Source organism: Somniosus microcephalus, chromosome 28 (genome assembly GCF_052327205.1).
Source record: "Somniosus microcephalus isolate GS21.2 chromosome 28, FLI_Smic_1.0, whole genome shotgun sequence".
Lineage (NCBI taxonomy): Eukaryota > Metazoa > Chordata > Chondrichthyes > Squaliformes > Somniosidae > Somniosus > Somniosus microcephalus.
Window position 1 is genome coordinate 33267046 of NC_141014.1, and position 144179 is coordinate 33411224.

The window sequence follows — 144179 nt, forward strand, 5'->3', positions numbered from 1 at the left end:
ATAAAAATATAGTTTATTTTCTGATGCATTCATTTAAAAAGAAGGAAAAGCTCGGCTAAGGCTTTCCAGTGTCAGGGGGATTTTTTTTATAGAAAGCAGCACAAATAGGAACTCAGTTAAGCTTCAGCACCGATACCCAGTTCACGGATGGTTCGTGCACTTACATCTCCTACTGTTACACTGCCGGGAGATCCTTCCGCTAAACCTGTTGAAATGCTGGTGCAGGCAACATCTTCAGCCAGCGTTTACTCTATCTGTCTCTCACCCTCACTCTCTCTCTATTTTGACTACCTCCTTCCCTTTTCGACAGGCTTCTCGCTCTCGCTCTCTCTCTCTCTCTGTGTTATGTGCAATATATAACTCCTTCACTTTGGCTCTTTTCGGTTCGCTGCCTGCTTCCTTGGCTTCTCTTTCAGCCTCGCCATATACACAGTCCGTTCAACAACCCCAGCACTCTGTCATTTCTTCTTGACTGTTTGATGTATTTCTGTGTACCTGACCCACTTGCTTCCCCTGTTTCGCTAGTCACTTCTCCCTCTCCCTATTTCTCTGCATTTTAAGGGGTTCCCTTCACTCAGTCCATTCCTGTTTTATGTATGTGGCTCCCTCACTGTTTTCTGTCCTTTTCTGCAACTCCCCACACCCTGCTCCTTTGCGCTTTCTCCCTCTCCCTTTCTCTCTCTCTCTCTCTCTCTCTCGTTCTATACTTTCTTTTTCTACATTTTTGAAGAGTTGTCTTGTTCCCCTGCTTGGCTTCTCTCTGTTTCTGTCTCTCTTGTCCTTTCTCCCCCCCCCTCTCTCTTTCTCTCTCTCTATTCCTCTCTTCCCCTTCTCTCTTCCTCTTTCTCCTTAACCCGTCTCTCTTCCCCCTCTCTCTCTCTCACTCTATTCCTCTGATCCTCTCTTCCCCTTCTATCCTTTCTTCTTTCTTTCCTTCCAATCTCGCTCCTCTTTCTCTTTCTCTCTCTCTCCTCTTTCTCTCTCTCTCCTCTCTCTCTCCCCTCTCTTTCTCTCTCTCCCCTCTTTCTCTCTCCCCTCTTTCTCTCTCCCCTCTTTCTCTCTCTCCCCTCTCTTTCTCTCTCTCCCCTCTTTCTCTCTCTCCCCTCTTTCTCTCTCTCCCCTCTTTCTCTCTCCCCTCTTTCTCTCTCTCCCCTCTTTCTCTCCCCTCTTTCTCTCTCTCCCCTCTTTCTCTCTCCCCTCTTTCTCTCTCTCCCCTCTTTCTCTCCCCTCTTTCTCTCTCTCCCCTCTTTCTCTCTCCCCTCTTTCTCTCTCTCCCCTCTTTCTCTCTCTCTCTCCCCTCTTTCTCTCTCTCCCCCCCTCTCTCTCCCCCTCTCTCTCTCTCCCCTCTTTCTCTCTCTCCCCTCTTTCTCTCTCTCCCCCCCCTCTCTCTCCCCCCTCTCTCTCTCTCCCCTCTTTCTCTCAATCTCTTTTTTCTCTCTCCCTTCTCTCTCTTCTCTCTCTCTCTCCTCTCTTTCTCTCTCCCCTCTTTCTCTTTCTCTCTCCCCTCTTTCTCTTTCTCTCTCCCCTCTTTCTCTCTCCCCTCTTTCTCTCTCTCTCTCCCCTCTTTCTCTCTCTCTTCTCTCTCTCTCTCTCCTCTCTTTCTCTCTCTCCCCTCTTTTTCTCTCTCCCTCTCTCCTCTCTTTCTCACACACACTGCTGTAATTTTGTAAACACTAAATTAAAGTGCCTGGGACGATTTACAAAGTGTCTGCACCAAAACGCCCACCTCCCTGGGCTCTTCTTAAACACAGTGGGACTGTGTGAATCTTGAATAATACACCCTCCAGGCAGCCTCACCTCCCCCTTAATTATTAACATTTTACTATTAAATGCACAACAACCCACTTCTCTCCAGTGAGCTGCAGGTTCATGCCCTGCGAGTCAGCATTAATATTATCATTCTTATTGTAATGATGTGTTTGTCCTCATAACCCTGTGGCGTGAGAAACCGTCCCTTAGTTCTCCATTAATACACTTCCCATCTTTTAAAATAAACTGTTGTCATAGCTAAAACACAGGCAAGAAAAGGTGAGTTGTTCACTTTGTGCGGCTATTCTCTGTTCCCTTCCTCCTTCAGTGTCCACACAGATTGAAAATCTACAGCAGATTGACTGACAAGTTATCCACCAAATGCAATATTGCACTGAAGGACACTTTAAATGATTTGTTTTGAGCTGTGGGCCTTTGAGTTCCTCTGGTAAGAATGGTAGAAGATATCCCGGGTTTAGAGTCTATACGCTGTAGGAATGTTCAAGATTCCGAAGGGGCCAAATCACTGCAAGAACACTTATCAGTTCAGTGACGCAGAAGAGAGCAGTGGTGTGACTGGAGATGAGTATAATGTTCAATGAAAAACAAAATAAGGCAATGACAGAAATACACACACACACACTAAACATTGTGACAACAAGAGCAGGCCAGAGGCTCGGTATTCTGCGATGAGTGTCTCACCTCCAGACTCCCCAAAGCCTGTCCACCATCTACAAGGCACAAGTCAGGAGTGTGATGGAATACTCCCCACTTTCCTGGATGAGTGCAACTCCAACAACACTCAAGAAGCTCGACACCATCCAGGACAAAGCAGCCCACTTGATTGGCACCCCATCCACCACCTTAAACATTCACTCCCTCCACCACCGGCACACCGTGGCTGCAGTGTGTGCCATCTACAAGATGCAATGCAGCAACTCGCCAAGGCTTCTTCGGCAGCATCTCCCAAACCTGCGACCTCTTCCACCTAGAAGGACAAGGGCAGCAGGGGCATGGGAACACCACCTCCAAGTTCCCCTCCAAGTCACACACCATCCTGACTTAGAAGTATATCGGCCGATCCTTCATAGTCGCTGGGTCAAAATCCTGGAACTCCCTCTCTAACAGCACTGTGGGAGTACCTTCACCACACGGACTGAAGCGGTTCAAGAAGGCGGCTCATCACCATCTTCCCGAGGGCAATTAGGGATGGGCAATAAATGCTGGCCTTGCCAGCGACGCCCACATCCCATAAACAAATAAGAAAAAAGCACACAAACACAGACAGCGCTGGGAAAATTTGTTATACAATAGATGGGAGTGCCTACTAGTAATCTTACCATGTTCCTTCTCGGCAAACATGGCAGCATTGAATTACACTTAGCTGCAAGCTCCTCCCTCCCATGGGAAGCCAATGCCTTTCTAAAAGCAAATCAGTCACCTTTGTCAATGCTTCGCTAGCTGATCTCAGTCGAAGGGATAGTAGAGGGGAGCAATCAGGCTCCATCACCTCCGGGCTAGGGAAGGGGAACATTAGACAGAGTTTCCTCTTCTGAATGCTAACCAGTGGTCCTTTCTACAAAGTATTCCTGTGTGTGAGGATGCGGCTGGCCACGGCTGTGAGGTCCTCATGGTGAAATAGCCTGCTGACACTCAGGGCTCGATTTTCCAAACCCCGAGGAGGCGGGGTTTGGAGGCGGGAGTGGTGGGAAAATTGCAGAATTGGGGGGCAGGAACCCATCCCGCCCCCAACCCGCCTCCATGCCAATGTCCCAGGAGGCGGGTGATGTAAGAAAACTACTAGGCACTTGGTCTAAGCATTAAAACAAAGCTTTAATCAACTGTTTTACAACATGGAGGTCTAGTTGTGTCCTTCACTAGTTCCTGTTAAGAATGTCCTGCACAAGCTGGGCCTGTGCCCGAGTATTTATACTCTCCCTGGACAGCGCCACCCATAGACTGCTCAGTATTATTTCATAAGTCTTTCTTTCATGAATGACTGATTCATGTCAGCGGGTACCCGACCTGTGCTGGGAGCCGCCTCCCCAAGGCGGGAAGGGGATTAGTGCCAATGAACTGCCTGTTAACAGGTAGTTAACAGGCAATTTTTTGCCTAATCACTATTTTTAGCTCTGAAGTGTGGGCTGCCCGACGGCTCTGAACCACGCCAACTTAGCAAGGTGGGTCGTCGGTCTGCAGGAGTTGGAGGGGTCGAGATGTCCGGTGTGCAGGTGAGTGATGGGTGCATGTGTGCAGAGGTAAGTGTGTGAGGTAAGTGTAAAGTGTTTTAATAAGTTTTACTTACCTTTACTTTCTCCTGCAGGCTTCCTTCCTTCAGTTCTTGGGAGTCCCTCAGCTCACCGGCACAGAAAGCAGAATGGCCGCTGAACTATCAAAAGCTGCAGCCTCTGCTTTCTGGTCTGGAGAGCTCTCTAACTGAGTCTGAGTAGGACTCAAGTTAGAAGACAGATTGTCAGTGTTTGACAGCTTCACAGAGCTGTCAAACGCTGATTTTTCATCTGTCAAAAGCTCTTGACAGATGAAATGTCAATCGCTGACATCACCAGTAACCAGGTGTCCCTTAATTGGCCTGCTGAGTCCGCTGGGTGGGCTTAACAAGGTCAATCAAGGGAAAATAGCGTGGGTTGGCCACAAGTCAATGGAGGCGGGACTACAACCCAAAAAGTGGGAGCCCCGCCTCCAAAAGCTCCCCATTGTCAAAATCGAGCTCTGATGTATAGCTCACCCATGACAAGTCACTTAGCTAGGGCTTCTGTTGCTCGTGAAACTATATCCCAGTGTGACTCGGTGACTTCAGAAGACGAGGGCAGTAGAGTGAAGATAACTGAGGAAGAAAGGCACCCATGCTAGATTGACTAGGTGCAACAAGAGCCAGCATGAAGATTGAAGATGGAGGAAGAAACTGTAATGCAACTCACCCCAAACTAGTGAGTCTTTACAAGGCATACACCAATCTTTGCATACTGTGCAACTCAGTGGGAACCAGGAATGAGATTCAACCAGAGTGGCTAACCCACAGTGACCTGGATCATGTAATTTTGAAATAATTTGCAAAATATCTCCATATTGAGGATATTTCACAGTTGATTTAAACTGGTCCTGTTAGAAATAAAATTGGGGAAGGGGTTGTCCCATTGCAACTGTGGCGCAAGTTATTTAATCAAGTCTTAGTTCCCCATCACAAAGACTGTTGGTGAGTGACTATCATCCTTGCATGGGACCAAAACTGCAAACAGTGGGTGCTTCTTTATTTAAAGCAAGTTACGTGTTCTTGGGGGTGGGGAGAGGATTTACTGGTGGGTTAACGGAAGGACCATTTGATCCTTGGTGGGCTAATGGGGGGGGGGGGTTCTCACCTTATCATGGTGGTGTAGTAGTGGGAGTCCAAACCCTAGTGGCCCCTTGGGCTTGCTGGAGTTAGAGGGATGAATGTTTGCGATCCACTTCCTCAGCAACATACGCACTCAAATGTAATGCTGCTAAGGAGACTTATTGCAATGAGTGGTGAGATTGGCTTTGGATCTTGGATTTCAAAAGTGAACTTTTGATCTCATTGGGATCATATGACGTTTAATCCCTTTGGAAACGAGACCCAGAGAGTGTCCTATTCCATTAATATTGATTTAAAAATGCATTTATCTTGAAGATATAAACCTAGAAATGATGCTGTAAGGTATTAGCACATTTGATTCCTTTCTTCATTTTAATAGCATTTTCAACCCATTTATGTTAAACAGGTTAAAGTGTCAATAGGAATTTAAGGGTGTCAGCCATGGCTCAGTAGGTAGCACTCTCTCTCGCCTCTGAGGCAGAATGGTTGTGGGCTCAAGTCCCGCACCAGAGACATGAGCACAGGATTCAGCCAGACACCCCAGTGTGGTACTGAGGGAGTGCTGCACTGTCGAGGTGCCACCTTTTGGATCAAACACTAAACCAAGGCCCCGCCTGCTCTCTCAGGTGTGCGTAAAAGATCCCAAGGTACTATTCGAAGAAGAGCAGGGGAGTTCTCCCCGGTGTCCTGGGCCAATATTTAGCCCTCGGCCAACATCACAAAAACAGATTATCTGGTCGTTATCACATTGCTGTTCGTGGGATCTTGCTGTGTGCAAATTGGCTGCCACGTTTCCTACATTACAACAGTGACTACACTTCAAAAAGTACTTCATTGGCTGTAAAGCGCTTTGGGATGTGAATGGTGCTATGCAAGTACTACCTTTCTTTTTAAAATGCACATGTTAAATATTCATACCATCATATCACACAATCCAATTTTAAGGCTATCGTGCTAAGGATTTCTTCTCCTGATACAGTTCATTGTTTCGACATCATTACCACCCACCGGCTGATACACCACTTTCCCATTATTGTGGGATTTAAATAAAAGACAAATAATAAACATTCTACTGGGCAGTGACTTGTGTTGTTTGATGTATTTTCCCCACACTGGTGTGCTAAGGCGCTCTGATATTTTTATTGTGGATGTGGAGGAGCAGGAAAGACCAGCTATTTTCTTTGTATGAAACAGCACTGTCTTTGTGTGTGTGTGTGTTTTAAGGGGGGAGAAGGGAGAACATCTCCTGCTTCACTCAGTTCAGTGATACCTTCCCTGTTCAATACATCCCAGTTACTCTCAAAATATCCAGTCCACCATGGAAGAGGCTGCTTGATCATGTTATGCAAGAAGAATCCATTTTGAATTTTAACCTTGCTCATCTTTTGCTTTGCAATCAAACAGGGGGTGTCGCCCACTTCTGTGCTTCTCACGCTTCTCTGAATTGGGCCATGATTTACCTTCTGATACCACATCAAAAGTGGGCATTCCTTCATGTGTGACAGTAGGCATTGATTGTCAGTAGGCATCATACCCGCACCCAATCCCATCCGCTCCTGTCATTCACAGATGTACACCTTCCAATGGTATCATTGGATAGCCGTCAGGAGCAGGGACCCAAGTTGATTTTCTCCTTTCTGGCCTATTGTCAGGCTCCTGCTACTACCTTGATTGACTCAGTACAGATTGGGATTCTAAGTTGGGCTCTTCTGGAGGTTCTGTCTCAATTACGCACTAGCCAGGGTTTTCTACTTTCTGTTCTCTTATCCCGACATTTCCCATCCATTACTGTGAATCCTGGCCTCTGCTTTTACCAACGGGGACACTGGAGAGATGTGAAGGTAAGCTTGTGACAATAGGCCCCACCGTGAGCCGTCTCAGATCTCGTATGAGAGATCAACACTTAATAACCAGCCATTTACATGCTTGGGTCACTACAATGGGCATCAGATCAATGAAAGTACTTGAGCTAAATCCACAGGAAGGGATGTTCTCAGCATTTGATATCTCACCCCATCACTTTGCAGTTTGTCACAACTCCCCATGAAGAAATGATTTGTTAAAAGGTGGAACAGAGTGCTGATTACAAAATCTTCCCCAATTACAACTTTTTACTGTATTTGATTCTCCTTTTCCATTGGTTCTCCCGCCCACGTATCAATCAATAAACCTTTATAGCTGAACATCAGGTTTTGCAATATGGTGGTGTATTTATATACACACACACTCTGTCTTCGCTCTTCGCTATCCTCTCTCTCCCTTCTCACCTCCTTTCTTTCCTCTTTTTCTTTCCCTTTATCATCTCTTCCTCTCCTTGTCTTCCCTCCCCTTCCTCTTTGTTCTCATTATCTTGTTTCTCCTCTCTCTCCCTTTCAATTGCCTCTTCCTATTTTGTCACTTTCCCTTCACCTACTTTCTCTCTTATATCCTCTCCTCTCTCTCTTTCCATTTCTATCTCCCCATTTCTTCTCTTTCTTTCACCCCATCTCCCTCTCTGCTCTCTCTCTCCTCTGTCTTTCTCTGCTCTCTCCTCCTTTCCATGTCCCTCTGTGTCTTCTCTCGCTACCCCTCTCTTCTGGCTCTCCCTCTCATTTGGGACATGAAGGGAATGGAATATACTAATCCTGATAAAGAAAGAACCTGCATTTATATAGCGCCTTTCATGACCTCTGGATGCTCCAAAGCACTTTACAGCCAATGAAGTACTTTTTGAAGTGTAGTCACTGTTGTAATGTAGGAAATGCGGCAGCCAATTTGTGCACAGCAAGATCCCACAAACAGCAATGTGATAATGACCAAATGGTTGAGGGATAAATATTGGCCAGGACACTGGGGAGACCTCCCCAGCTCTTCTTTGAATAGTACAATGGCCTAAGAGGGCAGACGGGACCTCGGTTTAAGGACACAAGAACTTTTAGAAAAAGGAAAGGTCACCTCATCATAGGAGGAATACTTACTGCTCTTCACTGTGTTCAGAAGTATTCCCAATATCAAGAACATGAGTTATGACATATGGCTATGGAACTCAGGCTTATTTTCTTGGAAAAGAGGAAGCTTTGAGGTGGCCCAGTAGAAGCCTTTGCGATTATGAAGGAATTGGCAAAGCTGAAGCAGGCTAACCTGTGTTGAGAGGTAATGGTATGTGGTTGGCCTCTTAAAGAAAGGAATGGGAGCTGTTTAACCCTCCAATTCTACAGAATCAAACAGTTAATGACAAATCACTGTGAACACAGTGAGCTTTACATTAAAAGTGCTTTCATAATTGTAACTTCTAATCAGGAATCTCAATTATAAATATTTGATCAGATTGGTTAAGATGCCACGAATGGCCTAGTGGGTTAAGGCTGTGCCCAGACTAAGTAGTGAGCCATACAAACCAGAAGGTCCTAGGTTTGATCTCCTGTCAATGCTGAGATAGCTGTTCTCAGCCAGAGAAGCCATTTGGTGATTATGATTGGTCACACTGTTGCTGGGCAAGTGAGGGGCCAAAAAAAAAAGTGACTACTGCAGGAGACTGTGCCCACGTGCATGTCAGGTCATGACTGCATCGGGCTCAGTGGTGATGCTGAATAGTCTACAGACTTGCATAATGTGGCTGATGACCAAGGTCCTGTTCTACCATTGTTTGAGGCAGATTCTTTCCTTCTCCACCTGGTCCACAGCAATGGTCCTTTGCAGGTTGTGTAAGGGTCACCAGGTGTCATCCTCTTTCATAGCGAGGCATCATGCCTCCTCCAGTCCTGCCCTCCCTCCCTCCCTCCTTCCACCAGAACCAGCAGATAGCGTAGGTTTCTGACAGATCTTATTTATGCAGCGTTCCATTACAGGCCCCTCAGCCAACACCAACTGATGGAAGATGGGTAGCAGCCCACACTGTATGTGGGCTTGCATATAATGAATGGCCATCCGGGTGAGCTGCCAGGCATTCGGCCCTGCGTTGGCCTTATCAAAGGGGCCTAGCTCCTGGTTGAAGCAGCTGCTGGGGATACCTGAATATTGCCCGAGCCACTATGGGTGCTGTACGTATTTCAGATGCCCTTGGTGTCCCCTGAAATTAGACCTCCTTGCCCCTGTTTTGCACCAGAAAACATGGTCAATTTTGCGTACTGCAAATGCAGCTTCTGATATGGTGCACTACCATGACACCAGATAGAACAGTTGTTAAACCTCTTGTCATGACAACCAGCATTAGCCCAACTCATTGACCTGAGTAAAATTGAAACCACAAGTAGTAAGCAAATATAGCATGTGTCAGAGAGTGATTCTTGGGTGCAGATGACAGTAATAAACTGCCTGAGTTTGGCTGTCATGATTTATCATGTCATCCAAACCTCTTGATTGGATTCCAGCCTGTAACTCATTCCCGGGTATCCGTTATTCTACATGTAAACATCCAAACCCTTTGGTTAGATTGCAGCCTGTAAGTCACTCCCAGGCATTCATTATTCTATGTAGAAGCTATCTGAAGCCTCAATTAGATTTACCTACTCACTCCCGGATAGCCATATTTTTGTAGAGTCCATCCTAATCCTACAATTAGATTCCAGTTTGTTGTGTGTACTGAAGGATAATGTGGTGGGGAAGTGCGAGTGATATTGAGGTCTGTGTACCCAGGTGTTAGGTCCATTAAGGCCTCATAAAATGAGGTTACTGCCCCATATTGTTGTCGCACTACCTCAGCAGCACTACAGAAGCTCAGTGCCTATATAAAGTAGCCACTGGAAGTTTGGCACATTTGGGACTGTTGGTTTCTGTTCCTTTAAAGGGGAGTCTGATTGGCAGCTATATCACGTTGTTGCCTATTGATTCCATTTTTACTACATTATAGTCTTAGTTTGCAGTACTGCAGCGATTCACACCTTCTTAAGAACATAATAACATAAGAAACAGAAACAGGAGTTGGCCATTTGGCCTTTCGAGCCTGCTCCGCCATTCGATGAGATCACGGCTGATCTGATCTTGGCCTCAACTCCACTTTCCCGCTCTCTTCTCCATAACCCTCGACTCCCCTGTAGCTCAAATATCTGTCTATCTCCGCCTTGAATATATTCACCGACTCCGCCTCCACAGCTCTCTGGGGTAGAGAATTCCACAGATTCACCACCCTCTGAAAGAAGAAATTTCTCCTCATCTCCGTTTTAAAAGGGCGACCCTTTATTCTGAGACTGTGACCCCTTGTTCTAGATTTCCCCACGAGGGGAAACATTCTCTCTGCATCTACCCTGTCGAGCCCCCTCAGTATCTTATATGTTTCAATAAGATCCCCTCTCATTCTTCTAAACGCCAATGAATATAGGCCCAGCCTGCTCAACCTTTCCTCATAAGACAACCCCTTCATCTCAGGAATCAGCCTCGTGAACCTTCTCTGAACTGCCTCCAATGCAAGTATATCCTTCCTTAAATAAGGAGACCAAAACTGTACGCAGTGCTCCAGGTGTTGTCTCACCAATACCCTGTACAGTTGTAGTAAGACTTCCCTACTTTTATACTCCATCCCGCTTGCAATAAAGGCCAACATTCCATTTGCCTTCCTGATTACTTGCTGTACCTGCATGCTAACTTTTTGTGTTTCATGTACGAGGACCCCCAGGTCCCTCTGTACTGCAGCATTCTGTCGTCTCACTCCATTTAAATAGTAATTTGCTTTTTTATTCTTCCTACCAAAGTGGAAGTATGTGGAACAGAGGCTGATGTGCTGACTCCTGAATTTAGCTCCCCATTGCTCAGTGGATGTATAGAATGATACAGCACAGTAGGAAGTCATTCGGCCCGTCGTGCCTATGCCGGTTCTTCTCTGAACTGCCTCCAATGCAAGTATATCCCTCCTTAAATAAGGAGACCAAAACTGCACGCAGTACTCCAGGTGTGGTCTCACCAGTGCCCTGTACAGTTGTAGCTGCTACCTATCTTCCATCAGTTGATGTTGGCTGAGGGATCTGTAATGGAATGCTGCATAAATAATATCTATCAGAAACCTGCTCTATCTGCTGGTTCTGGTGGAGGGAGGGAGGGAGGGTAGGAGTGGAGGAGGCATGATGCCTAGCTATGATGTACCTTACACAACCGGCAAAGGACCATTGCTGTGGACCAGGTGGAGAAGGAAAAGAATCTGCCTCGAACAATGGTAGAACAGGACCTTGGTCATCAGCCACATTATGTGAGTCTGTGAACATGCAGCATGCAAGTACTTTATGTTGGCTGCATGTTTGCTGTTTTTTTCCTTGCCACATGTTTTTCCAACAGTGCTGTGATTCAGGACCATGGTGATAATCGAGCTAGGCAGGGGAGAAACGGTAAAAGTGTCAGCCATGGCTCAGTAGGTAGCATTCTCGCCTCTGAGGCAAAGTGTTGTAGGTTCAAGTCCCACTCCAGAATCCTGTATATAATTCAGGCTGGCACTGCAGCACAGTACTGAGGGAGTTCTGCACTGTCCGAGGTGTCATCTTTTGAATAAGACATTAAATTGAGGCCCATCTGCCCTCCCAAGTGGGTATAAAAGATTCCATGGCACTATTCAAAGAAGAGCAGGAGATGTGTCCTGGCCAACATTTATCTTGATTAACTCCACCAGAAACAGATTACCTGGTCATTTATCTCATTGTTGCTTGCAGTACCTTGCTGTGCACCGCGTTTCCTACATTACAACAGTGACATAATCTTCAAAAGTACTTCATTGGCTGTAGAGCACTTTGGGATGTCCTGAGGTCATAAAAGGCGCTATAGAAATGCAAGTCTTTCTTTCTTTCTTGCTGTTTGTGGGACCTTGCTGTGGGCAAATTGGCTGCCTTATTTCTCCAGAACAGTGACTGCACTTTAAAAGAAAAACTTCATTGGCTGAGAAGTGCTTTAGAACATTCTAAGGATGTGACAGGTGCCACATCAATGTAAGTTTTTTCTAAGCGTTCCTGCTCCCGATCACTATCCAGTGGTCTGTGCTGTAAAGTACATATATGTGGAAGTTCAAGGAGACAGGATTAGTCTCTGCTATAGTGACTTCCACAGTTGATCAACTTGCCAACACACACGATTTAGTCTCACACAAGAATAATGCCTACTTTTGGTGAAGTACCAGAAGGGGCCCCAAATGTACCCAACGAGAGTCAGCATTCTAAGAGAAGAGGGAAGATTGGAATCACTACTGGTGAGGTGCCGTGTTACACACTCCAATCTGTTACACTAAAACTGCAATTGGAACTTGAGAAGAAACTGCAATCCCATTGCAGATGATATGTAATAGACAGCCACCTGGTTCGATGAATTCCAACTTGACCAAAGGATTGGGAAAAAAAGGAAATGGATGAATTGTTGATTGAACAAGGAGTGCAGGGAGATAAAGACCAGTGTGAGCAGCTAGGATGATATGGTTGCTCTATTCTTATATTATTTCATTTTTATTTCCCCCAAGATTTTCCCTCTTGAAGTATAGTTCCAGGGGTGCCTGGCCATATCCAATTGGACGTTTTTCATGTGTGCCTAGATTTGGAATGTTGGCCATCTATTCAAGCATAGAGACCATTACAGCCAGACCTGATGCTGTTGTCACCCAATAGCCACAAACATGCCCTTTCTGACTGGGGGCACTGCATAAGGTTGCAGGAGTGAGAACTATGGCTTATTATTGTTCCCTTCCAAGCCCCGGAAGTGTGGAGTTGACTTGTACAGGATGAAGGATCAGTTAATTATTCTCTCTCTCTCTCTCTCTCTGCTTGTTTCATTCCTCGGTCAAAATAACAGGTAGGTGAACCTGCTCCCAGGTCTGCACTAATGCCACTCTGTACCTACCTTTAGGAGACAATGCAAGTAAGTGTCACTTGGCCCATTTAACCTGCCTCTCTCAACAGATCATGTACACTTTGCATTTTGTGGTGACATCAAATCATTTAGTCTCTGTAAAGAAGTCAATGACAGCAGGTAACACTTTCAGGAACAGAGAGCTGTGAAATGTCTCCATAACCCTGAAAACAGTTAAATAAAAACAATCGTATGTCAAATATTGCAATTTAATTTATTCAACCCTGACTTATTGCATTGCATTGATACCACATGTACAATCTCAATGGAAGTGGGTGCACAGTGTTATACTTGTCCTATAACCTTCATTTCTTTACATCACCAGATATTTGTACAGCCCTAATATAAGAATTTTTAAAAAAAGGAAAAGGCCATTTGGTCTAAAAAGTTCATCCAACATAATCAACCCAACATAATCATCTTCTCATCAGACCCTTCAAACTCTTCTCTTTAGAAACACATCTCATCACTATACAATTTATACTGTCTACCTCAATGGTTTTTCCTGCTAATATATTCTTTGTGTCTATTACTCTTTGAATTCTACCTGAATTTCCTTCTTTCTAATGTTTAGTTTGTGTCCCTTAGTATTTGAGCCCTTCACCATGAAGAACAATTTAGCTGGATAAGCATCAGCAACCTCCTTCAACACCTTCAAACCTTTGTTGAGGCCAACTCAAGGTTTCCGCTTTTCCAACAAGCACAACATTCATTGCTTTCTGTCCATTCCATTGACCTACTGTTCTGTGGAAGCCATGTTGATGACCATGAGATACTTAAGACTACCTGTTGATTTTGTAGCTCTACGGCCTGAGTGCCGAGCTACCAGGCTCAAGTCTTCAAATGCCAATCTCAACTCTGGCCTTTCCTGTGGGGTATAAGCTACACCAGTGACCACTAGGGAAGGGGGGGAACGCAACATGGTCAGTGAAGGGGGTCCATTTCTGCACTGCTCAAAATTGGTTGCTGGTGGGTTAGCTAGGGATTCTGTAGAGTATATCTGGGGAGTGCCCCCAGACATTGGCTCCCCATCCTTTCAATCATGGACCACAGTACAGATACATGAGTGTTTGGGGAGAGTAGTGCTTATAGTTAAACACTTTTGAGGGGAAACAACACATTGAATGTCTCTGTATCAATAATATATGTTTCTGTTAACTATAAGCTTTTAATTGAAGGGCTCCACGTCACCACATTCTAGACAGTGGTTGAAATTTCTCTATTATTGTTAATGCACTGGTTAATATTTATTTGTACCAAATTCCTGTGTTAGCTTTTTAATTAATCCATTATTAACTCATAATAGGAATGACTCAAACACATTAACCCGTGCACCAAAACAGTATGCAAAATAATTTCAACTCCCTGGGGAAGACAGGGGGCTGGGGTGCAGGGGGTGGGGGCGGTGTTGGAGACATTAAGATGGTTCAAGGACTACATCTTTCCGCTGGATGCCTATGTGGTCTTGGGTCTTCCGTGCCGAGGTGGCTGGCTCGCTTAAAGTAAGTTACTGAAAATAGCTCGAGGCGACACGAGCGAAGCAAACGCTCGCAGAGATGCCAGCCTGCGAATGGTGCGATTGCCAAGGTCCGTGCCAACCCCTTGCAGCTGCTCTGAGACATAACGGACGCGCAGTCAAATTGACCAAAACTTAAACGCGTTGCACCCGTTGTGGAAAGCAGCCGGTTTGAACACGGCGCGATGAGAGTCTGGCCAGGTCACTAAGTGGCCGTGTGTGTGTGAAGTGGAGAATGGGGCGATTCCGGGGCAGGGGCTAGAGACGGGTGACACCGACACTCTGGCGTCTCTACAAGAAGGGCCGCGAGAAATGCCAGGCTCTATGTGCTAGGATGAACGGGCAAACATAACACATGCCAAACGGCATAGCTGATAGTGAGATGCCCTCGGAACGTGAACAGAGAGCTGGCCAGGGTGCTGAAATCTGCCAGGCAGAATGAACTTGTCCGCTTACGGACTTTGGGACTCATAGGGTGCCAGCACTTTTTTCGGGGGGGGGGGGGGGGGTTAAAATAATAATTTAAAAAAAATCTGGATTGATGAAAAGCACAGAGTGCTAGTCGTGACTGCCTCAGGGATGCGTCATGAACAGCGAGACGGAGGTTCCCAGGAATCGTGACTGTGAAATGGAATAGCAAGGGGAGGGGGGGGGTGGGGGGGAGGTGTTGTTATGCTCTGTGTGTGTGTGTGTTTGGAGATCTGCAACCAGTCTCTCAGATACCGGGCAAGCAGCTCTGTGCATCTCTCGCTACTCTGCCAGTGAACGGTGAAATCTTCCCCAAGCCAAGAGCACATAAAAAAAAACCCAGCGTCGAGCGGATAGCAACAAGAAGGTATACGTTTTATTTTTAGTCTTGTTATCAGCCCCCCCCCCCCCACCCCCCTCCCAATCCAATGTTTAGCAAGAGCGAGTTAGGCGAGACTGTCAGATATGAGGCAACAGGCTTTGGGCAAGTTAAGGGCTGGGATAAGGTTGAGAGTTGAACAGACAGCTTCAGGCTCAGCAGCTAAGTTATGTCCAGCGAGACAGCTGGACTCTGCGGAGTGAGGGGACACGCCGCTTGTGGAGCCAATACTTCCCAGTCCGCTGTACAGAGGATGTTGCCGCGATTCCCCGGGCTAGTACCGGCGAAACGGAGCACTTGATCGACAGGAGTTATGCCTCTCCATAAATCTCCGGTGTTAGATTGTTTTGAATCTTGGCTAGCTAAGGAAATGGTTCAGTTGCAAGAGATTGGGAGGCGAGAGCGAGATGTTATGTCCGGCTATTAAAAGATTGACTTGCTCTGGGGTCTTTTTTTTTGGCGGGGGAGGTTATTGCTGTGTTGGATGGGTTCAGGGATTGACTGGACTGAATAATGGAACTGGCTGAGATTTGGCTTAAGTTGAGCTGGGGTCCTCCGCGGCTGAATGAGAAACAGCGTGGGAGGGAGAGAGGCTCTGTTTTAGAATGTTTTAAATATATATATATATATATTTCTATTTCTTAGAGAATAAGCAACTTTGGAGTAAAGGATTACGGGAGTGTCTCCCAAATTCTTACATATAACCAGACTCCAATAATGCATTAAGTTACTGTTTACTTGCTTATTGTAGAGGGGGCGAGGCTGGACAATCTCTACCTCTTTCGTGCCAAACTCGACTCTTCACACCGGCCAATTTCCCCGGGCAATCTCTTCTCTTTCCAAAATCTCCCCCCCATCCCCACCCCGGCATGGGAATAATGATAAGGTCTCAAATTCCGCGCAGCAGGTTCAGAGTGTTAGGTAAGATCTTGCCTTTCACCACCAGTTTGACCCCATGGATGTGAATGAGGGTAGAGATGAGGGGAGGTGGGTGGTGCCTTGTATACCCTCCTACTGATAGAAGTAAACAGGCTAGACATGACTGTTGATATAAACGTGGAGAAAACTTAACCCATTTATGTGACATTACTCTGTTATTTTAGCAGAACGGCCCATTTATTTTGTGTTCATCCGCTGCTAGGGCCAATATATGAAAGGTTCTGATAGAGTAGACACAGCGAGAGAATGTTTCCACTTGTGGGGAAGAGCAAAACTAGAGGCCATCAATATAAGATAGTCACCAAGAAATCCAGTAGGGAATTCAGAAGAAACTTCTTTACCCAGAGAGTGGTGAGAATGTGGAACTCGCTACCACAGGGAGTGGTTGAGGCGATTAAGGGGAGGCTAGATAAGCACATGAGGGAGAAGGGAATAGAGGGTTAGGCTGACACGGTGAGATGAGGACGGGAGGAGGCTCGAGTGGAGTATAAACGCCAGCATGGACTGGTTGGGCCGAATGGCCTGTTTCTATGTAATCCTGTGTAATATGTTTAGACACTCTAGTCTAAGACCCTTCCCACCGTTCAGTGGGTACACGCACCCTACGGAGCTATGGAAAGGTCCCAGTTTCCATCATTGCCCTGTGTAGGAGCAGTCCAATTTTGCCTCCGTGTGTCGGGACCAGGGAAGGAAAAATCGACGCAATTCCTACCTTTTTTGGCTCCCCCTGCAGTGAGCCTGTGCTGGAAGCGTGCGTTCGGGTGAGGATTGGGCTGAGGTGCGATGCGCTCCGCGGTCGAACAGTTCGCCGAGACCCAATGCTCAAGTCTACAAATAGATTGGCGAGGTACTGGCGGGTCAGTGGCGCCCAGTAGAATCATACTCCGGCGTGAGCCAGCACATCGGGAGCTGGGGGAGAGGGAAGAGGCTCAAAGGAAGAAATGGCGAAGCTCGATGTGGTCTTATACCTCGGATTGTTAGAAGCACTATCAATTTACTTGGCAAACAATCTTTATCCATGTACGCACTTATTAATCTACACACTCATCCACTCACCGACCGTAAGTCAATTCTTCAGTACTTTTCTTTCCAAGTAGTCTGACATTGGTCTTCCCATGGCAACGGCGTCAGATTGGGATGGCGGCCAGTCCATTGGAAAACGCAATGAAAAATCCCACTTGTTGTGCTTGGCAGCCTACTGCAGCGGGAGCCTGGCTCATGAATTCCCAGTGCTCTTTGGGGAAGGTAGCTATCCGGCTGCAGGAATCCCATCCCCAGCTCACACGCCTCCAGAGGTTCTGTTGGTTGAAGCGGGGCTGCTTGTAGGTGCCACCCTGCCTCCCCCACACAAAACACACACATACCGTAGGCGCAAGTCTCATTGTTCTATAAATATTCGTGTAGGTGGAAAGAAAGTAAACAATACATATCGGCCTGCCTGAGTCTATATTTAACTCTGTAGTCTACAGAGAGCTAGATGAATAAGTAGACCTTTCAGCAAACAGGCGTTGGGGAAAGATTCCCCTCCGCGCTAAGTGCAACGAAATCGTAAACCGGTTTATAACAAACCCACCTTTCGTGTTTTTGCTCCGAATACATCCAGTATATCAAACTACAAGTGCACTTTACAATGATATATACTTGTATTGTTTTTGCAAAATATCTATATGAGGGCTGCAATACGGATCTCACTCGTGTGCATAAAACGAAGATCCATTGACTGGTTCGTTCAAAACGATCGCAGTCCTTTCAGTGCGAAGTAAGCACGAGAAGGAGACGGGAAAAGATTTACAATGTTGAGTGAGAAATATAGTCTGAATGGAGTTTGGAGCAGGGCTTGAACGAGGTTAGTCTGGTGACCAAGAAGGATGTTGAACTGCAGAAGCGGAACCATAGAATCACGCAGTACAGAAAGAGGCCATCCCACCCATCTTGCCTGTGCTGGCTTTTTGAACGAGCTGCCCAATTAGTTCACTCCCACTCTTTCCTCCCAGCCCTGTAAATATTTCCTTTTCAATAATTTATCCAATTCCCTTTTGAAAGTCACTATTGAATCTGCTTCCACCGCCCTTTCAGGCAGCGCGTTCCAGATCACAACAACTCGCTGCGTAAAAAGATCTCCTCATCTCCCCTTTGGTTCTTTTGCCAATTATCTTAAATCTGTGTCCTCTGGTTACTGACCCTCCTGCCACTGGAAACAGTTTCTCCTTATTTACTTTATCAAAACCCCATATCATTTTCAACACCTCTATCAAATCTTCCCTTAACCTTCTCTGCTCCAAGGAGAACAATCCCAGCTTCTCCAATCTCTCCATATAACCGAAGTCCCTCCATCCCTGGTACTTTTCTAGTAAATCTCCTCTGCACCCTCCCCAAGGCCTTGACATCCTTCCTAAAGTGGGGGGCCCGGAATTGGACCCAATGAAGTGTGAGTTTGAGAGAAAAAAAAAGAGGTGAAAAACTAGGAAAGGAAGAGTAGAATATCAAAGTTTGGAAGAAATGAATGTGAGAGACGTAGCAAAGAGGTTTAGCAAACCGTTCTTGTTATGAGGATGAATGTAAAAGCCTTGGATAGAAGTGTAGTCATCTCGGATTTGGAAAGGGCAGATGTGGAAGCTTCAAGAGGCTGGCGTTTGGAAAGGGTAAAGGTGAGTGCATTGAAATGTGGGGTAGAAGGCCAGGGTTTGGTAAGGATGGTTACACAAATCTTTAGGAAGACGGCGTTCTGGATTAGGAGGAGGTGAAAGTGTAAAGCCACGGGGAGGATTACAGAAGGTTGGGTTTTGGGAAGAGTGAACGTGCAAGCTTCGGCGAATAGGTGTGCACGGGTCAGGGTTGAGAACAGGCGCTGGTGAAATTCGTGCAAAAGAGACGTGGCAGGTTGGAGTTTGGAACCGGTGAATGAGAAAGCTTTAGAAAAGAAGGCATGGAAGACGAAGGCTTGCAAAAGGGGCGAATGAGAAAGGCTGGAAGGAGATTCAGAAGACAGGTTTGCAAAGGGTGTGTGAGAGAGGCTGGGGACAATTTCAGAAGACAGGCTTGCAAAGGGTGTGTGTGAGAGGCTGGAGACAATTTCAGAAGACAGGTTTGGTGTGTGAGAGGCTGGGGACACTTTCAGAAGACTGAGGTTTACAAAGGGTGTGTGTGAGAGAGGCTGGGGACACTTTCAGAAGACTGAGGTTTACAAAGGGTGTGTGTGAGAGAGACTGGGGACAATTTCAGAAGACTGAGGTTTGCAAAGGGTGTGTGAGAGGCTAGGGACACTTTCAGAAGACAGGTTTGCAAAGGGTGTGTGAGAGAGGCTAGGGACACTTTCAGAAGACAGGTTTGCAAAGGGTGTGTTTGAGAGAGGCTAGGGACAGTTTCAGAAGGCTGAGGTTTACAAAGGGTGTGTGTGAGAGGCTGAGCTTTGCAAAGAGTGAATGCGATAGGCTGGCAAGAACGTGCTGTGACGCTGGGGCTGAGTTTGCACATGCGCACGCCTTGCTATTTATTAACTGGCTCAGGTTGGAGGTTAGATTATTTTTTTACGCAGATTCACCAGACTGCGAGAGTGAGAGGAGCAGCGAGAGAGAGGGAACGGGAATGAAGGGGGGTGGGGGGAGAACTCTCAGGCGAATGCAGCGCTTTTGCAGCAAGGGGTAGTTAACTAGCTCTGCTCCTCAGTCTAAAATGGGTAATGGGGATGGATTGAGATATGGTGAGGTACAGGGTCCAACCTCCTCCTCTCCCTCCCCAAGTGAACAGCAGTGAAAACGAGGAAGGTCCTCAGTGTTGGAAATAAGGACCTTTTCAAAGCAAGTACGGAGAAGGCAGGGAGGATAGGTCCAGGAGTCGGTCCCACCTACAAGGCCACGAAGACAGAGAACGAAGTCCCTCTCGAATCTTTTTGCGGTCTGGGCTTTCTGTTTCTATCCAAATCTGGTCGGAAAGCCCTTACCACAAAAAGCGTTTGAGGGTGGGCACTGACATCGCTGGAAAACCCAAGGATCCACCCAATCGTCCATCGCCCCATTAATGAACTTAATGAAATGTCTCAGATCATTCATTCGTTTTATTTTAGAGATAGGCTGCGGGGGGGGCGGGGTGGGGGAGGGAAGGAGGGAGGGGTGGGAAGGGAGAAAGAGACTGTGTGTGAGAAAGAGACTCCAGTAACTTGTGGCCCCCCGCCCCCCGTGAAACAGTTCTCTCCCTGATAAGATCACCATATCCCAGTTAAGGCGAACTTTTCCCCTTGCCTTCACGCAGAATGAGCGAATCTTATCAGGGATTGAACTGTGGGCGCAGGGTGGTGAAAAAGGCTGGCTAGAGATAATAAATAGCTGGAAAAGACACGACACCTCGCCGGCATCCCCCCACAGAACAAAAAAAAACCTTCCTTCGCCTTTAAAAATTTTTTTTCACTTAGCAGACCATTTACTATCAAATAAGGAGACGGTAGAAATTGATTGCACGCTCCCTTCCCTTTTAACCCCCTTCTTCCAGTTTAAGCCCCCCCCCCCCTTCAAAGCTCATTCAAGTTACGAATAACAGCATAAACCGACCAGAGCCCAGGCATTCCGGGAGGCCGTCGGTGCGACTGCTTTTCCCCAATTAAATAACACTCTCGCCAAACTGAACAGCAGCAAAATAGTCACAGCGAAGACTGCAAAATAACTCACTGGGTAATCGACAGGATGTAAAGATTTATTGTGTAATAATAATTAGGATAATAATTCACTCGATTTTAATCAGGTGTGCAAAGAGGCGCTTCTTTTCCAAAACACAATATGGTTACTTGACATAGCAAAACTGTACCTGTACCTTTACACACACACGCTCACACACACACACATCTCTCGCTCACTCTCTCTCTCACACACTCTCTCGCTCACTCTCTCGCTCACTCTCTCTTACACATACTCTCTCGCTCACTCTCACACACTCTCGCTCACTCTCTCACACACTCTCTCGCTCACTCTCTCTCGCACACTGTCTCGCACATACTCTCTCGCTCACTCTCACACACTCTCTCGCTCACTCTCACACACTCTCTCGCTCACTCTCGCTCACTCTCTCGCTCACTCTCTCTTACACATACTCTCGCTCACTCTCACACACTCTCTCGCTCACTCTCTCTCACACACTCGATCACTCTCGCACATACTCTCTCGCTCACTCTCACACACTCTCTCGCTCACTCTCTCTCACACACTCGATCACTCTCACACACACTCTCTCGCTCACTCACACTCTCTCACACACTCCCTCGCTCACTCTCACACACTTTCTCGATCACTCTCTCACACACTCTCTCTCACACACACTCTCACACACTCTCTCGCTCACTCTCTCGCTCTCTCTCACACACTCTCTCGATCACTCTCTCGCACACACTCTCTCGCTCACTCTCTCTCACACACACTCTCGCTCACTCTCTCTCACACACTCTCTCTCGCTCACTCTCACACACACACGCGCTCACACACACACATTCTCTCACACACACACACGCTCTCACACACACACACACACTAACACACACTCACTCACACACACTAACACACACACACTCGCACACATACAGTCACACACTCTCTAACACACACTCACACATTCTCTCACACACACACATTCTCTTACACACACTCACTCAGACTCACACACACATTCTCACACACACACACTCACACACACACTCACTCACACTCTCTCACACACACTCACACATTCTCTTACACACATACATACATTCTCTTACACACACACTCACTCAGACTCACACACACACATTCTCACACACACACACTCACACTCACACACACACTCACTCACACTCTCTCTCACATACACACACTCTCTCACACATTCACAAACACTCTCTGTCACACACTCACACACACACACTCTCACAAACACACACTCACAGACACACACACTCACACACACACAATCTCATACACACTCACTCTATTTCTCACACACACACACTAACACCCTCTCTCTCTCCCACACACACTCACACACACACACTCACACAGACACAGATATAGATCTAATGACACTGTTTGAATCGAGATAGAAGCGTGTTAACATAAACTGATTGACTCGACGTACCACATGAAACCTTGACTAGTTTTATTGCAGAATTGTTTAATTAAGTCAAGGGACTATTTTTTTTTTAAAGCTGACATTTAAACCATTGTACATTTTTCAAAGACGTATGCATTCCTTCGACAGACTGGAGCATGTTGTATTTTGATTTAGCCACAGTGGTTCTATATAACCAGACTGTCCCTGTCTGCGTCAAAGCGCAGAACCTAACCCCCAAAAACCTCCCACTAACTCCACAACACATTCCCTTGAGATTTCACTGTCTCCCATGTTCTTTTTTTTTACAATTTACATTCATTTTACAATGAGGAGCGAGCTGAAATTCTACACGTCCCCAATGTTTCTTAAATCACCTTTTTTAAAGAACATATGAAGGTTTTTTTTAAGTATCTGTGCTTCTTTCTCCAAACTGTTTAAGATCAAGTCCACGCATCTTAGGTGCAAGAGCACTGATCAATGCCGCGAACCGAATGCACAGACATCATTCAATCCATATCTTTTGGGTTTCAAATTAGTTCAACAGTTGGAACACACTATAATTTATAATAGAATTTCTATAAAATATACAACCTATATATAACAATACAGCGTCTGTGTTGACTTAAAAACTGATCCCTAAATATTGCCTTCTAATACGAGCTTCATAAATAAGTATCACTGAGTTATTTAAACCCAATCACACAGAATACTTTTTAATTCTTTAGCTGTGATACTTCGTTTTAATTGCAGCATAAGCATAACGTAACATATGAAAAGGCCTCTCTGTCTCTCTCCTCTCTCTGTCTCTTAGTCTCTTAATCTACCCCTGTCTGTCTCCAGACACTTTACTGTCGCTACCTCTCTGTCTCTCTGCACTTCATCCCCTGTCTTCAGGTCACTCTGTCTCCCCACCCACCCCTTCTTCACTTGATGTCTGCGTCTGTCTCTCTCCTGGTGTTGCTCTCTGCCTCTGCCCCTCTGTCTCACTGCCTTGTTTACATCTCTCAAATTCCAAGGGAAGATTAATGGCTCTGGATAGAGAATAAAATGGCGCGGGTGGTTCCCCCCCCCCCCCACCCCCCCTCCCACTGACCATCGAGGGGACTCAGCTCAGGATACACAACTGTGTTAAGCAACCTTTGCACCGACCGAGTGTGTGAGCGCGATTGCCCGTGTTATTACTGTGTGCGGATGTGCGTGCGTTACAAGTGTGTCTCTTTAAACAGTCGTGAAGCTCGTTGCTGTGCTGTGGTCTGTTGTTGGGATCTCAGTTTGTCAATACTGCCAGTGTGTGTGAGTGAGTGAGTGAGTGTCTCTGTGCTTGTGTGTGTCACTGTGCACCGTGCTGTCGTGTTTGTGCACCAGTGTGTACAGGTATGAACTTTAGAGCGAGTTGTGTGTGCTCATGTCTGTTAGTGTGTGTTTGAGTGTGTGCACGCGTGTTGCTCTATTAGTGAGTGTGCGTGTGTGTTCCCCGTGCTTGCTATTCTAATTTGCTGTGTCTGAGTGTGAACACTCGTGTTTAGGGTTCACAAATATGTTAACGTGTGTTTGCCCACGTGTATTTTACTGTATAATGAGTGTGCTTTGGTGTGAGTGGTTGTATGTGTGTGTTAGTGAACTGGCGTTTGTGAATTAGTGTGTTTAGGTGTGAGTGTATCACTTTATAATAGTGTTTGGGCTTGTGTGTGTGTGTGTGTTGATGTATTTATGTTTGTGAATTATTGTGAATAAGTGTGTTTGTGTGGGTGACTATCTTGGGTGTGAGTTTGTACTTGTGTGTTAGTGCACTGGTGTCCGTGTGTTACTAGGTACTTGGGTGCGTCACTGTGCCGTGTGTTACTAGGTACTTGGGTGCGTCACTGTGCACGAGTATGTTGGTGTCAGAAAATGTGTTCATTTGCACTAGTCCCCGTGTACATGTATACAGCAAAGCGTGTTTATCTGCAGCGTTTTAATCTATTGAGAATCATCAAATCCCCAAGAAGTTTTGGTAACACTGCAACGATTGCAGCGCCCTGCACCCCGATCCCAGCCCCTCTGAATGGATAGGCACACACGCACCCTTATAGATGCCAACACGACAGCCCTCATGGACAGAGTTCGTTTGAAAGGCACTTTTTTTTTCAGGCTGCGACGCGTCTCCCCGTAACTGGGAAAACCTGGGGAGCAGATAAAGAGGGGTTAAAGCGCCCCCGTATTAATCCCATTACCGTCAAAGATTATTTTACCAATACTTAAATATCGAACGATCAAACTGTTGACTGCAGAAACTCACCCTCTGTGTCACTGAACACCGCAACCAAACAGGACCGGTAAAGAGGGACAAAACCATTATTATTAATACTGATAATTCGATGAATCCAACACACTTCAAAATTGCAGCCGTGCTTCCTACTGATCAGAATTTCTATCAGGTTTAGGAAAGGTTTTTCTGCATTGTGTAAACCGTGCAAAAAAAAATGTTACTTTAAGTGATTAAAGTTAGTGGATGAAGTTTATTAGAATTATTATCAATGATTATTTGGCTGTAGGTCAGTGGATGAGTCTACCGAGAGGTATGTTTGACTGGGACAAGAACAATGATTGGGAACGAAAGAGCAGTAGAAAAGGTGGGAGAGGAAATCGGGAAGGAGAGAACGAAAAAATGAGAGGCAAAGGAAGAAAGAACGAAAGGAAGGAGGCAGTCAAAGGAGAGAAGGGGGGACAGGCAGGTGGATGAGACGGTCGTGTTGTCAGCCAGGGGCTGGACGGTGAGTTGGGAGATAAAACACATCGACCCCGCCAGTCTGATCCTTGCATCGTTGTTCCAATACAAATTTCACGCGGGCAGATTTGCGCCGAAGCCTTGCGCTCCCTGGCAACCAGCAACGAATTTCGTTGAGTAATGCAATCCTGGCGTTAGCAATCTCCAGCAGAGATCCCAGTCTCTGTGAGTGAGGTGCCCAGCAGATGCAGGACAGAGAACATCATGAACAGGGTATCGCTTTCAATTCTTCTCATTGTAGTTTTTTTTTAAGTGTGGGGGGATGAATAGAGAGGGGGGTGGGTGGTGAATAGAAGGGTTGGGGGGGGGCTATTTTTTAAAGAACAAAAATCCTGCAACCTTTTGGGGTAAAATTCATGGATTTGTGAGATTTAAAATGCTTCTGATTCCCAATATCGAGATATTTGGAGTGGTTGTCCCAGTCATAAATGCGCACGGTGCCAAGGATTTCGGGTGTCCATGGAGTTGCCAGATTTCGCCTTGCGCTCGGATCGTATCTGACCAGCATTTCAGTTCAATGCTGAGCGACCCCCAACCCCCACCCCACCCCACAAGCCTTGACACACACTGACTGACTCACGTTGGATTTTTAAAACTGGCCGCTCACGCCGTACCTTTCATAGGAATGAATGTGCTTAACCTGTGACCAATCTTTAACTTTCCTTGATTATCATCGGTCCTGCTGGGAAAGAATTTTTAAACAATGCAATTTTTTTTTAAGGAAAGACCAGCTTTTTTTTTTTCTCGCCACTCCACTGAATGATCAGCCCTGGCTAAACTCGATATGGAGCCACCGACTGGCGCTGCCAAAGTTTCTCTGCATCCAAACGATAGAAAATAAAAAAGAGTACTTTCTGAAAAGGGTCATCTGGCACCAATTGCTACTGTTTCACCCCCTACTCCTACCACATAGAATTACATGGACCTTACAGCACAGAAATAGCCCAACTGGCCCATGCTTATGCTCCACACGAGCCTCCTCTCACCCTACTGCATCTCACCCTATCAGCATATCCTTCTATTCCTTTCTCCCTCATGTGTTTATCCAGCTTCCCCTTAACTGCATCTCTGCTATTCTCCTCAACCACTCCCTGTGGTAGCGAGTTCCACATTCTCACCACTCTCTGGGTAAAGAAGTTTCTCCTGAATTCCTCATTGAATTAATTGGTGACTATCTGATATTTGTGGCCCCTAGTTTTGGACACTGATAGTGTGTGAGGAACTGCACCATTTCAACCTGCCTGGCCTTTTACAGAATCATGGAATCCCAAGTCAAAGCAGCCCGCATGATTGGCACCCCATCCACCACCTTAAACATTCACTCCCTCCACCACCGGCGCACTGTGGCTGCAGTGTGTACCATCTACAAGATGCACTGCAGCAACTCGCCAAGGCTTCTTCGGCAGCACCTCCCAAACCCGCGACCTCTTCCACCTAGAAGGACAAGGGCAGCAGGCGCATGGGAACACCACCACCTCCAAGTCACACACCATCCTGACTTGGAAATATATCGGCTGTTCCTTCATCGTCGCTGGGTCAAAATCCCGGAACTCCCTCCCTAACAGCACTGTGGGAGCACCTTCACCACACGGACTGCAGCGGTTCAAGAAGGCAGCTCACCACCACATTCTCAAGGGCAATTAGGGATGGGCAATAAATGCTGGCCTTTCCAGCAACGCCCACATCCCATGAACGAATATTTAAAAAAAGAATGATTCGGCACAGAAGGAGGCCATTCGGCCCATCGTGCCTGTGCCAGCTCTTTGAAAGAGCTCTCCAATTAGTCCCACTCCCCTGCTCTTTCCCCAGAGCCCTGCAAATGTTCCCCTTCAAAGATTTCTCTAATTCCCTTTTGAAAGTTCATAGAATCATAGAAGTTTACGGCACAGAAGGAGGTCATTCAACCCATTGTGTCTGTGCCGGGAATAATAATGTTTGTTAAGTAATGCAACCCTGGCATGAAAGAACGTTATTATTGCATCTGTTAACACCACCCTTTTAGGCAGTGCATTCCAGACCATAACAACTCACTGTGTAGTTTATGTTTTAAATTTACGCCTAGTGGCCTGTGTAACTATTTAGAGGGTCACGTTCTTTAATTTTGCAGCTTGTCACACCCCCCCCCCCACCTCCCCCACCCCCTGAAGGCGCTGTCTGTTGCTGGGCTATAGGTTCCTCAGGTATCGCGAGCCCTCAAGCACCACATCCAAGTCACCATCCATATGCGAGACTACGGAACGATTGGACCAAGGTGGATATCCCAACTGAATCCCATTCCAGCTGGAGTTACTGGGAAGCAATCAGGAGCAGGAGCCCTGTCTGGTATCTTCCTCCTCCCTACACGCCCCCACCCCCACTCCCCCCACCCCCCCCCCCTCCCGCCCCCGAGGGACACCAAGGCCAATTCTCACATCCCCAACTACTGTCAATGTCTGAGATCAGCTTATTTCGCACAGTATCGGGATCAAACCTGGGACGTTCTTGTCCTTATGCCTCGCCAGATAGTGACTGAATCCATCGGGCCAACAGGCAGTTGCCTCCTTTGCCATTTGAGCCTCCAACCTATCTGCAGTCTGAAGGCCACTCCAAAAATTGGCACAGGAAGGGGAGGAACATAGGAACTGCTTGACGAGAAAATCCAAGGTCCATCTGGTTTCCCTTCAACCATCCTGGTTGTCACACTATCCAACAATAAATGGCACTGTTGACTAATCACAGCAATCAATCTCTATCAGTGAGTCTACAACAGACCCAGACACGAGGCGAGGAAAACCCCCAGTGGTGGAGAGCTTTGGGAACCATCTGTCCACAGTCACCTGTTCCTTCCGAGCTTGCTACACTCCCCACACTTCACGTCTCAAATTACTTAAATACTGGATCCCATGGAGCTGTCTCTCTGCAATATACTGGGAAAATATGCAGGCTGGAAAATACTGCACCAAATGGTAAATGCCTGCAAAAGATTTACCAATATTGAGGTGTTTGGCTCTTTATTAAGGCAAATCTGATTCATAAATGTTTATTGGGAGAAATTCTGCAGTTTTCCATCAATTCTCCTTTGAGCAATATTTAACCATTGAAAACCTTAGTTTTCCTTTGACACTCAATTTATAAAAAGTCCTACAGAACCCATTAAGCTCTTGAGGATTCCACGATCATTTATAATTCTCATTGATGTCATTTTGGTGATACCCTCTTCTCCTGAAGGTGCTCCTGCCCCACTGGGTGCCCATATACACCTGGCATTGTAACCCAAGTGGCCATTCTTCATGGGACAGCGAGCGCCAGCAGGCTACACACACTTGCGGGGGTGGGGCGGGGGGTGAAAACACAGCCGAGCCTGATCCAATTTCACCCAGACACATGCTAGCGGAGGTCACTGAATATCAATCAGGATTGGGAGCCTTGCCTTATTTTTTTCCTCGGGCGCTGAAGTCAATTGTAGAGCCGTAACTGCACCCTCAGGGTGAGATTAGCTATTGCAGGACTGAACGCTAATCAAAGCTGGTAACCAGGCCATGACCTATTGGGCCTATACTCTCTGGAGTTTAGAAGAATGAGAGCTGATCTCATTGAAACATATAAGATTCTGAGAGGGCTTGACAGGGTAGAGGCTGAGAGGTTGTTTCCCCTGGCTGGAGAGTCTCGAACGACATGGCATAGTCTCAGGATAAGGGGTCGGCCATTTAGGACTGAGATGAAGAGGAATTTCTTCACTCAGAGGGTTGTGAATCTGTGGAATTCTCTACCCCAGAGGGCTGTCGATGCTGAGCCATTGAGTGTACTCAAGACTGAGATCGATAGATTTTTGGACTCTAGGGGAATCAAGGGATATGGAGATCGGGCGGGAAAGTTGAAGTCGAAGATCAGCCATGATCTTATTGAATGGCGGAGCAGGCTCGAGGGGCCGTATGGCCGACTCCTGCTCCTAATTTTTATGTTCTTATGACCTCCTTTATCCAAGGACTGTAGGATTTGAGGATTCGACGACCCATCTGGGGAGACAGACAAGAACTGACATAACACAATTAATTTTGGAGGGTTCTCCTGGTAACCTCCATATAATAAACTAAATTACACACAAATGAACAACATATTTCAAACAACATTTCTCTACACTGTTACGAAAATCTACATCAGATAACGGCGAGCTTAGCAGATGGACATGAAGGAACCGCAAGATATGGAGTGAACTCACCAAATCACAAAGGAAACTGCCCGGGGAAAGGCTGAAATCAAATACACTAGGGAATAGTAGAGGACTGAGGGGATACAGACTGACAATGGCAAGATTAAAGAGGGTAGTCACTGGGGAGAGAGAGAGAAATAGAGAGGATAAACTCTGGGGGAGCAGCAAGATATGGGGAAGATACAAACTGGGCGATTAGGGAGATATACAGAAAAAGCACACTGAGCAGACTTCAAGATATAGAAAGCATGCACACTGGAAGATATTCTAAATATAGAAAGGATATGCACTGGGAGACAGTAAGATATGGAACCGAGATAAACACTGAGGGACCAGCAAAGTATGGAGAACAATGTATTCCAAACCCGTGAACTCTACCACCCAGAAGGACAAGGGCAGCAGGCGCATGGGAACACCATCACCTCCAAGTCACACACCATCCTGACTCAGAAATATATCACCATTCCTTCATCATCGCTGGGTCAAAATCCTGGAACTCCCTCCCTAACAGCACTGTGGGAGTACCTTCACCACACGGACTGCAGCGGTTCGAGAAGGCAGCTCACCACCACCTTCTCGAGGGCAATTAGGGATGGGCAATAAATGCTGGCCTTGCCAGCGATGCCCACATCCTGTGAATGAATTTTAAAAAGAGTGAGATATAGAGACGAAATGCACCGGGGAATGGCAAGATATGGAAAAAATACACACTGGGGGGCAGTAAGATATAGAGATGATACATTGGGGAATAGAGAGATATAGAGAGGATATACTTTGGGAGACAATCAGATATGGTGAGAAGGCGCAATGGAGAATAGAATGATAAAGAAATGATGTACAATGGGGGACACTGATATAGAGAGGAAACACACTGGGGAACATTAAGATATAGAAAGAAGATACACTGGGGACAGAAAGCTATAAAGAAGATACATATTGGAGGCAGGGAGATATAGGGTGGATATTCAATTTTTCAATTCAATTCAATTCAAATCGCTTTATTGGCATGATAAGGTACATCTTATGTTGCCAAAGCATCAAAAAACATTTATGGTTGAACACATAAACACAGATCTATTCATACAGTGTATAAACAGATATATCCCTGAGTGTATAAATATACATTCGTATAATTTATATATACTCTTTTCTTAGGTTTACTGGTTGTCCCTCTGTTTATGGTAAGCTGTAACATAGTGTGCCGCTAAGGTTACACAGTTTCTCTGTTCCCCTAGTAGGTATGGGAGTTTTTGGTCGTCATTCAAATTTCTGAATTCAGGGCATATTTCTGAGAATTTTTGGTAGAAATTCTCCCTGATGCCCTGATATTTTCCACAAGCTGTGAGGAAGTGCATCTCTGTCTCCACCACTCCCTGACTGCAGTGAGAGCATATCCTGTCCTCTCTTGGCAGCCGGGTCTATAGAGAGGGTACATACTGTGAACAGGAAGATATAAAGATGATTCACATTGGGGTTAGTGCAATATACATATTATACACACTGGAAAGGATACACACAGGGGAACAATACGATATACCAAGGATACGCACTGCATAGAACAACAATAACCTGCATTTATACAGCGCCTTTAACGTAGTAAAACATCACCAAGGTGCTTCCAAAGAAGTGTTAACAAACAATATTTGACACCGAGCCACATGAGAACACAATGGACAGGTGACCAAAAACTTGGTCAAAGAGGTCATTTTTAAGGAGTATCTTAAAGGAGGAGAGAGAGGCAGTGAGGCGGAGAGGTCTAGAGAAGGAATTCCAGAGCTTTGGGCCCAGGCAGCTGAAGGCACGGCCGCCAACGGTGGAGTTATAAAAATCGGAGATGCGCAAGAGGCCAGAATTGGGGGAGATCTCAGAGGCTTGTAGGGCTGGAGGAGATTACAGAGATAGGGAGGAGGGGGGCGAGGCCCTGGAGGGATTTGAAAACAAGGATGAGAATTTTAAATTCAAGGCGTTGCTAGACTGCGAGTCAATGTAGGTCAGCGAGCACAGAAGGTGATGGGTGAATGGAACCTGGTGTAAGTTAGGATATAAGCAGTAGCGTTCTGGATGAGCTCAAGTTTATGGAGGGTGCAAGGTGCGAGGCCGGCCAGAAGGGCATTGGAATAGTCAAGTCTAGAGGTAACAAAGGGGAAATATAGAGAATGTACACACTGAGGGAATAGCAAGATATGGAAAGAAAGACACTGAGGGAATAGCAAGATATGGAGAGAAGACACTGAGGGAATAGCAAGATATGGAGAGAAGACACTGAGGGAATAGCAAGATATGGAGAGAAGACACTGAGGGAATAGCAAGATATGGAGAGAAGACACTGAGGGAATAGCAAGATATGGAGAGAAGACACTGAGGGAATAGCAAGATATGGAGAGAAGACACTGAGGGAATAGCAAGATATGGAGAGAAGACACTGGAGGAACAGCAAGATATGGAGAAGGTACACACTGAGGGACACTCAAGGTATAGAAAGGATACATACTGGGGGGGGGGGGGTGGTGGTGACAGCAAGATACAGAAAGGAGATACACACTGAGGGACCAGCAAAATGTGGAGAGGTGATGCATTGGGTTTGTGTGTGAGATATATCTGTAACTAACGCCCCAGCTCCCCCCACCCCGCACCACACCCCTCCATCTCTAAGACCCCCGCTGTGTCTAGGGCACATCTGTAAATAACCTGGGTGGACACTGAGACATTGAGAGGGTACAGAGTGGGGAACATTAAGATGGGAATACGGAGCCCCTGTGTAACGTCCACATTTCCACTGCTCCAAAAGACAAACCTATCCAATAGGCGTGAGGTAGAGTGAAACACAATATATTAATTTTTTTTATGCCTGATATTTTGTGTGTGTATATAAGCCTGGCAATTATTGTGAGCAATGTTATTGTACAAATGCTCAACCGCGTGTTCATATCCAATTCTTCTCTCTGCTGTTTTAATAGATTTAAAATAAACCGGTTCTTAATTTGAATTTAGAGTTCCTTTGTAGTTCAATGTTGGTGAAAAGGAATGATTTCATTAAAAGCAACAAGGGCCCATAATTTGCTGTGGCAGGACATCTAATGACGTCTGCCGTTAGTCAGACTTGGCCTTGCAAGTTTAGGTTTTTTAAATATTTTGCGTGGCAAAGGGCTGAAAGTGCGAGCTGATAACGGCGCGGTCAGAGGGAAGCTGGGCATCTGGGACCTGAGTGAACAGGCCAAGCAACTGGGTATCTTCTTAACCAATCAGATTGAAGGATTGTGAAATTAACAGCAGAAAGACTGAGCAGGAAGTGTAAGTTAGAGAGGGTGAATCCAATGTCAAAATCAGGTACAGAAAGAGAAATAAGGAGAGGGAAAGAAAGATTGAATTAAGAGAGAGAGAAATAAAGAGACAGAAAGGAAAAGTTAAAAAAAATTGACATTTTTACATCTCCAACAACAATTAAAATCTGAAGGAATGAGACTCCACACTTGTAGTAGTTCATTTTCAGTGCCAGAGAGGTTGACTGGCAGTAATTAACACTTACCATGTCGTTAAAAGGTTACTTAGATGGAAATGGACAAGACTTAACTTTCTGTGGTGGGTTTAGTTCGTATCTACCGCGCAAATACGGCAACTTCACGAAAGCTTTATATAACTGTAACATAATTTCCACCCCATTATATTCCAGTCCGCTTGAGATAAAGGCCAAATTGCATTAGCATTTTTAATGATTTTTTGTACCTGTCTAGTAGCTTTAAGTGAATTCCTCATTTCTTGCCATTTAGAAAATACTCTGACCAATCTTTCTTAGGTCCAAAGTGGATGACCTCACACTTTCCCATGTTTAACTCTATCTGCCACCTGTTAAGGGAATGTCTCGAAATTACATGCTCAAAGTAAGATGTAACACTGACACTAAAATGCGTGTACTCTGGGGTAGAAATTGGTCCTCTTTGCGCCCGTTTACCGGATAGTAATGGGGGCAAAAGGATTCGTTTGGGGTGGACTCCTGCTCATCCCGGCTGCACAGCATTCCCGAGGGGCGCTGCCATCCCACAATCAGCTCCAACCCTCCCGTTGTCTTTCCCCACCCACTCCGGGGGCTGACCTCAGGGCTTGTGCCGGCTAGGTTAGCGGCCTGAAATTGATCTAATTGAAATGAGCGAGCTGGCATAGGGACATAGGAACAGGAGGAGGCCATTGAGCCCCTCGAGCCTGTTACTATAGGAACAGGAGGAGGCCATTGAGCCCCTTGAGCCTGTTACCATAAGAACAGGAGGAGGCCATTGAGCCCCTCGAGCCTGTTACCATAGGAACAGGAGGAGGCCATTCAGCCCCTTGAGCCTGTTACCATAAGAACAGGAGGAGGCCATTGAGCCCCTCGAGCCTGTTACCATAAGAACAGGAGGAGGCCATTGAGCCCCTGGAGTCTGTTACCATAGGAACAGGAGGAGGCCATTGAGCCCCTCAAGCCTGTTACCATAGGAACAGGAGGAGGCCGTTCAGCCCCTCGAGCCTGTTACCATAGAAACAGGAGGAGGCCATTCAGCCCCTCAAGCCTGTTACCATAGGAACAGGAGGAGGCCATTGAGCCCCTCGAGCTTGTTACCATAGGAACAGGAGGAGGCCATTCAGCCCCTCGAGCCAGCTCCGCCATTCAGTGAGATCATGGCTGGTCTGTGACCTAACTCCATTTACCCGCCTTTGGCCCATATCCCTTAATACCTTTGGTTAACAAAAATCTATCAATCTCAGGTTTAAAATTAACAATTGATCTAGCATTAATTGTCGTTTGCAGAAGAGAGTTCCAAACTTCTACCACCCTTTGTGTGTAGAATTGTTTCCTAATTTCACTCCTGAAAGGTCTGGCTCTAATTTTTAGACTCTGCCCCCTAGTCTGAGACTCACCAATCAGTGAAAATAGTTTCTCTCTATCTACCCTATCTGTTCCCCGTAATATCTTGAAAACTTCGATCAGATCACCCCTTAACCTTCTAAATTCCAGGGAATGCAAACCTAATTTGTGTAATCTCTCCTCATAACTTAACGCTCGGAGTCCGGGTATCATTCTGGTATCATCCTGACTCTCGATGGGGTGATAGGTGCTGACAGCTCACTCGGATGATTGAAATGAGGACCGAGGTGGACCTTGGGCCTCCCAGTGGTGGGGGTGCGCTGTCTGCGCGATGTTGGTTACGCTCGCAGAAATAGGCCGGGGCCAGTTTCTACTTTAATAGATATAGTATTGACTATGTGCGCAGCGCTGAATACACGCAGAAGTATTGCATTAGTTGTTCCATCACCAAAGCTATAATTCGATGAAAATAAACCCGAACAAAATTAAAAATCACTGATGCAGACAAGGAGCTGATGAGTGAGTGAGAAATGGCAGAGAAAGAGAGAGAGAGAGATCAGAGAGGGAGAGAAACCTTGAAGGATTTGAAATGGAGACAGAAGGAGGGATCGGAGACAGAAAGCGGGATATGGACGTGTGCTTTTAAGGCCAGATCTGGCTTGTGTCTGTATCCTGTGGCCTTGTGCATGTATACACACACATATATTGATGGAAAGCTATGGGGAGATTGTAGGCTGGTCTGCCTTTCTTATATACCTCCATGTTGTGCAGAGCAGTAATGATCTCATTGCATCGTAGTCTGTTAGAACTGACTTGAATTCAGATTCATCCGTACAGAATTTATTTGAAAACAATTTCAATCCACATGTGGATCGAGGGGCTTGGTGCCGACATCTGATCGACACGTTTTACTTTCAGACAAGTTGCCTTTCTCCTGGTCTTGTAGTGTCGGCTTCACATTACTGTAGCAGCTCAAAATGGCTGCAGAGGCCTAGCAATATTCGCCTGAAAGACCTCATCTATGTTAGACCGTCCAACCTGAGGAAAATGTTACCGAGCCGAGCATGGAAAGTGAGGCCTAGCCATATTGACAGAGGACTTGCGGGCAGTGCCATCTGCACTCAAAGCCACTCTTCCTCAGCCAAGCTCACCTCACGTTTTTTTTATCGATTCTTGGGATGTGGGCGTCGCTGGCAAGGCCAGCACTTATTGCCCATCCCTAGTCGTCCCTTGAGAAGGTGGTGGTGAGCTGCCTTCTTGAACCGCTGCAGTCCGTGTGGTGAAGGTGCTCCCACAGTGCTGTTAGGGAGGGAGTTCCAGGATTTTGACCCAGTGACGATGAAGGAACGGCCGATACATGTCCAAGTTGGGATGGTGTGTGACTTGGAGGGGAATTTTCCGCAGCCTCATCGTGGATTGTTTAGTGACTTGACCCTTTGCATCTCACATTGGTAACTGCTGGTTCTGTAGATATCCTATGCTGTCAATCTCAGTCAAATATTTTCCTTGTTTGGTCAGCTCAGTGGGTAGCACTCTCGTTTCTGAGTCAGAAGGTTGTGGGATCAAGTCCCCACTCCAGAGACTTGAGCACAAAAATCTAGGCAAACATTCCCAGTGCAGTACTGAGGGAGCGCTGCACTGTCGGAGGTGCCATCTTTCAGATGAGACTGTGATGGAATATTCCATTCATCACTGCCTGTGACTGTGGTCGGTTTCAGTGTCATTTCCCTTCCCCCAGTCCTCATTGTATTGTTTATTGGAATGTGCTGGAATGTGCTGTGTGTGTAGGGCTCCGCCCATACCTGGCCCCTTTTGTAAGCTAGCTCAGTCTGGCCTCAGTCTCCAGAAGGAAGATACCTCTCTCTCTTACGTGTTACTTTCTAAGTTAATAAAAGCCTTGTTTTGTTTCGCTAACATCGAGTCTTGGGATTATTGAGGCACATCAGAGACGTTAAACCGAGGCCCCGTCTGCCCTCTCAGGTGGAAGTAAAAGATCCCATGGCGCTATTTCGAAGAAGAGCAGGGGAGTTATCCCCAGTGTCCTGGGCCAATAGTTTATTCCTCAATCAACATCACTAAAAACACATTATCTGGTCACTATCTCATTGCTGTTTGTGGGAGCTTGCTGTGTGCAATTGGCTGATGTGTTTCCTACATTGCAACAGTGACTACATCTTTAAAAAGTACTTCATTGGCTGTAAAGCGCTTTGGGACATCCTGAGGTCGTGAAAGGCGCTATATAAATGCAAGTCTTTCTTTCTAGATGGGTGAGGGAAGGGGGAAAACCTCTTATAAGCAGGAGCACCACCCGGTTCACAGTCACAACTGTACCAGAACTGAAAGTTGTCACGCCTCATTTACCCTGTTTAATTCAAAATGCATCAGTAAAAAAAAAGACTTGCATTTATATCACGCCTATCACGACCTCAGGACGTCCCAAAGCGCTTAACAGCCAATGAAGTACTTTTTGACGTGTAGTCACTGTTGTAATATAGGAAATGGGGCAGACAATTTGTGCACAGCAAGCCCCCACAAACAGCAATGCGATAATGACCAGATTAAGCTGTTTTAGTGACGTTGGTTGAGGGATAAACATTGCCCCAGGACACCGCGGAGAACCCCCCCCCCTGCTCTTCTTCGAAATAGTGGCCGTGGGATCTTTTACGTCCACCAGTACAATGAGACACAGTTGAAAAGCAAGAAATTGCATTTATTACATCGTACGCAGTTATCAACTGGTTCCCGGGGACTCCACAGGCAGCTTGAGCTAGATGCGATTTGGTTTCCAAGATTAAATGACGCCTTGCCTGCCTCTCGACCAGACCTTATTGTGTAGAATACTCCTAATAATCCCAGAGTGCTCGAGGGCGAATTTAACGGAAAGCCCTGTGGCTGGTATTTTTACAAGGAATGATTAAATTGACAGTTGTGCTGGGTAACTACAGATTGCCCGGTAATTAAATAATCAGGCTGCTTAAGATGACGCACAGCCTCAACACTCCAGCGTTTCACAGGAGGGGTGAAGTATCTTGCTGAGTTACATAGAATTACATAGGATTTACAGCACAGAAACAGGCCATTCGGCCCAACTAGTCTGTGCCGGTGTTTATGCTTCACAGGAGCCTCCTCCCACCTTACTTCATCTCACCTTATCAGCATATCCTTCTCCGATAGCAAAACACTGCGGATGCTGGAAATCCGAAATAACAACAGAAAATGCTGGAAAAACTCAGCAGGCCAGGCAACATCCGTGGAGAGAAAATAGAGTAAACGTTTCGGGTCAAAACCCTTTGTCAAGACTGGAAAGGCACAGGAACAGCACCTCATCTTCTGATTAGGCACTTTACAGCCTTCCGGACTCAATATCAAGTTCAATAATTTCAGATCATAACCTCGGCCCCCATTACATTTTTACTTATTTTTTATCCACACCTTTGTTTTGGCCCTCCCCCCCTTTTTTTTCTCTCTCCCACATGGCAGCTGTCTCCCATTCTGCCAGCGCATTTCACACCTAATCTAGAGCCGTCTTTTGTCTCCACTAATCCTATCACCATCTCGTCTCGTTTTGAATACCTCTTAATGTCTCTTCACTTCTCTTTTGTTCTCTCCCAGCCTGGCCTCTCAATCTATTTCATTTCCTGTGCCTTTCCAGTCTTGACAAAGGGTTTGACTCGAAACGTTGACTCTATTTTCTCTCCACGGATGTTGCCTGGCCTGCTGAGTTTTCCAGCATTTTCTGTTGTTATTTCAGCATATCCTTCTATTCCTTTCTCCCGCATGTGTTTATCTAGTTTCCCCTTGAATGCATCTATACTATTCACCTCAACCACTCCCTGTGGTAGCGAGTTCCACATTCTCGCCACTCTCTGGGTAAAGAAGCTTCTCCTGAATTCCCCATTGGATTTAATGGCGACTTATATTTATGGCCCCTAGTTTTGGACTCCCCCAATGTTGCTCCAATGTTCTGTTCTGCACCCCTGAGCCTCTTGACCTCATGCTGGAGTTCGGGGTTCGGGGTTCACACTCCGAGACTTCGTGACAGTGACATGAGTACAAGATCTAGGCCGGCACTGAGGGAGCGCTGCACTGTCGGAGGTGCCGTCTTTCGGATGAGATGTTAAACCGAGGCCCCGTCTGCCCTGTCAGCTGGACGTAAAAGCTCCCATGGCATTATTCCGAAGAAGAGCAGACCAATATTTATCCCTCAACCAACATCGATAAAAAAACATTATTTGGTCATCACCACATTGCTGTTTGTGGGAGCTTGCTGTGTGCAAATTGGCTGCCGTGTTTCCTTACATAGAGAGACTAGAGAAGCCAGGATTGTTCTCCTTGGAGCAGAGAAGGTTAGGGGGAGATTTAATAGAGGTGTTCAAAATTATGAAGGGTTTTGATAGACAGATTATCACATTGCTATTTGATGGCGTAAATTAGGAGTAACTGTCTCCATTGGCAGGAGGGTCGGTAACCACAGGACACAGATTTAAGATAATTGGTAAAAGAACCAGAGGGGAGATGAGGAGAATTTTTTTTACGCAGCGAGTTGTTGTGATCTGGAACGCGCTGCCTGAAAGGGCGGTGGAAGCAGATTCAAGAGTAACTTCCAAAAGGGAATTGGATAAATACTTGGAGGGGAAGAATTTGCAGGGCTATGGGGCAAAGTGAGACTAATTGGAGAGCTCTTTCAAAGAGCCGGCACAGGTACGATGGGCTGAATGGCCTCCTTCTGTGCTGTAACATTCTGTGAGAGGACAAGCAAACATTCATTATTGGAATCAAAATTCTGTTTTTGTTTTAATGATTTCGGTGAGAGAGAGAGACAACAAAATAACCAGACAGGAGATAAATCGATGCTCCATTCATCTGACGGCTGATTTTTGTTTTACTGTCTCACTGGTGTGTCGTTTCTCTGTCCCTGACACTCGCTGTTTAGCACTGAAGTACATCTCCATGGAGCTGAGTGTTGCCGGGCACAAGCAGCCTGCATCAGGCACAGACCTGCAGGTTCGAAATCATTGCCGGGTAGGATTTATCTATGACCCACCTTGCCTTCAAATGTCTGATCAGACGGTGATTAAAGGGCAAATACTCCTTCAGCCCCACAACATGCCTCAGTCTTTACTGGGGGTATATTTGGCGTGGAGAAAATAGAACTGAAAAATTCAGCAGGGAAAGAATCCAAGAAAAATCAGTCACCCAGTCATTGAAATAATAAACATGAAATTAATATCCTTTTATATATTGAATCATGACACTGATATTGGGGGACTATCTTGGCATGCTCCACAATCATGGCCTTTCCCCCATCTACCAGGTATGTCAAGCCTAATCTTTCTCTCTGAAATCTAAGTTTGCTGCTTTTAATTTTTTTGTCCTCGTCTAGATATTCAGTAATTTCATCCTTAATTAAAGATTCCAAAATTTTCCCTGCAACCGATGTTAAACTAACCTGTAATTACAAGTGTAGTCACTGTTGTAATGTAGGAAACGTGGCAGCCGATTTGCGCACAGCAAGATCCCACAAACAGCAATATAACAATATAATAATAACGTGTCTCCCTTTCTGACCACTCCCCAGTCCTCCGACTCACATTCCCTCTCAACAGTATAATTCCAAGAGCCTGCGCAATTTCTTCCCCCATTATGCGTGGGTTTCTTGGAATGTGTCCCATCATGTCCCAGCGCTTTGTCCTCCTTTAGCTTACCTGACCTGATCAGTGGCAGCTGTGGCTCAGTGGGTAGCACTCTCGCCTCTGAGTCAGAAAGACGTGGGTTCACAGTCTCACTCCAGAGACTTGAGCACAAAAATCTAAAGGCAGACACTCCAGGGCAGCTGCACTTTTAAAGGCTCCGTCTTTTGGATGAGACGTTAAACCGAGGCCCCGTCTGCGCTCTCAGGTGGATGTAAAAGATCTCATGGCACTATTTTGAAGAAGAGCAGGGGAGTTATCCCTGGTGTCACAGAATCACAGAATCCCCACAGTGCAGATAGAGGCCATTTCGGCCCATCGAGCCTGCACCGACACATATCCCACCCTATCCCCGTAACCCCACGTATTTAATCCCCTAACACTAAGGGTCAATTTATCATAGCCAAATCAACCTAACCCGCACATCTTTGGACTGTGGGAGGAAACCGGAGCACCCGGAGGAAACCCACGCAGACACAGGGAGAATGTGCAAACTCCACACAGACAGTCGCCAATATTTATCCCTCAATCAACATCACCAACAACAGATTGCCTGGTCATTATTATATTGTCATATTGCTGTTTGTGAGATCTTGCTGTGCGCAAATTGGCTGCCGCGTTTCGTACATTACAACAGTGACTACATTTGTACTTCATTGGCTGTAAAGTGCTTTGAGACGTCCTGAGGTTGTGAAAGGCACTATATAAATGCAAGTCTTTTGACCTCTCTGATACTTTCACAAAAGCAAAATACTGCGGATGCTGGAAATCTGAAACAGAAACTAAAATGTTGGAAATACTCAGCAGGTCAGGCAGCATCTGCAGAGAGAGAAACAGGGTTAGTGTTTCAAGTCAATGACTTTTCACCAGAACTGGAAAAATTAGAGATGTAACAGGTTTTTAAGCAAGTGTACGGGGCAGGGGGGGGGGAGGAGAGGAAAGAACAAAAGGGAAGGTCTGTGATAGGCTGGAAGGCAGGAGAGATTAAACGACAAAAGGGATGGTGGTGCGAGGTGAAAGGAGATGGTAATGGGACAAGTAAAGAAACAAAAGATGGGTCTAGAGGAGCTGAAAAAGGCAAAAGGAGAATAATTCCCGGCAACTGCTGTCTGCAAAAATGGGAGCAGTGGTTATGATCTGAAATTGTTGAACTCAATGTTGAGTCCGGAAGGTTGTAAAGTTCCTAATGGAAAGATGAGGTGCTGTTCCTCGAGCTTCCATTGAGCTTCATTGGAACAGTGTAAGAGGCCAAGGACAGAGAGGTCAGAGTGGGAGTGGGGCGGAGAATTAAAATGACAGGCGAGACAAGTGATCGCTGATACTTTGCTTTTGTTGACTATAGTACATCTCCTCTTGCTTTTAACCAATTCAGAAATGAGCTGCTCCCCAAGATCCTTCTCTTTTGGAAACATAGAAACATAGAGATAGGAACAGGAGTAGGCCATTCGGCCCTTCGAGCCTGCTCCGCCATTCAATGAGATCATGGCTGATCTTCGTCTGAGATCATAGCTGATCTTACCAGTTCAGTACCCCGTCCCCGCCTTTTCTCCGTAACCCTTAATCCCCTTAGCCTTCAGAAATATATCCAATTCTCTCTTGAAAATATTTATTGAATTAGCCTTCACAGCCCTCTGTGGCAGGGAATTCCACAGGCTCACCACTCTTTGAGTGAAGAAATTCTTCCTCATCTCTGTTTTAAATGATTTGCCCGCTATTTTTAGACTGTGGCCCCTGGTTCTGTGCTCCCCGGCCATTGGAAACATTCTCTCTGAATTCAGCCTGTCCAGGCCTGCCATAATTTTATATGTTTCGATGAGATCCCCTCTCAATCTTCTAAACTCCAGTGAGTACAAGCCCAAACTATTTAATCTCTCTTCGTAGGTCATTCCCGCCATTCCAGGTATCACTACGGTGAAGTACGTGTTAAGTATCCCTGACAATTTCCACTTATCCTCTGCAGCCGTGGCTCAGTGGGCAGCACTCTCACCTCTGACGCCAGAAGGTTGTGGGTTTAAGTCCCGCTCTGCAGTTGAGACTTGAGCACAAAATCTAGGTTGACACTTCTGCGCAGTACTGAGGGAGTGCTGGACAGTTGGAGGTGCCGTCTTTTGGATGAGATGTTAAACTGAGACCCCGTCTGCTCTCTCAGTTAGCATTAAACTTCCCACGGCATTATTCAAAGAAGTGCAGGGGTGTTATTCCAATATTTATCCCTCAACCAACACCACTGAAAAGCAGATGATCTGCTCATTATCACATTGCTGTTTGTGGGAGCTTGCTGTGCACAAATAGGCTGCCGTGTTTCCTACATTACAACAGTGACTACACTTCAGAAAGTACTTCATTGGAACGTAGGAACATAGGAATATAGGAACAGGAGTAGGTCATTGAGCCCCTTGAACCTGTTCCGCCATTCAATGAGATCATGGCTGGTCTGTGACCTAACCTCCCGCCTTTGGCCCATATCACTTAAACCCTTTAGTTAACAAAAATCTATCAATCTCCGATTTAAAATTAACAATTAATCTAGCATCAATTGCCGTTTGCGGAAGAGAGTTCCAAACTTCTACCACCCTTTGTGTGTAGAAGTGTTTCCTAATTTCACTCCTGAAAGGTCTGGCTCTAATTTTCAGACTCTGCCCCCTAGTCCGAGACTCCCCATCCAGCGGAAATAGTTTCTTTCTATCTATCCTATCTGTTCCCCGTAATATCTTGAAAACTTCGATCAGATCACCCCTTAACCTTCTATATTCTAAGGAATACAACGCTAGTTCTAGTTCGTGTAATCTCTCCTCGTAACTTAACCCTTGAAGTCCAGGTATCATTCTGGTAAACCTACGCTGCACTCCCTCCAAGGCCAATATGTTCTTCCTAAGGTGTGGCACCCAGAACTACTCACAGTGCTCCAGGTGTGGTCCAACCAGGGTTTTGTACAGCTGTAGCATAACTTAGAACATAAGAACATAAGAAATAGGAGCAGGAGTCGGCCATTTGGCCCTTCGAGCTTGCTCCGCCATTCAATGAGATCATGGCTGATCTTCTGCCTCAACTCCATTCACCGGCCCTATTGCCATATCCCTCGATGCCCTTACTAGTCAGAAATCTATCGACTTCTGTTTTGAATATACCCAATGACTGAGCCTCCACAGCCCTCTGGGGTAGAGAATTCCAAAGATTCACCACCCTCTGTGTGAAGAAATTTCTCCTCATCTCAGTCCTGAATGGCCTACCCTTTATCCTGAGGCTGTGGTCCCTGGTTCTAGACTCACCAGCCAAGGGAAACATTCTCCCACCATCCACCCTATCAAGCCATGTAATAATTTTGTATGCTTCAATGAGATCCCCTCTCATTCTTCTGAATTCAAGGGAATACAGGCCTAGTTTACTCAATCTCTTCTCATACGACAGTCCCGCCATCCCAGGAATCAATCTTCTGCCCCCCTGTATTCTAGTGCCCTAGATATAAAGGCCAGCATTCCATTAGCCTTTTTAATTATTGCTTGTACAGCACCTTGGGAACGTCCTGAGGTTGTGAAAGGCGCTATATAAATGCAAGTCCTTTCTTTAAATTCAACATAGTCAAATAGCCCATATGTCTTATTGATAATATATATGGCGAATGATTTGTATTACTTAAGCAGTTGATATTGCTTAGCATTGTTTCTACGTAATATGGTATTTACCGATGTAGACTGATATTACAATGGGTTCAGGTGAAATGGTTCTATCCTTTTTGCTTAGTGCTGATTGGAGGCAGCAACGCAGAAAACAAGGAATTCAGAATTCGATTGGCTGTTTTGTGTTGTACAGTATTACCATTGGTGCAGCTGTGGACCAATGGGTGGGTTTCAAGTATCTGCAACAGGCACCAATAGACGTGCTTTGTTTGTGTCATTCTAGGAAGAACTGAGGGGAGATTGAGTAGATTGGGCCTATATTCTCTGGAGTTTAGAAGAATGAGAGGTGAAACTTACAAAATTCTTACAGGGCTTGACAGGGTAGATGCAGGGAGGATGTTTCCCCTGGCTGGCGAGTCTAGAACCAGGGGGCACAGACTCAGAATAAGAGGTCGGCCATTTAGGACTGAGATGAGGAGAAATTTCTTCACTCAGAGGGTGGTGAATCTTTGGAATTCTCTGCCCCAGAGGGCTGTGGATGCTGAGTCATTGAGTATATTCAAGACTGAGATCGATAGATTTTTGAGCACTAAGGAATCAAGGGATATGGGGATAGTGCGGGAAAGTGGAGTTGAGGTCGAAGATCAGCCATGATCTTATTGAATGGCGGAGCAGGCTCGAGGGGCCGAATGGCCGACTCCTGCTCCCATTTCCTATGTTCTTGAGGAAAATGAGTTCTGTAGTAAATAAAACAATAAGTGGTATAGAGACGATGAACCCAGGTGGATCAGGCCAGTAGGACAAGGGGGCAGAAATTTTAATTAGCGAAACATAAATTTCAAGCATATATTGAAACATATACTTTTTCACTCAGAGAGTGCTTACCAGTTGGAATAATGTTGGATGTAAAATGAGCAGTTTGACAAGTATCAGCTGTGGCTCAGGGGTCACACACTCACTTCTGAAGTCAGAAGATTGTGGGTTCTGAATCCCACTCCTGAACCTAGGCTGACACTTCAGTGCAGTACTCAGGGTGTAGTTCACACTAACTCCATAGTGCGCTATACCTATCAGTGCATGTGTAATATTTTTCAAATTTAAAAAAAAATTCGCTTATGGGATCTGGGCATCGCTGGCAAGGCCGGCATTTATTGCCCATCCCTAGTTGCCCTCGAGAAGGTGGTGGTGAGCCACCTTCTTGAACCGCTCCAGTCCGTGTGCTGAAGGTACTCCCACAGTGCTGTTAGGGAGGGAGTTCCAGGATTTTGACCCAGTGACGATGAAGGAACAGCGATATACATCTAAGTCAGGATGATGTGTGATTTGGAGGGGAACTTGGAGGTGGTGGTGTTCCCATGTGCCTGCTGCCCTTGTCCTTCTAGGTGGAAGAGGTCGCGGGTTTGGGAGGTGCTGCCAAAGAAGCCTTGGCGAGTTGCTGCAGTGCATCTTGTAGATGGTACACACTGCAGCCACGGTACGCCAGTGGTGGAGGGAGTGAATGTTTAAGGTGGTGGATGGGGTGCCAATCAAGCGGGCTGCTTTGTCCTGGATGGTGTCGAGCTTCTTGAGTGTTGTTGGAGCTGCACTCATCCAGGCAAATGGAGAGTATTCCATCACACTCCTTACTTGTGCCTTGTAGATGGTGGAAAGGCTTTGGGGAGTCAGGAGGTGAGACACTCGCCACAGAATACCGAGCCTCTGGCCTGCTCTTGTTGCCAAAATATTTATGTGGCTGGTCCAGTTAAGTTTCTGGTCAATGGTGACCCCCAGGATGTTGATAGTGGGGGATTTGGCGATGGTAATGCCATTGAATGTCAAGGGGAGGTGGTTAGATTCTCGCTTAATTACCCCCCTTGGATGTTAGCTGGCATTCCATGAAAGCAAACGTGCCTACTCCTCCCTCTGGCTTCTTCTCATCATTGTTCTGGGTTATTTGAGCGCAGGATCTGATGTGATAAGTATATCATTAGCAAGCTGTAAAATGAGATGAGAATTTCCCCCCTCTCTCCCCCACCCCCACAGAGGAATGGATAGTTTGAGAATTTCAATTCAGTCATAAAGGCCTTGGATTCCAGGTTGGGAGAGGAGCGTCTCTCCCTCTTTCGGATGAGACGTTAAACCGAGGCCCCGTCTGCTCTCTCAGGCGGACATAAAAGATCCCCACGGCCACTATGTCGAAGAAGAGCAGGGGATTTCTCCCTGGTGTTATGGCCAATGTTTATCCTTCAACCAGAATGCAGAAACTGCAACCAAACCCACCTTTCAAGTGACTGGAAATCTTGCAGTGAATCGATGTATTGGAGCAGATGCAAAAAAGTGCAAAGATTTCTTTAGTTGCTCGCGGGATGTGGGCATCTCTGGCAAGGCCACGTCAGAGTCATGTTTAGACCAGACCGGGTGAGGACGGCTGGTCTCTTTCCCTAACGGACATTAGTGAACCAGTTGGGCTTCTCACGACAATCCACTAGGTCCAGGGTCAGTTTTACTGAGCCCAGCTTTTTATTTGCAGATTTTTTAAACCAAATTCAAATTCACAAACTGGCATGCTGGGATCTGAACTCACGTTCCAACTGGATTATTAGTCCAGGCCTCCAGGTTATTAGTCCAGCAACACAACCACTAAACTACCGTACCCTCTTGATGACAATGGACGTATCCATTTTATGACATATTACTAGGAAGGAAGCAAATACTAGACTAATACCTGGAATGGGCGGGTTGTCTTATGAGGAAAGGTTGGACAGGCTAGGCTTGTATCCGCTGGAGTTTAGAAGAGTAAGAGGTGACTTGATTGAAGCATATAACATCCTGAGGGGTCTGGACAGGGTGGATGTGGAGAGGATGTTTCCTCTTGTAGGAGAATCTAGAACTAGGGGTCACTGTTTAAAAATAAGGGGTCGCCCATTTAAGACAGAGATGAGGAGAAATCTTTTCTCACAGAGGGTCGTGAGTCTTTGGAACTCTCTTCCTCAGAGGGCGGTGGAAGCAGAGTCTTTGAATATTTTTAAGGCAGAGGTAGATAGATTCTTGGCAAGCAAGGGGGTGAAAGGTTATCGGGAGTAGGCGGGAATGTGGAGTAATCAGATCAGCCATGATCTTATTGAATGGCGGAGCAGGCTCGAGGGGCCGAGTGGCCGACTCCTGCTCCTAATTCGTATGTTTGTATGTAATGACAATTCAATGTAGTGGAGAATCTGGTGCTGAATGTAAAAATAAATATGTTTGAGAGATACTGGGGGTGAAACTTAACTTAGGCCAAAAATCAGGCAGTGTGTATAAAGGACAGCTGATCCGCTTCCTCCATTTTGTGCCCCTGTCAAAGTTGAGCTTTGCCCCCTACTGTAACCCTAAATAAAGAACTTGCATTTCTACAGCACCTTTCATAACCTCGGGGCTTCCCAAAGCGCTTTACAACCAATGAAGTATTTTTTGAAGTGTAGCCAGTGTCGTAATGTAGGAAACACAGCAGCCAGTGAATGGTTCCTCCCATTTTCTGCAAATATGCAATATCTGTACCTATTGTACGTCACGCTCCATCGGCCCAGTGGCAGCAGTTGTGCCTCTGAGTCAGAAGGTCGTGGGTTCAAGTCCCCACTCCAGCGACTTAAGCGCAAAAATCTAGGCTGACGCTCCCAGTGCAGTACTGAGGGAGCACTGCACTGTCGGAGGTGCCGTCTTTCGGATGAGACGTCAAACAGCCTGCTCTCTCAGGTGGATGTAAAAGGTCCCATGGCACTATTTCGAAGAAGAGCAGGGGAGTTCTCCCCGGTGTCCTGGTCAATATTTATCCCTCAATCAACATCACTAAAAACAGATGATCTGGTCATTGCTGTTTGTGGGAGCTTGCTGTGCGCAACTTGGCTGCCGCGTTTCCTACATTACAACAGTGACTACACTTCAAAAGTACTTTATTGGCTGTAAAGCGCTTTGGGACGTCCTGAGGTCGTGAAAGGTGCTGTATAAATGCAAGTCTTTCTTTTAGCTACAAATCAAGCAAATGAGAAAAATTGGGTGCAATCCTTGTAAGTGACGGAAATATCGATATTATTAAGGGGAAGCTAGCTAAACATTTGAGGGAGAAAGGAATAGAAGGATATGTGTGAAGGCTTATATTCGCTAGAGTTTAGCAGAATGAGAGGGGATCTCATTGAAACTTATAAAATTCTAAAAGGATTAGACAGGCTAGATGCAGGAAGGATGTTCCCGATGGCGGGGGAGTCCAGAACCACGGGTCACAGTCTAAGGATAAGGGGTAAGCCATTTAGGACTGGGATGAGGAGGCACTTCTTCACCCAGAGAGTGGTGAACCTGTGGAATTCTCTACCACAGAAGGCAGTGGAGGCCAATACATTAAATATATTCAAGAAGGAGTTGGATATATCTCTTAAGGCTAAAGGGATCAAGGGATATGGGGAGAAGGCAGGGACAGGGTACTGAATTTGGATGATCAGCCATGAGCGCATTGAATGACGGAGCAGGCTCGAGGGGCCGAATGGCCTACTCCTGCTCCTATCTTCTATGTTTCTATGATTGGTGCACTCTCGGTTTGGTGGACTCCCAGATTGATAAACTCCCAGATTGATACACTCTCAGATTGATACACTCTCAGATTGATACACTCTCAGATTGATACACTCTCAGATTGATACACTCTCAGATTGATACACTCACAGATTGTTGCACTCTCCGATTGATACACTCTCAGATTGATACACTCTCAGATTGATACACTCTCAGATTGATACACTCTCAGATTGATACACTCTCAGATTGATACACTCTCAGATTGGAACACTCTCAGATTGATACACTCTCAGATTGATACACTCACAGATTGTTGCACTCTCCGATTGATACACTCTCAGATTGATACACTCTCAGATTGATACACTCTCAGATTGATACACTCTCAGATTGATACACTCGCAGATTGATACACTCTCAGATTGATACACTCTCAGATTGATACACTCTCAGTTTGATACACTCTCAGATTGGAACACTCTCAGATTGATACAATCTCAGATTGATACACTCTCAGATTGATACACTCTCAGATTGATACACTCTCAGATTAATACACTCTCAGATTGGAACACTCTCAGATTGATACACTCCCAGATTGATACACTCTCAGATTGATACACTCTCAGATTGATACACTCTCAGATTGGAACACTCTCAGATTGATACACTCTCAGATTGATACACTCTCAGATTGATACACTCTCAGATTGATACACTCTCAGATTGATACACTCACAGATTGATACACTCTCAGATTGATACACTCGCAGATTGTTACACTCGCAGATTGATACACTCTCAGATTGATACACTCTCAGATTGATACACTCACAGATTGATACACTCTCAGATTGATACACTCCCAGATTGATACACTCTCAGATTGATACACTCTCAGATTGATACACTCCCAGATTGATACACTCTCAGATTGATACACTCTCAGATTGATACACTCTCAGATTGATACACTCTCAGATTGATACACTCCCAGATTGATACACTCTCAGATTGATACACTCTCAGATTGATACACTCCCAGCTTGATACACTCTCAGATTGATACACTCCCAGATTGATACACTCTCAGATTGATACACTCTCAGATTGTTACACTCTCAGATTGATACACTCTCAGATTGACACACTCCCAGATTGATACACTCTCAGATTGATACACTCTCAGATTGATACACTCTCAGTTTGATACACTCTCAGATTGGAACACTCTCAGATTGATCCACTCTCAGATTGATACACTCTCAGATTGATACACTCTCAGATTGGAACACTCTCAGATTGATACACTCTCAGATTGATACACTCTCAGATTGATACACTCTCAGATTGATACACTCTCAGATTGGAACACTCTCAGATTGATACACTCCCAGATTGATACACTCTCAGATTGATACACTCTCAGATTGATACACTCTCAGATTGGAACACTCTCAGATTGATACACTCTCAGATTGATACACTCTCAGATTGATACACTCGCAGATTGATACACTCACAGATTGATACACTCTCAGATTGATACACTCGCAGATTGATACACTCACAGATTGATACACTCTCAGATTGATACACTCGCAGATTGTTACACTCTCAGATTGATACACTCTCAGATTGATACACTCACAGATTGATACACTCTCAGATTGATACACTCTCAGATTGATACACTCTAAGATTGATACACTCTCAGATTGGAACACTCTCAGATTGATACACTCTCAGATTGATACACTCTCAGATTGATACACTCTCAGATTGGAACACTCTCAGATTGATACACTCTCAGATTGATACACTATCAGATTGATACACTCTCAGATTGACACACTCCCAGATTGATACACTCTCAGATTGAAACACTCCCAGTTTGATACACTCTCAGATTGATACACTCTCAGATTGATACACTCTCAGATTGAAACACTCCCAGATTGATACACTCTCAGATTGATACACTCTCAGATTGATACACTCCCAGATTGATACACTCTCAGATTGATACACTCTCAGATTGATACACTCTCAGATTGATACACTCCCAGATTGATACACTCTCAGATTGATAGACTCCCAGATTGATACACTCTCAGATTTATACACTCTCAGATTGATACACTCTCAGATTGATACATTCTCAGATTGATACACTCTCAGATTGATACACTCTCAGATTGATACACTCTCAGATTGATACACTCTCAGATTGATACACTCTCAGATTGATGCACTCTCAGATTGATACACTCTCAGATTGATACACTCTCAGATTGTTACACTCACAGATTGATACACTCTCAGATTGATACACTCTCAGATTGATACACTCTCAGATTGATACACTCACACATTGATACACTCTCAGATTGATACACTCTCAGATTGATACACTCACAGATTGATACACTCACAGATTGATACACTCTCAGATTGATACACTCTCAGATTGATACACTCCCAGATTGATACACTCTCAGATTGATACACTCCCAGATTGATACACTATCAGATTTATACACTCTCAGATTGATACGCTCTCAGATTGATAGACTCTCAGATTGATACACTCTCAGATTGATACACTCTCAGATTGATACACTCTCAGATTGATACACTCTCAGATTGATACACTCTCAGATTGATACACTCACAGATTGATACACTCTCAGATTGATACACTCTGAGATTGGAACACTCTCAGATTGATACACTCTCAGATTGGAACACTCACAGATTGATACACTCTCAGATTGATACACTCTCAGATTGATACACTCACAGATTGATACACTCTCAGATTGATACACTCTCAGATTGATACACTCTCAGGTTGGTGCGCTTTCAGATTGATACACTCTCAGATTGGAACACTCTCAGATTGATACACTCTCAGATTGATACACTCTCAGATTGATACACTCGCAGATTGATGCACTCGCAGATTGTTACACTCGCAGATTGATACACTCTCAGATTGATACACGCTCAGATTGATACACTCTCAGATTGATACACTCTCAGATTGATACACTCTCAGATTGATACACTCTCAGATTGATACACTCTCAGATAGATACACTCTCAGATTGATACACTCTCAGATTGATACACTCTCAGATTGATACACTCTCAGATTGATACACTCTCAGATTGGTGCACTTTCAGATTGATACACTCTCAGATTGGATCACTCTCAGATTGATACACTCTCAGATTGATACACTCGCAGTTTGATACACTCGCAGATTGTTACACTCGCAGATTGACACACTCTCAGATTGATACACTCTCAGATTGATACACTCTCAGATTGATACACTCTCAGATTGATACACTGTCAGATTGGAACACTCACAGATTGATACACTCTCAGATTGAGACACTCTCAGATTGATACACTCTCAGATTGATACACTCTGAGATTGATACACTCTCAGATTGGTGCACTCTCAGATTGATACACTCTCAGATTGGTGCACTCTCAGATTGACACACTCTCAGATTGATGCACTCTCCGATTGATACACTCTCAGATTGGTGCACTCTCAGATTGATACACTCTCAGATTGATACACTCGCAGATTGTTACACTCTCAGATTGATACACTCTCAGACTGATACACTCTCCGATTGATACACTCTCAGATTGATACACTCTCAGATTGATACACTCTCAGATTAATACAGTCTCATATTGATACACTCTCAGATTGATACACTCGCAGATTGTTACACTCACAGATTGATACACTCTCAGATTGATACACTCTCAGATTGATACACTCTCAGATTGATACACTCTCAGATTGATACACTCTCAGATTGATACACTCTCAGATTGATACACTCTCAGATTGTTACACTCGCAGATTGATACACTCGCAGATTGATACACTCTCAGATTGAAACACTCTCAGATTGATACACTCTCAGATTGATACACTCTCAGATTGATAGAATCTCAGATTGTTACACTTTCAGATTGGAACACTATCAGATTGATACACTCTCAGATTGATACACTCTCAGATTGATACACACTCAGATTGATACACTCTCAGATTGATACACTCTCAGATTGGAAAACTCTCAGATTGATACACTCTCAGATTGATACACTCTCAGATTGATACACTCCCAGATTGATACACTCTCAGATTGATACACTCTCAGATTGATACACTCTCAGATTGATACACTCTCAGATTGATACACTCCCAGATTGATACACTCTCAAATTGATACACTCTCAGATTGATACACTCCCAGATTGATACACTCTCAGATTGATACACTCCCAGATTGATACACTCTCAGATTGATACACTCTCAGATTGATACACTCTCAGATTGATACACTCTCAGATTGATACACTCTCAGATTGATACACTCTCAGATTGTTACACTCTCAGATTGATACACTCTCAGATTGATACACTCCCAGATTGATACACTCTCAGATTGATACACTCTCAGATTGATACACTCTCAGTTTGATACACTCTCAGATTGGAACACTCTCAGATTGATACACTCTCAGATTGATACACTCTCAGATTGATACACTCTCAGATTGATACACTCTCAGATTGGAACACTCTGAGATTGATACACTCCCAGATTGATACACTCTCAGATTGATACACTCTCAGATTGATACACTCTCAGATTGGAACACTCTCAGATTGATACACTCTCAGATTGATACACTCTCAGATTGATACACTCTCAGATTGATACACTCGCAGATTGATACACTCACAGATTGATACACTCTCAGATTGATACACTCGCAGATTGATACACTCACAGATTGATACACTCTCAGATTGATACACTCGCAGATTGTTACACTCTCAGATTGATACACTCTCAGATTGATACACTCACAGATTGATACACTCTCAGATTGATACACTCTCAGATTGATACACTCTAAGATTGATACACTCTCAGATTGGAAGACTCTCAGATTGATACACTCTCAGATTGATACACTCTCAGATTGATACACTCTCAGATTGGAACACTCTCAGATTGATACACTATCAGATTGATACACTATCAGATTGATACACTCTCAGATTGACACACTCCCAGATTGATACACTCTCAGATTGAAACACTCACAGTTTGATACACTCTCAGATTGATACACTCTCAGATTGATACACTCTCAGATTGAAACACTCCCAGATTGATACACTCTCAGATTGATACACTCTCAGATTGATACACTCCCAGATTGATACACTCTCAGATTGATACACTCTCAGATTGATACACTCTCAGATTGATACACTCCCAGATTGATACACTCTCAGATTGATAGACTCCCAGATTGATACACTCTCAGATTTATACACTCTCAGATTGATACACTCTCAGATTGATACATTCTCAGATTGATACACTCTCAGATTGATACACTCTCAGATTGATACACTCTCAGATTGATACACTCTCAGATTGATACACTCTCAGATTGATACACTCTCAGATTGTTACACTCACAGATTGATACACTCTCAGATTGATACACTCTCAGATTGATACACTCTAAGATTGATACACTCACACATTGATACACTCTCAGATTGATACACTCTCGGATTGATACACTCACAGATTGATACACTCACAGATTGATACACTCTCAGATTGATACACTCTCAGATTGATACACTCTCAGATTGATACACTCTCAGATTGATACACTCTCAGATTGATACACTCCCAGATTGATACACTATCAGATTTATACACTCTCAGATTGATACGCTCTCAGATTGATAGACTCTCAGATTGATACACTCTCAGATTGATACACTCTCAGATTGATACACTCTCAGATTGATACACTCTCAGATTGATACACTCTCAGATTGATACACTCACAGATTGATACACTCTTAGATTGATACACTCTGAGATTGGAACACTCTCAGATTGATACACTCTCAGATTGGAACACTCACAGATTGATACACTCTCAGATTGATACACTCTCAGATTGATACACTCACAGATTGATACACTCTCAGATTGATACACTCTCAGATTGATACACTCTCAGATTGGTGCACTTTCAGATTGATACACTCTCAGATTGGAACACTCTCAGATTGATACACTCTCAGATTGATACACTCTCAGATTGATACACTCGCAGATTGATGCACTCGCAGATTGTTACACTCGCAGATTGATACACTCTCAGATTGATACACGCTCCGATTGATACACTCTCAGATTGATACACTCTCAGATTGATACACTCTCAGGTTGATACACTCTCAGATTGATACACTCTCAGATTGATACACTCTCAGATAGATACACTCTCAGATTGATACACTCTCAGATTGATACACTCTCAGATTGATACACTCTCAGATTGGTGCACTTTCAGATTGATACACTCTCAGATTGGATCACTCTCAGATTGATACACTCTCAGATTGATACACTCGCAGTTTGATACACTCGCAGATTGTTACACTCGCAGATTGACACACTCTCAGATTGATACACTCTCAGATTGATACACTCTCAGATTGATACACTCTCAGATTGATACACTGTCAGATTGGAACACTCACAGATTGATACACACTCAGATTGATACACTCTCAGATTGATACACTCTCAGATTGATACACTCTGAGATTGATACACTCTCAGATTGGTGCACTCTCAGATTGATACACTCTCAGATTGGTGCACTCTCAGATTGACACACTCTCAGATTGATGCACTCTCCGATTGATACACTCTCAGATTGGTGCACTCTCAGATTGATACACTCTCAGATTGATACACTCGCAGATTGTTACACTCTCAGATTGATACACTCTCAGACTGATATACTCTCCGATTGATACACTCTCAGATTGATACACTCTCAGATTGATACACTCTCAGATTAATACAGTCTCAGATTGATACACTCTCAGATTGATACACTCGCAGATTGTTACACTCTCAGATTGATACACTCTCAGATTGATACACTCTCAGATTGATACACTCTCAGATTGATACACTCTCAGATTGATACACTCTCAGATTGATACACTCTCAGATTGTTACACTCGCAGATTGATACACTCGCAGATTGATACAATCTCAGATTGAAACACTCTCAGATTGATACACTCTCAGATTGATAGAATCTCAGATTGTTACACTCTCAGATTGGAACACTATCAGATTGATACACTCTCAGATTGATACACTCTCAGATTGATACACACTCAGATTGATACACTCTCAGATTGATACACTCTCAGATTGGAACACTCTCAGATTGATACACTCTCAGATTGATACACTCTCAGATTGATTAACACTCAGATTTATACACTCTCAGATTGTTACACTCTCAGATTGTTACACTCTCAGATTGATACACTCACAGATTGATACACTCTCAGATTGATACACTCTCAGATTGATACACTCTCAGATTGATACACTCTCAGATTGATACACTCTCAGTTTGATACACTCTCAGATTGATACACTCTCAGATTGATACACTCTCAGATTGATACACTCTCAGATTGATACATTCTCAGATTGATACACTCTCAGATTGATACACTCTCAGATTGATACACTCTCAGATTGATACACCCTCAGACTGTTACACTCGCAGATTGGTGCACTCTCAGATTGATACACTCTCAGATTGATACACTCTCAGATTGATACACTCTCAGATTGTTACACTCGAAGATTGGTGCACTCTCAGTTTGATACACTCTCAGATTGATACACTCTCAGATTGATACACTCTCAGATTGACACACTCTCAGATTGATACACTCGCAGATTGTTACACTCTCAGATTGGAACACTGTCAGATTGATACACTCTCAGATTGATACACTCTCAGATTGATACACTCTCAGATTGATACACTCTCAGATTGGTGCACTTTCAGATTGATACACTCTCAGATTGGAACACACTCAGATTGATACACTCTCAGATTGATACACTCTCAGCTTGGAACACTCTCAGATTGATACACTCTCAGATTGATACAGTCTCAGATTGATACACTCGCAGATTGATACACTCGCAGATTGTTACACTCACAGATTGATACACTCTCAGATTGATACACTCTCAGTCTGATACACTCTCAGATTGATACACTCTCAGATTGATACACTCTCAGATTGATACACTCTCAGATTGATACACTCTCAGCTTGGAACACTCTCAGATTGATACACTCTCAGATTGATACAGTCTCAGATTGATACACTCGCAGATTGTTACACTCTCAGATTGATACACTCTCAGATTGATACACTCTCAGATTGATACACTCTCTGATTGATGCACTCTGAGATTGATACACTCTCAGATTGATACACTCTCAGATTGATACATTCTCAGATTGATACACTCTCAGATTGATACACTCTCAGATTGGAACACTCTCAGATTGATACACTCTCAGATTGATACACTCTCAGATTGATACACTCTCAGATTGATACATTCTCAGATTGATACACTCTCAGATTGATACACTCTCAGATTGATACACTCTCAGATTGATGCACTCTCAGATTGATACACTCTCAGATTGTTACACTCTCAGATTGATACACTCTCAGATTGATACACTCTCAGATTGATACACTCTCAGATTGATACACTCTCAGATTGATACACTCTCAGATTGATACACACTCAGATTGATACACTCTCAGATTGATACACTCTCAGATTGATACAATCTCAGATTGATACACTCTCAGATTGGAACACTCTCAGATTGATACACTCTCAGATTGATACACTCCCAGATTGATACACTCTCAGATTGGTGCACTTTCAGATTGATACACTCTCAGATTGGATCACTCTCAGATTGATACACTCTCAGATTGATACACGCTCAGATTGATACACTCGCAGATTGATACACTCGCAGATTGTTACACTCGCAGATTGATACACTCTCAGATTGATACACTCTCAGATTGATACACTCGCAGATTGATACACTCTCGGATTGATACACTCTCAGATTGGAACACTCACAGATTGATACACTCTCAGATTGATACACTCTCAGATTGATACACTCTCAGATTGATACACTCTCAGATTGGTGCACTCTCAGATTGATACACTCTCAGATTGGTGCACTCTCAGATTGATACACTCTCAGATTGATACACTCTCAGATCGATACACTCTCAGATTGGTGCACTCTCAGATTGATACACTCTCAGATTGATACACTCGCAGATTGATACATTCTCAGATTGGAACACTCTCAGATTGATACCCTCTCAGATTGATACACTCTCAGATTGATACACTCTCAGATTGATACACTCTCACATCGATACACTCTCAGATAGATGCACTCTCAGATTGATACACTCTCAGATTGATACACTCTCACATTGATACACTCTCAGATTGATACACTCTCAGGTTGATACACTCTCAGATTGAAACACTCTCAGATTGATGCACTCTCAGATTGATACACTCTCAGATTGGAACACTCTCAGATTGATACACTCTCAGATTGATACACTCTCAGATTGTTACACTCTCAGATTGATACTCTCTCAGATTGATACACTCTCAGATTGATGCACTCTCAGATTGGAACACTCTCAGATTGATACACTCTCAGATTGATACACTCTCAGATTGATACACTCTCAGATTGATACACTCTCAGATTGATACACTCTCAGATTGATACACTCTCAGTTTGAAACACTCTCAGATTGGAACACTCTCAGATTGATACACTCTCAGATTGATACACTCTCGGATTGATACACTCTCAGATTGATACACTCTCAGATTGGAACACTCTCAGATTGATACACTCCCAGATTGATACACTCTCAGATTGATACACTCTCAGATTGATACACTCTCAGATTGGAACACTCTCAGATTGATACACTCTCAGATTGATACACTCTCAGATTGATACACTCGCAGATTGATACACTCGCAGATTGATACACTCACAGATTGATACACTCTCAGATTGATACACTCACAGATTGATACACTCACAGATTTATACACTCTCAGATTGATACACTCGCAGATTGTTACACTCTCAGATTGATACACTCTCAGATTGATACACTCACAGATTGATACACTCTCAGATTGATACACTCTCAGATTGATACACTCTAAGATTGATACACTCTCAGATTGGAACACTCTCAGATTGATACACTCTCCGATTGATACACTCTCAGATTGATACACTCTCAGATTGGAGCACTCTCAGATTGATACACTCTCAGATTGATACACTATCAGATTGATACACTCTCAGATTGACACACTCCCAGATTGATACACTCTCAGATTGATACACTCTCAGATTGATACACTCTCAGATTGATACACTCTCAGATTGAAACACTCCCAGATTGATACACTCTCAGATTGATACACTCTCAGATTGATACACTCCCAGATTGATACACTCTCAGATTGATACACTCTCAGATTGATACACTCTCAGATTGATACACTCCCAGATTGATACACTCTCAGATTGATAGACTCCCAGATTGATACACTCTCAGATTTATACACTCTCAGATTGATACACTCTCAGATTGATACATTCTCAGATTGATACACTCTCAGATTGATACACTCTCAGATTGATACACTCTCAGATTGATACACTCTCAGATTGATACACTCTCAGATTGATACACTCTCAGATTGATACACTCTCAGATTGATACACTCGCAGATTGATACACTCTCAGATTGATACACTCTCAGATTGAGACACTCACAGATTGATACACTCTCAGATTGATACACTCGCAGATTGTTACACTCACAGATTGATACACTCTCAGATTGATACACTCTCAGATTGATACACTCTCAGATTGATACACTCACACATTGATACACTCTCAGATTGATACACTCTCAGATTGATACACTCACAGATTGATACACTCACAGATTGATACACTCTCAGATTGATACACTCTCAGATTGATACACTCTCAGATTGATACACTCTCAGATTGATACACTCTCAGATTGATACACTCCCAGATTGATACACTCTCAGATTGATACACTCTCAGATTGATACACTCTCAGATTGATACACTCCCACATTGATACACTCTCAGATTGCTACACTCCCAGATTGATACACTATCAGATTTATACACTCTCAGATTGATACGCTCTCAGATTGATAGACTCTCAGATTGATACACTCTCAGATTGATACACTCTCAGATTGATACACTCTCAGATTGATACACTCTCAGATTGATACACTCTCAGATTGATACACTCTCAGATTGATACACTCACAGATTGATACACTCTCAGATTGATACACTCTGAGATTGGAACACTCTCAGATTGATACACTCTCAGATTGGAACACTCACAGATTGATACACTCTCAGATTGATACACTCTCAGATTGATACACTCACAGATTGATACACTCTCAGATTGATACACTCTCAGATTGATACACTCTCAGATTGGAACACTCTCAGATTGATACACTCTCAGATTGATACACTCTCAGATTGATACACTCGCAGATTGATGCACTCGCAGATTGTTACACTCGCAGATTGATACACTCTCAGATTGATACACGCTCAGATTGATCCACTCTCAGATTGATACACTCTCAGATTGATACACTCTCAGATTGATACACTCTCAGATTGATACACTCTCAGATTGGAACACTCTCAGATTGATACACTCTCAGATTGATACACTCTCAGATTGATACACTCTCAGATTGATACACTCTCAGATTGATACACTCTCAGATTGATACACTCTCAGATTGATACACTCTCAGATAGATACACTCTCAGATTGATACACTCTCAGATTGATACACTCTCAGATTGATACACTCTCAGATTGATACACTCTCAGATTGGTGCACTTTCAGATTGATACACTCTCAGATTGGATCACTCTCAGATTGATACACTCTCAGATTGATACACTCGCAGTTTGATACACTCGCAGATTGTTACACTCGCAGATTGACACACTCTCAGATTGATACACTCTCAGATTGATACACTCTCAGATTGATACACTCTCAGATTGATACACTGTCAGATTGGAACACTCACAGATTGATACACTCTCAGATTGATACACTCTCAGATGGATACACTCTCAGATTGATACACTCTGAGATTGATACACTCTCAGATTGGTGCACTCTCAGATTGATACACTCTCAGATTGGTGCACTCTCAGATTGACACACTCTCAGATTGATGCACTCTCCGATTGATACACTCTCAGATTGGTGCACTCTCAGATTGATACACTCTCAGATTGATACACTCGCAGATTGTTACACTCTCAGATTGATACACTCTCAGACTGATACACTCTCCGATTGATACACTCTCAGATTGATACACTCTCAGATTGATACACTCTCAGATTAATACAGTCTCAGATTGATACACTCTCAGATTGATACACTTGCAGATTGTTACACTCACAAATTGATACACTCTCAGATTGATACACTCTCAGATTGATACACTCTCAGATTGATACACTCTCAGATTGATACACTCTCAGATTGATACACTCTCAGATTGATACACTCTCAGATTGTTACACTCGCAGATTGGTACACTCGCAGATTGATACACTCTCAGATTGAAACACTCTCAGATTGATACACTCTCAGATTGATACACTCTCAGATTGATAGAATCTCAGATTGTTACACTCTCAGATTGGAACACTATCAGATTGATACACTCTCAGATTGATACATTCTCAGATTGATACACACTCAGATTGATACACTCTCAGATTGATACACTCTCAGATTGGAACACTCTCAGATTGATACACTCTCAGATTGATACACTCTCAGATTGATTAACACTCAGATTTATACACTCTCAGATTGTTACACTCTCAGATTGGAACACTCTCAGATTGATACACTCACAGATTGATACACTCTCAGATTGATACACTCTCAGATTGATACACTCTCAGATTGATACATTCTCAGATTGATACACACTCAGATTGATACACTCTCAGATTGATACACTCTCAGATTGGAACACTCTCAGATTGATACACTCTCAGATTGATACACTCTCAGATTGATACACTCTCAGATTGATACACTCTCAGATTGATACATTCTCAGATTGATACACTCTCAGATTGATACACTCTCAGATTGACACACTCTCAGATTGATACACCCTCAGACTGTTACACTCGCAGATTGGTGCACTCTCAGATTGATACACTCTCAGATTGATACACTCTCAGATTGATACACTCTCAGATTGTTACACTCGAAGATTGGTGCACTCTCAGATTGATACACTCTCAGATTGATACAATCTCAGATTGATACACTCTCAGATTGACACACTCTCAGATTGATACACTCGCAGATTGTTACACTCTCAGATTGGAACACTCTCAGATTGATACACTCTCAGATTGATACACTCTCAGATTGATACACTCTCAGATTGGTGCACTTTCAGATTGATACACTCTCAGATTGGAACACACTCAGATTGATACACTCTCAGATTGATACACTCTCAGCTTGGAACACTCTCAGATTGATACACTCTCAGATTGATACAGTCTCAGATTGATACACTCGCAGATTGATACACTCGCAGATTGTTACACTCGCAGATTGATACACTCTCAGATTGATACACTCTCAGATTGATACACTCTCTGATTGATGCACTCTGAGATTGATACACTCTCAGATTGATACACTCTCAGATTGATACATTCTCAGATTGATACACTCTCAGATTGATACACTCTCAGATTGGAACACTCTCAGATTGATACACTCTCAGATTGATACACTCTCAGATTGATACACTCTCAGATTGATACACTCTCAGATTGATACACTCTCAGATTGATACACTCTCAGATTGATACACTCTCAGATTGATGCACTCTCAGATTGATACACTCTCAGATTGTTACACTCTCAGATTGATACACTCTCAGATTGATACACTCTCAGATTGATACACTCTCAGATTGATACACTCTCAGATTGATACACTCTCAGATTGATACACACTCAGATTGATACACTCTCAGATTGATACACTCTCAGATTGATACAATCTCAGATTGATACACTCTCAGATTGGAACACTCTCAGATTGATACACTCTCAGATTGATACACTCTCAGATTGATACACTCTCAGATTGGTGCACTTTCAGATTGATACACTCTCAGATTGGATCACTCTCAGATTGATACACTCTCAGATTGATACACGCTCAGATTGATACATTCGCAGATTGATACACTCGCAGATTGTTACACTCGCAGATTGATACACTCTCAGATTGATACACTCTCAGATTGATACACTCTCAGATTGATACACTCTCGGATTGATACACTCTCAGATTGGAACACTCACAGATTGATACACTCTCAGATTGATACACTCTCAGATTGATACACTCTCAGATTGATACACTCTCAGATTGATACACTCTCAGATTGGTGCACTCTCAGATTGATACACTCTCAGATTGGTGCACTCTCAGATTGATACACTCTCAGATTGATACACTCTCAGATCGATACACTCTCAGATTGGTGCACTCTCAGATTGATACACTCTCAGATTGATACACTCGCAGATTGATACATTCTCAGATTGGAACACTCTCAGATTGATACACTCTCAGATTGATACACTCTCAGATTGATACACTCTCACATCGATACACTCTCAGATAGATACACTCTCAGATTGATACACTCTCAGATTGATACACTCTCAGATTGATACACTCTCAGGTTGATACACTCTCAGATTGATACACTCTCAGATTGATGCACTCTCAGATTGATACACTCTCAGATTGGAACACTCTCAGATTGATACACTCTCAGATTGATACACTCTCAGATTGTTACACTCTCAGATTGATACTCTCTCAGATTGATACACTCTCAGATTGATGCACTCTCAGATTGGAACACTCTCAGATTGATACACTCTCCGATTGATACACTCTCAGATTGATACACTCTCAGATTGGAACACTCTCAGATTGATACACTCTCAGATTGATACACTCGCAGATTGTTACACTCTCAGATTGATACACTCTCAGATTGATACACTCTCAGATTGATACACTCTCAGATTGATACACTCTCAGATTGATACACTCATAGATTGATGCACTCTCAGATTGATACACTCTCATATTGATACACTCACAGATTGATACACTCTCAGATTGATACACTCTCAGATTGTTACACTCGCAGATTAATACACTCTCAGATTGATACACTCTCAGATTGATACACTCTCAGATTGATACACTCTCAGATTGTTACACTCTCAGATTGTTACACTCTCAGATTGATACACTCTCAGATTGATACACTCTCAGATTGATACACTCTCAGTTTGATACACTCTCAGATTGATACACTCTCAGATTGATACACTCTCAGATTGATACACTCTCAGATTGATACACTCTCAGATTGATACACTCTCAGATTGATACACTCTCTGATTGATACACCCTCAGATTGTTACACTCGCAGATTGGTGCACTCTCAGATTGATACACTCTCAGATTGATACACTCTCAGATTGATACACTCTCAGATTGTTACACTCGCAGATTGGTGCACTCTCAGATTGATACACTCTCAGATTGATACACTCTCAGATTGATACACTCTCAGATTGTTACACTCGCAGATTGCTGCACTCACAGATTGATACACTCTCAGATTGATACACTTGCAGATTGATACACTCTCAGATTGATACACTCTCAGATTGATACACTCTCAGATTGTTACACTCGCAGATTGGTGCACTTTCAGATTGATACACACTCAGATTGATACACTCTCAGATTGATACAATCTCAGATTGTTACACTCTCAGATTGATACACTCTCAGAATGATACACTCTCAGATTGATACACTCTCAGATTGATACACTCTCAGATTGATACACTCTCAGATTGGAACACTCTCAGATTGATACACTCTCAGATTGATACACTCTCAGATTGATACACTCGCAGATTGTTACACTCTCAGATTGGAACACTCTCAGATTGATACACTCTCAGATTGATACACTCTCAGATTGATACACTCTCAGATTGGAACACTCTCAGATTGATACACTCTCAGATTGATACACTCTCAGATTGATACACTCACAGATTGATACACTCTCAGATTGATACACTCTCAGATTGATACACTCTCAGATTGATACACTCTCAGATTGATACACTCTCAGATTGTTACACTCTCAGTTTGATACACTCTCAGATTGATACACTCTCAGATTGATACACTCTCAGATTGATTCAATCTCAGATTGATACACTCTCAGATTGATACACTCTCAGATTGATACACTCTCAGATTGATACACTCTCAGATTGATACACTCTCAGATTGATACACTCTCAGATTGATACACTCTCAGATTGATACACTCTCAGATTGATACACTCTCTGATTGATACACCCTCAGATTGTTACACTCGCAGATTGGTGCACTCTCAGATTGATACACTCTCAGATTGATACACTCTCAGATTGATACACTCTCAGATTGTTACACTCGCAGATTGGTGCACTCTCAGATTGATACACTCTCAGATTGATACACTCTCAGATTGATACACTCTCAGATTGTTACACTCGCAGATTGCTGCACTCACAGATTGATACACTCTCAGATTGATACACTTGCAGATTGATACACTCTCAGATTGATACACTCTCAGATTGATACACTCTCAGATTGTTACACTCGCAGATTGGTGCACTTTCAGATTGATACACACTCAGATTGATACACTCTCAGATTGATACAATCTCAGATTGTTACACTCTCAGATTGATACACTCTCAGAATGATACACTCTCAGATTGATACACTCTCAGATTGATACACTCTCAGATTGATACACTCTCAGATTGGAACACTCTCAGATTGATACACTCTCAGATTGATACACTCTCAGATTGATACACTCGCAGATTGTTACACTCTCAGATTGGAACACTCTCAGATTGATACACTCTCAGATTGATACACTCTCAGATTGATACACTCTCAGATTGGAACACTCTCAGATTGATACACTCTCAGATTGATACACTCTCAGATTGATACACTCACAGATTGATACACTCTCAGATTGATACACTCTCAGATTGATACACTCTCAGATTGATACACTCTCAGATTGATACACTCTCAGATTGTTACACTCTCAGTTTGATACACTCTCAGATTGATACACTCTCAGATTGATACACTCTCAGATTGATTCAATCTCAGATTGATACACTCTCAGATTGATACACTCTCAGATTGATACACTCTCAGATTGGAATACTCACAGATTGATACACTCTCAGATTGATACACTCTCACATTGATACACTCTCAGATTGATACACTCTCAGATTGATACACTCTCAGATTGGTGCACTCTCAGATTGATACACTCTCAGATTGGTGCACTCTCAGATTGATACACTCTCAGATTGATACACTCTCAGATTGATACACTCTCAGATTGATACACTCGCAGATTGATACACTCGCAGATTGTTACACTCGCAGATTGATACACTCTCAGTTTGATACACTCTCAGATTGATACACTCTCAGATTGATACACTCTCAGATTGATACACTCTCAGATTGGAACACTCTCAGATTGATACACTCTCAGATTGATACACTCTCAGATTGATACACTCTCAGATTGGTGCACTTTCAGATTGATACACTCTCAGATTGATACACTCTCAGATTGGAACACTCTCAGATTGATACACTCTCAGATTGATACACTCTCAGATTGATTAACACTCAGATTTATACACTCTCAGATTGTTACACTCTCAGATTGGAACACTCTCAGATTGATACACTCACAGATTGATACACTCTCAGATTGATACACTCTCAGATTGATACACTCTCAGATTGATACACTCTCAGTTTGATACACTCTCAGATTGATACACTCTCAGATTGATACACTCTCAGATTGATACACTCTCAGATTGATACACTCTCAGATTGATACATTCTCAGATTGATACACTCTCAGATTGATACACTCTCAGATTGATACACTCTCAGATTGATACACTCTCAGATTGATACACTCACAGATTGATACACTCTCAGATTGATACACTCTAAGATTGATACACTCTCAGATTGGAACACTCTCAGATTGATACACTCTCAGATTGATACACTCTCAGATTGATACACTCTCAGATTGGAACACTCTCAGATTGATACACTCTCAGATTGATACACTATCAGATTGATACACTCTCAGATTGACACACTCCCAGATTGATACACTCTCAGATTGAAACACTCCCAGATTGATACACTCTCAGTTTGACACACTCTCAGATTGATACACTCTCAGATTGAAACACTCCCAGATTGATACACTCTCAGATTGATACACACTCAGATTGATACACTCCCAGATTGAAACACTCTCAGATTGATACACTCTCAGATTGATACACTCTCAGATTGATACACTCCCAGATTGATACACTCTCAGATTGATAGACGCCCAGATTGATACACTCTCAGATTTATACACTCTCAGATTGATACACTCTCAGATTGATACATTCTCAGATTGATACACTCTCAGATTGATACACTCTCAGATTGATACACTCTCAGATTGATACACTCTCAGATTGATACACTCTCAGATTGATACACTCACAGATTGATACACTCTCAGATTGATACACTCGCAGATTGTTACACTCACAGATTGATACACTCTCAGATTGATACACTCTCAGATTGAAACACTCTCAGATTGATACACTCACACATTGATACACTCTCAGATTGATACACTCTCAGATTGATACACTCACAGATTGATACACTCACAGATTGATACACTCTCAGATTGATACACTCTCAGATTGATACACTCTCAGATTGATACACTCTCAGATTGATACACTCTCAGATTGATACACTCCCAGATTGATACACTCTCAGATTGATACACTCTCAGATTGATACACTCTCAGATTGATACACTCCCAGATTGATACACTCTCAGATTGATACACTCCCAGATTGATACACTATCAGATTTATACACTCTCAGATTGATACGCTCTCAGATTGATAGACTCTCAGATTGATACACTCTCAGATTGATACACTCTCAGATTGATACACTCTCAGATTGATACACTCTCAGATTGATACACTCTCAGATTGATACACTCTCAGATTGATACACTCACAGATTGATACACTCTCAGATTGATACACTCTGAGATTGGAACACTCTCAGATTGATACACTCTCAGATTGGAACACTCACAGATTGATACACTCTCAGATTGATACACTCTCAGATTGATACACTCACAGATTGATACACTCTCAGATTGATACACTCTCAGATTGATACACTCTCAGATTGGTGCACTTTCAGATTGATACACTCTCAGATTGGAACACTCTCAGATTGATACACTCTCAGATTGATACACTCTCAGATTGATACACTCGCAGATTGATGCACTCGCAGATTGTTACACTCGCAGATTGATACACTCTCAGATTGATACACGCTCAGATTGATCCACTCTCAGATTGATACACTCTCAGATTGATACACTCTCAGATTGATACACTCTCAGATTGATACACTCTCAGATTGGAACACTCTCAGATTGATACACTCTCAGATTGATACAGTCTCAGATTGATACACTCGCAGATTGTTACACTCTCAGATTGATACACTCTCAGATAGATACACTCTCAGATTGATACACTCTCAGATTGATACACTCTCAGATTGATACACTCTCAGATTGATACACTCTCAGATTGATACACTCTCAGATTGATACACTCTCAGATTGTTACACTCTCAGATTGATACACTCTCAGATTGATACACTCTCAGATTGATACACTCTCAGATTGATACACTCTCAGATTGATACACTCTCAGATTGGTGCACTCTCAGATTGATACACTCTCAGATTGATACACTCTCAGATTGATACACTCTCAGATTGATACACTCGCAGATTGATACACTCGCAGATTGTTACACTCGCAGATTGATACACTCTCAGTTTGATACACTCTCAGATTGATACACTCTCAGATTGATACACTCTCAGATTGATACACTCTCAGATTGGAACACTCTCAGATTGATACACTCTCAGATTGATACACTCTCAGATTGATACACTCTCAGATTGGTGCACTTTCAGATTGATACACTCTCAGATTGATACACTCTCAGATTGGAACACTCTCAGATTGATACACTCTCAGATTGATACACTCTCAGATTGATTAACACTCAGATTTATACACTCTCAGATTGTTACACTCTCAGATTGGAACACTCTCAGATTGATACACTCACAGATTGATACACTCTCAGATTGATACACTCTCAGATTGATACACTCTCAGATTGATACACTCTCAGTTTGATACACTCTCAGATTGATACACTCTCAGATTGATACACTCTCAGATTGATACACTCTCAGATTGATACACTCTCAGATTGATACATTCTCAGATTGATACACTCTCAGATTGATACACTCTCAGATTGATACACTCTCAGATTGATACACTCTCAGATTGATACACTCACAGATTGATACACTCTCAGATTGATACACTCTAAGATTGATACACTCTCAGATTGGAACACTCTCAGATTGATACACTCTCAGATTGATACACTCTCAGATTGATACACTCTCAGATTGGAACACTCTCAGATTGATACACTCTCAGATTGATACACTATCAGATTGATACACTCTCAGATTGACACACTCCCAGATTGATACACTCTCAGATTGAAACACTCCCAGATTGATACACTCTCAGTTTGACACACTCTCAGATTGATACACTCTCAGATTGAAACACTCCCAGATTGATACACTCTCAGATTGATACACACTCAGATTGATACACTCCCAGATTGAAACACTCTCAGATTGATACACTCTCAGATTGATACACTCTCAGATTGATACACTCCCAGATTGATACACTCTCAGATTGATAGACGCCCAGATTGATACACTCTCAGATTTATACACTCTCAGATTGATACACTCTCAGATTGATACATTCTCAGATTGATACACTCTCAGATTGATACACTCTCAGATTGATACACTCTCAGATTGATACACTCTCAGATTGATACACTCTCAGATTGATACACTCTCAGATTGATACACTCGCAGATTGTTACACTCACAGATTGATACACTCTCAGATTGATACACTCTCAGATTGAAACACTCTCAGATTGATACACTCACACATTGATACACTCTCAGATTGATACACTCTCAGATTGATACACTCACAGATTGATACACTCACAGATTGATACACTCTCAGATTGATACACTCTCAGATTGATACACTCTCAGATTGATACACTCTCAGATTGATACACTCTCAGATTGATACACTCCCAGATTGATACACTCTCAGATTGATACACTCTCAGATTGATACACTCTCAGATTGATACACTCCCAGATTGATACACTCTCAGATTGATACACTCCCAGATTGATACACTATCAGATTTATACACTCTCAGATTGATACGCTCTCAGATTGATAGACTCTCAGATTGATACACTCTCAGATTGATACACTCTCAGATTGATACACTCTCAGATTGATACACTCTCAGATTGATACACTCTCAGATTGATACACTCTCAGATTGATACACTCACAGATTGATACACTCTCAGATTGATACACTCTGAGATTGGAACACTCTCAGATTGATACACTCTCAGATTGGAACACTCACAGATTGATACACTCTCAGATTGATACACTCTCAGATTGATACACTCACAGATTGATACACTCTCAGATTGATACACTCTCAGATTGATACACTCTCAGATTGGTGCACTTTCAGATTGATACACTCTCAGATTGGAACACTCTCAGATTGATACACTCTCAGATTGATACACTCTCAGATTGATACACTCGCAGATTGATGCACTCGCAGATTGTTACACTCGCAGATTGATACACTCTCAGATTGATACACGCTCAGATTGATCCACTCTCAGATTGATACACTCTCAGATTGATACACTCTCAGATTGATACACTCTCAGATTGATACACTCTCAGATTGGAACACTCTCAGATTGATACACTCTCAGATTGATACAGTCTCAGATTGATACACTCGCAGATTGTTACACTCTCAGATTGATACACTCTCAGATAGATACACTCTCAGATTGATACACTCTCAGATTGATACACTCTCAGATTGATACACTCTCAGATTGATACACTCTCAGATTGATACACTCTCAGATTGATACACTCTCAGATTGTTACACTCTCAGATTGATACACTCTCAGATTGATACACTCTCAGATTGATACACTCTCAGATTGATACACTCTCAGATTGATACACTCTCAGTTTGATACACTCTCAGATTGATACACTCTCAGATTGATACACTCTCAGATTGATACACTCTCAGATTGATACACTCTCAGATTGATACACTCTCAGATTGATACACTCTCTGATTGATACACCCTCAGATTGTTACACTCGCAGATTGGTGCACTCTCAGATTGATCCACTCTCAGATTGATACACTCTCAGATTGATACACTCTCAGATTGTTACACTCGCAGATTGGTGCACTCTCAGATTGATACACTCTCAGACTGATACAATCTCAGATTGATACACTCTCAGATTGATACACTCTCAGATTGATACACTCTCAGGTTGATACACTCTCAGATTGATACACTCTGAGATTGATGCACTCTCAGATTGATACACTCTCAGATTGGAACACTCTCAGATTGATACACTCTCAGATTGATACTCTCTCAGATTGATACACTCTCAGATTGATACACTCTCAGATTTGAACACTCTCAGATTGATACACTCTCAGATTGATACACTCTCAGATTGATACACTCTCAGATTGGAACACTCTCAGATTGATACACTCTCAGATTGATACACTCGCAGATTGTTACACTCTCAGATTGATACACTCTCAGACTGATACACTCTCAGATTGATACACTCTCAGATTGATACACTCTCAGATTGATACACTCTCAGATTGATACACTCACAGATTGATGCACTCGCAGATTGTTACACTCACAGATTGATACACTCTCAGATTGATACACTCTCAGATTGATACACTCTCAGATTGATACACTCACAGATTGATACACTCTCAGATTGATACACTCTCAGATTGATACACTCTCAGATTGATACACTCTCAGATTGATACATTCTCAGATTGTTACACTCGCAGATTGATACACTCTCAGATTGATACACTCTCAGATTGATACACTCTCAAATTGATACACTCTCAGATTGTTACACTCTCAGATTGGAACACTCTCAGATTGATACACTCTCAGATTGATACACTCTCAGATTGATACACTCTCAGATTGATACACTCTCAGATTGATACACTCTCAGATTGTTACACTCTCAGATTGATACACTCTCAGATTGTTACACTCTCAGATTGGAACACTCTCAGATTGATACACTCTCAGATTGATACACTCTCAGACTGATACACTCTCAGATTGATACACTCTCAGATTGATACACTCTCAGATTGATACACTCTCAGATTAATACACTCTCAGATTGATGCACTCTCAGATTGATACACTCGCAGATTGTTACACTCACAGATTGATACACTCTCAGATTGATACACTCTCAGATTGATACACTCTCAGATTGATACACTCTCAGATTGATACACTCACAGATTGATACAATCTCAGATTGATACACTCTCAGATTGTTACACTCTCAGATTGATACACTCTCAGATTGATACACTCTCAGATTGTTACACTCGCAGATTGATACACTCTCAGATTGATACACTCTCAGATTGATACACTCTCAGATTGATACACTCTCAGATTGATACACTCTCAGATTGTTACACTCTCAGATTGGAACACTCTCAGATTGATACAATCTCAGATTGATACACTCTCACATTGATACACACTCAGATTGATACACTCTCATATTGATACACTCTCAGATTGGAACACTCTCAGATTGACACACTCTCAGATTGATAATCCCTCAGTTTGATACACACTCAGATTGATACACTCTCAGATTGTTACACTCTCAGATTGGAACACTCTCAGATTGATACACTCTCAGATTGATACACTCTCAGATTGATGCACTCTCAGATTGATACACTCTCAGATTGATACACTCTCAGTTTGATACACTCTCAGATTGATACACTCTCAGATTGATACACTCTCAGATTGATACACTCTCAGATTGATACACTCTCAGATTGATACACTCTCCGATTGATACACTCTCAGATTGATACACTCTCTGATTGATACACCCTCAGATTGTTACACTCGCAGATTGGTGCACTCTCAGATTGATACACTCTCAGATTGATACACTCTCAGATTGTTACACTCGCAAATTGGTGCACTCTCGGATTGATACACTCTCAGACTGATACAATCTCAGATTGATACACTCTCAGATTGATACACTCTCAGATTGATACACTCTCAGATTGTTACACTCGCAGATTGCTGCACTCACAGATTGATACACTCTCAGATTGATACACTCTCAGATTGATACACTCTCAGATTGATACACTCTCAGATTGATACACTCTCAGATTGATACACTCTCAGATTGATACACTCTCAGATTGATACTCTCTCAGATTGATACACTCTCAGATTGTTACACTCGCAGATTGGTGCACTTTCAGATTGATACACTCTCAGATTGATACACTCTCAGATTGATACACTCTCAGATTGTTACACTCTCAGATTGATACACTGTCAGATTGATGCACTCTCAGATTGATACACTCGCAGATTGTTACACTCACAGATTGATACACTCTCAGATTGATACACTCTCAGATTGATACACTCTCAGATTGATACACTCTCAGATTGATACACTCACAGATTGATACAATCTCAGATTGATACACTCTCAGATTGTTACACTCTCAGATTGATACACTCTCAGATTGATACACTCTCAGATTGTTACACTCGCAGATTGATACACTCTCAGATTGATACACTCTCAGATTGATACACTCTCAGATTGATACACTCTCAGATTGATACACTCTCAGATTGTTACACTCTCAGATTGGAACACTCTCAGATTGATACAATCTCAGATTGATACACTCTCACATTGATACACACTCAGATTGATACACTCTCATATTGATACACTCTCAGATTGGAACACTCTCAGATTGATCCACTCTCAGATTGATACACTCTCAGATTGATACACTCTCAGATTGATACACTCTCAGATTGATACACTCTCAGATTGGAACACTCTCAGATTGATACACTCTCAGATTGATACAGTCTCAGATTGATACACTCGCAGATTGTTACACTCTCAGATTGATACACTCTCAGATAGATACACTCTCAGATTGATACACTCTCAGATTGATACACTCTCAGATTGATACACTCTCAGATTGATACACTCTCAGATTGATACACTCTCAGATTGATACACTCTCAGATTGTTACACTCTCAGATTGATACACTCTCAGATTGATACACTCTCAGATTGATACACTCTCAGATTGATACACTCTCAGATTGATACACTCTCAGTTTGATACACTCTCAGATTGATACACTCTCAGATTGATACACTCTCAGATTGATACACTCTCAGATTGATACACTCTCAGATTGATACACTCTCAGATTGATACACTCTCTGATTGATACACCCTCAGATTGTTACACTCGCAGATTGGTGCACTCTCAGATTGATCCACTCTCAGATTGATACACTCTCAGATTGATACACTCTCAGATTGTTACACTCGCAGATTGGTGCACTCTCAGATTGATACACTCTCAGACTGATACAATCTCAGATTGATACACTCTCAGATTGATACACTCTCAGATTGATACACTCTCAGGTTGATACACTCTCAGATTGATACACTCTGAGATTGATGCACTCTCAGATTGATACACTCTCAGATTGGAACACTCTCAGATTGATACACTCTCAGATTGATACTCTCTCAGATTGATACACTCTCAGATTGATACACTCTCAGATTTGAACACTCTCAGATTGATACACTCTCAGATTGATACACTCTCAGATTGATACACTCTCAGATTGGAACACTCTCAGATTGATACACTCTCAGATTGATACACTCGCAGATTGTTACACTCTCAGATTGATACACTCTCAGACTGATACACTCTCAGATTGATACACTCTCAGATTGATACACTCTCAGATTGATACACTCTCAGATTGATACACTCACAGATTGATGCACTCGCAGATTGTTACACTCACAGATTGATACACTCTCAGATTGATACACTCTCAGATTGATACACTCTCAGATTGATACACTCACAGATTGATACACTCTCAGATTCATACACTCTCAGATTGATACACTCTCAGATTGATACACTCTCAGATTGATACATTCTCAGATTGTTACACTCGCAGATTGATACACTCTCAGATTGATACACTCTCAGATTGATACACTCTCAGATTGATACACTCTCAGATTGTTACACTCTCAGATTGGAACACTCTCAGATTGATACACTCTCAGATTGATACACTCTCAGATTGATACACTCTCAGATTGATACACTCTCAGATTGATACACTCTCAGATTGTTACACTCTCAGATTGATACACTCTCAGATTGTTACACTCTCAGATTGGAACACTCTCAGATTGATACACTCTCAGATTGATACACTCTCAGACTGATACACTCTCAGATTGATACACTCTCAGATTGATACACTCTCAGATTGATACACTCTCAGATTAATACACTCTCAGATTGATGCACTCTCAGATTGATACACTCGCAGATTGTTACACTCACAGATTGATACACTCTCAGATTGATACACTCTCAGATTGATACACTCTCAGATTGATACACTCTCAGATTGATACACTCACAGATTGATACAATCTCAGATTGATACACTCTCAGATTGTTACACTCTCAGATTGATACACTCTCAGATTGATACACTCTCAGATTGTTACACTCGCAGATTGATACACTCTCAGATTGATACACTCTCAGATTGATACACTCTCAGATTGATACACTCTCAGATTGATACACTCTCAGATTGTTACACTCTCAGATTGGAACACTCTCAGATTGATACAATCTCAGATTGATACACTCTCACATTGATACACACTCAGATTGATACACTCTCATATTGATACACTCTCAGATTGGAACACTCTCAGATTGACACACTCTCAGATTGATAATCCCTCAGTTTGATACACACTCAGATTGATACACTCTCAGATTGTTACACTCTCAGATTGGAACACTCTCAGATTGATACACTCTCAGATTGATACACTCTCAGATTGATGCACTCTCAGATTGATACACTCTCAGATTGATACACTCTCAGTTTGATACACTCTCAGATTGATACACTCTCAGATTGATACACTCTCAGATTGATACACTCTCAGATTGATACACTCTCAGATTGATACACTCTCCGATTGATACACTCTCAGATTGATACACTCTCTGATTGATACACCCTCAGATTGTTACACTCGCAGATTGGTGCACTCTCAGATTGATACACTCTCAGATTGATACACTCTCAGATTGTTACACTCGCAAATTGGTGCACTCTCGGATTGATACACTCTCAGACTGATACAATCTCAGATTGATACACTCTCAGATTGATACACTCTCAGATTGATACACTCTCAGATTGTTACACTCGCAGATTGCTGCACTCACAGATTGATACACTCTCAGATTGATACACTCTCAGATTGATACACTCTCAGATTGATACACTCTCAGATTGATACACTCTCAGATTGATACACTCTCAGATTGATACACTCTCAGATTGATACTCTCTCAGATTGATACACTCTCAGATTGTTACACTCGCAGATTGGTGCACTTTCAGATTGATACACTCTCAGATTGATACACTCTCAGATTGATACACTCTCAGATTGTTACACTCTCAGATTGATACACTGTCAGATTGATACACTCTCAGATTGTTACACTCTCAGATTGGAACAATCTCAGATTGATACACTCTCAGATTGATACACTCTCAGATTGATACACTCTCAGATTGATACACTCTCAGATTGATACACTCTCAGATTGTTACACTCTCAGATTGATACACTCTCAGATTGATACACTCTCAGATTGATACACTCTCAGATTGATACATTCTCAGAATGTTACACTCGCAGATTGATACACTCTCAGATTGATACACTCTCAGATTGATACACTCTCAGATTGATACACTCTCAGATTGATACACTCTCAGATTGATACACTCTCAGATTGGAACACTCTCAGATTGATACACTCTCATATTGATACACTCGCAGATTGTTACACTCTCAGATTGATACACTCTCAGACTGATACACTCTCAGATTGATACACTCTCAGATTGATACACTCTCAGATTGATACACTCTCAGATTAATACACTCTCAGATTGATACACTCTCAGATTGATACACTCGCAGATTGTTACACTCACAGATTGATACCCTCTCAGATTGATACACTCTCAGATTGATACACTCTCAGATTGATACACTCTCAGATTGATACACTCACAGATTGATACAATCTCAGATTGATACACTCTCAGATTGATACACTCTCAGATTGATACACTCTCAGATTGATACACTCTCAGATTGATACACTCTCAGATTTTTACACTCGCAGATTGATACACTCTCAGATTGATACACTCTCAGATTGATACACTCTCAGATTGATACACTCTCAGATTGATACACTCTCAGATTGTTACACTCTCAGATTGGAACACTCTCAGATAGATACACTCTCAGATTGATACACTCTCACATTGATACACACTCAGATTGATACACTCTCATTTTGATACACTCTCAGATTGGAACACTCTCAGATTGACACACTCTCAGATTGATAAACTCTCAGTTTGATACACACTCAGATTGATACACTCTCAGATTGTTACACTCTCAGATTGGAACACTCTCAGATTGATACACTCTCAGATTGATACACTCTCAGATTGATACACTCTCAGATTGATACACTCTCAGATTGATACACTCTCAGTTTGATACACTCTCAGATTGATACACTCTCAGATTGATACACTCTCAGATTGATACACTCTCAGATTGATACACTCTCAGATTGATACACTCTCAGATTGATACACTCTCTGATTGATACACCCTCAGATTGTTACACTCGCAGATTGGTGCACTCTCAGATTGATCCACTCTCAGATTGATACACTCTCAGATTGATACACTCTCAGATTGTTACACTCGCAGATTGGTGCACTCTCAGATTGATACACTCTCAGACTGATACAATCTCAGATTGATACACTCTCAGATTGATACACTCTCAGATTGATACACTCTCAGGTTGATACACTCTCAGATTGATACACTCTGAGATTGATGCACTCTCAGATTGATACACTCTCAGATTGGAACACTCTCAGATTGATACACTCTCAGATTGATACTCTCTCAGATTGATACACTCTCAGATTGATACACTCTCAGATTTGAACACTCTCAGATTGATACACTCTCAGATTGATACACTCTCAGATTGATACACTTCAGATTGGAACACTCTCAGATTGATACACTCTCAGATTGATACACTCGCAGATTGTTACACTCTCAGATTGATACACTCTCAGACTGATACACTCTCAGATTGATACACTCTCAGATTGATACACTCTCAGATTGATACACTCTCAGATTGATACACTCACAGATTGATGCACTCGCAGATTGTTACACTCACAGATTGATACACTCTCAGATTGATACACTCTCAGATTGATACACTCTCAGATTGATACACTCACAGATTGATACACTCTCAGATTGATACACTCTCAGATTGATACACTCTCAGATTGATACATTCTCAGATTGTTACACTCGCAGATTGATACACTCTCAGATTGATACACTCTCAGATTGATACACTCTCAGATTGATACACTCTCAGATTGTTACACTCTCAGATTGGAACACTCTCAGATTGATACACTCTCAGATTGATACACTCTCAGATTGATACACTCTCAGATTGATACACTCTGAGGTTGATACACGCTCAGATTGATACACTCTCAGATTGATGCACTCTCCGATTGATACGCTCTCAGATTGGAACACTCTCAGATTGATACACTCTCAGATTGTTACACTCTCAGATTGATACTCTCTCAGATTGATACACTCTCAGATTGATACACTCTCAGATTTGAACACTCTCAGATTGATACACTCTCAGATTGATACACTCTCAGATTGATACACTCTCAGATTGGAACACTCTCAGATTGATACACTCTCATATTGATACACTCGCAGATTGTTACACTCTCAGATTGATACACTCTCAGACTGATACACTCTCAGATTGATACACTCTCAGATTGATACACTCTCAGATTGATACACTCTCAGATTAATACACTCTCAGATTGATGCACTCTCAGATTGATACACTCGCAGATTGTTACACTCACAGATTGATACACTCTCAGATTGATACACTCTCAGATTGATACACTCTCAGATTGATACACTCTCAGATTGATACACTCACAAATTGATACAATCTCAGATTGATACACTCTCAGATTGTTACACTCTCAGATTGATACACTCTCAGATTGATACACTCTCAGATTGTTACACTCGCAGATTGATACACTCTCAGATTGATACACTCTCAGATTGATACACTCTCAGATTGATACACTCTCAGATTGATACACTCTCAGATTGTTACACTCTCAGATTGGAACACTCTCAGATTGATACAATCTCAGATTGATACACTCTCACATTGATACACACTCAGATTGATACACTCTCATATTGATACACTCTCAGATTGGAACACTCTCAGATTGACACACTCTCAGATTGATAATCCCTCAGTTTGATACACACTCAGATTGATACACTCTCAGATTGTTACACTCTCAGATTGGAACACTCTCAGATTGATACACTCTCAGATTGATACACTCTCAGATTGATGCACTCTCAGATTGATACACTCTCAGATTGATACACTCTCAGTTTGATACACTCTCAGATTGATACACTCTCAGATTGATACACTCTCAGATTGATACACTCTCAGATTGATACACTCTCAGATTGATACACTCTCAGATTGATACACTCTCAGATTGATACACTCTCTGATTGATACACCCTCAGATTGTTACACTCGCAGATTGGTGCACTCTCAGATTGATACACTCTCAGATTGATACACTCTCAGATTGTTACACTCGCAAATTGGTGCACTCTCGGATTGATACACTCTCAGACTGATACAATCTCAGATTGATACACTCTCAGATTGATACACTCTCAGATTGATACACTCTCAGATTGTTACACTCGCAGATTGCTGCACTCACAGATTGATACACTCTCAGATTGATACACTCTCAGATTGATACACTCTCAGATTGATACACTCTCAGATTGATACACTCTCAGATTGATACACTCTCAGATTGATACACTCTCAGATTGATACACTCTCAGATTGATACTCTCTCAGATTGATACACTCTCAGATTGTTACACTCGCAGATTGGTGCACTTTCAGATTGATACACTCTCAGATTGATACACTCTCAGATTGATACACTCTCAGATTGTTACACTCTCAGATTGATACACTGTCAGATTGATACACTCTCAGATTGTTACACTCTCAGATTGGAACAATCTCAGATTGATACACTCTTAGATTGATACACTCTCAGATTGATACACTCTCAGATTGATACACTCTCAGATTGGAACACTCTCAGATTGATACACTCTCAGATTGATACACTCTCAGATTGATACACTCGCAGATTATTACACTCTCAGATTGGAACACTCTCAGATTGATGCACTCTCAGATTGATACACTCTCAGAATGGTACACTCTCAGATTGATACACTCTCAGATTGGAACACTCTCAGATTGATACACTCTCAGATTGATACACTCTCAGATTGATACACTCACAGATTGATACACTCTCAGATTGATACACTCTCAGATTGATACACTCACAGATTGATACACTCTCAGATTGATACACTCTCAGATTGTTACACTCTCAGTTTGATACACTCTCAGATTGATACACTCTCAGATTGATACACTCTCAGATTGATTCAATCTCAGATTGATAGACTCTCAGATTGATACACTCTCAGATTGATACACTCTCAGATTGATACACTCTCAGATTGATTCAATCTCAGATTGATAGACTCTCAGATTGATACACTCTCAGATTGATACACTCTCAGATTGATACACTCTCAGATTGTTACACTCTCAGATTGATTCAATCTCAGATTGATAGACTCTCAGATTGATACACTCTCAGATTGATACACTCTCAGATTGATACACTCTCAGATTGTTACACTCTCAGATTGATACACTCTCAGATTGGAACACTCTCAGATTGATACACTCTCAGATTGATACACTCTCAGATTGATACACTCTCAAATTGGTGCACTTTCAGATTGATACACTCTCAGATTGGAACACTCTCAGATTGATACACTCTCAGATTGATACACTCTCAGATTGATACACTCGCAGATTGATACTCTCGCAGATTGTTACACTCGCAGATTGATACACTCTCAGATTGATACACTCTCAGATTGATACACTCTCAGATTGATACACTCTCAGATTGATACACTCTCAGATTGATACACTCTCAGATTGGAACACTCTCAGATTGGTACACTCTCAGATTGATACACTCTCAGATTGATACAATCTCAGATTGGAACACTCTCAGATTGATACACTCTCAGATTGATACACTCGCAGATTGTTACAATCTCAGATTGATACACTCTCAGACTGATACACTCTCAGATTGATACACTCACAGATTGATACACTCTCAGATTGACACACTCTCAGATTAATGCAGTCTCAGTCTGATACACTCTCAGATTGATACACTTGCAGATTGTTACACTCACAGATTGATAAACTCTCAGATTGATACACCCTCAGATTGATACACTCTCAGATTGATACACTCTCAGATTGATACACTCTCAGATTGATACACTCTCAGATTGATACACTCTCAGATTGATTCACTCTCAGATTGGAACATTCTCAGATTGATACACTCTCAGATTGATACACTCTCAGATTGATACACTCTCAGATTGATACACTCTCAGATTGATACACTTTCAGATTGTTACACTCTCAGATTGGAACACTCTCAGATTGATACACTCTCAGATTGATACACTCTCAGATTGATACACTCTCAGATTGATACACACTCAGATTTATACACTCTCAGATTGATACACTCTCAGATTGGAACACTCTCAGATTGATACACTCTCAGATTGATACACTCTCAGATTGCTACACTCTCAGATTTTTACACTCTCAGATTGGAACACTCTCAGATTGATACACTCTCAGATTGATAGACTCTCAGATTGATACACTCTCAGATTGATACACTCTCAGATTGATACACTCTCAGTTTGATACACTCTCAGATTGATACACTCTCAGATTGATACACTCTCAGATTGATACACTCTCAGATTGATACATTCTCAGATTGATACATTCTCAGATTGATACACTCTCAGATTGATACACTCTCAGATTGATACACTCTCAGATTGATACACCCTCAGATTGTTACACTCGCAGATTGGTGCACTCTCAGATTGATACAATTCACAATTCACAATTCAAATCGTTTTATTGGCATGATAAGTTACATCTTATGTTGGCAAAGCATCAAAATACATTTATGGTTTAGCACATAAACGCAGTTCTATTCATACAGTGTATAAACAGGTATATCCCTGAGTGTATAAATATACATTTGCATTGTTTATATATATTCTTTTCTTAGTTTACTGGTTGTCCCTCTGTTCATGGCAAGCTGTAACATAGTGTGCCGCCAGTGTTATACAGCTTCTCTCCTCTCCCAGTAGGAATGGGAGTTTTTGGTTGTCATTCAGATTTCTGAAATCAGGGCATATTTGTGAGAATTTTTGGTAGAAATTCTCCCTGATGCCCTGATATTTTCCACAAGCTGTGAGGAAGTGCATCTCTGTCTCCACCACTCCCTGACTGCAGTGAGAGCATATCCTGTCCTCTCTTGGCAGCCTGGTCTGCCTGTGTCTGCCTTTTTCGATCGCTAGGCTGTGTTCGCTAAGTCTGTACCTTGTCAAGGTTCTTCTCAGTTTGTTATCCTTTACCATGGTCAGGTAATCAGCTATGTTGTATTGTCTGTTTAGGGCCAAGTAGCAATTGAGTTTGCTTTGGGTTTTTGCTGTTTCTGCCCAATATGTCAGATATTTTTCCTTTTGCTTAGCGACGATTGTGTTGGGTCGAATTCTTTGTGTTACCCTGTCACTGTCCTGGGGCTGGTTATTGTTAGTATTGTTAGTAGATACTTCACTGAGTCCCAGGACTAGTTGACTGAGGGTATTCTTCTTTATGGTCAGCTCTTGGCATTTCAGGGCGTCGTAGTGATAGCATTGGGGATTGCTCATTTGTAGGTGATTCCAAAATTTGGTGGCTCTTTTTTGGATAGTGATTATCTCTCAGATTGATACACTCTCAGATTGATACACTCTCAGATTGATACACTCTCAGATTGTTACACTTGCAGATTGGTGCACTCTCAGATTGATACACTCTCAGATTGATACACTCTCAGATTGATACACTCTCAGATTGTTACACTCGCAGATTGCTGCACTCAAAGATTGATACACTCTCAGATTGATTCACTCTCAGATTGATACACTCTCAGATTGATACACTCGCAGATTGATACACTCTCAGATTGATACACTCTCAGATTGATACACTCTCAGATTGTTACACTCGCAGATTGGTGCACTTTCAGATTGATACACTCTCATATTGATACACTCTCAGATTGATCCACTCTCAGATTGATACACCCTCAGATTGTTACACTCTCAGATTGATACACTCTCAGATTGATACACTCTCAGATTGATACACTCTCAGATTGTTACACTCTCAGATTGATACACTCTCAGATTGATACACTCTCAGATTGATACACTCTCAGATTGATACACTCTCAGATTGATACACTCTCAGATTGATACACTCTCAGATTGTTACACTCTCAGATTGATACTCTCTCAGATTGATACACTCTCAGATTGACACACTCTCAGATTTGAACACTCTCAGATTGATACACTCTCAGATTGATACACTCTCAGATTGATACACTCTCAGATTGGAACACTCTCAGATTGATACACTCTCAGATTGAAACACTCGCAGATTGTTACACTCTCAGATTGATTCACTCTCAGACTGATACACTCTCAGATTGATACACTCTCAGATTGATACACTCTCAGATTGATACACTCTCAGATTGATACACTCTCAGATTGATGCACTCGCAGATTGTTACACTCTCAGATTGATACACTCTCAGATTGATACACTCTCAGATTGATACACTCTCAGATTGATACACTCACAGATTGATACACTCTCAGATTGATACACTCTCAGATTGATACACTCTCAGATTGATAAACTCTCAGATTGATACACTCTCAGATTGATACATTCTCAGAATGTTACACTCGCAGATTGATACACTCTCAGATTGATACACTCTCAGATTGATACACTCTCAGATTGATACACTCTCAGATTGATACACTCTCAGATTGATACACTCTCAGATTGGAACACTCTCAGATTGATACACTCTCATATTGATACACTCGCAGATTGTTACACTCTCAGATTGATACACTCTCAGACTGATACACTCTCAGATTGATACACTCTCAGATTGATACACTCTCAGATTGATACACTCTCAGATTAATACACTCTCAGATTGATACACTCTCAGATTGATACACTCGCAGATTGTTACACTCACAGATTGATACCCTCTCAGATTGATACACTCTCAGATTGATACACTCTCAGATTGATACACTCTCAGATTGATACACTCACAGATTGATACAATCTCAGATTGATACACTCTCAGATTGATACACTCTCAGATTGATACACTCTCAGATTGATACACTCTCAGATTGATACACTCTCAGATTGTTACACTCGCAGATTGATACACTCTCAGATTGATACACTCTCAGATTGATACACTCTCAGATTGATACACTCTCAGATTGATACACTCTCAGATTGTTACACTCTCAGATTGGAACACTCTCAGATTGATACACTCTCAGATTGATACACTCTCAGATTGATACACTCTCAGATTGATACACTCTCAGATTGGAACACTCTCAGATTGATACACTCTCAGATTGATACACTCTCAGATTGATACACTCTCAGATTGGTGCACTTTCAGATTGATACACTCTCAGATTGATACACTCTCAGATTGGAACACTCTCAGATTGATACACTCTCAGATTGATACACTCTCAGATTGATTAACACTCAGATTTATACACTCTCAGATTGTTACACTCTCAGATTGGAACACTCTCAGATTGATACACTCACAGATTGATACACTCTCAGATTGATACACTCTCAGATTGATACACTCTCAGATTGATACACTCTCAGTTTGATACACTCTCAGATTGATACACTCTCAGATTGATACACTCTCAGATTGATACACTCTCAGATTGATACACTCTCAGATTGATACATTCTCAGATTGATACACTCTCAGATTGATACACTCTCAGATTGATACACTCTCAGATTGATACACTCTCAGATTGATACACTCACAGATTGATACACTCTCAGATTGATACACTCTAAGATTGATACACTCTCAGATTGGAACACTCTCAGATTGATACACTCTCAGATTGATACACTCTCAGATTGATACACTCTCAGATTGGAACACTCTCAGATTGATACACTCTCAGATTGATACACTATCAGATTGATACACTCTCAGATTGACACACTCCCAGATTGATACACTCTCAGATTGAAACACTCCCAGATTGATACACTCTCAGTTTGACACACTCTCAGATTGATACACTCTCAGATTGAAACACTCCCAGATTGATACACTCTCAGATTGATACACACTCAGATTGATACACTCCCAGATTGAAACACTCTCAGATTGATACACTCTCAGATTGATACACTCTCAGATTGATACACTCCCAGATTGATACACTCTCAGATTGATAGACGCCCAGATTGATACACTCTCAGATTTATACACTCTCAGATTGATACACTCTCAGATTGATACATTCTCAGATTGATACACTCTCAGATTGATACACTCTCAGATTGATACACTCTCAGATTGATACACTCTCAGATTGATACACTCTCAGATTGATACACTCACAGATTGATACACTCTCAGATTGATACACTCGCAGATTGTTACACTCACAGATTGATACACTCTCAGATTGATACACTCTCAGATTGAAACACTCTCAGATTGATACACTCACACATTGATACACTCTCAGATTGATACACTCTCAGATTGATACACTCACAGATTGATACACTCACAGATTGATACACTCTCAGATTGATACACTCTCAGATTGATACACTCTCAGATTGATACACTCTCAGATTGATACACTCTCAGATTGATACACTCCCAGATTGATACACTCTCAGATTGATACACTCTCAGATTGATACACTCTCAGATTGATACACTCCCAGATTGATACACTCTCAGATTGATACACTCCCAGATTGATACACTATCAGATTTATACACTCTCAGATTGATACGCTCTCAGATTGATAGACTCTCAGATTGATACACTCTCAGATTGATACACTCTCAGATTGATACACTCTCAGATTGATACACTCTCAGATTGATACACTCTCAGATTGATACACTCTCAGATTGATACACTCACAGATTGATACACTCTCAGATTGATACACTCTGAGATTGGAACACTCTCAGATTGATACACTCTCAGATTGGAACACTCACAGATTGATACACTCTCAGATTGATACACTCTCAGATTGATACACTCACAGATTGATACACTCTCAGATTGATACACTCTCAGATTGATACACTCTCAGATTGGTGCACTTTCAGATTGATACACTCTCAGATTGGAACACTCTCAGATTGATACACTCTCAGATTGATACACTCTCAGATTGATACACTCGCAGATTGATGCACTCGCAGATTGTTACACTCGCAGATTGATACACTCTCAGATTGATACACGCTCAGATTGATCCACTCTCAGATTGATACACTCTCAGATTGATACACTCTCAGATTGATACACTCTCAGATTGATACACTCTCAGATTGGAACACTCTCAGATTGATACACTCTCAGATTGATACAGTCTCAGATTGATACACTCGCAGATTGTTACACTCTCAGATTGATACACTCTCAGATAGATACACTCTCAGATTGATACACTCTCAGATTGATACACTCTCAGATTGATACACTCTCAGATTGATACACTCTCAGATTGATACACTCTCAGATTGATACACTCTCAGATTGATACACTCTCAGATTGATACACTCTCAGATTGATACACTCTCAGATTGATACACTCTCAGATTGATACACTCTCAGATTGATACACTCTCAGATTGATACTCTCTCAGATTGATACACTCTCAGATTGTTACACTCGCAGATTGGTGCACTTTCAGATTGATACACTCTCAGATTGATACACTCTCAGATTGATACACTCTCAGATTGTTACACTCTCAGATTGATACACTCTCATATTGATACACTCTCAGATTGATACACTCTCAGATTGATACACCCTCAGATTGTTACACTCTCAGATTGGAACAATCTCAGATTGATACACTCTTAGATTGATACACTCTCAGATTGATACACTCTCAGATTGATACACTCTCAGATTGGAACACTCTCAGATTGATACACTCTCAGATTGATACACTCTCAGATTGATACACTCGCAGGTTATTACACTCTCAGATTGGAACACTCTCAGATTGATGCACTCTCAGATTGATACACTCTCAGATTGGTACACTCTCAGATTGATACACTCTCAGATTGGAACACTCTCAGATTGATACACTCTCAGATTGATACACTCTCAGATTGATACACTCACAGATTGATACACTCTCAGATTGATACACTCTCAGATTGATACACTCACAGATTGATACACTCTCAGATTGATACACTCTCAGATTGTTACACTCTCAGTTTGATACACTCTCAGATTGATACACTCTCAGATTGATACACTCTCAGATTGATTCAATCTCAGATTGATAGACTCTCAGATTGATACACTCTCAGATTGATACACTCTCAGATTGATACACTCTCAGATTGATTCAATCTCAGATTGATAGACTCTCAGATTGATACACTCTCAGATTGATACACTCTCAGATTGATACACTCTCAGATTGTTACACTCTCAGATTGATTCAATCTCAGATTGATAGACTCTCAGATTGATACACTCTCAGATTGATACACTCTCAGATTGATACACTCTCAGATTGTTACACTCTCAGATTGATACACTCTCAGATTGGAACACTCTCAGATTGATACACTCTCAGATTGATACACTCTCAGATTGATACACTCTCAAATTGGTGCACTTTCAGATTGATACACTCTCAGATTGGAACACTCTCAGATTGATACACTCTCAGATTGATACACTCTCAGATTGATACACTCGCAGATTGATACTCTCGCAGATTGTTACACTCGCAGATTGATACACTCTCAGATTGATACACTCTCAGATTGATACACTCTCAGATTGATACACTCTCAGATTGATACACTCTCAGATTGATACACTCTCAGATTGGAACACTCTCAGATTGGTACACTCTCAGATTGATACACTCTCAGATTGATACAATCTCAGATTGGAACACTCTCAGATTGATACACTCTCAGATTGATACACTCGCAGATTGTTACAATCTCAGATTGATACACTCTCAGACTGATACACTCTCAGATTGATACACTCACAGATTGATACACTCTCAGATTGACACACTCTCAGATTAATGCAGTCTCAGTCTGATACACTCTCAGATTGATACACTTGCAGATTGTTACACTCACAGATTGATAAACTCTCAGATTGATACACCCTCAGATTGATACACTCTCAGATTGATACACTCTCAGATTGATACACTCTCAGATTGATACACTCTCAGATTGATACACTCTCAGATTGATTCACTCTCAGATTGGAACATTCTCAGATTGATACACTCTCAGATTGATACACTCTCAGATTGATACACTCTCAGATTGATACACTCTCAGATTGATACACTTTCAGATTGTTACACTCTCAGATTGGAACACTCTCAGATTGATACACTCTCAGATTGATACACTCTCAGATTGATACACTCTCAGATTGATACACACTCAGATTTATACACTCTCAGATTGATACACTCTCAGATTGGAACACTCTCAGATTGATACACTCTCAGATTGATACACTCTCAGATTGCTACACTCTCAGATTTTTACACTCTCAGATTGGAACACTCTCAGATTGATACACTCTCAGATTGATAGACTCTCAGATTGATACACTCTCAGATTGATACACTCTCAGATTGATACACTCTCAGTTTGATACACTCTCAGATTGATACACTCTCAGATTGATACACTCTCAGATTGATACACTCTCAGATTGATACATTCTCAGATTGATACATTCTCAGATTGATACACTCTCAGATTGATACACTCTCAGATTGATACACTCTCAGATTGATACACCCTCAGATTGTTACACTCGCAGATTGGTGCACTCTCAGATTGATACAATTCACAATTCACAATTCAAATCGTTTTATTGGCATGATAAGTTACATCTTATGTTGGCAAAGCATCAAAATACATTTATGGTTTAGCACATAAACGCAGTTCTATTCATACAGTGTATAAACAGGTATATCCCTGAGTGTATAAATATACATTTGCATTGTTTATATATATTCTTTTCTTAGTTTACTGGTTGTCCCTCTGTTCATGGCAAGCTGTAACATAGTGTGCCGCCAGTGTTATACAGCTTCTCTCCTCTCCCAGTAGGAATGGGAGTTTTTGGTTGTCATTCAGATTTCTGAAATCAGGGCATATTTGTGAGAATTTTTGGTAGAAATTCTCCCTGATGCCCTGATATTTTCCACAAGCTGTGAGGAAGTGCATCTCTGTCTCCACCACTCCCTGACTGCAGTGAGAGCATATCCTGTCCTCTCTTGGCAGCCTGGTCTGCCTGTGTCTGCCTTTTTCGATCGCTAGGCTGTGTTCGCTAAGTCTGTACCTTGTCAAGGTTCTTCTCAGTTTGTTATCCTTTACCATGGTCAGGTAATCAGCTATGTTGTATTGTCTGTTTAGGGCCAAGTAGCAATTGAGTTTGCTTTGGGTTTTTGCTGTTTCTGCCCAATATGTCAGATATTTTTCCTTTTGCTTAGCAACGATTGTGTTGGGTCGAATTCTTTGTGTTACCCTGTCACTGTCCTGGGGCTGGTTATTGTTAGTATTGTTAGTAGATACTTCACTGAGTCCCAGGACTAGTTGACTGAGGGTATTCTTCTTTATGGTCAGCTCTTGGCATTTCAGGGCGTCGTAGTGATAGCATTGGGGATTGCTCATTTGTAGGTGATTCCAAAATTTGGTGGCTCTTTTTTGGATAGTGATTATCTCTCAGATTGATACACTCTCAGATTGATACACTCTCAGATTGATACACTCTCAGATTGTTACACTTGCAGATTGGTGCACTCTCAGATTGATACATTCTCAGATTGATACACTCTCAGATTGATACACTCTCAGATTGTTACACTCGCAGATTGCTGCACTCAAAGATTGATACACTCTCAGATTGATTCACTCTCAGATTGATACACTCTCAGATTGATACACTCGCAGATTGATACACTCTCAGATTGATACACTCTCAGATTGATACACTCTCAGATTGTTACACTCGCAGATTGGTGCACTTTCAGATTGATACACTCTCATATTGATACACTCTCAGATTGATCCACTCTCAGATTGATACACCCTCAGATTGTTACACTCTCAGATTGATACACTCTCAGATTGATACACTCTCAGATTGATACACTCTCAGATTGTTACACTCTCAGATTGATACACTCTCAGATTGATACACTCTCAGATTGATACACTCTCAGATTGATACACTCTCAGATTGATACACTCTCAGATTGATACACTCTAAGATTGTTACACTCTCAGATTGATACTCTCTCAGATTGATACACTCTCAGATTGACACACTCTCAGATTTGAACACTCTCAGATTGATACACTCTCAGATTGATACACTCTCAGATTGATACACTCTCAGATTGGAACACTCTCAGATTGATACACTCTCAGATTGAAACACTCGCAGATTGTTACACTCTCAGATTGATTCACTCTCAGACTGATACACTCTCAGATTGATACACTCTCAGATTGATACACTCTCAGATTGATACACTCTCAGATTGATACACTCTCAGATTGATGCACTCGCAGATTGTTACACTCTCAGATTGATACACTCTCAGATTGATACACTCTCAGATTGATACACTCTCAGATTGATACACTCACAGATTGATACACTCTCAGATTGATACACTCTCAGATTGATACACTCTCAGATTGATACACTCTCAGATTGATACACTCTCAGATTGATACATTCTCAGAATGTTACACTCGCAGATTGATACACTCTCAGATTGATACACTCTCAGATTGATACACTCTCAGATTGATACACTCTCAGATTGATACACTCTCAGATTGATACACTCTCAGATTGGAACACTCTCAGATTGATACACTCTCATATTGATACACTCGCAGATTGTTACACTCTCAGATTGATACACTCTCAGACTGATACACTCTCAGATTGATACACTCTCAGATTGATACACTCTCAGATTGATACACTCTCAGATTAATACACTCTCAGATTGATACACTCTCAGATTGATACACTCGCAGATTGTTACACTCACAGATTGATACCCTCTCAGATTGATACACTCTCAGATTGATACACTCTCAGATTGATACACTCTCAGATTGATACACTCACAGATTGATACAATCTCAGATTGATACACTCTCAGATTGATACACTCTCAGATTGATACACTCTCAGATTGATACACTCTCAGATTGATACACTCTCAGATTGTTACACTCGCAGATTGATACACTCTCAGATTGATACACTCTCAGATTGATACACTCTCAGATTGATACACTCTCAGATTGATACACTCTCAGATTGTTACACTCTCAGATTGGAACACTCTCAGATTGATACACTCTCAGATTGATACACTCTCACATTGATACACACTCAGATTGATACACTCTCATATTGATACACTCTCAGATTGGAACACTCTCAGATTGACACACTCTCAGATTGATAAACTCTCAGTTTGATACACACTCAGATTGATACACTCTCAGATTGATACACTCTCAGATTGTTACACTCTCAGATTGATACACTCTCAGATTGGAACACTCTCAGATTGATACACTCTCAGATTGATACACTCTCAGATTGATACACTCTCAAATTGGTGCACTTTCAGATTGATACACTCTCAGATTGGAACACTCTCAGATTGATACACTCTCAGATTGATACACTCTCAGATTGGAACACACTCGCAGATTGATACTCTCGCAGATTGTTACACTCGCAGATTGATACACTCTCAGATTGATACACTCTCAGATTGATACACTCTCAGATTGATACACTCTCAGATTGATACACTCTCAGATTGATACACTCTCAGATTGGAACACTCTCAGATTGATACAATCTCAGATTGGAACACTCTCAGATTGATACACTCTCAGATTGATACACTCGCAGATTGTTACAATCTCAGATTGATACACTCTCAGACTGATACACTCTCAGATTGATACACTCACAGATTGATACACTCTCAGATTGACACACTCTCAGATTAATACAGTCTCAGACTGATACACTCTCAGATTGATACACTTGCAGATTGTTACACTCACAGATTGATAAACTCTCAGATTGATACACCCTCAGATTGATACACTCTCAGATTGATACACTCTCAGATTGATACACTCTCAGATTGATACACTCTCAGATTGATACACTCTCAGATTGATTCACTCTCAGATTGGAACATTCTCAGATTGATACACTCTCAGATTGATACACTCTCAGATTGATACACTCTCAGATTGATACACTCTCAGATTGATACACTTTCAGATTGTTACACTCTCAGATTGGAACACTCTCAGATTGATACACTCTCAGATTGATACACTCTCAGATTGATACACACTCAGATTTATACACTCTCAGATTGATACACTCTCAGATTGTTACACTCGCAGATTGGTGCACTCTCAGATTGATACAATTCACAATTCACAATTCAAATCGCTTTATTGGCATGATAAGTTACATCTTATGTTGCCAAAGCATCAAAATACATTTATGGTTTAGCACATAAACGCAGTTCTATTCATACAGTGTATAAACAGGTATATCCCTGAGTGTATAAATATACATTTGCATTGTTTATATAGATTCTTTTCTTAGTTTACTGGTTGTCCCTCTGTTCATGGCAAGCTGTAACATAGTGTGCCGCCAGTGTTATACAGCTTCTCTCCTCTCCCAGTAGGAATGGGAGTTTTTGGTTGTCATTCAGATTTCTGAAATCAGGGCATATTTGTGAGAATTTTTGGTAGAAATTCTCCCTGATGCCCTGATATTTTCCACAAGCTGTGAGGAAGTGCATCTCTGTCTCCACCACTCCCTGACTGCAGTGAGAGCATATCCTGTCCTCTCTTGGCAGCCTGGTCTGCCTGTGTCTGCCTTTTTCGATCGCTAGGCTGTGTTCGCTAAGTCTGTACCTTGTCAAGGTTCTTCTCAGTTTGTTATCCTTTACCATGGTCAGGTAATCAGCTATGTTGTATTGTCTGTTTAGGGCCAAGTAGCAATTGAGTTTGCTTTGGGTTTTTGTTGTTTCTGCCCAATATGTCAGATATTTTTCCTTTTGCTTAGCGAAGATTGTGTTGGGTCGAATTCTTTGTGTTACCCTGTCACTGTCCTGGGGCTGGTTATTGTTAGTATTGTTAGTAGTTACTTCACTGAGTCCCAGGACTAGTTGACTGAGGGTATTCTTCTTTATGGTCAGCTCTTGGCATTTCAGGGCGTCGTAGTGATAGCATTGGGGATTGCTCATTTGTAGGTGATTCCAAAATTTGGTGGCTCTTTTTTGGATAGTGATTATCTCTCAGATTGATACACTCTCAGATTGATACACTCTCAGATTGATACACTCTCAGATTGTTACACTTGCAGATTGGTGCACTCTCAGATTGATACACTCTCAGATTGATACTCTCTCAGATTGATACACTCTCAGATTGTTACACTCGCAGATTGCTGCACTCAAAGATTGATACACTCTCAGATTGATACACTCTCAGATTGATACACTCTCAGATTGATACACTCGCAGATTGATACACTCTCAGATTGATACACTCTCAGATTGATACACTCTCAGATTGTTACACTCGCAGATTGGTGCACTTTCAGATTGATACACTCTCATATTGATACACTCTCAGATTGATCCACTCTCAGATTGATACACCCTCAGATTGTTACACTCTCAGATTGATACACTCTCAGATTGATACACTCTCAGATTGTTACACTCTCAGATTGGAACACTCTCAGATTGATACACTCTCAGATTGATACACTCTCAGATTGATACACTCTCAGATTGATACACTCTCAGATTGTTACACTCGCAGATTGATACACTCTCAGATTGATACACTCTCAGATTGATACACTCTCAGATTGATACACTCTCAGATTGATACACTCTCAGATTGATACACTCTCAGATTGATACACTCTCAGATTGTTACACTCTCAGATTGATACTCTCTCAGATTGATACACTCTCAGATTGACACACTCTCAGATTTGAACACTCTCAGATTGATGCACTCTCAGATTGATACACTCTCAGATTGATACACTCTCAGATTGGAACACTCTCAGATTGATACACTCTCAGATTGATACACTCGCAGATTGTTACACTCTCAGATTGATTCACTCTCAGACTGATACACTCTCAGATTGATACACTCTCAGATTGATACACTCTCAGATTGATACACTCTCAGATTGATACACTCTCAGATTGATGCACTCGCAGATTGTTACACTCTCAGATTGATACACTCTCAGATTGATACACTCTCAGATTGATACACTCTCAGATTGATACACTCACAGATTGATACACTCTCAGATTGATACACTCTCAGATTGATACACTCTCAGATTGATACACTCTGAGATTGATACACTCTCAGATTGATACATTCTCAGAATGTTACACTCGCAGATTGATACACTCTCAGATTGATACACTCTCAGATTGATACACTCTCAGATTGATACACTCTCAGATTGATACACTCTCAGATTGATACACTCTCAGATTGGAACACTCTCAGATTGATACACTCTCATATTGATACACTCGCAGATTGTTACACTCTCAGATTGATACACTCTCAGACTGATACACTCTCAGATTGATACACTCTCAGATTGATACACTCTCAGATTGATACACTCTCAGATTAATACACTCTCAGATTGATACACTCTCAGATTGATACACTCGCAGATTGTTACACTCACAGATTGATACCCTCTCAGATTGATACACTCTCAGATTGATACACTCTCAGATTGATACACTCTCAGATTGATACACTCACAGATTGATACAATCTCAGATTGATACACTCTCAGATTGATACACTCTCAGATTGATACACTCTCAGATTGATACACTCTCAGATTGATACACTCTCAGATTGATACACTCTCAGATTGATACACTCTCAGATTGGAACACTCTCAGATTGATACACTCTCAGATTGATACACTCGCAGATTGTTACACTCTCAGATTGATTCACTCTCAGACTGATACCCTCTCAGATTGATACACTCTCAGATTGATACACTCTCAGATTGATACACTCTCAGATTGATACACTCTCAGATTGATGCACTCGCAGATTGTTACACTCTCAGATTGATACACTCTCAGATTGATACACTCTCAGATTGATACACTCTCAGATTGATACACTCACAGATTGATACACTCTCAGATTGATACACTCTCAGATTGATACACTCTCAGATTGATACACTCTCAGATTGATACATTCTCAGAATGTTACACTCGCAGATTGATACACTCTCAGATTGATACACTCTCAGATTGATACACTCTCAGATTGATACACTCTCAGATTGATACACTCTCAGATTGATACACTCTCAGATTGGAACACTCTCAGATTGATACACTCTCATATTGATACACTCACAGATTGTTACACTCTCAGATTGATACACTCTCAGACTGATACACTCTCAGATTGATACACTCTCAGATTGATACACTCTCAGATTGATACACACTCAGATTTATACACTCTCAGATTGATACACTCTCAGATTGTTACACTCGCAGATTGGTGCACTCTCAGATTGATACAATTCACAATTCACAATTCAAATCGCTTTATTGGCATGATAAGTTACATCTTATGTTGCCAAAGCATCAAAATACATTTATGGTTTAGCACATAAACGCAGTTCTATTCATACAGTGTATAAACAGGTATATCCCTGAGTGTATAAATATACATTTGCATTGTTTATATAGATTCTTTTCTTAGTTTACTGGTTGTCCCTCTGTTCATGGCAAGCTGTAACATAGTGTGCCGCCAGTGTTATACAGCTTCTCTCCTCTCCCAGTAGGAATGGGAGTTTTTGGTTGTCATTCAGATTTCTGAAATCAGGGCATATTTGTGAGAATTTTTGGTAGAAATTCTCCCTGATGCCCTGATATTTTCCACAAGCTGTGAGGAAGTGCATCTCTGTCTCCACCACTCCCTGACTGCAGTGAGAGCATATCCTGTCCTCTCTTGGCAGCCTGGTCTGCCTGTGTCTGCCTTTTTCGATCGCTAGGCTGTGTTCGCTAAGTCTGTACCTTGTCAAGGTTCTTCTCAGTTTGTTATCCTTTACCATGGTCAGGTAATCAGCTATGTTGTATTGTCTGTTTAGGGCCAAGTAGCAATTGAGTTTGCTTTGGGTTTTTGTTGTTTCTGCCCAATATGTCAGATATTTTTCCTTTTGCTTAGCGAAGATTGTGTTGGGTCGAATTCTTTGTGTTACCCTGTCACTGTCCTGGGGCTGGTTATTGTTAGTATTGTTAGTAGTTACTTCACTGAGTCCCAGGACTAGTTGACTGAGGGTATTCTTCTTTATGGTCAGCTCTTGGCATTTCAGGGCGTCGTAGTGATAGCATTGGGGATTGCTCATTTGTAGGTGATTCCAAAATTTGGTGGCTCTTTTTTGGATAGTGATTATCTCTCAGATTGATACACTCTCAGATTGATACACTCTCAGATTGTTACACTTGCAGATTGGTGCACTCTCAGATTGATACACTCTCAGATTGATACTCTCTCAGATTGATACACTCTCAGATTGTTACACTCGCAGATTGCTGCACTCAAAGATTGATACACTCTCAGATTGATACACTCTCAGATTGATACACTCTCAGATTGATACACTCGCAGATTGATACACTCTCAGATTGATACACTCTCAGATTGATACACTCTCAGATTGTTACACTCGCAGATTGGTGCACTTTCAGATTGATACACTCTCATATTGATACACTCTCAGATTGATCCACTCTCAGATTGATACACCCTCAGATTGTTACACTCTCAGATTGATACACTCTCAGATTGATACACTCTCAGATTGTTACACTCTCAGATTGGAACACTCTCAGATTGATACACTCTCAGATTGATACACTCTCAGATTGATACACTCTCAGATTGATACACTCTCAGATTGTTACACTCGCAGATTGATACACTCTCAGATTGATACACTCTCAGATTGATACACTCTCAGATTGATACACTCTCAGATTGATACACTCTCAGATTGATACACTCTCAGATTGATACACTCTCAGATTGTTACACTCTCAGATTGATACTCTCTCAGATTGATACACTCTCAGATTGACACACTCTCAGATTTGAACACTCTCAGATTGATGCACTCTCAGATTGATACACTCTCAGATTGATACACTCTCAGATTGGAACACTCTCAGATTGATACACTCTCAGATTGATACACTCGCAGATTGTTACACTCTCAGATTGATTCACTCTCAGACTGATACACTCTCAGATTGATACACTCTCAGATTGATACACTCTCAGATTGATACACTCTCAGATTGATACACTCTCAGATTGATGCACTCGCAGATTGTTACACTCTCAGATTGATACACTCTCAGATTGATACACTCTCAGATTGATACACTCTCAGATTGATACACTCACAGATTGATACACTCTCAGATTGATACACTCTCAGATTGATACACTCTCAGATTGATACACTCTGAGATTGATACACTCTCAGATTGATACATTCTCAGAATGTTACACTCGCAGATTGATACACTCTCAGATTGATACACTCTCAGATTGATACACTCTCAGATTGATACACTCTCAGATTGATACACTCTCAGATTGATACACTCTCAGATTGGAACACTCTCAGATTGATACACTCTCATATTGATACACTCGCAGATTGTTACACTCTCAGATTGATACACTCTCAGACTGATACACTCTCAGATTGATACACTCTCAGATTGATACACTCTCAGATTGATACACTCTCAGATTAATACACTCTCAGATTGATACACTCTCAGATTGATACACTCGCAGATTGTTACACTCACAGATTGATACCCTCTCAGATTGATACACTCTCAGATTGATACACTCTCAGATTGATACACTCTCAGATTGATACACTCACAGATTGATACAATCTCAGATTGATACACTCTCAGATTGATACACTCTCAGATTGATACACTCTCAGATTGATACACTCTCAGATTGATACACTCTCAGATTGATACACTCTCAGATTGATACACTCTCAGATTGGAACACTCTCAGATTGATACACTCTCAGATTGATACACTCGCAGATTGTTACACTCTCAGATTGATTCACTCTCAGACTGATACCCTCTCAGATTGATACACTCTCAGATTGATACACTCTCAGATTGATACACTCTCAGATTGATACACTCTCAGATTGATGCACTCGCAGATTGTTACACTCTCAGATTGATACACTCTCAGATTGATACACTCTCAGATTGATACACTCTCAGATTGATACACTCACAGATTGATACACTCTCAGATTGATACACTCTCAGATTGATACACTCTCAGATTGATACACTCTCAGATTGATACATTCTCAGAATGTTACACTCGCAGATTGATACACTCTCAGATTGATACACTCTCAGATTGATACACTCTCAGATTGATACACTCTCAGATTGATACACTCTCAGATTGATACACTCTCAGATTGGAACACTCTCAGATTGATACACTCTCATATTGATACACTCACAGATTGTTACACTCTCAGATTGATACACTCTCAGACTGATACACTCTCAGATTGATACACTCTCAGATTGATACACTCTCAGATTGATACACTCTCAGATTAATACACTCTCAGATTGATACACTCTCAGATTGATACACTCGCAGATTGTTACACTCACAGATTGATACCCTCTCAGATTGATACACTCTCAGATTGATACACTCTCAGATTGATACACTCTCAGATTGATACACTCACAGATTGATACAATCTCAGATTGATACACTCTCAGATTGATACACTCTCAGATTGATACACTCTCAGATTGATACACTCTCAGATTGTTACACTCGCAGATTGATACACTCTCAGATTGATACACTCTCAGATTGATACACTCTCAGATTGATATACTCTCAGATTGATACACTCTCAGATTGTTACACTCTCAGATTGGAACACTCTCAGATTGATACACTCTCAGATTGATACACTCTCACATTGATACACACTCAGATTGATACACTCTCATATTGATACACTCTCAGATTGGAACACTCTCAGATTGACACACTCTCAGATTGATAAACTCTCAGTTTGATACACACTCAGATTGATACACTCTCAGATTGTTACACTCTCAGATTGGAACACTCTCAGATTGATACACTCTCAGATTGATACACTCTCAGATTGATACACTCTCAGATTGATACACTCTCAGATTGATACACTCTCAGTTTGATACACTCTCAGATTGATACACTCTCAGATTGATACACTCTCAGATTGATACACTCTCAGATTGATACACTCTCAGATTGATACACTCTCAGATTGATACACTCTCTGATTGATACACCCTCAGATTGTTACACTCGCAGATTGGTGCACTCTCAGATTGATCCACTCTCAGATTGATACACTCTCAGATTGATACACTCTCAGATTGTTACACTCGCAGATTGGTGCACTCTCAGATTGATACACTCTCAGACTGATACAATCTCAGATTGATACACTCTCAGATTGATACACTCTCAGATTGATACACTCTCAGGTTGATACACTCTCAGATTGATACACTCTGAGATTGATGCACTCTCAGATTGATACACTCTCAGATTGGAACACTCTCAGATTGATACACTCTCAGATTGATACTCTCTCAGATTGATACACTCTCAGATTGATACACTCTCAGATTTGAACACTCTCAGATTGATACACTCTCAGATTGATACACTCTCAGATTGATACACTCTCAGATTGGAACACTCTCAGATTGATACACTCTCAGATTGATACACTCGCAGATTGTTACACTCTCAGATTGATACACTCTCAGACTGATACACTCTCAGATTGATACACTCTCAGATTGATACACTCTCAGATTGATACACTCTCAGATTGATACACTCACAGATTGATGCACTCGCAGATTGTTACACTCACAGATTGATACACTCTCAGATTGATACACTCTCAGATTGATACACTCTCAGATTGATACACTCACAGATTGATACACTCTCAGATTGATACACTCTCAGATTGATACACTCTCAGATTGATACACTCTCAGATTGATACATTCTCAGATTGTTACACTCGCAGATTGATACACTCTCAGATTGATACACTCTCAGATTGATACACTCTCAGATTGATACACTCTCAGATTGTTACACTCTCAGATTGGAACACTCTCAGATTGATACACTCTCAGATTGATACACTCTCAGATTGATACACTCTCAGATTGATACACTCTCAGGTTGATACACGCTCAGATTGATACACTCTCAGATTGATGCACTCTCAGATTGATACGCTCTCAGATTGGAACACTCTCAGATTGATACACTCTCAGATTGTTACACTCTCAGATTGATACTCTCTCAGATTGATACACTCTCAGATTGATACACTCTCAGATTTGAACACTCTCAGATTGATACACTCTCAGATTGATACACTCTCAGATTGATACACTCTCAGATTGGAACACTCTCAGATTGATACACTCTCATATTGATACACTCGCAGATTGTTACACTCTCAGATTGATACACTCTCAGACTGATACACTCTCAGATTAATACACTCTCAGATTGATACACTCTCAGATTGATACACTCTCAGATTAATACACTCTCAGATTGATGCACTCTCAGATTGATACACTCGCAGATTGTTACACTCACAGATTGATACACTCTCAGATTGATACACTCTCAGATTGATACACTCTCAGATTGATACACTCTCAGATTGATACACTCACAGATTGATACAATCTCAGATTGATACACTCTCAGATTGATACACTCTCAGATTGATACACTCTCAGATTGATACACTCTCAGATTGTTACACTCGCAGATTGATACACTCTCAGATTGATACACTCTCAGATTGATACACTCTCAGATTGATACACTCTCAGATTTGAACACTCTCAGATTGATACACTCTCAGATTGATACACTCTCAGATTGATACACTCTCAGATTGGAACACTCTCAGATTGATACACTCTCAGATTGATACACTCGCAGATTGTTACACTCTCAGATTGATACACTCTCAGACTGATACACTCTCAGATTGATACACTCTCAGATTGATACACTCTCAGATTGATACACTCTCAGATTGATACACTCACAGATTGATGCACTCGCAGATTGTTACACTCACAGATTGATACACTCTCAGATTGATACACTCTCAGATTGATACACTCTCAGATTGATACACTCACAGATTGATACACTCTCAGATTGATACACTCTCAGATTGATACACTCTCAGATTGATACACTCTCAGATTGATACATTCTCAGATTGTTACACTCGCAGATTGATACACTCTCAGATTGATACACTCTCAGATTGATACACTCTCAGATTGATACACTCTCAGATTGTTACACTCTCAGATTGGAACACTCTCAGATTGATACACTCTCAGATTGATACACTCTCAGATTGATACACTCTCAGATTGATACACTCTCAGGTTGATACACGCTCAGATTGATACACTCTCAGATTGATGCACTCTCAGATTGATACGCTCTCAGATTGGAACACTCTCAGATTGATACACTCTCAGATTGTTACACTCTCAGATTGATACTCTCTCAGATTGATACACTCTCAGATTGATACACTCTCAGATTTGAACACTCTCAGATTGATACACTCTCAGATTGATACACTCTCAGATTGATACACTCTCAGATTGGAACACTCTCAGATTGATACACTCTCATATTGATACACTCGCAGATTGTTACACTCTCAGATTGATACACTCTCAGACTGATACACTCTCAGATTGATACACTCGCAGATTGATACACTCTCAGATTGATACACTCTCAGATTGATGCACTCTCAGATTGATACACTCGCAGATTGTTACACTCACAGATTGATACACTCTCAGATTGATACACTCTCAGATTGATACACTCTCAGATTGATACACTCTCAGATTGATACACTCACAGATTGATACAATCTCAGATTGATACACTCTCAGATTGATACACTCTCAGATTGATACACTCTCAGATTGATACACTCTCAGATTGTTACACTCGCAGATTGATACACTCTCAGATTGATACACTCTCAGATTGATACACTCTCAGATTGATACACTCTCAGATTGATACACTCTCAGATTGTTACACTCTCAGATTGGAACACTCTCAGATTGATACAATCTCAGATTGATACACTCTCACATTGATACACACTCAGATTGATACACTCTCATATTGATACACTCTCAGATTGGAACACTCTCAGATTGACACACTCTCAGATTGATAATCTCTCAGTTTGATACACACTCAGATTGATACACTCTCAGATTGTTACACTCTCAGATTGGAACACTCTCAGATTGATACACTCTCAGATTGATACACTCTCAGATTGATGCACTCTCAGATTGATACACTCTCAGATTGATACACTCTCAGATTGATACACTCTCAGATTGATACACTCTCAGATTGATACACTCTCAGATTGATACACTCTCAGATTGATACACTCTCAGATTGATACACTCTCTGATTGATACACCCTCAGATTGTTACACTCGCAGATTGGTGCACTCTCAGATTGATCCACTCTCAGATTGATACACTCTCAGATTGATACACTCTCAGATTGTTACACTCGCAAATTGGTGCACTCTCGGATTGATACACTCTCAGACTGATACAATCTCAGATTGATACACTCTCAGATTGATACACTCTCAGATTGATACACTCTCAGATTGTTACACTCGCAGATTGCTGCACTCACAGATTGATACACTCTCAGATTGATACACTCTCAGATTGATACACTCTCAGATTGATACACTCTCAGATTGATACACTCTCAGATTGATACACTCTCAGATTGATACACTCTCAGATTGATACACTCTCAGATTGATACTCTCTCAGATTGATACACTCTCAGATTGTTACACTCGCAGATTGGTGCACTTTCAGATTGATACACTCTCAGATTGATACACTCTCAGATTGATACACTCTCAGATTGTTACACTCTCAGATTGATACACTGTCAGATTGATACACTCTCAGATTGTTACACTCTCAGATTGGAACAATCTCAGATTGATACACTCTTAGATTGATACACTCTCAGATTGATACACTCTCAGATTGATACACTCTCAGATTGGAACACTCTCAGATTGATACACTCTCAGATTGATACACTCTCAGATTGATACACTCGCAGATTATTACACTCTCAGATTGGAACACTCGCAGATTGATGCACTCTCAGATTGATACACTCTCAGATTGATACACTCTCAGATTGATACACTCTCAGATTGGAACACTCTCAGATTGATACACTCTCAGATTGATACACTCTCAGATTGATACACTCACAGATTGATACACTCTCAGATTGATACACTCTCAGATTGATACACTCACAGATTGATACACTCTCAGATTGATACACTCTCAGATTGTTACACTCTCAGTTTGATACACTCTCAGATTGATACACTCTCAGATTGATACACTCTCAGATTGATTCAATCTCAGATTGATAGACTCTCAGATTGATACACTCTCAGATTGATACACTCTCAGATTGATACACTCTCAGATTGATTCAATCTCAGATTGATAGACTCTCAGATTGATACACTCTCAGATTGATACACTCTCAGATTGATACACTCTCAGATTGTTACACTCTCAGATTGATTCAATCTCAGATTGATAGACTCTCAGATTGATACACTCTCAGATTGATACACTCTCAGATTGATACACTCTCAGATTGTTACACTCTCAGATTGATACACTCTCAGATTGGAACACTCTCAGATTGATACACTCTCAGATTGATACACTCTCAGATTGATACACTCTCAAATTGGTGCACTTTCAGATTGATACACTCTCAGATTGGAACACTCTCAGATTGATACACTCTCAGATTGATACACTCTCAGATTGATACACTCGCAGATTGATACTCTCGCAGATTGTTACACTCGCAGATTGATACACTCTCAGATTGATACACTCTCAGATTGATACACTCTCAGATTGATACACTCTCAGATTGATACACTCTCAGATTGATACACTCTCAGATTGGAACACTCTCAGATTGGTACACTCTCAGATTGATACACTCTCAGATTGATACAATCTCAGATTGGAACACTCTCAGATTGATACACTCTCAGATTGATACACTCGCAGATTGTTACAATCTTAGATTGATACACTCTCAGACTTATACACTCTCAGATTGATACACTCACAGATTGATACACTCTCAGATTGACACACTCTCAGATTAATGCAGTCTCAGACTGATACACTCTCAGATTGATACACTTGCAGATTGTTACACTCACAGATTGATAAACTCTCAGATTGATACACCCTCAGATTGATACACTCTCAGATTGATACACTCTCAGATTGATACACTCTCAGATTGATACACTCTCAGATTGATACACTCTCAGATTGATACACTCTCAGATTGATTCACTCTCAGATTGGAACATTCTCAGATTGATACACTCTCAGATTGATACACTCTCAGATTGATACACTCTCAGATTGTTACACTCGCAGATTGATACACTCTCAGACTGATTCACTCTCAGATTGATACACTCTCAGATTGATACACTCTCAGATTGATACACTCTCAGATTGATACACTTTCAGATTGTTACACTCTCAGATTGGAACACTCTCAGATTGATACACTCTCAGATTGATACACTCTCAGATTGATACACACTCAGATTTATACACTCTCAGATTGATACACTCTCAGATTGGAACACTCTCAGATTGATACACTCTCAGATTGATACACTCTCAGATTGCTACACTCTCAGATTTTTACACTCTCAGATTGGAACACTCTCAGATTGATACACTCTCAGATTGATACACTCTCAGATTGATACACTCTCAGATTGATACACTCTCAGTTTGATACACTCTCAGATTGATACACTCTCAGATTGATACACTCTCAGATTGATACACTCTCAGATTGATACATTCTCAGATTGATACATTCTCAGATTGATACACTCTCAGATTGATACACTCTCAGATTGATACACTCTCAGATTGATACACCCTCAGATTGTTACACTCGCAGATTGGTGCACTCTCAGATTGATACAATTCACAATTCACAATTCAAATCGCTTTATTGGCATGATAAGTTACATCTTATGTTGCCAAAGCATCAAAATACATTCATGGTTTAGCACATAAACGCAGTTCTATTCATACAGTGTATAAACAGGTATATCCCTGAGTGTATAAATATACATTTGCATTGTTTATATATATTCTTTTCTTAGTTTACTGGTTGTCCCTCTGTTCATGGCAAGCTGTAACATAGTGTGCCGCCAGTGTTATACAGCTTCTCTCCTCTCCCAGTAGGAATGGGAGTTTTTGGTTGTCATTCAGATTTCTGAAATCAGGGCATATTTGTGAGAATTTTTGGTAGAAATTCTCCCTGATGCCCTGATATTTTCCACAAGCTGTGAGGAAGTGCATCTCTGTCTCCACCACTCCCTGACTGCAGTGAGAGCATATCCTGTCCTCTCTTGGAAGCCTGGTCTGCCTGTGTCTGCCTTTTTCGATCGCTAGGCTATGTTCGCTAAGTCTGTACCTTGTCAAGGTTCTTCTCAGTTTGTTATCCTTTACCATGGTCAGGTAATCAGCTATGTTGTATTGTCTGTTTAGGGCCAAGTAGCAATTGAGTTTGCTTTGGGTTTTTGTTGTTTCTGCCCAATATGTCAGATATTTTTCCTTTTGCTTAGCGACGATTGTGTTGGGTCGAATTCTTTGTGTTACCCTGTCACTGTCCTGGGGCTGGTTATTGTTAGTATTGTTAGTAGTTACTTCACTGAGTCCCAGGACTAGTTGACTGAGGGTATTCTTCTTTATGGTCAGCTCTTGGCATTTCAGGGCGTCGTAGTGATAGCATTGGGGATTGCTCATTTGTAGGTGATTCCAAAATTTGGTGGCTCTTTTTTGGATAGTGATTATCTCTCAGATTGATACACTCTCAGATTGATACACTCTCAGATTGATACACTTGCAGATTGGTGCACTCTCAGATTGATACACTCTCAGATTGATACACTCTCAGATTGATACACTCGCAGATTGCTGCACTCAAAGATTGATACACTCTCAGATTGATACACTCTCAGATTGATACACTCGCAGATTGATACACTCGCAGATTGATACACTCTCAGATTGATACACTCTCAGATTGTTACACTCGCAGATTGGTGCACTTTCAGATTGATACACTCTCATATTGATACACTCTCAGATTGATACACTCTCAGATTGATACACCCTCAGATTGTTACACTCTCAGATTGATACACTCTCAGATTGATACACTCTCAGATTGATACACTCTCAGATTGTTACACTCTCAGATTGGAACACTCTCAGATTGATACACTCTCAGATTGATACACTCTCAGATTGATACACTCTCAGATTGATACACTCTCAGATTGTTACACTCGCAGATTGATACACTCTCAGATTGATACACTCTCAGATTGATACACTCTCAGATTGATACACTCTCAGATTGATACACTCTCAGATTGATACACTCTCAGATTGGAACACTCTCAGATTGATACACTCTCAGATTGATACACTCTCAGATTGTTACACTCTCAGATTGATACTCTCTCAGATTGATACACTCTCAGATTGATACACTCTCAGATTTGAACACTCTCAGATTGATACACTCTCAGATTGATACACTCTCAGATTGATACACTCTCAGATTGGAACACACTCAGATTGATACACTCTCAGATTGATACACTCGCAGATTGTTAAACTCACAGATTGATACACTCTCAGATTGATACACTCTCAGATTGATACACTCTCAGATTGATACAGTCTCAGATTGATACACTCACAGATTGATACACTCTCAGATTGATACACTCTCAGATTGATACACTCTCAGATTGATACACTCTCAGATTGATACACTCTCAGATTGATACACTCTCAGATTGTTACACTCGCAGATTGATACACTCTCAGATTGATACACTCTCAGATTGATACACTCTCAGATTGATACACTCTCAGATTGATACACTCTCAGATTGTTACACTCTCAGATTGGAACACTCTCAGATTGATACACTCTCAGATTGATACACTCTCACATTGATACACACTCAGATTGATACACTCTCATATTGATACACTCTCAGATTGGAACACTCTCAGATTGACACACTCTCAGATTGATAAACTCTCAGTTTGATACACACTCAGATTGATACACTCTCAGATTGTTACACTCTCAGATTGGAACACTCTCAGATTGATACACTCTCAGATTGATACACTCTCAGATTGATATACTCTCAGATTGATACACTCTCAGATTGATACACTCTCAGTTTGATACACTCTCAGATTGATACACTCTCAGATTGATACACTCTCAGATTGATACACTCTCAGATTGATACACTCTCAGATTGATACACTCTCAGATTGATACACTCTCTGATTGATACAACCTCAGATTGTTACACTCGCAGATTGGTGCACTCTCAGATTGATACACTCTCAGATTGATACACTCTCAGATTGATACACTCTCAAATTGTTACACTCGCAGATTGGTGCACTCTCAGATTGATACACTCTCAGATTGATACACTCTCAGATTGATACACTCGCAGATTGATACACTCTCAGATTGATACACTCTCAGATTGATACACTCTCAGATTGATACACTCTCAGATTGTTACACTCGCAGATTGGTGCACTTTCTGATTGATACACTCTCAGATTGATACACTCTCAGATTGATACACTCTCAGATTGTTACACTCTCAGATTGATACACTGTCAGATTGATACACTCTCAGATTGTTACACTCTCAGATTGGAACAATCTCAGATTGATACACTCTCAGATTGATACACTCTCAGATTGATACACTCTCAGATTGATACACTCTCAGATTGGAACACTCTCAGATTGATACACTCTCAGATTGATACACTCTCAGATTGATACACTCGCAGATTATTACACTCTCAGATTGGAACACTCTCAGATTGATACACTCGCAGATTGATACACTCTCAGATTGATACACTCTCAGATTGATACACTCTGAGATTGATACACTCGCAGATTGATTCACTCGCAGATTGTTACACTCGCAGATTGATACACTTTCAGATTGATGCACTCTCATATTGATACACTCTCAGATTGATACACTCTCAGATTGGAACACTCTCAGATTGGTACACTCTCAGATTGATACACTCTCAGATTGATGCACTCTCAGATTGGAACACTCTCAGATTGATACACTCTCAGATTGATATACTCGCAGATTGTTACACTCTCAGATTGATACACTCTCAGACTGATACACTCTCAGATTGATACACTCACAGATTGATACACTCTCAGATTGACACACTCTCAGATTAATACAGTCTCAGACTGATACACTCTCAGATTGATACACTTGCAGATTGTTACACTCACAGATTGATACACTCTCAGATTGATACACTCTCAGATTGATACACTCTCAGATTGATACACTCTCAGATTGATACACTCTCAGATTGATACACTCTCAAATTGGTGCACTTTCAGATTGATACACTCTCAGATTGGAACACTCTCAGATTGATACACTCTCAGATTGATACACTCTCAGATTGATACACTCGCAGATTGATACTCTCGCAGATTGTTACACTCGCAGATTGATACATTCTCAGATTGATACACTCTCAGATTGATACACTCTCAGATTGATACACTCTCAGATTGATACACTCTCAGATTGGAACACTCTCAGATTGGTACACTCTCAGATTGATACACTCTCAGATTGATACAATCTCAGATTGGAACACTCTCAGATTGATACACTCTCAGATTGATACACTCGCAGATTGTTACAATCTCAGATTGATACACTCTCAGACTGATACACTCTCAGATTGATACACTCACAGATTGATACACTCTCAGATTGACACACTCTCAGATTAATACAGTCTCAGACTGATACACTCTCAGATTGATACACTTGCAGATTGTTACACTCACAGAATGATAAACTCTCAGAGTGATACACCCTCAGATTGATACACTCTCAGATTGATACACTCTCAGATTGACACACTCTCAGATTGATACACTCTCAGATTGATACACTCTCAGATTGATACACTCTCAGATTGATTCACTCTCAGATTGGAACATTCTCAGATTGATACACTCTCAGATTGATACACTCTCAGATTGATACACTCTCAGATTGATAAACTCTCAGTTTGATACACACTCAGATTGATACACTCTCAGGTTGTTACACTCTCAGATTGGAACACTCTCAGATTGATACACTCTCAGATTGATACACTCTCAGATTGATATACTCTCAGATTGATACACTCTCTGATTGATACACTCTCAGTTTGATACACTCTCAGATTGATACACTCTCAGATTGATACACTCTCAGATTGATACACTCTCAGATTGATACACTCTCAGATTGATGCACTCTCTGATTGATACACCCTCAGATTGTTACACTCGCAGATTGGTGCACTCTCAGATTGATACACTCTGAGATTGATACACTCTCAGATTGATACACTCTCAGATTGATACACTCTCTGATTGATACACTCTCAGTTTGATACATTCTCAGATTGATACATTCTCAGATTGATACACTCTCAGATTGATACACTCTCAGATTGATACACTCTCAGATTGATACACCCTCAGATTGTTACACTCGCAGATTGGTGCACTCTCAGATTGATACAATTCACAATTCACAATTCAAATCGCTTTATTGGCATGATAAGTTACATCTTATGTTGCCAAAGCATCAAAATACATTTATGGTTTAGCACATAAACGCAGTTCTATTCATACAGTGTATAAACAGGTATATCCCTGAGTGTATAAATATACATTTGCATTGTTTATATATATTCTTTTCTTAGTTTACTGGTTGTCCCTCTGTTCATGGCAAGCTGTAGCATAGTGTGCCGCCAGTGTTATACAGCTTCTCTCCTCTCCCAGTAGGAATGGGAGTTTTTGGTTGTCATTCAGATTTCTGAAATCAGGGCATATTTGTGAGAATTTTTGGTAGAAATTCTCCCTGATGCCCTGATATTTTCCACAAGCTGTGAGGAAGTGCATCTCTGTCTCCACCACTCCCTGACTGCAGTGAGAGCATATCCTGTCCTCTCTTGGCAGCCTGGTCTGCCTGTGTCTGCCTTTTTCGATCGCTAGGCTATGTTCGCTAAGTCTGTACCTTGTCAAGGTTCTTCTCAGTTTGTTATCCTTTACCATGGTCAGGTAACCAGCTATGTTGCATTGTCTGTTTAGGGCCAAGTAGCAATTGAGTTTGCTTTGGGTTTTTGTTGTTTCTGCCCAATATGTCAGATATTTTTCCTTTTGCTGAGCGACGATTGTGTTGGGTCGAATTCTTTGTGTTACCCTGTCACTGTCCTGGGGCTGGTTATTGTTAGTATTGTTAGTAGTTACTTCACTGAGTCCCAGGACTAGTTGACTGAGGGTATTCTTCTTTATGGTCAGCTCTTGGCATTTCAGGGCGTCGTAGTGATAGCATTGGGGATTGCTCATTTGTAGGTGATTCCAAAATTTGGTGGCTCTTTTTTGGATAGTGATTATCTCTCAGATTGATACACTCTCAGATTGATACACTCTCAGATTGATACACTCTCAGATTGTTACACTCTCAGATTGGAACACTCTCAGATTGATACACTCTCAGATTGATACACTCTCAGATTGATATACTCTCAGATTGATAGACTCTCTGATTGATACACTCTCAGTTTGATACACTCTCAGATTGATACACTCTCAGATTGATACACTCTCAGATTGATACACTCTCAGATTGATACACTCTCAGATTGATGCACTCTCTGATTGATACACCCTCAGATTGTTACACTCGCAGATTGGTGCACCCTCAGATTGATACACTCTGAGATTGATACACTCTCAGATTGATACACTCTCAAATTGTTACACTCGCAGATTGGTGCACTCTCAGATTGATACACTCTCAGATTGATACACTCTCAGATTGATACACTCGCAGATTGATACACTCTCAGATTGATACACTCTCAGATTGATACACTCTCAGATTGATACACTCTCAGATTGTTACACTCGCAGATTGGTGCACTTTCAGATTGATACACTCTCAGATTGATACACTCTCAGATTGATACACTCTCAGATTGTTACACTCTCAGATTGATACACTGTCAGATTGATACACTCTCAGATTGTTACACTCTCAGATTGGAACAATCTCAGATTGATACACTCTCAGATTGATACACTCTCAGATTGATACACTCTCAGATTGATACACTCTCAGATTGGAACACTCTCAGATTGATACACTCTCAGATTGATACACTCGCAGATTATTACAATCTCAGATTGGAACACTCTCAGATTGATACACTCTCAGATTGATACACTCTCAGATTGATACACTCTCAGATTGATACACTCTCAGATTGATACACTCTCAGCTTGATACACTCGCAGATTGATACAGTCGCAGATTGTTACACTCGCAGATTGATACACTTTCAGATTGATACACTCTCAGATTGATACACTCTCAGATTGATACACTCTCAGATTGATACACTCTCAGATTGATACACTCTCAGATTGGAACACTCTCAGATTGGTACACTCTCAGATTGATACACTCTCAGATTGATACACTCTCAGATTGGAACACTCTCAGATTGATACACTCTCAGATTGATATACTCGCTCAGACTGATACACTCTCAGATTGATACACTCACAGATTGATACACTCTCAGATTGACACACTCTCAGATTAATACAGTCTCAGACTGATACACTCTCAGATTGATACACTCGCAGATTGTTACACTCACAGATTGATACACTCCCAGATTGATACACTCTCAGATTGATACACTCTCAGATTGATACACTCTCAGATTGATACACTCTCAGATTGATTCGCTATCAGATTGGAACACTCTCAGATTGATACACTCTCAGATTGATACACACTCAGATTGATACTCTCTCAGATTGTTACACTCGCAGATTGATACATTCTCAGACTGATACACTCTCAGATTGATACACTCTCAGATTGATACACTCTCAGATTGTTACACTCTCAGATTGGAACACTCTCAGATTGATACACTCTCAGATTGATACACTCTCAGATTGATACACACTCAGACTGATACACTCTCAGATTGATACACTCTCAGATTGGAACACTCTCAGATTGATACACTCTCAGATTGATACACTCTCAGATTGATACACTCTCAGATTTTTACACTCTTAGATTGGAACACTCTCAGATTGATACACTCTCAGATTGATAGACTCTCAGATTGATACACTCTCAGATTGATACACTCTCAGATTGATACACTCTCAGTTTGATACACTCTCAGATTGATACACTCTCAGATTGATACACTCTCAGATCGATACACTCTCAGATTGACACACTCTCAGATTGATACATTCTCAGATTGTTACACTCTCAGATTGGTACACTCTCAGATTGATACACTCTCAGATTGATACACCCTCAGATTGTTACACTCGCAGATTGGTGCACTCTCAGATTGATACACTCTCAGATTGGAATACTCTCAGATTGATACACTCTCAGATTGATACACTCTCAGATTGATATACTCTCAGATTGATACACTCTCAGATTGATACACTCTCAGATTGTTACACTCGCAGATTGCTGCACTCACAGATTGATACACTCTCAGATTGATACACTCTCAGATTGATACACTCTCAGATTGATACACTCGCAGATTGATACACTCTCAGATTGATACACTCTCAGATTGATACATTCTCAGAATGTTACACTCGCAGATTGGTGCACTTTCAGATTGATACACTCTCAGATTGATACACTCTCAGATTGTTACACTCTCAGATTGATACACTCTCAGATTGATACACTCTCAGATTGTTACACTCTCAGATTGATACACTCTCAGATTGATACACTCTCAGATTGTTACACTCTCAGATTGGAACACTCTCAGATTGATACACTCTCAGATTGATATAATCTCAGATTGATACACTCTCAGATTGATACACTCGCAGATTCTTACACTCTCAGTTTGGAACACTCTCAGATTGATACACTCTCAGATTGAAACACTCTCAGATTGATACACTTTCAGATTGATACACTCTCAGTTTGATACACTCTCAGATTGTTACACTTACAGATTGATACACTCTCAGATTGATACACTCGCAGATTGGTACACTCTCAGATTGATACACTCTGAGATTGATACACTCTCAGATTGATACACTCTCAGATTGGAACACTCTCAGATTGATACACTCTCAGATTGATACACTCTCAGATTGATACACTCTCAGATTAATAGACTCTCAGATTGGAAAACTCTCAGATTGATACACTCTCAGATTGATAGACTCTCAGATTGATACATTCTCAGATTGATACACTCTCAGATTGTTACACTCTCAGATTGTTACACTCTCAGATTGATACACTCTCAGATTGAGACACTCGCAGATTGTTACACTCTCAGATTGATACACTCTCAGATTGATACAATCTCAGATTGATACACTCTCAGATTGATACACTCTCAGATTGATACACTCACAGATTGATACACTCTCAGATTGATACAATCTCAGATTGATACACTCTCAGATTGATACACTCTCAGATTGATACACTCTCAGATTGATACACTCTCAGATTTTTACACTCTTAGATTGGAACACTCTCAGATTGATACACTCTCAGATTGATAGACTCTCAGATTGATACACTCTCAGATTGATACACTCTCAGATTGATACACTCTCAGTTTGATACACTCTCAGATTGATACACTCTCAGATTGATACACTCTCAGATCGATACACTCTCAGATTGACACACTCTCAGATTGATACATTCTCAGATTGTTACACTCTCAGATTGGTACACTCTCAGATTGATACACTCTCAGATTGATACACCCTCAGATTGTTACACTCGCAGATTGGTGCACTCTCAGATTGATACACTCTCAGATTGGAATACTCTCAGATTGATACACTCTCAGATTGATACACTCTCAGATTGATATACTCTCAGATTGATACACTCTCAGATTGATACACTCTCAGATTGTTACACTCGCAGATTGCTGCACTCACAGATTGATACACTCTCAGATTGATACACTCTCAGATTGATACACTCTCAGATTGATACACTCGCAGATTGATACACTCTCAGATTGATACACTCTCAGATTGATACATTCTCAGAATGTTACACTCGCAGATTGGTGCACTTTCAGATTGATACACTCTCAGATTGATACACTCTCAGATTGTTACACTCTCAGATTGATACACTCTCAGATTGATACACTCTCAGATTGTTACACTCTCAGATTGATACACTCTCAGATTGATACACTCTCAGATTGTTACACTCTCAGATTGGAACACTCTCAGATTGATACACTCTCAGATTGATACAATCTCAGATTGATACACTCTCAGATTGATACACTCGCAGATTCTTACACTCTCAGTTTGGAACACTCTCAGATTGATACACTCTCAGATTGAAACACTCTCAGATTGATACACTTTCAGATTGATACACTCTCAGTTTGATACACTCTCAGATTGTTACACTTACAGATTGATACACTCTCAGATTGATACACTCGCAGATTGGTACACTCTCAGATTGATACACTCTCAGATTGATACACTCTCAGATTGATACACTCTCAGATTGGAACACTCTCAGATTGATACACTCTCAGATTGATACACTCTCAGATTGATACACTCTCAGATTAATAGACTCTCAGATTGGAACACTCTCAGATTGATACACTCTCAGATTGATACACTCTCAGATTGATACATTCTCAGATTGATACACTCTCAGATTGTTACACTCTCAGATTGTTACACTCTCAGATTGATACACTCTCAGATTGAGACACTCGCAGATTGTTACACTCTCAGATTGATACACTCTCAGATTGATACAATCTCAGATTGATACACTCTCAGATTGATACACTCTCAGATTGATACACTCACAGATTGATACACTCTCAGATTGATACAATCTCAGATTGATACACTCGCAGATTGATACACTCTCAGATTGGTGCACTCTCAGATTGATGCACTCTCAGATTGATACACTCTCAGATTGATACACTCTCAGATTGATACACTCACAGATTGATACACTCTCAGATTGATACACTCTCAGATTGATACACTCACAGATTGATACACTCTCAGATTGATACATTCTGAGATTGATACACTCTCAGATTGTTACACTCTCAGATTGATACACTCTCAGATTGATACACTCTCAGATTGATACACTCTCAGTTTGATACATTCTCAGATTGATACACTCTCAGATTGATACACTCTCAGATTGATACACTCTCAGATTGATACACTCTCAGATTGATACACTCTCAGGTTGATACACCCTCAGATTGTTACACTCGCAGATTGGTGCACTCTCAGATTGATACACTCTCAGATTGATAAACTCTCAGATTGATACACTCTCAGATTGTTACACTCGCAGATTGGTGCACTCTCAGATTGATACACTCTCAGATTGATACACTCTCAGATTGATACACTCTCAGATGGATACACTCTCAGATTGATACACTCTCAGATTGTTACACTCACAGATTGCTGCACTCACAGATTGATACACTCTCAGATTGATACACTCTCAGATTGATACACTCTCAGATTGATACACTCGCAGATTGATACACTCTCAGATTGAAACACTCTCAGATTGATACACTCTCAGATTGATACACTCTCAGATTGTTACACTCGCAGATTGGTGCACTTTCAGATTGATACACTCTCAGATTGTTACACTCTCAGATTGGAACACTCTCAGATTGATACACTCTCAGATTGATACACTCTCAGATTGATACACTCTCAGATTGATACACACTCAGACTGGAACACTCTCAGATTGATACACTCTCAGATTGATACACTCTCGGATTGATACACTCGCAGATTGTTACATTCTCAGATTGGAACACTCTCAGATTGATACACTCTCTGATTGATACACTCTCAGATTGATACACTCTCAGATTGATACACTCTCAGATTGATACACTCTCAGATTGATACACGCTCAGATTGATACACTCTCAGATTGATACACTCTCAGATTGATACACTCTCAGATTGATACACTCTCAGATTGTTACACTCTCAGTTTGATACACTCTCAGATTGATACACTCTCAGATTGATACACTCTCAGATTGATACAATCTCAGATTGATACACTCTCAGATTGTTACACTCTCAGATTGATACACTCTCAGATTGGAACACTCTCAGATTGATACACTCTCAGATTGATACACTCTCAGATTGATACACTCTCAAATTGGTGCACTTTCAGATTGATACACTCTCAGATTCGAACACTCTCAGATTGATGCACTCTCAGATTGATACACTCACAGATTGATACACTCGCAGATTGTTACACTCGCAGATTGATACACTCTCAGATTGATACACTCTCAGATTGATACACTCTCAGATTGATACACTCTCAGATTGATACACTCTCAGATTGGAACACTCTCAGATTGATACACTCTCAGATTGATACACTCTCAGATTGATACACTCTCAGATTGATACACTCTCAGATTGGTGCACTCTCAGATTGATACACTCTCAGATTGGTGCACTGTCAGATTGATACACTCTCAGATTGATACACTCTCAGATTGATACACTCTCAGATTGGTGCACTCTCAGATTGATACACTCTCAGATTGATACACTCGCAGATTGATACACTCTCAGATTGGAACACTCTCAGATTGATACACTCTCAGATTGATACACTCTCAGATTGATACGCTCTCAGATTGATACACTCTCAGATTGATACACTCTCAGATTGATACACTCTCAGATTGATACACACTCAGATTGATGCACTCTCAGATTGATGCACTCTCAGATTGGAACACTCTCAGATTGATACACTCTCAGATTGATACACTCTCAGATTGTTACACTCTCAGATTCATACACTCTCAGATTGATACACTCTCAGATTGATACACTCTCAGATTGATACACTCTCAGATTGGAACACTCTCAGATTGATACACTCTCAGATTGATACACTCGCAGACTGTTACACTCTCAGATTGATACACTCTCAGATTGATACACTCTGAGATTGATACACTCTCAGATTGATACACTCTGAGATTGATACACTCTCAGATTGATACACTCTCAGATTAATACACTCTCAGATTGATACACTCTCACATTGATACACTCGCAGATTGTTACACTCAGAGATTGATACACTCTCAGATTGATATACTCTAAGATTGATACACTCTCAGATTGATAGACTCTCAGATTGATACACTCACAGATTGATACACTCTCAGATTGATACACTCTCAGATTGATACACTCTCAGATTGATACACTCTCAGATTGATACACTCTCAGATTGACACACTCTCAGATTGATACACTCTCAGATTGGAACACTGTCAGATTGATACACTCTCAGATTGATACACTCTCAGATTGATACACTCTCAGATTGATACACTCTCAGATTAATACACTCTCAGATTGATACACTCTCAGATTGATACACTCTCAGATTGATACACTCTCAGATTGATACACTCTCAAATTGATACACTCTCAGATTGTTACACTCGCAGATTGCTGCACTCTCAGATTGATACACTCTCAGATTGATACACTCTCAGATTGATACACTCGCAGATTGATACACTCTCAGATTGATACACTCTCAGATTGATACACTCTCAGATTGATACACTCTCAGATTGTTACACTCGCAGATTGGTGCACTTTCAGTTTGATACACTCTCAGGTTGATACACTCTCAGATTGATACACTCTCAGATTGATACACTCTCAGATTGTTACACTCTCAGATTGATACACTCTCAGATTGTTACACTCTCAGATTGTTACGCTCTCAGATTGATACACTCTCAGATTGATACACTCTCAGATTGATACACTCTGAGATTGATACACTCTCAGATTGATACACTCTCAGATTGGAACACTCTCAGATTGATACACTCTCAGATTGTTACACTCTCAGATTGATACACTCTCAGATTGATACACTCTCAGATTGACACACTCTCAGATTGATACACTCTCAGATTGATACACTTGCAGATTCTTACACTCTCAGTTTGGAACACTCTCAGATTGATACACTCTCAGATTGATACACTCTCAGATTGATACACTCTCAGATTGATACACTCTCAGATTGATACACTCTCAGATTGTTACACTCACAGATTGATACACTCTCAGATTGATACACTCACAGATTGGTACACTCTCAGATTGATACACTCTCAGATTGATACACTCTCAGATTGATACACTCTCAGATTGGTGCACTCTCAGATTGGTGCACTCTCAGATTGATACACTCTCAGATTGAAACACTCGCAGATTGATACACTCTCAGATTGATACACTCTCAGATTGATACACTCTCAGATTGTTACACTCTCAGATTGATACACTCTCAGATTGATACACTCTCAGATTGGAACACTCTCAGACTGATACACTCTCAGATTGATACACTCTCAGATTGATACACTCTCAGATTAATACACTCTCAGATTGGAACACTCTCAGATTGATACACTCTCAGATTGATACACTCTCAGATTGATACACTCTCAGATTGATACACTCTCAGATTGTTACACTCTTAGATTGTTACACTCTCAGATTGATACACTCTCAGATTGAGACACTCGCAGATTGTTACACTCAGATTGATACACTCTCAGATTGATACACTCTCAGATTGATACACTCTCAGATTGATACACTCTCAGATTGATACACTCACAGATTGATACACTCTCAGATTGATACACTCTCAGATTGATACACTCTCAGATTGATACACTCTCAGATTGGTGCACTCTCAGATTGATGCACTCTCAGATTGATGTACTCTCAGATTGATACACTCAGATTGATACACTCTCAGATTGATACCCTCTCAGATTGATACACTCACAGATTGATACACTCTCAGATTGATACACTCTCAGGTTGATACACCCTCAGATTGTTACACTCGCAGATTGGTGCACTCTCAGATTGATACACTCTCAGATTGATAAACTCTCAGATTGATACACTCTCAGATTGTTACACTCGCAGATTGGTGCACTCTCAGATTGATACACTCTCAGATTGATACACTCTCAGATTGATACACTCTCAGATGGATACACTCTCAGATTGATACACTCTCAGATTTTTACACTCGCAGATTGCTGCACTCACAGATTGATACACTCTCAGATTGATACACTCTCAGATTGATACACTCTCAGATTGATACACTCGCAGATTGATACACTCTCAGATTGAAACACTCTCAGATTGATACACTCTCAGATTGATACACTCTCAGATTGTTACACTCGCAGATTGGTGCACTTTCAGATTGATACACTCTCAGATTGTTACACTCTCAGATTGGAACACTCTCAGATTGATACACTCTCAGACTGATACACTCTCAGATTGATACACTCTCAGATTGATACACACTCAGACTGGAACACTCTCAGATTGATACACTCTCAGATTGATACACTCTCAGATTGATACACTTGCAGATTGTTACATTCTCAGATTGGAACACTCTCAGATTGATACACTCTCTGATTGATACACTCTCAGATTGATACACTCTCAGATTGATACACTCTCAGATTGGAACACTCTCAGATTGATACACTCTCAGATTGATACACTCTCAGATTGATACACGCTCAGATTGATACACTCTCAGATTGATACACTCTCAGATTGATACACTCTCAGATTGATACACTCTCAGATTGTTACACTCTCAGTTTGATACACTCTCAGATTGATACACTCTCAGATTGATACACTCTCAGATTGATACAATCTCAGATTGATACACTCTCAGATTGATACACTCTCAGATTGATACACTCTCAGATTGTTACACTCTCAGATTGATACACTCTCAGATTGGAACACTCTCAGATTGATACACTCTCAGATTGATACACTCTCAGATTGATACACTCTCAAATTGGTGCACTTTCAGATTGATACACTCTCAGATTCGAACACTCTCAGATTGATGCACTCTCAGATTGATACACTCACAGATTGATACACTCGCAGATTGTTACACTCGCAGATTGATACACTCTCAGATTGATACACTCTCAGATTGATACACTCTCAGATTGATACACTCTCAGATTGATACACTCTCAGATTGGAACACTCTCAGATTGATACACTCTCAGATTGATACACTCTCAGATTGATACACTCTCAGATTGATACACTCTCAGATTGGTGCACTCTCAGATTGATACACTCTCAGATTGCTGCACTGTCAGATTGATACACTCTCAGATTGATACACTCTCAGATTGATACACTCTCAGATTGGTGCACTCTCAGATTGATACACTCTCAGATTGATACACTCGCAGATTGATACACTCTCAGATTGGAACACTCTCAGATTGATACGCTCTCAGATTGATACACTCTCAGATTGATACGCTCTCAGATTGATACACTCTCAGATTGATACACTCTCAGATTGATACACTCTCAGATTGATACACACTCAGATTGATGCACTCTCAGATTGATGCACTCTCAGATTGGAACACTCTCAGATTGATACACTCTCAGATTGATACACTCTCAGATTGTTACACTCTCAGATTCATACACTCTCAGATTGATACACTCTCAGATTGATACACTCTCAGATTGATACACTCTCAGATTGGAACACTCTCAGATTGATACACTCTCAGATTGATACACTCGCAGACTGTTACACTCTCAGATTGATACACTCTCAGATTGATACACTCTGAGATTGATACACTCTCAGATTGATACACTCTGAGATTGATACACTCTCAGATTGATACACTCTCAGATTAATACACTCTCAGATTGATACACTCTCAGATTGATACACTCGCAGATTGTTACACTCAGAGATTGATACACTCTCAGATTGATATACTCTAAGATTGATACACTCTCAGATTGATAGACTCTCAGATTGATACACTCACAGATTGATACACTCTCAGATTGATACACTCTCAGATTGATACACTCTCAGATTGATACACTCTCAGATTGATACACTCTCAGATTGACACACTCTCAGATTGATACACTCTCAGATTGGAACACTGTCAGATTGATACACTCTCAGATTGATACACTCTCAGATTGAAACACTCTCAGATTGATACTCTCTCAGATTAATACACCCTCAGATTGATACACTCTCAGATTGATACACTCTCAGATTGATACACTCTCAGATTGATACACTCTCAAATTGATACACTCTCAGATTGTTACACTCGCAGATTGCTGCACTCTCAGATTGATACACTCTCAGATTGATACACTCTCAGATTGATACACTCGCAGATTGATACACTCTCAGATTGATACACTCTCAGATTGATACACTCTCAGATTGATACACTCTCAGATTGTTACACTCGCAGATTGGTGCACTTTCAGATTGATACACTCTCAGGTTGATACACTCTCAGATTGATACACTCTCAGATTGATACACTCTCAGATTGTTACACTCTCAGATTGATACACTCTCAGATTGTTATACTCTCAGATTGTTACGCTCTCAGATTGATACACTCTCAGATTGATACACTCTCAGATTGATACACTCTGAGATTGATACACTCTCAGATTGATACACTCTCAGATTGGAACACTCTCAGATTGATACACTCTCAGATTGTTACACTCTCAGATTGATACACTCTCAGATTGATACACTCTCAGATTGACACACTCTCAGATTGATACACTCTCAGATTGATACACTTGCAGATTCTTACACTCTCAGTTTGGAACACTCTCAGATTGATACACTCTCAGATTGATACACTCTCAGATTGATACACTCTCAGATTGATACACTCTCAGATTGATACACTCTCAGATTGTTACACTCACAGATTGATACACTCTCAGATTGATACACTCACAGATTGGTACACTCTCAGATTGATACACTCTCAGATTGATACACTCTCAGATTGATACACTCTCAGATTGGTGCACTCTCAGATTGGTGCACTCTCAGATTGATACACTCTCAGATTGAAACACTCGCAGATTGATACACTCTCAGATTGATACACTCTCAGATTGATACACTCTCAGATTGTTACACTCTCAGATTGATACACTCTCAGATTGATACACTCTCAGATTGGAACACTCTCAGACTGATACACTCTCAGATTGATACACTCTCAGATTGATACACTCTCAGATTAATACACTCTCAGATTGGAACACTCTCAGATTGATACACTCTCAGATTGATACACTCTCAGATTGATACACTCTCAGATTGATACACTCTCAGATTGTTACACTCTTAGATTGTTACACTCTCAGATTGATACACTCTCAGATTGAGACACTCGCAGATTGTTACACTCAGATTGATACACTCTCAGATTGATACACTCTCAGATTGATACACTCTCAGATTGATACACTCTCAGATTGATACACTCACAGATTGATACACTCTCAGATTGATACACTCTCAGATTGATACACTCTCAGATTGATACACTCTCAGATTGGTGCACTCTCAGATTGATGCACTCTCAGATTGATGTACTCTCAGATTGATACACTCAGATTGATACACTCTCAGATTGATACCCTCTCAGATTGATACACTCACAGATTGATACACTCTCAGATTGATACACTCTCAGATTGAAACACTCTCAGATTGTTACACTCTCAGGTTGATACACTCTCAGATTGATACACTCTCAGATTGATACACTCTCAGATTGTTACTCTCTCAGATTGATACACTCTCAGATTGTTATACTCTCAGATTGGAACACTCTCAGATTGTTACACTCTCAGATTGATACACTCTCAGATTGATACACTCTCAGATTGATACACTCTCAGATTGATACACTCACAGATTGATACACTCGCAGATTGTTACACTCTCAGATTGGAACACTGTCAGATTGATACACCCTCAGATTGATACACTCTCAGATTGATACACTCTCAGATTGATACACTCGCAGATTGTTACACTCTCAGATTGGAACACTCTCAGATTGATACACTCTCAGATTGATACACTCTCAGATTGATACACTCTCAGATTGATACACTCTCAGATTGTTACACTCACAGATTGATACAGTCTCAGATTGATACACTCGCAGATTGATACACTCTCAGATTCATACACGCTCAGATTGATACACTCTCAGATTGATACACTCTCAGATTGGTGCACTCTCAGATTGGTGCACTCTCAGATTGCTCCCGGCGAAGAGACTCGAAGTGTTCGGCGCCTTCCCGGATGCTTCACCTCCACTTTGTGCAGTCTCGGGCCAGGATAGAGTGAATAGGAAGGACCTATTTCCCTTGGCAGAAGGGTCAATAACCAGAGGGCATAGAGTTAAAGTAATTGGTCAGAGGTTTAGAGGGGATTTGAGGAGAAATTTTTTCACCCAGAGGGTGGTGGGGGTCTGGAACTCACTGCCTGAAAGGGTGATAGAGGCAGAGACCCTCATCACATTTAGAAAGTACTTGGATATGCACTTGAAGTGCCGTAACCTACAGGGCTACGGACCAAGAGCTGGAAAGTGGGATTAGGATGGTTGTCGGCCGGCACAGATGAGATGGGCCGAATGGCCTCCTTCTGTGCTGTAACTTTCTATGATTCGATGAAGATAATTGGCAAAAGAATGAGATGGGAGATGAGGAGAAATTCAGGCTCACATGTCAGCTGTGGCTCAGTGGTGGCAACTCTTGCATCTAAACCACCTGTACCAGCCATTCCCCCCCTCCTGGGGAAGAAACTTTCAATCATTCACCAACATCAGGACAATTTTGAAAACAAATCAAGAAGGAGTTTCACTTAGCTTTGAAATCCTCCTCCCTTGTTAACGGTGACTGTTTTTATGTTGGCAGAGTGCTGCTGCGATCGCCCAGAGAAGACACTGGAAGGGGTTTCTGAGCCCAACTGAACACTGGAGTTGAATTAATGCTTCAAAGCTGTAGGACGTGCAACGCAATGACTGCCTCGCTACTGAGGTCATCGAAGCCAAGCAGGACTCTCGCACTGCAGAAAGAACGCCTAGGTTTGACAAGATGCCGCAATTAGCCATTACAATTGAGGGAGAACTTTGCACCGATCATTAAGTATCTGGTTCTCCCTCACCTCCATATGGAGCGTTGGAACAATTCAGTCAAGGGTTCATATGGACTGCAGGAGCTTTAGATCGCGGAAGAGAGCCTGTTCCAATCAAGGCGACACTGTTCTAACATGTCCTTGATTGGCTTCCAGAGGACAATCCAGACTGGCTAAGTTACACGGAAAAGCTGTCCTAAAGGACAAAGAGACCCAGGGGGAAAAAGTCAGTTGTTTGCACCTCCCGTTAACGCCTTAAGAGGGCGCTAATGGGATGCAAAGCAACTAGCGCCCGGGCGCGCCAATGTTTGTGCCGCTCGCGAAATTAACTAGACCGTTTGCGGCGGCGCTAAACACTACTGCCACGATCTCCTGCGCCGGCAGATCGTGACGTCAGTCGAGTGCGCAACGCCCCGTTAGCGTCCCGGACTGGATATTGAGTGGCGCCCCCTGCCTTACCGCCTGCCGCTAGCAATGACAGGTTGAGGGGAGCGTTATGCTGTCAGAAAGGGACTGGGGGAGCCCTATTTAAAGGCGACTGCTTCCTGCCTTTTTTTTGTCGGTGACATTTTTGCACCACGCATTCTGAGAGAGAGAGACTTCTGGAGAGATTCAACGCTGTGTGAAGGAGTTTTGAGTACTGAGCAGCACTTTGCAGGTTCATTTTGATTTGCCCTTCCTTGCTTCGCCAGCACTCTGAGGTAGCGCCTCGCTCCTCGGCCTTTGCACCTTAAGACAGGTGTGAAGCGCCTGATTTAGCGCTCCAATCACCTCCAGGGGCGATAAAAGCCAAGTTTGCCGTCGGAGGCGATAATTAGCGCCAGGCGCTAAACTTTGCGCACGGCCGATAATGGCGCCCCAAACGGGGCGATACTGAATTTTTCCCCCCCAGTGATTAGACGTCCTGGGAGGGCAAAACAGATGGTTAAATTACTTGGGGACCAAACTAAAACAGACAGAAAATAAATCTCCAAGTCAAAGCATCACTGGAAAAAACTGAAGAGATTTTGATAGAGTAAATAAAGAGACAGTGGCAGGAAGGTCGGTAACCAGAGGACACAGATTGAAGATAATTGGCAAAAGAACCAGAGGGGGAGATGAGGAGAATTTTTTTTCACACAGCGAGTTGTTGTGATCTGGAACGCGCTGCCTGAAAGGGCGGTGGAATCCGATTCAATAGTAACTTTCAAAAGGGAATTGGATAAATAGTTGAAAAGGAAATATTTGCAGGGCTACGGGGAAAGAGCAGGGAGAGTGGGATTAATTGGACAACTCCTTCAAAGAGCCGGCACAGGCACGATGGGCCGAATGGCCTCCTTCTGTGCTGTATCATTCTATGATTCTATAAGGTGGTGATAAAACAGGCCAATGTAGTGGTGATTGGTGATTTATTTCAAACTGATGAGTCCAAACTGTTATTTTACTTCTAGTTTTTCCCTCCAACTTCTTCCCTTTTCTTCTCAAGGTGCCAGCTTTTGCTGGGATTCAGTTCCCAGCAAAGTCCCGGCCACCTTCTGGTGCCTCGTCCAATGGTCATCCTTCATGTGTAAGCCAAGGCCGTGAATGGCTATTCCTCTTGGCGGCCATCACAGCTGAGTCCAATTCCTGTCCCCACCTGGCGACCTTTAGCCTCCTTGCAGAAGGGTCACGTAGAACGATTCGGAGTGAAATCCCTGGCTGATTTTTGTTCTCCTGAGCCCAAGGGGTACTGAGGCTAATTATGGACCCCAACAACAACAACTTGAATTCATATAGCGCCTTTAATGTAGTGAAACGCTCCAAGGCGCTTCTTAGGAGCAATTCTCAAATAAAATTTGACACCAAGTCACATAAGGAGATATTAGGACCAATGGCCAAAAGTTTGGTCAAAGAGGTAGGTCTGAAGGAGCGTCTTAAAGGAAAACACAAGAATGTAAGAAATAGGAGCGGGAGTCAGCCATTCGGCCCCTCGAGCCTGCGCCGCCATTTAATAAGATCATGGCTGATCTTCGACCTCGATCCCGCCCGATCTCCATATCCCTTGATTCCCTTAGAGTCCAAAAATCTATCGATCTCAGCTTTGACTATCCTCAACGACTGAGCCTCCACAGCCCTCTGGGGTAGAGAATTCCAAAGATTCACCGCCCTCTGAGTGAAAAAATTTCTCCTCATCTCAGTCCTAAATGGTCGACCCTCTTATCCTGAGACTGTGACCCCTGGTTCTAGACTCTCCAGCCTAGGGGGAGAGAGAAGCGGAGAGATGGGGAGGTTTAGGGAGGGAATTCCAGAGCTTAGGGCCTAGACAACTTCAGCCAACTCAGCATAGATTGGAGATAGGACCGGTAGAATTTTTGGTTTATATGGTTCAGTACTACACGGGACCTTTACTCGCTGTGTGTGAATTGACACACTCGTTCCCCATAATCGCCCAGAGCTTGACTGCCATTCTCGTTCACAGTGTGTAGATTGTGTTTTAGCGCCTGAACATTCTCAAGCTAGGGTTTACAACCCTCCAGGATTGATCTGGAGTCTCCAGGTATTGAAGGTTAATCACCAGGACATTGCAGCGAACAACGCCGAGGAGAAAAATCTTGGGGGCGATTAAATAAATGGTGTGTTTTGAAGACTTGGGGGTCGGGGGGGAGGGGGGGTGGCGCGGCTGTTTGATTGACAGTCAATAATCGTCCAATCAGGTAACGAGGTGTCTGGTCCAGTTGGCGTGGGTAGACGGAGCATCGCAAGGATGGACGACACGGGCAACCAATGGCGGGAGCGTGGGGGGGGGGCGGGGCGGTTAGAGGTCATGTGATGAAATCTCCTGGGATACATCCAACCAGAGTTGGCACCTCTCCCTGTTCAACCTATTGTATCTGCTGTGACTTAAAACTGTAATTTGTTTTTTGTAAACAAATGTTTGCAATGTGCATTCATCCAATAAAGTGTCACTGTGGTTTCGGGACCAGTTCAATGGTGTTTACTGATTGCTTAAAGACAATGGGGGGGCGGGGTGGTGGAATTTCCTTGGGGCTTTGCGCCAGGAAACTTCGACGGAGGCTTGGCAGAGACTCCGTGTTATGGGCAGAACCAGGATTTCCGCCGAAGTTCCATTGGCGGTAGGGAGAAGCCGTCTGTTCACCCCCAATATTAATGCCACAATGTTTCGACATGGCACGTGGGAATGTCAGTGTTGCCCCTACGGAGTGTTTTATTTATACTTACGCAACCCCATCGCACCCGACACCCCCCCACCCCGCCCCCAACTGTTTTACCTGCAAGAAGGCTGATGATGAAGACGAGGCATTAAGCCACTCTCCAACACCCCCCAAAACAGGAAGTACATTGACTATAGAGCCACTACTCTCCCCCTCCCTTCACCCTTCCCCCTCACCCCTCACATTCCCTACCTGTCCTTTTCACCCTCCCTCCTGCTTAACGCCCTTCCCCCACCCCACTTCTCGCCCCCTCGGCATCCTGCACCCTCCCACTCACTATCCACCTCCCCCACACACTCTGTTGCAGTTGGCATAAAGCACCTTCCTGTCTGCATGATCACTCGCAGCACTGTGCAGTGGGGTAGGATGTACAACGAATGGATAAAGTACACAGCCAACATTATAACTGTAACACTCTGATATACCCCACACCCCTCACTGTAACACAGATAGACCCCACATCCCTCACTGTAACACTGATAGACCCACACCCCTCACTGTAACACACTGATATACCCCACACCCCTCACTGTAACACACTGATATACCCCACACCCCTCACTGTAACACTCAGATATACCCCACACCCCTCACTGTAACATTCTGATACACCCCACACCCCTCTCTGTAACACTCAGATATACCCCACACCCCTCACTGTAACACTCGGATATACCCCACACCCCTCACTGTAACACTCTGATACACCCCACACCCCTCACGGTAACACTCCGATGTACCCCACACCAGTCACTGCAACACTCAGATATATCCCACACCACTCACTGTAACACACTGATACACCCCACACCCCTCACTGTAACACTCTGATATACCCCACACCCCTCACTGTAACACTCGGGTATACCCCACACCCCTCACTGTAACACTCTGATACACCCCACACCCCCCACTGTAACACAGATAGACCCCACATCCCTCACTGTAACACTGATAGACCCACACCCCTCACTGTAACACACTGATATACCCCACACCCCTCACTGTAACACTCAGATATACCCCACACCCCTCACTGTAACATTCTCATATACCTCACACCCCTCACTGTAACAGAGATAGACGCCACACCCCTCACTGTAACACTCTGATATACCCCACACCCCTTACTGTAACACTCTGATATACCCCACACCCCTCACTGTAACATTCGGTTATACCCCACTCCCCTCACTGTAACACTGGGATATACCCCACACCCCTCACTGTAACACTCAGATATACCCTACACCCCTCACTGTAAAACTCTGATACACCCCACACCCCTCACGGTAACACTCCGATATACCCCACACCCGTCACTGTAACACTCAGATATATCCCACACCCCTCACTGTCACACTCTGATATACCCCACATCCCTCAATGTTACACTCTAATATACCCCACACCTCTCACTGTAACACGCTGATATACCCCACCCACCTAACTGTATCACTCTGATATACTCCACACCCCTCACTGTAACACTCTGATGTACTCCACACCCCTCAATATAACACTCTGATATACCCCACAACCCTCACTGTAACACTCTGATATACCCCACAACACTCACTGTAACACTCTGATATATCCCACATCCCTCACAGTAACACTCTCATATATTCCACATCCCTCACTGTAACACTCTGATACACCCCACACCCCTCACTCTAACACTCTAATATACCCTACACCCCTCACTGTAACACTGTGATATACCCCACACTCCTCACCCCTCACTGTAACACTCTGATATACCCCAAACTCCTCACTGTAACACACTGATATATCCCACACCACTCACTGTAACACTCTGATATACCCCACACACCTCATGGTAATACTCTGATATACCCCATTTCACTCACTGTAACACTTTCCGATATACCACACACCCCTCACTGTAACACTTTCCGATATACCCCACACCCCTCACTGTAACACTGATATACCCCACACCCCTCACTGTAACACTCTGATAAACCCCACACCACTCACTGTAACACTCTGATATACCCCACCCCCCTAACTGTATCCCTCTGATATACCCCACACCCCTCACTGTAACACTCTGATATACCCCACACCACTCACTGTAACACTCTGATATACCCCACACCCCTCACTGTAACACTCTGATATACCCCACACCACTCACTGTAACACTCTAATATACTCCACACCCCTCACTATAACACTCTGATATACCCCACACTCCTCATGGTAATACTCTGATATACCCCACATCACTCACTGTAACACTTTCCGATATACCCCACACCCCTCACTGTAACACTTTCCGATATACCCCACACCCCTCACTGTAACACTGATATACCCCACACCCCTCACTGTAACACTGATATACCCCACACCCCTCACTGTAACACTGATATACCGCACACCCCTCACTGTAACACTCCGATATACCCCACCCCCCCCAACTGTATCACTCTGATATACTCCACACAGCTCACTGTAACACTCTGATATAAAACACACCACTCACTGTAACACTCTGATATACCCCACCCGCCTAACTGTATCAGTCTGATATACTCCACAGCCCTCACTGTAACACTCTGATATACCCCACAACCCTCACTGTAACACTCTTATATACCCCACCCAGCTAACTGTATCACTCTGATATACTCCACACCCCTCACTGTAACACTCTGATGTACTCCACACCCCTCACTATAACACTCTGATATACCCCACAACCCTCACTGTAACACTCTGATATACCCCACACCCCTCACTGTAACACTCTGATATATCCCACATCCCTCACTGTAACACTCTGATATACCCCACACCCCTCACTGTAACACTCCGATATACCCCACACCACTCACTGTAACTCTCTGATATACCCCACACTCCTCACTATAACACTCTGATATATCCCACATCCCTCACTGTAACACTCTGATACACCCCACACCCCTCACTGTAACACTCTGATGTACCCCTCTCTGACGCAAATCAATATCTCTAAGGATATGGTGTTAAGGAAGCTAAAGGGATTGAAGGTGGACAAATCCCCAGGGCCTGATAACATGCATCCTAGGGTACTGAAGGAGGTGGCCCTAGAGATAGCGGATGCACTAAGGATGATTTTTCAGAATTCATTAGACTCGGGAACAGTGCCGATGGATTGGAGGGTAGCTAACGTTACCCCACTATTCAAAAAGGGGGGTAGGGAAAAAGCAGGTAATTACAGACCTGTAAGCCTTACATCAGTTGTGGGCAAAATGCTGGAGTCCATCATTAAGGATGAAATAGCGGAGCACTTAGCAAATGGGGACAGGATAGGACAGAGTCAACATGGATTTACAAAGGGTAAATCGTGCTTGACTAATCTATTGGAATTTTTTGAGGGAGTAACTGGTAGAATAGATGGGGGAGAGCCAGTAGATGTGGTGTACCTGGACTTCCAAAAGGCCTTCGATAAGGTCCCACATAAAAGATTAGCATGGAAAATTGAGGCTCATGGGATAAAGGGGAAAGTTTTGGCGTGGATAGGGAACTGGCTGTCAGATAGAAAACAGAGAGTTGGAATAAACGGCTCATTTTCTGAATGGCAGGCAGTAACAAGTGGGGTACCACAGGGATCTGTCCTGGGCCCCCAGCTGTTCACAATTTACATTAATGACCTGGATCAGGGAGTCGGATGCAGCATTTCCAAATTTGCAGACGACACTAAACTAGGAGGGGGGGTGGGCTCAGAGGAAGAGACCAGGAAGCTCCAGAGCGATTTGGACAGACTGGGCGATTGGGCGGATAAATGGCAGATGCACTATAATGTGGACAAGTGCGAAGTTATCCACCTTGGGTGCAGGAACGGGAGGGCAAATTATTATTTAAATGGCAATAGATTGGGAGAGGGGGAAGTACAGAGAGACCTGGGTGTTCTTGTACACCAGTCACTGAAGGCGAGCATGCAGGTGCAACAGGCGGTCAAGAAGGCAAACGGTATGCTGGCCTTCATAGCAAAAGGGTTAGAATACAGGAACAGGGATACCTTGCTGCAGCTGTACAGGGCACTGGTGAGACCACACCTCGAGTACTGTGTACAGTTTTGGTCGCCTCATCTGAGGAAGGATGTTCTTGCCATGGAGGGGGTGCAGCGGCGATTCACCAGGCTGATACCAGGAATGGCGGGAATGACCTATGAGGAGAGACTATGTAGTTTAGGGATGTACACACTGGAGTTTAGAAGATTGAGAGGGGACCTCATAGAAGTGTATAAAATTCTGACAGGTCTAGACAGACTGGATGCAGAAGGAATGTTTCCCTTGGCGGGTGAGAACAGAACTAGAGGACATAATTTAAGGATAAGGGCTAAACCATTTAGGACAGAGATGAGGGGGAATTTCTTCACTCAGAGAGTGGTGAACCTGTGGAACTCATTGCCACAGAGGGCAGTGTACGCCAGCTCATTAAATATATTTAAGAGGGAATTAGATATATTTCTACGGGCAAAAGGGGTTAAGGGTTACGGAGAGAAGGCGGGGACGGGATACTGAATTAAAGGATCAGCCATGATCTCATCGAATGGCGGAGCAGGCACGAAGGGCCGAATGGCCTACTCCTGCTCCTATCTTCTATGTATCTATGTATCTATAACACTCTGATATACCCCATACCCCTCACTATAACACTCTGATGTACCCCTCTCTATGACACTCTGATATACCCCATCCCCCCAACTGTATCACTCTGTAATACTCCACATACCTCACTATAACACTCTGATATACTCCACACCGCTCACTGTAATACTCTGATATACCCCACACCCCTCACTGTAACACTTTTCGATATACCCCACACCCCTCACTGTAACACTCTGACATAAACCACACCACTCACTGTAACACTCTGATATATCCCACACCCCTCACTGTCATACTCTGATATACCCCACATCCCTCAATGTTACACTCTAATATACCCCACACCTCTCACTGCAACACGCTGATATACCCCACCCACCTAACTGTATCACTCTGATATACTCCACACCCCTCACTGTAACACTCTGATGTACTCCACACCCCTCAATATAACACTCTGATATACCCCACAACCCTCACTGTAACACTCTGATATACCCCACAACACTCACTGTAACACTCTGATATATCCCACATCCCTCACAGTAACACTCTCATATATTCCACATCCCTCACTGTAACACTCTGATATACCCCACACCACTCACTGTAACACTCTAATATACTCCACACCCCTCACTATAACACTCTGATATACCCCACACTCCTCATGGTAATACTCTGATATACCCCACATCACTCACTGTAACACTTTCCGATATACCCCACACCCCTCACTGTAACACTTTCCGATATACCCCACACCCCTCACTGTAACACTGATATACCCCACACCCCTCACTGCAACACTGATATACCCCACACCCCTCACTGTAACACTGATATACCGCACACCCCTCACTGTAACACTCCGATATACCCCACCCCCCCCAACTGTATCACTCTGATATACTCCACACAGCTCACTGTAACACTCTGATATAAAACACACCACTCACTGTAACACTCTGATATACCCCACCCGCCTAACTGTATCAGTCTGATATACTCCACAGCCCTCACTGTAACACTCTGATATACCCCACAACCCTCACTGTAACACTCTGATATACCCCACACCCCTCATTGTAACACTCTTATATACCCCACACCCCTCACTGTAACACTCTGATGTACTCCACACCCCTCACTATAACACTCTGATATACCCCACAACCCTCACTGTAACACTCTGATATACCCCACACCCCTCACTGTAACACTCTGATATATCCCACATCCCTCACTGTAACACTCTGATATACCCCACACCCCTCACTGTAACACTCCGATATACCCCACACCCCTCACTGTAACACTCTGATATACCCCACACCACTCACTGTAACTCTCTGATATACCCCACACTCCTCACTATAACACTCTGATATATCCCACATCCCTCACTGTAACACTCTGATACACCCCACACCCCTCACTGTAACACTCTGATATACCCCAAACCCCTCAATGTAACACTGTGATATACCCCACACCCATCACTGTAACATTCTCATATACCTCACACCCCTCACTGTAACAGAGATAGACCCCACACCCCTCACTGTAACACTCTGATATACCCCACACCCCTTACTGTAACACTCTGATATACCCCACACCCCTCACTGTAACATTCGGATATACCCCACTCCCCTCACTGTAACACTGGGATATACCCCACACCCCTCACTGTAACACTCGGATATACCCTACACCCCTCACTGTAACACTCTGATACACCCCACACCCCTCACGGTAACACTCCGATATACCCCACACCCGTCACTGTAACACTCAGATATATCCCACACCACTCACTGTAACACACTGATACACCCCACACCCCTCACTGTAACACTCTGATATACCCCACACCCCTCACTGTAACACTCGGGTATACCCCACACCCCTCACTGTAACACTCTGATATACCCCACACCCCTCACTGTAACACTCTGATATACCCCAAACCCCTCACTGTAACACTCTGATATAACCCACATCCCTCACTGTAACACTCTCTTATATACCCCACACCCATCACTGTAACACTCTGATATACCCCACACCCCTCACAGTAACACTCTGATATACCCCACACCCCTCACTGTAACACTCTGATATATCCCACATCCCTCACTGTAACAGTTTTATATACCCCACAGCCTTCACTGTAACACTCTGATATACCCCACACCGCTCATTGTAACACTCTGATGTACCCCTCTCTATAACACTCTGATATACCCCATACCCCTCACTGTAACACTCTGATGTACCCCTCTCTATGACACTCTGATATACCCCATCCCCCCAACTGTATCACTCTGTAATACTCCACATACCTCACTATAACACTCTGATATACTCCACACCGCTCACTGTAATACTCTGATATACCCCACACCCCTCACTGTAACACTTTTCGATATACCCCACACCCCTCACTGTAACACTCTGACATAAACCACACCACTCACTGTAACACTCTGATATATCCCACACCCCTCACTGTCATACTCTGATATACCCCACATCCCTCAATGTTACACTCTAATATACCCCACACCTCTCACTGTAACACGCTGATATACCCCACCCACCTAACAGTATCACTCTGATATACTCCACACCCCTCACTGTAACACTCTGATGTACTCCACACCCCTCAATATAACACTCTGATATACCCCACAACCCTCACTGTAACACTCTGATATACCCCACAACACTCACTGTAACACTCTGATATATCCCACATCCCTCACAGTAACACTCTCATATATTCCACATCCCTCACTGTAACACTCTGATACACCCCACACCCCTCACTCTAACACTCTGATATACCCTACACCCCTCACTGTAACACTGTGATATACCCCACACTCCTCACCCCTCACTGTAACACTCTGATATACCCCAAACTCCTCACTGTAACACACTGATATATCCCACACCCCTCACTGTAACACAATTTCACAATTCACAATTCAAATCGCTTTATTGGCATGATAAGTTACATCTTATGTTGCCAAAGCATCAAAATACATTTATGGTTTAGCACATAAACGCAGCTCTGATATACCCCACACACCTCATGGTAATACTCTGATATACCCCATTTCACTCACTGTCACACTTTCCGATATACCACACACCCCTCACTGTAACACTTTCCGATATACCCCACACCCCTCACTGTAACACTGATATACCCCACACCCCTCACTGTAACACTCTGATAAACCCCACACCACTCACTGTAACACTCTGATATACCCCACCCCCCTAACTGTATCCCTCTGATATACCCCACACCCCTCACTGTAACACTCTGATATACCCCACACCACTCACTGTAACACTCTAATATACTCCACACCCCTCACTATAACACTCTGATATACCCCACACTCCTCATGGTAATACTCTGATATACCCCACATCACTCACTGTAACACTTTCCGATATACCCCACACCCCTCACTGTAACACTTTCCGATATACCCCACACCCCTCACTGTAACACTGATATACCGCACACCCCTCACTGTAACACTCCGATATACCCCACCACCCCCAACTGTATCACTCTGATATACTCCACACAGCTCACTGTAACACTCTGATATAAAACACACCACTCACTGTAACACTCTGATATACCCCACCCGCCTAACTGTATCAGTCTGATATACTCCACAGCCCTCACTGTAACACTCTGATATACCCCACAACCCTCACTGTAACACTCTGATATACCCCACACCCCTCATTGTAACACTCTTATATACCCCACCCAGCTAACTGTATCACTCTGATATACTCCACACCCCTCACTGTAACACTCTGATGTACTCCACACCCCTCACTATAACACTCTGATATACCCCACAACCCTCACTGTAACACTCTGATATACCCCACACCCCTCACTGTAACACTCTGATATATCCCACATCCCTCACTGTAACACTCTGATATACCCCACACCCCTCACTGTAACACTCCGATATACCCCACACCCCTCACTGTAACACTCTGATATACCCCACACCACTCACTGTAACTCTCTGATATACCCCACACTCCTCACTATAACACTCTGATATATCCCACATCCCTCACTGTAACACTCTGATACACCCCACACCCCTCACTGTAACACTCTGATATACCCCAAACCCCTCAATGTAACACTGTGATATACCCCACACTCCTCACTGTAACACACTGATATATCCCACACCCCTCACTGTAACACTCTGATATACCCCACACCCCTCATGGTAATACTCTGATATACCCCATATCACTCACTGTAACACTTTCCGATATACCCCACACCCCACACTGTAACACTGATATACCCCACACCCCTCACTGTAACACTGATATACCGCACACCCCTCACTGTAACACTCCGATATACCCCACCCCCCCAACTGTATCACTCTGATATACAGCACACACCTCACTGTAACACTCCGATATACCCCACCCCCCAACTGTATCACTCTGATATACCGCACGCCCCTCACTGTAACACTTCGATATACCTCACCCCCCCAATTATTTCACTCTGATTTACCCCACACCCCTCACTGTAACACTCTGATATACTCCACACAGCTCACTGTAACACTCTGATATACTCCACACCCCTCACTGTAATACTCTGATCAACCCCACACCCCTCACTGTAACAAACTGATATAAAACACACCAATCACTGTAACACTCTGATATACCCCACACCCCTCACTGTCACACTCTGATATACCCCACCCCCCTAACTCTATCAGTCTGATATACTCCACACCCCTCACTGTAACACTCTGATATACCCCACACCCCTCACTGTCACACTCTGATCTACCCAACACCACTCACTGTAACACTCTGATACTTCCCACACCCCTCACTGTAACACTCTGATATACCCCTCACTGTCACACTCTGATATACCCAACACCACTCACTGTAACACTCTGATATACCCCACACCCCTCATTGAAACACTCTGATATACCCCACCCCCCTAACTGTATCACTCTGATGTACTCCACACCCCTCACTGTAACACTCTGATGTACTCCACACCCCTCACTATAACACTCTGATATACCCCACAACCCTCACTCCTCACTGTAACACTCTGATATACCCCACACCACTCACTGTAACACTTTCCGATATACCCCACACCCCTCACTGTAACACTCTGATATATCCCACATCCCTCACTGTAACACTCTGATACACCCCACACCCCTCACTGTAACACTCTAATTAACCCCACACCCCTCACTGTAACACTCTGATATATCCCACACTCCTCACCCCTCACTGTAACACTCTGATATATCCCACACCCCTCACTGTAACACTCTGATATACCCCACACCCCTCATGGTAATACTCTGATATACCCCATATCACTCACTGTAACACTTTCCGAATTACGGCACACCCCTCACTGTAACACTTTCCGATATACCCCACACCCCTCACTGTAACACTGATATACCCCACACCACTCACTGTAACACTCTGATACTCCCCACACCCCTCACTGTAACACTCTGATATACCCCACACCACTCACTGTAACACTCTGATATACCCCACACCCCTCACTGTAACACTCTGATATACCCCACACCACTCACTGTATCACTCTGATATACTCCACACCCCTCACTGTAACACTCTGATATACCCCACACCCCTCGCTGTAACACTCTGATATACCCCACACCCCTCACTGTAACACTCTGATATAAACCACAGCCCTCACTCTAACACTGTGATATAGCCCACACCACTCACTGTCACACACTGATATACCCCAACCCCCTAACTGTATCTCTCTGATATACTCCACACCCCTCACTGTAACACTCTGATATATTCCACACCCCTCACTGTAATACTCTGATATACCCCACACCCCTCACTGTAACACTCTGATATGCACCACACCCCTCACTGCAACACTCTGATATACCCCACATCCCTCACTGTCACACTCTGATATACCCCACACTACTCACTGTAACACTCTGATACTCCTCACACCCCTCACTGAAACACTCTGAAATACCCCACACCACTCACTGTAACACTCTGATATACCCCACCCCCTAACTGTAATACTCTGATATACCCCACACCCCTCGCTGTAACACTTTGATATACCCCACACCCCTCACTGTAACACTCTGATATAAACCACACCCCTCACTCTAACACTGTGATATAGCCCACACCACTCACTGTCACACTCTTATATGCTACACCTCCCTCACTGTAACACTCTGATATACTCCACACCCCTCACTATAATACTCTGATATACCCCACACCCCTCACTGTAACACTTTCCGATAAACCCCACACCCCTCACTGTAACACTCTGATATACCCCACACCCCTCAATATAACACTTTGATATACCCCACATCCCTCACTGTCACACTCTGATAATCCCCACATCCCTCACTGTAACACTCTGATATACCCCACACCCCTCACTGTAACACTGATATACCTCACACCCCTCACTGTAACACTCTGATATACCCCACACCCCTCACTGTAACAGTCCGATATACCCCAGACCGCTCACTGTAGCACTCTGATATACCCCACACCCCTCACTGTAACACTCTGATATACCCCACATCACTCACTGTAATACTCTGATATACGCCACACCCCTCACTGTAACACTTTCCGTTATACCCCACACCCCTCACTGTAACACTCTGATATACCCCACATCCCTCACTGTAACATTCTGATACAACCCACACCTCTCGCTGTAACACTCTGATATATCCCACACCCCTCACTGGAGCACTCTGATATACTCCACACCCCTCACCGTAACACTCTGATATACCCCACACCCCTCGTGGTAATACTCTGATATACCCCACACCGCTCACTGTAACACTTTCCGATATACCCCACACCCCTCACTGTAACACTGATATACCCCACACCACTCACTGTAACACTCTGATATACCCCACAACCCTCACTGTAACACACTGATATACGCCACCCCCCTAACTGTATCACTCTGATATACTCCACACCCCTCACTGTAACACTCTGATATACCCCACACCCCTCACTGTAACACTCTGATATACCACACACACCTCACTGTAACACACTGATATACTCCACACCCCTCACTGTAACACTCTGATATACTCCACACCCCTCACTATAATACTCTGATATACCCCACACCCCTCACTGTAACACTCTGATATACCCCACATCCCTCAATGTAACACTCTGATATACCCCACACCCCTCACTGTAACACTCTGATATACCCCACACCCCTCACCGTAACACTCTGATATACCCCGCACCCCTCACTGTAACACTCTGATATACCCCACACCCCTCACTGTAACACTCTGATATACCCCACACCACTCACTGTAACACTCTGATATACCACACCCCCCTAACTGTATCACTCTGATATACTCCACACCCCTCACTGTAACACTTTGCATTGTACCCCACACCCCTCACTGTAACACTCTGATATACCCCACACCCCTCACTGTAACACTCTGATATACCCCACACCCCTCACTGTAACACTCTGATATACCCACACCCCTCACTGTAACAGTCTGATATACCCCACACCCCTCACTGTAACACTTTGCGTTATTCCATGTAATGTCCGCGTATCAATAACACACGGACTGCAGGAGAACGGTAATAACAGGTGTTTACTGAACAGAGGGTATGCTGGAACTGAAAGTACAGAAGCCTGCTACGGCTTCATTTACAGGTGTGGTCTCTGCCGGTACTACAGTATAAAAGCAGTTCTCTCTTAAAGGTACATACACAACAATTCCTCCCCTTTTAGATAAACAGTACATAACATTCATTTAACAATTAAATAATAACTAATTACAATTACAATATTCTTTGTACTATATACATCAGCTGAAAGTAATCATTTATAAATTCAGTCTTTGAGGAGGCTTCCTGATCCTGTCTGGATAGCGCCTTTCTCAAGTATCCTGTTCTTGCGGCGGAGTCGATTCTGGCTCATTGTCATTGGTTGGTTCGTCAGCTTCCAATACCACTGATTCTGAGGTAGACGCAATCTGTACTTCGGGTTCATCACCAGGTGGACATGCTCATGGTATGGGTTTGACTTGTTCCTGTGACTCTAGAATCTGGTCAGCATGGCGTCTCACGATGCTCTCTCCAACGTCCACTGTGTACATTAGTGGTCCCTGCCATGTGCATATCGTTCCTGGCTGCCATTTTTCTGTTCGGTAGTCGTGGGCCAAGACTGGTTGCCCTATCTTGAAGCTCCTGGTTGGCTTCTCATTGATGTGCTGGAATTGCTTATTCTCAACATCTCGTCTTATGTTTGGTTTCAGCAAATCCAGGCGACATCTTAACCTTCGGTTAAAGAACATCATGGCTGGAGCTTGGTTGGTGACTGCATGTGTCACATTCCGGTAAGCAAACAAGAAATTATCCATCTTGTGTTGCAGTGGTATGTTGTCGTTATACATCACCTTTATTGCTTTTTTAAAGGTTTGTACAAACCTCTCAGCCAATCCATTTGTGGCTGGATGATATGGGGCGGATATGTAATGCTTTACCCCATTATTCCTCAAAAACCTCCGGAAATCCTCGGACACAAACTGTGGTCCATTGTCGGAGCAAATCTGTTCTGGCAAGCCATTCCTGGTGAAGATGGTCCGTAGGACTGCAATAGTTTTCTCCGTGGTGGTGGAGGACATTTTGATGACCTCTGGCCATTTCGAATGTGCATCCATGGCGATTAAAAACATTGAGTCCATAAATGGACCAGCAAAATCAACATGTACCCGTTGCCATGGAGATGAGGGCCACTCCCATGGGTGTAGCGGGGCCTGTGGTGGAGCGTTTTGGACTTTCTGGCATCCTGTGCATCTCGTGGTCATTTCCTCGATTTCTTTATCGATTCCCGGCCACCACACAAATGCCCTGGCTAGGCTCTTCATTTTTACCCTTCCCAGATGACCCTCATGAAGCTCATTGAGCACTCTATCTCTCAACTTGGGTGGAATTACCACTCGGGATCCACACATCAAGGTCCCCCGGCACACTGACAGCTGTTCTCTCCTTGGCAAGAATGCTGGCAACAGTGAGTCGCCATGTGCCGGCCATCCCTTCACCATCAAATCATAGACCCGAGAGAGTGTCGGGTCATTTCGGGTTTCCTTCTCTATACTTGAGTTTGTAACAGGTAGACATTCGACTATGGTCGAATGGAATATCTCAACAGGGTCCACTGCAGGTGCTTCCTCCACCGTAGGCGGCGGCAGGCGCGACAGCCCATCAGCATTTCCATGCTGTTTCGTGCCCTTATACTCTATGTCGTATTGATGTGCCCCTAGAAAAAGGGACCATCTTTGCAGCCGTTGCGCCGTCATCACCGGAACGCCCTTCTTTGGGTTAAAAATGGAGACAAGAGGCTGGTGATCAGTCAGTAAGGTGAATTTCTGCGCGTGCAGATAGTGATTGAACTTCTTCACCCCGCACACCAGGCTGAGGGCCTCCCTGTCAATCTGGGCGTAGTTACGCTCGGCTGAGGTTAATGAGCGTGACGCAAAGGCTATTGGCCTCTCTGAACCGTCAAGGAATTTGTGCGACAGCACCGCTCCAATGCCGTAGGGAAACGCATCACATGCCAACCGAATCGGTAGTGTTGGATTGTAGTGGGCCAATACTTCTTTTGAAGTGATTAGGCATTTACATTTCTGAAAGGCACGCTTACACTCATCACTCCATTTCCATGCTACTCCAGTTTGCAGCAGGGCGTTCAGTGGGTGCAGAATTGTAGACAAATTTGGCAAGAACTTATGGTAGTAGTTCACCAACCCGAGGAACGACCTCAGTTGCGACACATTTTCCGGTGCTGGAGCCTTGACTACTGCCTCAATCTTGTCTGGGGACTTATGTAACCCCTCTTCATCAATCACGTGGCCACAATACGAGATTTGTTTCCTGAAAAACTCGCATTTGGGGCGGTTGGCTCGTAGTCCATATTCTTGTAATCTAGTGAGCACGTGCTCCAGGTTGGCAAGGTGTTCACTGTCATTTTCGCCCGTAACCAGGATGTCGTCCAAATAACACTGGGTCCCCGGGATCCCTTGCAGGACTTGTTCCATCGCCCTCTGCCAAATAGCCGGAGCTGATGCTACCCCGAATACCAGTCGGTTCTACTGGTAAAGACCTTTGTGAGTGTTTATTGTGAGGTATTTTCTAGATGCTTCTTCTACCTCCATTTGTAGATACGCTTGGGCCAGATCAATCGTCGTAAAGCGTTTCCCTCCAGATAGTGAGGCGAAAATATCTTCTATCCGCGGAAGTGGATATTGTACTGTGTGAAGGACTGGGTTCACAGTTACCTTAAAGCCCCCACAGATGCGAACCTTCTTTGGTTCCCCAGGCGTGCTGCTCAATGATTTCTTCATTACAGGAACGATGGGTGTGGCCCACTCGCTCCAGTCCACCTTGGACAGCACACCCGAACGCTCCAGACTCTCCAGCTCTGCTTCGATGGCTGGGCGGATCGTATATGGTACCGGTCTGGCCTTAAAAAAATTTGGGTTTGCGTTATCTTCAATTTTTATCATTGCCACTACGCCTTTTAGAGTCCCAAGTCCTTGCTGGAACACCTCTTTCGCGTCAGTTAGAATTTTTGACAGTCGTCCAGGTGTGACGTCGTCATCCTTTTTGTCAGCCACAGTTAGCGCCTGAATGGAATGCCAATCCAATTGTATTTTTTGGATCCATTCATGTCCCAATAATGGTGGTCCTCCATCTTGTAGTATATATAGATACAGTTTCTGTGTTTCCTTGCCGTTGTATTTAACGGGCACCCTTATTTTTCCTCTGGGGTAGATTTTTGCCCCGTATATGTCTTCAAGACAATGGACGTGTCCTTCAAGGGTATGTGTGAGAATAGCCGCTCGTAGTCTCGTCGATTCATGACTGTTAGGGCTGATCCTGTGTCCAATTCCATCTTTACTTGGGACCCTGCTATCATGAGGGTGACCCAAATGGTTTGGTGATCCTCCTTTGCGAT